At 40.0% G+C, this 133,619-nt stretch overlaps 3 protein-coding genes and 2 long non-coding RNA genes across 5 annotated transcripts; 3 read left to right on the top strand and 2 right to left on the bottom strand.

Moving 5' to 3' along the window:
• Window positions 1-14,279: 14,279 nt before the first annotated feature.
• Window positions 14,280-15,788, bottom strand: LOC143891412 (methionine--tRNA ligase, chloroplastic/mitochondrial-like). The gene is made up of 3 exons (XM_077395983.1): window positions 15,720-15,788; window positions 15,449-15,565; window positions 14,280-14,588 (listed from the first exon to the last, which is right to left on the bottom strand). Exons 1-3 carry the CDS (start codon window positions 15,744-15,746, stop codon window positions 14,418-14,420), a joined length of 315 nt encoding a protein of 104 aa, XP_077252098.1. The 5' UTR covers window positions 15,747-15,788; the 3' UTR covers window positions 14,280-14,417.
• A 2,172-nt stretch (window positions 15,789-17,960) lies between these two features.
• Window positions 17,961-20,717, top strand: LOC143891188 (uncharacterized). The gene is made up of 4 exons (XM_077395822.1): window positions 17,961-19,432; window positions 19,522-19,833; window positions 19,927-20,026; window positions 20,115-20,717. Exons 1-4 carry the CDS (start codon window positions 17,961-17,963, stop codon window positions 20,715-20,717), a joined length of 2,487 nt encoding a protein of 828 aa, XP_077251937.1.
• A 942-nt stretch (window positions 20,718-21,659) lies between these two features.
• On the top strand, window positions 21,660-22,390 carry LOC143889180 (uncharacterized). The gene is made up of 4 exons (XR_013254773.1): window positions 21,660-21,802; window positions 21,886-21,978; window positions 22,064-22,165; window positions 22,337-22,390. It is a non-coding gene; the product is annotated as an uncharacterized LOC143889180 (long non-coding RNA).
• Window positions 22,391-40,075: 17,685 nt separating this feature from the next.
• Window positions 40,076-100,528, top strand: LOC143891187 (uncharacterized). The gene is made up of 14 exons (XM_077395821.1): window positions 40,076-40,297; window positions 44,059-44,232; window positions 44,329-44,420; window positions 44,665-44,770; window positions 48,271-48,425; window positions 52,190-52,320; window positions 65,504-65,619; window positions 85,037-85,134; window positions 94,777-94,918; window positions 96,782-97,281; window positions 98,006-98,090; window positions 99,952-99,986; window positions 100,065-100,142; window positions 100,300-100,528. The coding sequence occupies exons 1-14, from the start codon at window positions 40,076-40,078 to the stop codon at window positions 100,526-100,528; spliced, it is 2,163 nt and encodes a 720-aa protein (XP_077251936.1).
• A 4,280-nt stretch (window positions 100,529-104,808) lies between these two features.
• On the bottom strand, window positions 104,809-111,951 carry LOC143889376 (uncharacterized). The gene is made up of 3 exons (XR_013254822.1): window positions 111,648-111,951; window positions 105,379-105,520; window positions 104,809-105,293 (listed from the first exon to the last, which is right to left on the bottom strand). It is a non-coding gene; the product is annotated as an uncharacterized LOC143889376 (long non-coding RNA).
• Window positions 111,952-133,619: the final 21,668 nt, after the last annotated feature.

The raw sequence follows: 133,619 nt of genomic DNA, 5'->3' as shown, positions 1-133,619 counted from the left end.
ACTTGATAATTTTTTTAAAAAAAAACTCTCATTTTATGTGAAAACATAAAATGAGATATCTTGTTCATAAGAGACGAGATCTGGTCTTCCATAAGAGATGAGATCCTGTTCATATTTATGTGAAGTGCATACAAGTCAATTTTATGGTGTTAAATAGATTTTTTTTTCATTTTTGTCAAAGATTCTAGGATGAATCTATAAAGGTTGTCTTTTTACACTGAACGACAGACTTCGAGTAATTTGGGTGTTTTTCTAGCAACATATGGAACTATTGGGTTTTCGTTGGCAGTTGCTCTCAATCCCTTATGTAGTTGGGCTTGTTTTATTTTTGTTTTTTGTTTTTAAATTTTTGAATAGCAGGGCTAGCAATAAAAATTAGCCATTCTAATTAAATGGGAATAGCGGTTTAAACATGCCCCCCCCCCCCCCCCCGCGACATCTGTTGTAGAGTGCTATGGATTATAAAGATCTAAATTTGAGAATCCTACAATAGTAATTACCTTAGAACCTGAGGTTCAGATGCAGCCAAAGGCAATTGAATATTGTATATTCTTGGAGGTAGAATTTGAGAAATCCTTAGTATGTTTAATGGTAATCAAATAGCGTAATAGTTACGTATTGGTTTTCGATTTTAAAATTGTAATGTCCATTATTGTTAGAGTGAGAAGCGATTGCGAGAAGCAATGCTGGTATCTAAAGTAGGAAGTGGGGTTTATAAAGAGAAAATTCTGGAAGCGAGAAACATGGTTTTAAATTTTCCTGAAAGAACCGAAGTGTTTCCGTTTCCATCCCTACCGAAATGAAATATCAATGAATTTCTTCCACATCTTTATTTCCAAATGAAGTTCCCGAAATGGATAGAAATTCGATCGAAATTCTCGAAATTCAACCGAAAATCAACCGAATTGGTTGGAATGAAAAAAAAATTGAAAGTCATGATTTGCATTTAATTTCATTAATGTAAAGAATGATATTTGGTAGGCAACATCGTTGAACTGCACAACAAAGGAACTATCTTATGCATGGGATGTCAAATCGGCACGGGACCAACACTAGCATGTAACTCTGTGGTATTGACATAGAGTTGGGGTCTTTAGAGGGGAGACTGGTCATTTTACTTTCTTATGCTTCATTACATTGTATTTCTTTATTGACTTTACTGTTATAGACATGTGCGGCAACACATCTCACTAGTGGTGTGTTTGGCATCGTTTTTAAAGAACATTTTTTGCATTCTTTTTTTTAATTTTCGAATCAGAAAAGCTAAAAACATGTTTGGCAATGTCTTGGGAATCATTGTTATTGGTTTTCTTTTTGCTTCAGAAACGCTAAAAGGAAACGAAAAAACCACGGCCACTGAAAAAGTCATCAATATACCAAAATCCAAAAATATCAAAAAATATCAAAAGCTAAATTGGGTTTTTGGGGATTTCACGGAGGCCCTTTCTCTAATGCCCTAAACGCCGCCCCTCCTCTCTCTCTCGATGATCTTCTCAGGCCTCTACAAAACAACCGCCACAGACAGATTACAACATCTCAAGGAGATGTCGGCCAACAAGTGCCTCAAACCCCTAGAAATCTTCTGCTATTTTTTTCCTTCATTTGTTATTTTGCTTTGCCTTTCCCCCCTTTTTTATCTGTATTGAGAGCGAAAACAAAGCTTACTCTTACCTTTTCAACACCTGTTTCTCTTTCAAACCCATTCTCTATCTCCTATCAGCAACATTATCATTATCATCTCCAATTGAAGAGGACAGGTCTTTACCTACCCATCCCCATCTCTCTCTCTCTCTTCCTCTCATTTTTCTCTTTTTTATCCTCATTAGTTTGAACTGAGTTGGGATGTGTTTTTATTTATTTATTTTCAACCTCTATCTGCAGATCTGGCAGCGATAACCTGAGCGATGGATCTGGAGATGATCGGGATGGCGTTTCCCACACAACTTCTCTCGTAATTGATGTGTTAGCCGGCAAACCATGGAGCTGGCTGGATCTATGAATTTCACCCGAGTTCGTGCTTCTGGAGATGAGACGCAAAAACATGAAAAAGCTCTCCTTGACCTGACCCTCGATTCCTCGAAAGAAACATCAGTATTTTGAGTTTGTATGAAGCGAGATATCAATTTAGGGTTTAATGTCTTGTTATGGGTTTTTTTTTTTTTTTTTGAATTTCTTGAGTTTGCATTCCCACTGGGGTGTACGTTTTTGGGTTTATAAAACAAATTAGCACACCATTCGACTCCCCTGATACCTAATATTGTAATCCTTCCTTCTATAAGAAATCTGTGTATACTTACATTATTTTCTTCCATGTTCTTTTTTCAGATCTTAGATTGTAAAGTGTATGCTTGCCTTGAAGGGGATAACATCTACTGTTGGAAAGGGACAAGGGACAATCACTGGAAGCCATGATACAACATATGAAGGTTTGGTTTACAAGGTCCTTTCCTTTCCCATTGATTATCTATTCAAGCCTTCAAAGGTGTTGTACATTTATTGTTGTTTTACCGATTGTGAAGGGACACATGTGGGTTTCCATTCCAGATTAGATCGCCAACTGAGGATGGTTGGCCGGGTTAGGGACGAACTCTGGAAACCGGGTGGTTGCTGGAGATAAAAAGTGCTTTTCGAGGGTAGCCATGTGATGCTCGAATCTGGCAACATCTACATCACAATCACCTGCGGTCCCACATTCGATGTGGTGGCACGCTCAATTGGGTATGGGAGTATTTTCTTTCTTTTTTTTCAAATTTCTCGAGTTTTGCATTCCTAGTGGGCTGGATGTTTTTGGGTTTGTAAAACAAATCAGCACATCATTCGCCTTGTCAGACTTTAATTGATTTTATTTTGTTATTCTTGTTTCTGATGGTCTTCTTTTTTATGTTCATGTATGATGGAACGGACTACAACCTGAGGTAATGGCCTTAATGGTAAGAAGCATGCCAAAATTTCTCGTCAACACCCCTTATACCTAATATTGTAACCCTTGCTTCTGAAAGAATTCTGTATAGTACTCATATTCATTTCTTCCACATTTTTTTTAGATGTCTCTGGATTCTAAAGGGTTTGCTTTACCTGTAGGGTATAACGTCTATGGTTGGAAAGGGACAATCAGTGGAAGGAATGCCTTATAAGGTCTCTGTTTCCTTTCCCATTGATTATCCAATCGAGCCTCCAAAGGTGAAATTCAAGACATTGTGCTTCCATCCCAATGTAGATCTCTATGGCAGTGTTTGCTGGGACATTCTTCAGGTAAATGCCCATTCCTATTTCGAATCATGCCTAAACAAATACGGTACGTACCCTCCTTTTTATTTTTAGTCCTCATATTTTTCTTTCTATTTTTAACTCATTGAGGACAATGAATAATTCACGTATGGGGGGTAGCTTTTAGAAACTTTCCTTCTCTAGTCTTTTCTATATTTTAAAGTTAGAAAGTTTCTTTTCCTTTTGTTTTTGGTATTTCTCTCAAATTAGAAAGAACTTGGTATTCTTAGAAAAAAAGTTGTTTTCCTATTTTAAGAAAGAAAGTTAGAGGATATTTTAATTTTGGAATTTGAAAAATTAGAAAGAATACTTTCCTTTCTTAGTTTTGTTTTCTTTTGGAATCTTTCTTTTAAAAGGATTTGATTAAGAAATAGAAATAGAAACTTGCTTTTTATATGTTATGGATAAAAAGGAAAGAAAGGTTGAAACAAAAGAAAGAAAGAATGATTTTTAGAAAGTTTGCTTCTTGATTATAGTTTTGATTTGTAGCCTTTTTGACTTGAGGTATTAAGTCTGAAGGGTTTTTACGCCTAGTTCCTTAAATCCAACTGGCTTGAGAGCAACTGACTGAAAACTCCATACAGGGGTCAATTAGAAAGCTTAATAAATCAAAGCATTGCACATAATCAAAGGTAAAGTTTGAACTCATATGCATCAATGTCTATGACATATGCAAATCAAAGATTAGTCGGACACTGTATAGTAGCCTGGGTGTCTGGTGCATGCCCTGCATGTCATTCACGCCAAAAGCAGTAGAGGATTACAAAAACTGAGTTCTATTCTTAGAAAGTAATGGAAAAGTGTAAAGGATGGTGGACCATATAAGATTGCAATTTTTCTATTAAGTTTCAAAATCAAATTTCTTTTTTGGTACGATTACATTAGAGGCAAGTTTAAGGGAGCAAAGTAGGACAAATTCAAAAGAGGATTCCTTCATTAAAATATTTTTCTAATTTTTTTCAACTTGGGATAGGATGCAAAGTTTAAGTATGGGGGTATTCTTGTTCTTCTATTTTGAGTAATTTATCAAAGAAAAATGATTAGAATTTTTTTGGCTTTATTCTATAGTGAGATTTGGAAAGAAAAGTTTATTTTTAGAATTTTGTGTGTATATTCACAGCAAACACACACGAGACAAAACTCGTCTACTAGGGTAACCTAGGGGTTTAAAGGCTTGTTGCACATGCTAAGTGCAATCGTGATTCCTACGAAAGTGAGTTAGGATTTTGTTTTTGTTTGTACTTTTATTTTTGTATATTTTCTTTTTGTTTGCTTGAGGACAAGCAAAGTTTAAGTGTGGGGAAATCTGATGAGCACATTTATGTGTGAATTGTAGGTAGGAAAAGCATGCATTTTAGTTATTTAAAGCGGTACTACTAAGGTACTTTATCATTCGCCTTGTTAGACTTCAGTTGATTTTATTTTGTTATTCTCGTTTCTGATGGTCTTCTTTTTTATGTTCATGTATGATGGCACGGACTACAACCTGAGGTAATGGCCTTAATGGTAAGAAGCATGCCAAAATTTCTCGTCAACACCCCTTATACCTAATATTGTAAACCCTTGCTTCTGAAAGAATTCTGTATAGTACTCATATTCATTTCTTCCACATTTTTTTTAGATGTCTCTGGATTCTAAAGGGTTTGCTTTACCTGTAGGGTATAACGTCTATGGTTGGAAAGGGACAGTCAGTGGAAGGAATGGCTTACAAGGTCTCTGTTTCCTTTCCCATTGATTATCCAATCGAGCCTCCAAAGGTGAAATTCAAGACATTGTGCTTCCCTCCCAATGTAGATCTCTATGGCAGTGTTTGCTGGGACATTCTTCAGGTAAATGCCCATTCCTATTTCGAATCATGCCTAAACAAATACGGTACGTACCCTCCTTTCTATTTTTAGTCATCATATTTTTCTTTCTATTTTTAACGCATTGAGGACAATGCATAATTCTAGTATGGGGGGTGGCTTTTAGAAACTTTTCTTCTCTAGTCTTTTCTATAAATTAAAGTTAGAAAGTTTCTTTTCCTTTTGTTTTTGGTATTTCTCTCAAATTAGAAAGAACTTGGTATTCTTAGAAAGAAAGTTGTTTTCCTATTTTAAGAAAGAAAGTTAGTAGATATTTTAATTTGGGAATTTGAAAAATTAGAAAGAATACTTTCCTTTCTTAGTTTTGTTTTCTTTTGGAATCTTTCTTTTAAAAGGATTTGATTAAGAAATAGAAATAGAAACTTGCTTTTTATATGTTATGGATAAAAAGGAAAGAAACGTTGAAACAAAAGAAAGAAAGAATGATTTTTAGAAAGTTTGCTTCTTGATTATAGTTTTGATTTATAGCCTTTTTGACTTGAGGTATTAAGTCTGAAGGGTTTTTACGCCTAGTTCCTTAAAGCCAACTGGGTTGAGAGCAACTGACTGAAAACTCCATACATGGGTCAATTAGAAAGCTTAATAAATCAAAGCATTGCACGTAATCAAAGGTAAAGTTTGAACTCATATGCATAAATGTCTACGACATATGCAAATCAAAGATTAGTCGGACACTTTTAGTAGCCTGGGTGTCTGGTGCATACCCTGCATGTCATTCACGCCAAAAGCAGTAGAGGATTACAAAAACTGAGTTCTATTCTTAGAAAGTAATGGAAAAGTGTAAAGGATGTTGGACCATATAAGATTGCAATTTTTCTATTAAGTTTCAAAATCAATTTTCTTTTATGGTACGATTACATTAGAGGCAAGTTTAAGGGAGCAAAGTAGGACAAATTCAAAAGAGGATTCCTTCATTAAAATATTTTTCTAATTTTTTTCAACTTGGGATAGGATGCAAAGTTTAAGTATGGGGGTATTCTTGTTCTTCTATTTTGAGTAATTTATCAAAGAAAAAGGATTAGAATTTTTTTGGCTTTATTCTATAGTGAGATTTGGAAAGAAAAGTTTATTTTTAGAATTTTGTGTGTATATTCACATCAAACACACACGAGACAAAACTCGTCCACTAGGGTAACCTAGGGGTTTAAAGGCTTGTTGCACATGCTAAGTGCAATCGTGATTCCTACGAAAGTGAGTTAGGATTTTGTTTTTGTTTGTACTTTTATTTTTGTATATTTTCTTTTTGTTTGCTTGAGGACAAGCAAAGTTTAAGTGTGGGGAAATCTGATGAGCACATTTATGTGTGAATTGTAGGTAGGAAAAGCATGCATTTTTGTTATTTAAAGCGGTACTACTAAGGTACTTTATCATTCGCCTTGTCAGACTTCAGTTGATTTTATTTTGTTATTCTTGTTTCTGATGGTCTTCTTTTTTATGTTCATGTATGATGGAACGGACTACAACCTGAGGTAATGGCCTTAATGGTAAGAAGCATGCCAAAATTTCTCGTCAACACCCCTTATACCTAATATTGTAACCCTTGCTTCTGAAAGAATTCTGTATAGTACTCATATTCATTTCTTCCACATTTTTTTTAGATGTCTCTGGATTCTAAAGGGTTTGCTTTACCTGTAGGGTATAACGTCTATGGTTGGAAAGGGACAATCAGTGGAAGGAATGCCTTATAAGGTCTCTGTTTCCTTTCCCATTGATTATCCAATCGAGCCTCCAAAGGTGAAATTCAAGACATTGTGCTTCCATCCCAATGTAGATCTCTATGGCAGTGTTTGCTGGGACATTCTTCAGGTAAATGCCCATTCCTATTTCGAATCATGCCTAAACAAATACGGTACGTACCCTCCTTTCTATTTTTAGTCCTCATATTTTTCTTTCTATTTTTAACTCATTGAGGACAATGAATAATTCACGTATGGGGGGTAGCTTTTAGAAACTTTCCTTCTCTAGTCTTTTCTATATTTTAAAGTTAGAAAGTTTCTTTTCCTTTTGTTTTTGGTATTTCTCTCAAATTAGAAAGAACTTGGTATTCTTAGAAAAAAAGTTGTTTTCCTATTTTAAGAAAGAAAGTTAGAGGATATTTTAATTTTGGAATTTGAAAAATTAGAAAGAATACTTTCCTTTCTTAGTTTTGTTTTCTTTTGGAATCTTTCTTTTAAAAGGATTTGATTAAGAAATAGAAATAGAAACTTGCTTTTTATATGTTATGGATAAAAAGGAAAGAAAGGTTGAAACAAAAGAAAGAAAGAATGATTTTTAGAAAGTTTGCTTCTTGATTATAGTTTTGATTTGTAGCCTTTTTGACTTGAGGTATTAAGTCTGAAGGGTTTTTACGCCTAGTTCCTTAAAGCCAACTGGCTTGAGAGCAACTGACTGAAAACTCCATACATGGGTCAATTAGAAAGCTTAATAAATCAAAGCATTGCACATAATCAAAGGTAAAGTTTGAACTCATATGCATCAATGTCTATGACATATGCAAATCAAAGATTAGTCGGACACTGTATAGTAGCCTGGGTGTCTGGTGCATGCCCTGCATGTCATTCACGCCAAAAGCAGTAGAGGATTACAAAAACTGAGTTCTATTCTTAGAAAGTAATGGAAAAGTGTAAAGGATGGTGGACCATATAAGATTGCAATTTTTCTATTAAGTTTCAAAATCAAATTTCTTTTTTGGTACGATTACATTAGAGGCAAGTTTAAGGGAGCAAAGTAGGACAAATTCAAAAGAGGATTCCTTCATTAAAATATTTTTCTAATTTTTTTCAACTTGGGATAGGATGCAAAGTTTAAGTATGGGGGTATTCTTGTTCTTCTATTTTGAGTAATTTATCAAAGAAAAATGATTAGAATTTTTTTGGCTTTATTCTATAGTGAGATTTGGAAAGAAAAGTTTATTTTTAGAATTTTGTGTGTATATTCACAGCAAACACACACGAGACAAAACTCGTCTACTAGGGTAACCTAGGGGTTTAAAGGCTTGTTGCACATGCTAAGTGCAATCGTGATTCCTACGAAAGTGAGTTAGGATTTTGTTTTTGTTTGTACTTTTATTTTTGTATATTTTCTTTTTGTTTGCTTGAGGACAAGCAAAGTTTAAGTGTGGGGAAATCTGATGAGCACATTTATGTGTGAATTGTAGGTAGGAAAAGCATGCATTTTTGTTATTTAAAGCGGTACTACTAAGGTACTTTATCATTCGCCTTGTGAGACTTCAGTTGATTTTATTTTGTTATTCTCGTTTCTGATGGTCTTCTTTTTTATGTTCATGTATGATGGAACGGACTACAACCTGAGGTAATGGCCTTAATGGTAAGAAGCATGCCAAAATTTCTCGTCAACACCCCTTATACCTAATATTGTAAACCCTTGCTTCTGAAAGAATTCTGTATAGTACTCATATTCATTTCTTCCACATTTTTTTTAGATGTCTCTGGATTCTAAAGGGTTTGCTTTACCTGTAGGGTATAACGTCTATGGTTGGAAAGGGACAATCAGTGGAAGGAATGGCTTACAAGGTCTCTGTTTCCTTTCCCATTGATTATCCAATCGAGCCTCCAAAGGTGAAATTCAAGACATTGTGCTTCCCTCCCAATGTAGATCTCTATGGCAGTGTTTGCTGGGACATTCTTCAGGTAAATGCCCATTCCTATTTCGAATCATGCCTAAACAAATACGGTACGTACCCTCCTTTCTATTTTTAGTCATCATATTTTTCTTTCTATTTTTAACGCATTGAGGACAATGCATAATTCTAGTATGGGGGGTGGCTTTTAGAAACTTTTCTTCTCTAGTCTTTTCTATAAATTAAAGTTAGAAAGTTTCTTTTCCTTTTGTTTTTGGTATTTCTCTCAAATTAGAAAGAACTTGGTATTCTTAGAAAGAAAGTTGTTTTCCTATTTTAAGAAAGAAAGTTAGTAGATATTTTAATTTGGGAATTTGAAAAATTAGAAAGAATACTTTCCTTTCTTAGTTTTGTTTTCTTTTGGAATCTTTCTTTTAAAAGGATTTGATTAAGAAATAGAAATAGAAACTTGCTTTTTATATGTTATGGATAAAAAGGAAAGAAACGTTGAAACAAAAGAAAGAAAGAATGATTTTTAGAAAGTTTGCTTCTTGATTATAGTTTTGATTTATAGCCTTTTTTACTTGAGGTATTAAGTCTGAAGGGTTTTTACGCCTAGTTCCTTAAAGCCAACTGGCTTGAGAGCAACTGACTGAAAACTCCATACATGGGTCAATTAGAAAGCTTAATAAATCAAAGCATTGCACGTAATCAAAGGTAAAGTTTGAACTCATATGCATAAATGTCTATGACATATGCAAATCAAAGATTAGTCGGACACTGTTTAGTAGCCTGGGTGTCTGGTGCATACCCTGCATGTCATTCACGCCAAAAGCAGTAGAGGATTACAAAAACTGAGTTCTATTCTTAGAAAGTAATGGAAAAGTGTAAAGGATGTTGGACCATATAAGATTGCAATTTTTCTATTAAGTTTCAAAATCAATTTTCTTTTATGTTACGATTACATTAGAGGCAAGTTTAAGGGAGCAAAGTAGGACAAATTCAAAAGAGGATTCCTTCATTAAAATATTTTTCTAATTTTTTTCAACTTGGGATAGGATGCAAAGTTTAAGTATGGGGGTATTCTTGTTCTTCTATTTTGAGTAATTTATCAAAGAAAAAGGATTAGAATTTTTTTGGCTTTATTCTATAGTGAGATTTGGAAAGAAAAGTTTATTTTTAGAATTTTGTGTGTATATTCACATCAAACACACACGAGACAAAACTCGTCCACTAGGGTAACCTAGGGGTTTAAAGGCTTGTTGCACATGCTAAGTGCAATCGTGATTCCTACGAAAGTGAGTTAGGATTTTGTTTTTGTTTGTACTTTTATTTTTGTATATTTTCTTTTTGTTTGCTTGAGGACAAGCAAAGTTTAAGTGTGGGGAAATCTGATGAGCACATTTATGTGTGAATTGTAGGTAGGAAAAGCATGCATTTTTGTTATTTAAAGCGGTACTACTAAGGTACTTTATCATTCGCCTTGTCAGACTTCAGTTGATTTTATTTTGTTATTCTTGTTTCTGATGGTCTTCTTTTTTATGTTCATGTATGATGGAACGGACTACAACCTGAGGTAATGGCCTTAATGGTAAGAAGCATGCCAAAATTTCTCGTCAACACCCCTTATACCTAATATTGTAAACCCTTGCTTCTGAAAGAATTCTGTATAGTACTCATATTCATTTCTTCCACATTTTTTTTAGATGTCTCTGGATTCTAAAGGGTCTGCTTTACCTGTAGGCTATAACGTCTATAGTTGGAAAGGGACAATCAGTGGAAGGAATGGCTTACAAGGTCTCTGTTTCCTTTCCCATTGATTATCCAATCGAGCCTCCAAAGGTGAAATTCAAGACATTGTGCTTCCCTCCCAATGTAGATCTCTATGGCAGTGTTTGCTGGGACATTCTTCAGGTAAATGCCCATTCCTATTTCGAATCATGCCTAAACAAATACGGTACGTACCCTCCTTTCTATTTTTAGTCATCATATTTTTCTTTCTATTTTTAACGCATTGAGGACAATGCATAATTCAAGTATGGGGGGTAGCTTTCAGAAACTTTCCTTCTCTAGTCTTTTCTATAAATTAAAGTTAGAAAGTTTCTTTTCCTTTTGTTTTTGGTAAAACTCTCAAATTAGAAAGAACTTGGTATACTTAGAAAGAAAGTTGTTTTCCTATTTTAAGAAAAAAAGTTAGTGGATATTTTAATTTGGGAATTTGAAAAATTAGAAAGAATACTTTCCTTTCTTAGTTTTGTTTTCTTTTGGAATCTTTCTTTTAAAAGGATTTGATTAAGAAATAGAAATAGAAACTTGCTTTTTATATGTTATGGATAAAAAGGAAAGAAACGTTGAAACAAAAGAAAGAAAGAATGATTTTTTGAAAGTTTGCTTCTTGATTATAGTTTTGATTTGTGGCCTTTTTGACTTGAGGTATTAAGTCTGAAGGGTTTTTACGCCTAGTTCCTTAAAGCCAACTGGCTTGAGAGCAACTGACTGAAAACTCCATACATGGGTCAATTAGAAAGCTTAATAAATCAAAGCATTGCACGTAATCAAAGGTAAAGTTTGAACTCATATGCATCAATGTCTATGACATATGCAAATCAAAGATTAGTCGGACACTGTTTAGTAGCCTGGGTGTCTGATGCATGCCCTGCATGTCATTCACGCCAAAAGCAGTAGAGGATTACAAAAACTGAGTTCTATTCTTAGAAAGTAATGGAAAAGTGTAAAGGATGGTGGACCATATAAGATTGCAATTTTTCTATTAAGTTTCAAAATCAAATTTCTTTTTTGGTACGATTACATTAGAGGCAAGTTTAAGGGAGCAAAGTAGGACAAATTCAAAAGAGGATTCCTTCATTAAAATATTTTTCTAATTTTTTTCAACTTGGGATAGGATGCAAAGTTTAAGTATGGGGGTATTCTTGTTCTTCTATTTTGAGTAATTTATCAAAGAAAAAGGATTAGAATTTTTTTGCTTTATTCTATAGTGAGATTTGGAAAGAAAAGTTTATTTTTAGAATTTTGTGTGTATATTCACAGCAAATACACACGAGACGAAACTCGTCCACTAGGGTAACCTAGGGGTTTAAAGGCTTGTTGCACATGCTAAGTGCAATCGTGATTCCTACGAAAGTGAGTTAGGATTTTGTTTTTGTTTGTACTTTTATTTTTGTATATTTTCTTTTTGTTTGCTTGAGGACAAGCAAAGTTTAAGTGTGGGGAAATCTGATGAGCACATTTATGTGTGAATTGTAGGTAGGAAAATCATGCATTTTTGTTATTTAAAGCGGTACTACCACTACAACAAAACTGTACTTTCCCTACCGACCCGTTATTATTCAGTAGGGAAAAGTTCAGTCTTTCCCTACGGATTTAAATTCTGTAGGGAATATAATAGTATCCCTACGGCTACTTATTTAGCGGTAGGTGTAGAACTTTTAACTACGGAATTTGTAGTATTCCGTAGGGAAATCTCGATATATACGCCTACGGTTTGTTTCCCTACTGAAATTAGTACTTTACCGTAGGCAGAATTGGTCTTTTACCGACGGATAATCCAAGCATACCGTAGGGATTAATTTTATTTATATCCCTACTGATTTTCGCACTTGAGGCGCGCTCGGGATGGCGGAAAACACAAATTCCGAACTCATTTTCCAGTAACGCCCCTGTTTATTTTTTAAAATGGCAAAATTACCCCCAAGAGGGTAAACACGCCCTAGCCTTGAAGTTATCGATTTTTTATCTTTCCCTCTCTCCCGTCACAACCCGTAACCCTAACCCACAAGTAGCCTCTTCTGGTTTTGGCAAGGAAACCCTAATCCTAACCCATAAGTAGCTTCTTCTCATTTTGGCTTGGTTTTGTGGGAGAAGAAGGGAGAAGGAGAAGAGGAAGAAAAAGAGAGTTTGAAGTGTAAAATCAGCCATCCATTTCCACCCATCCTCTCTCCCTCATCTGTTTTCTTAGGGTTTATAAATAGACCCTCTTGATCACCACCCCCATCTTAGCTATCCATTTCCACCTCCATTCCTTCCATCCAAAAGAAGAAAGGTGTTCTCTAATTTTCTTAGGGTTTAGAGAAGAGCAAAACAGCAGAGGCACTTTTAGGGTTTGAAAGAAGAAGAAAAGAGGAAGGGATCTAATTTCCCTCTCATTAAAAAGGCGAAATTTGTGGTGCAAAATCATCTAGAAGAGAAGAAGGATTCGAGGGTTTCTAAAAGGTAACTTTCTTATTTCTATGCCTGACATTGCTGATTCGAATGAAAACTTGCTGATTTTTTTTTAAGTAGTGGAAAACTTGCTTTATAGAATAAAAACTCACTTAAAACCCCCACAAGACACACTTATGTTAGAAAACATGGCACTCGTAATGGGTTACTCTTGACCGTGTTGAGGTTCAGCTTGATTATTTTGAGATTTTGAATATATTCAAGAACTGATGGTTGACTTGAAACTCTGATATTTTGATTTCTGTGTTCAACCTGGGACAATGAAAGGCTTGTATAGATTTTAAAAGGTGTTTCAACTGAGTAAATAAAGGGCTTACAGATTATAGAAGAAGGCATTGGAAAATATTTTTAAAATAAATAGAAAGGGCTTTTACTTTTTTAATATGGGTTTTCCGAAGTAATTTTGTAAATGGCAATGAAAATTGTTTTATTTGAGTTTTTATAAGGCCGTCAAGTCCTGTCTAGGCTGTACCGCCCTTGCTAACAGCAGCCCACACGAGTTATTAGCATCTTGTTTTTCTTCCACTTCTCATTATCTTCTAACTCGTGTCCTCTCAATTCTCTCCATCTTACTTAGTAAGCTATATTTTTACCCTCAGAAAAATATGGCCAAACACCATATAATTTATCAAGAAAAATAAAATAATAAATCATATTTTTGCTTAAAAGAAAGAAAAATGTAATATACCATTTGTCGCTTAAAAGAAATAAAAAATATATGATGGCGAATGAAAAATAGAGTGGGCAAAACACAGGCAGGGATATCCCAACCGTTCATTTGCCGGTCATTGCCGTAGATAAGGTCACAGATTTCCTACTCCCATCAAGCTATCCAATTATGTAACTCACGAGTATTGAGTAGTTCGAACTCTTAGGTTTAGTGTTCGTCTATCCCGAGTTCTGGATCTCCCTCTCATCTGTTCTGAGTTAGGGATGGCGTATTGGTCCCCCGCCAAACCCCAGCTTACACACCCAACAGAAAAGGAAAAAAAAAAGATATTCCCGTCATGCAGTAAAATTTAACAAGATTAGGACAACAAATAATATCATGAATTTAACGGAATATTTTTGCCTAAAATAAAATAGGAAGGTATCTGGACTATGTTTCATAATCTCGAAAAAAATTCGGGACTTTATTGTTTTATCAAGAAATTGCAAAACATTAAAAAAATAAGGAACATAGAAACATGTGATGTGCAGTTACAGAGTCTCCATTGATCTGTTTTGCTTTAAACAATGAGAAGACAGCTCAAGGGGGGAACATGAGAATTCTTGCCTTCAGGATGAGCTCAAGACAGCTTATGAATATAGACATTAGAGGACTCCACTCAGAATGTGATAAAAGTTTCAAGAGGGTATGATCAAAATTCAATAGAAATCAGGTATCAATTAATACATACCAGTTTGTACTCTTAAGTGATAATTTAATTGCTTATAGACATCTTAGCTACTCCGCAATCAGATGTCTATGCTTCTGCAACGGCTTGAGTCTGTTTTATTCTCTTGTTATCTTTCACCTCATTCTGAACTGTATCACCTTCATCTTCTCCGACCTTTCTAACTTCGATCCGAGCAAAAATGGGCTTAGGTTCTTCCATGACCTGACCCGTTTTCAGCCCTCCCCATTTGGCATCATTCTACAAAATGAAGGGCATGAAATTGATCAGAAATCGAATTGGTGACCAACAGGGAGGATGAGCTACTTGAGAAGAAAAAATATTAATAATAATTCATAAACCAATCTCATACTAGGCCAGCTTACAAAAGTAATCTGTAAAAGTTTCAATCAATTTTCTTAAAAAAGTTCATTTGAAGATCAATACAAAAAGGTCTTCAACTGAAAGGAGTTAAAATTAGATAAGTCATTCGCATTTTTTTATGAGTAAAAAAAAAAGGTCTCTAAAATGTTTCATTTATTATTTTATTGTGATTTAGTTTGATTTTTTTCCTGTGCTCGATTCAGTTAAACTCTAGAAAAATTGTAGCGGTGGGTCCCGGTGCTCTTGATAGAGGTGGAAATCTTATTCTTGTTGCTTTCAAAGAAGGAGACTCTGTTCTTTTGCCTGAATATTGAGGGACTGAAGCAAAGTTGGGCGAGTAAGTTCCTTTTTGTCTTCTTCTTCTTCATAAGGTCTTGAACAAATATTTGGTGTTGGACTTGGAGGATTATTCATAAAGCTTGCAATCTTTGACTAGTAGATTCCTCTCTATCTAATATTATTCATTTGCTAGTTACATCAATTGAATGGTTACTGCTACCTGTAGACAAGGCTTGCAATTTTCTAACTGATATAGGTTTTTTCTTATCAAAACTTTTTTTCTATTGCTCCTTGTGTTTGAAAACATTTTTTTCTCGACAAGTTGTCTCACAATCATCATAATTTTGATTTGCTCCGTGATGGCCGACTCTTTCGGTTTACTTCTTATGGCACTCATATATAGCAACCGTAGGCACATCCGTTGGCACTTCTAGGTTTCAAAAAGAGTGAAGAAATACCGTGATTCCTATATGAATCAGTTTCACCACATTGAGATCCTTTGTAAATACTCTCCATCCAAATTGCAAGCCAATCCAAATCCCAACAGTGAGGAACAGTCCCAGAACCACACTCAACTGCAAAATAGAACATACTTAGTATTTTCAGAAAATATAAGAACAAAAAATTTCTGATCAATTGCGAATAATTAACACAGAAAATAATTACCTAAATAATAAAACAGAGAGACAGAGATTGTGTAGAACTATTTCTGTTTGAAAAGCACTATACCTGCAGAACTCGTGATACGGTAGCCATTGCCTTTTCATAATCTTTTCTAGCGAAAGCACTAGCAAGTATTGCCTGCAAAGAACCTAAATGTGTTAAACTTGGATAGGAATGTTCCAATTTTATGCTAGCTAAATTGGGTTACTCCATAACAAGTTTTGACTTTGAAAGTTCGGGATCTCCTAAAATAACTGATTGAGAAACATCTCCTAAATTCGCTGACACAGAAAGATTCCAAGAATTCCTTGTAATCCTGTATCCATCTACGGATTGGCAGTTCTGTAATCCTCAATGTTGTCTCGTCAACTTCCTCAATGATCCCAGTGATGGTGTAAGATTCCTTTGTTGTCGATTTCTCAATTGTTCCCTGATTTGTGTCAAAACATTCTACTGTTTAACATTACTGAAGAAATTAGACGAGGATAAGGGAGGGTGACCTTGAATCCTTTGTACCATGGATACATGGGCTGCACTGGCTCGCCATTTAACAACCTTTTCAAATTTGCAACAATATCTCATGGGTTGTAATTCGGAATGTAGGAGCTCCAACCAGTTCCAGATTGTAAAGGAGGGTATGTGGAAGACTTTAACGCTTTTTCAGGTCCCAAGGGTTTGAATTATCCTAAGGGGGTGCGAATTTATCATTTCCCAAGAAAAAAATGGAAATATAAATCAATAAAAAACCCCAATCTTTTTTCTCTTTTTCACTAACTTCATTGATAGCCCCATTCAAAGAAGGCTACGAATATTCGCACTGCCATGTTTTTATAATTGCATTAACTTATCTTGTCTTTTATTATTGGGTTTTGTTAATGAGAGGGCACTCTTTTAGGTGCTTTGGAAAAGAAATTTTGCAATCATTTTTCACGTTGTTTGACACTTTTACAAATGTTTTTTTGAATTTTCTATCAAAAAGATGTGTAAAATTTCTTTTCCAAAGCACCGTAGGGCAGTCTTAACAAAACCCTTTATTATTTTAACAGCTGTCAAACTTAATTACAGTTCCCAAAGAATCTTTTTTTTAATAGGTAAGCTGGGTTTCCAACCTCTAAACTCATGGTTGAGATACAAATCCTCAACCACTAGGCTACAAGTTTACCCCCTTGTTCCCATGTGGGTTCAATAGATTGTCCATCTTCATTCAAATAGTCGAGAAGCATATCATCATCTTTGGGGAACAAAAATCTTGAACAAAAATCTTAGAATAAATAGTCAAAGTTATTTATGTCTCAATTTATGATCATAGTTATTTAATTCATGAACAGATTTCAGGACCATTAGAAGGTATAGGAAATGGACAAGAGCTGGTTGAATAAACAAAGGTATAACATGAATCATAGGCCTAGTAAAATTTCCAAATCTCGTTCAATTTTAATCGGTATAATTTTAATAGTTAATGTAAGAGTTACTGGATTGTGTAGGAATTCAGCCGAATACGTACAGGGGCTAAAAGATTTTCTCGAATACGCTTTCAAGAATAAGTGTTTTGATGGAAAGATCTTGTGCCCATGTGAGAAATGTGCATGCACGTGCTGGGTGAATGCTAAAGAGGCGAAGGTGCATTTGATAAGTGATGGAATGATGAAGAATTATACTTGTTGGGTTTATCATGGAGAACAGTCATCACATTATACCTCTATTAACCCGAATAGCATGGGTGTGGAAGAGGAAGTGAATGATGACATGCATGAGATGCTGAACGATATGCAGGAAGCTGTGCAAGGGATTGATCCAACAAATGAAGATGGAGGGGGGGGTGCTGATGAAGCAGCTCATTCATTTTACAATTTGTTAAGGGATGCTGAACAAGAGTTGTACCCTGGTTGTAAGATGTTTACGAAATTATCTTTTATAGTTGAGTTGTTTCACATAAAATGCCTATGTGGATGGACTAATAAATCATTCAACATGCTACTTGAGCTGTTAAAGCGTGCTTTTCCTGAGGGTGTATTGTTGCCGAAGAACATGTATGAAATGAAGAAAATCATTTGGGAGTTAGGACTCCATTACGACATGATTGATGCATGTCCGAATGACTGTATGTTATATTGGAGGGAGACTACCAATCTTAGCTCATGTTCCAAATGTGGTACCTCAAGATGGAAAACGACTGAGAACAACACAGTTAATGAGGGAACAAACTCATGCAAGAAAGATAAAAAAATTCCTGCAAAAGTTCTTCCCCATTTCCCTTTGAAAGGTAGGCTTCAAATGCTATTCATGTCATAAAAAACATCCTCTTACATGAGATGGCATCACGAGGGAAGGAAGGATGACAGTGTATTACGACATCCTGCCGATTTCCCTGCATGGCAAGATTTTGACGTTCAACACGAAGGTTTTAGTTTGGAGCCTCGCAATGTTCGTCTTGGCTTAGCAAGCGATGGGTTTAATCCATTCCGGAGCATGAACATTACACATAGCACATGGCCCGTCATTCTTATTCCATACAATTTGCCGCCATGGATGTGTATGAAGCAACCTTTTATGATGATGTCTTTGCTCATCCCTGGCCCACATTCACCTGGTAATGCAATTGATGTGTACTTGCAACCATTGATTGAGGAGCTTAAGGAACTTTGGGTGGATGGAGTAGATACTTATGACCACTCACGAAAGGAAACCTTTAGAATGCGTGCAGCACTTTTATGGACTATTAGTGATTTTCCCGCATATGCTATGTTGTCAGGCTGGAGCACTAAAGGGGAGAAGGCTTGTCCTTGTTGCAATGTTGACACGCGTTCTCAGTGGTTAGCTCATGGGAAGAAGTTTTGCTACATGGGCCACCGACGATTTCTTCCGGAAGATCATAAATTTCGATCTAACAGAATTCAGTTCAATGGTAAACAAGAATGGGAATCTCCCCCTAGAAGACTGTATGGGTCTGATGTGTTGAAGCAGCTACAGGGCTTAACATTCACATTAGGGAAGGGTCAGAAGAGGAAGAGACAAGAGAAATCACCGAGGAAGAAAAAATTACCAAAGAAGAAAGGTTCGCTAGGGAATGAAAATTCACCGAAGAAGAAAAAATTACCTAAGTTTAAAAATTTACTTGGGACAAAGAAATGGGTGAAGAAAAATTCACCGTGGAAGAAAAAAAGTATCTTCTTTGAGTTACCATATTGGAAAACTCTTCTTTTGCCTCACAATCTCGATGTAATGCATATTGAGAGGAATGTTGGTGACAAAGTGGTTGGTACATTATTGAATATTACAGGAAAAACAAAGGATACCGAAGAAGCTCGCCTCGACCTAGAAAAGATGCATCTAAGGCCAAGAGATAGCTTCGTGATGACTAGGAAACAAAAGAAAGTTTCCTGCCAAGTGTTAAAGCGAGTGAAGGTTCCAGATAGGTATGCTGCAAATATTTCAAGATGTGTGAATCTTGAGTCGTTGAAGATTTCAGGATTAAAGAGCCACGATTTTCATGTCTTGATGCAACAATTACTCCCGTTAGCTATACGGACAACGTTATCCAAGAAAGTCAGTTCGGTCCTTATTGATTTATGTAATTTCTTTAGGGATTTATGTTCTAAAGTTGGCACGGGAGAACAGTTTGAGAGGCTAACGTCTCAGATTGCCGTGACGCTTTGTTGTCTCGAGACTATATTTCCACCTGGCTTTTTTGATATTATGGTGCACCTGCCCATACATTTAGCATACGAAGCGAAAATAGCTGGCCCCATACACTATCGTTGGATGTACCCCATTGAGAGGTAAATACTTAACATTCAAATTAGTTATTGTTGTAATTGTATTGTTCAATCTACTAATGCAGACATAAGAATATAATGTGTCTTCACAGGTACCTCTTCACATTAAAGTCATATGTGCGCAATAGAAGTCGTCCCGAGGGATCTATTGTGGAAGGGTACCTAGCTAACGAATGCCTCACCTTTTGCTCAAGGTATTTGCAGAGTGTTGAGACACGTTTTAACCGACCATTGAGGAATGACGATAATAGGGCACATGCTCTCGAAGAAGAAGTGTGGGGTGTGTTTAAACACACGGGTCGTTTGTTTGGTGGTCCTGTCATTGATGATCTCGATGAAGCCACATTGATACTAGCACATAGATATGTGTTAAACAACTGCAATGAAATCGATGAATACCGTCTGTGAGTTATTTTTTTAGCTTAAGAAACTAATTAATGTTGCAATACATATTATATCACCTTTGAAGCTTAAACGCCCTTGCAATTCATTTGTAGTGCACATCTTGATGCCATTCGGGATCAACATCCTCGTGATCAACATTGGGACATAGAACGCATTCACAATGCAGAATTCCCAGAATGGCTTAAAGGCTACGTGAGTAAATAATATAACACTCCCATTGCAGTCAAATGCTTTGTGCACCTCATTAATTCTTATCAACTTGAAATCTTATGTTAAATAGGTTCGGAAGTTACGGGATGAGGGAAATGATCCAGTGTCAGAAAATTTTCGGTGGGTGGTACGTGGGCCATCACAAAGGGTAAAGAAGTACAGTGGCTGTCTCATAAATGGTTTTCGTTTTCATACAAAGGCGCTCGAGAGGAAAAGGAAGACGCAAAATAGCGGCGTAGTCGTGGTTGCGAAAACCCCAAGCTATGCAAGTAGAAAAGATAAAAACCCCATTCATGAAGACAAGAGTTACTACGGTGTTTTGACCAAGATTATTGAATTGGACTATTATGGAAGCAGGAAGGCACTGCTATTCAAATGCGAATGGGCTGACTATCATGCTGATAGAGGGATCAAGAAGGATCCCTTAGGATTCACACTTGTGAACCTAAACCATTGTCGCAAAGATGATCCTTTCGTGTTAGCGTCTCAAGTAGAGCAAGTCTTCTATGTAGAAGATCCCACAGATAAACATTGGCATGTGGTTAGGAAGACGACGCCTAGAGACTTCTTTGATACACCAGAGGAAGACTATAGAGATGATTTTGAGCCTGTAGATGAGAGCGATGCGCCTTGTACTGATAATCTTATAGATATTTGGGAAACGTCGGAGTGAAGAATGGGACATACACTATCACTATGATTATATCTTTTTTTGTAATGAAGATACTTCATTTTTGCATTTATATGCTTCTAATTTTCTTTGTATCTTTTTTTTGTAATGAAGATACCTCATTTTTGCATTCATAAAGCTTTAATGCTAATAAAGTTAGGCCAAATCACATGTGTATATTGTAGGCTTGTAGCAGTTTTCTTGCTTCCATGGGGAAAAGGTATATGTGCTCTCATCAGTGCTATATTATTCTTTTATTTTATTCCAGTCAATTCCATGTTTGCTGAATTGGGTCTTAGTCTTACCATGAAAGAAGAAATAAGCATTTGGGAATTTGGGATGTATATTTAATTTAAGTTCCTTCGCATCCTTGTGTTTTTTTGCTATGCATTTAACATTAACTTAATATGACAGACCGTGAAAAGAGCGAGGGAATTAAATATGTCGCAAGCTCGAGAAGAGGGGGTCACCCAACCTCTTTCACCCCACGATTCAATGGACGTACATCAACATGCATCTCAAGCCCAAGAGGAGGGGACCTCATCAAACAAAAAGAAAAAGAATCCTAGGGGACGTACAAAATTGGATCACCTATATAAGATGGAAGGTCGCTTACCTGTCAACCTAAACAAATTCAAACAAGTGGTTGGTAAAAATGCATGCAAATGTGGTAAGTTTCTGGGTGTAATTGCTAAGATTGGTTCTATACTACCAATCAATGTGTTTTCGTGGAAGAATATGCCCGAATCAAATAGGGAGGATGCTTGGAGTACACTGCTGGTATATATTAGGAAAAAGAGCTTATTATCTTTGTGTGGTTAATATATTATTTTATCATATGTTTTAACTACAATGTAACTACTTTTAATTTAAACATATATATGCAGGAGAAGTTTGATGTACCTATAGATGGAAAAGACCGGGTGATGATCCAGTAAAATGAGAAATGGAAGTACTTCAAATACACACTAAGGAAAAAGTACTTCGATAAAAGCAGTGAGGAAGTTATTTTTCCACCTAAACTCGATGGTATTGTCGAGTCTCAATATATCGCTTTGTGGAACTATTGGAAAACAGATGACTTTCAGGTATTTATTTACTTCTCAATTAGTAAACTATTCTTGGAAGGGTGATCTTCTCAACAAATTATTTTATGAACTCAATATTGCAGACAAAAAGCACCGCAAATATTGCAAATCGCAATTCCTCTTGGATACCACACACCGCAGGTTCCAAGGCATTCGCTATTATAATCGAGGAAGAGGTAACTTTTTTATTTGATGTAAAATTTGTTGAATTTGTTTTATCTTAATTAATAAATATTCTTTGCTCTTTTATGATGTTGATAGGAGGAGACGACAAAAACCACATTACCACGAGATGAATTATGGATCAAGACACGTACAAGCAAAGATGGGAAACTCGTGACTGATTCGTCTGAAGATGTTGTAGTATGTTTATAATGTGCTCCCCAATTTCTTAATTAGTTTATTGATATCATAAATTTGTACACTAAAAATATTTGCATATTGGCATTATTTTTACACTTAAAAGTTGGTTAACTTTATTTCTTCCCTTTTTGATAATATGCTCTTCACATATTATTTGGATTGTTAATGTAGAAAAAGATACGTGAGCTTCAAGGAACACAACCTATGGATATCTCTCAGGGTAGCATGGCTTGCAATGGCGACATCCTCTCCCAAGCTATGGGTCCAGATACACATGGTCGTGTGCGATGTTTAGGGAAAGGGCCAACCCCATCAACTCTATGGGGCAAAAAATCCCATCGTGAAACGACTAAGTCCAAAAACGAGGTAATATTACAAAATAAAGTAGCCAATTTGGAAGAGGAGCTGAGGCAAGTGAAAGAGATACTCATTCAAAATGTAAGAACATAACCTTAGTCTCTCTCTCTCTCTCTCTCTCTCTCTCTGTACTAGATTCTTGATTTTTCTTAATTGCTACTTTTATATGGGATCTCGGGGTTCAGAACTTGTGATCAATGTGATTTATTTACAAATTCAATGAATTTTACCTATACATGTACGATTTATCACCAATTTTTTTGTTTATGAATACATCCATGTATGATTCATTTTTATTAATTAATGGCAGGCCATTATCGGACGCAACGTTGATTTGCCGAATCAAGTGCACTCTTCGGTTGCAAGTCGTGTTGATCAACCCGATGCTCATGTTGCCCAATCTATAGTTCCTCCTGTTGCTCCTCATACAAATCCACTGGCTCTTCCCACTAGTCTTCCTCCTATTGCTCCTACTAATACTCCTATTGATGTTCGTACCATTCCTTTTTCTAAAGCTCCTCGTACCGCTCCAGTTGTTGGTCAGGTCACTCGTGCTTCACCTCGGGCTAAGGCTCGTAATAACAAGGTATTTACATTTTTTTAGTGAGTACATGATAGTTTCTAAGGTTGGATGACTGATGTTCATATCTATTTGACCACCAAATTTGCAACTTAATTGTTTTCAGACTCATGAATGCATTCCATGTAAGTTGAAGAATAGTGAAGGCAAATTTGTGGCAAAAGGGTTCTTTAAAAATGAAGATCCCACCTTAATTATAGGAGGAAAAAAATTGGGAGAGGGATGGTGTGTAGTAACTATTAATGGAGGTATATCTCGAGAAGCGAAGTTGCCAAGACCAACTGGAAAGATGCAAGTCATCACGGATGCCTTAGGAAGTAACGTTGCTTGGCCTCGTGCATATGTAAGTGTACAATTAATTTATATATATTTATATGTTTATATGTTTTGTCTTTAGGTTAAATACTAGAGTTAACAACTTATAGCTTGTAGTTACAATGTTATTTGATTGTCCTTGATTTTTGTCATTCTCTGTAGTTGATATATGGATTCACTAGCTAGCATCCTCTACAAGGCAATGAAGAAGACTTCCCATGAAAACAGCCTATTGAGATCATTTTAGTGGGCTAGCTAATTGAAAATTCCATTTAGAGTTGGAACTATTTTCTGCTAAATCTTGTAATATGTGCTCTAGCAACACTAAAAGTGTCCCTACAGCAAGATAGGACAATTCCAAAATGCTAATTGACAATTCAACATCTATAGAGCACAGATATATAGAAACATCAACTGTAGTGGATCATACTGTGGACATTGGTGTCCTGCAAACTGCTAATTGCTAGTTTTTTTTTTGAATCATTAATTTTTATATATATTAATTTATATGTTTTATGTTTGTAGGTTAAATTGTTGAATGGAAAATGAAGATGGAGTTCGAGGAGAGGATGACGTTGATGTTATTTTGTAGTTGATGAATTTCAAACAATGTTTAATTTTGTCAAGTCTAGCTAGTTGAGGGAGCAATTTGAAGACATTTGCTATTTTGTAGTTTTGTATTTTGAACAATGTGGAAGATAATTTCAACAACATTGAAAATTGTGGTTTTAAAGATCATCAATTAAAGCAGTGAACTTTTTATAATTGTGTATAATGTTGTGGATGATGATATGCAATTTTGATGTAATCTATTGTGTGTGGAATATAAAAGTACAGGTACAACAGATCACAGGTGGAATTATATTGATGCACTTTAGAAAAAAGAATATCCCTACAGTTTTTATGACATTCTGTATGGATAAGCACATTTTCCCTACGGATTGTTGTGAAACTCCGTAGGGACAAGTCTATCCCTATCGAATTTAAAATAATAACAGTAGGGAAAAGCTTATTTCCAAAAGAGATTATTTGAAACTTCTGTAGGGAAAGTTGGCTTATCCCTACGGATTTCATATTAAATACAGTAGGCAAATGTAGATTTCCCTATGGAATAAATTGGCATATCCCTACGGAGTTTGTTTGGAATTCTGTAGGGATATATATTTTTTCCCTACGGGAAAATTGGATTAACCTTACTAAAAATTTGATTTTCCCTACCGAAAAATGGAATTTCCCTACAGAAAAAGTGTATTATCCCTACGGACAAATATGTAGGGAAAATAGGGCATTTCCCTACTGTGGTCATTAATGCCCGTAGGGACAAATCTACGTTAGTCCCTACGGAGTAATCCGTAGGCAACAGTTCTATAGCCCTACGGATTATGACATCCGTAGGCAAAAGTCTTTCCCTACCCCTGATAAGGCTACTGAAGCTGCGCACCAAGAATTCCATACGTAAAAGCCTTTCCCTACAGATTTGGGTAGTTGTCCCTACGGATTTTCCCGTAGGGAAATCCCTGTTTTGTTGTAGTGTACTAAGGTACTTTATCATTCGCCTTGTCAGACTTCAGTTGATTTTATTTTGTTATTCTTGTTTCTGATGGTCTTCTTTTTTATGTTCATGTATGATGGAACGGACTACAACCTGAGGTAATGGCCTTAATGGTAAGAAGCATGCCAAAATTTCTCGTCAACACCCCTTATACCTAATATTGTAAACCCTTGCTTCTGAAAGAATTCTGTATAGTACTCATATTCATTTCTTCCACATTTTTTTTAGATGTCTCTGGATTCTAAAGGGTCTGCTTTACCTGTAGGGTATAACGTCTATGGTTGGAAAGGGACAATCAGTGGAAGGAATGGCTTACAAGGTCTCTGTTTCCTTTCCCATTTATTATCCAATCGAGCCTCCAAAGGTGAAATTCAAGACATTGTGCTTCCCTCCCAATGTAGATCTCTATGGCAGTGTTTGCTGGGACATTCTTCAGGTAAATGCCCATTCCTATTTCGAATCATGCCTAAACAAATACGGTACGTACCCTCCTTTCTATTTTTAGTCATCATATTTTTCTTTCTATTTTTAACGCATTGAGGACAATGCATAATTCAAGTATGGGGGGTAGCTTTTAGAAACTTTCCTTCTCTAGTCTTTTCTATAAATTAAAGTTAGAAAGTTTCTTTTCCTTTTGTTTTTGGTATTTCTCTCAAATTAGAAAGAACTTGGTATTCTTAGAAAGAAAGTTGTTTTCCTATTTTAAGAAAGAAAGTTAGTGGATATTTTAATTTGGGAATTTGAAAAATTAGAAAGAATACTTTCCTTTCTTAGTTTTGTTTTCTTTTGGACTCTTTCTTTCAAAAGGATTTGATTAAGAAATAGAAATAGAAACTTGCTTTTTATATGTTATGGATAAAAAGGAAAGAAACGTTGAAACAAAAGAAAGAAATAATGATTTTTAGAAAGTTTGCTTCTTGATTATAGTTTTGATTTGTAGCCTTTTTGACTTGAGGTATTAAGTCTGAAGGGTTTTTACGCCTAGTTCCTTAAAGCCAACTGGCTTGAGAGCAACTGACTGAAAACTCCATACATGGGTCAATTAGAAAGCTTAATAAATCAAAGCATTGCACGTAATCAAAGGTAAAGTTTGAACTCATATGCATCAATGTCTATGACATATGCAAATCAAAGATTAGTCGGACACTGTTTAGTAGCCTAGGTGTCTGGTGCATGCCCTGCATGTCATTCACGCCAAAAGCAGTAGAGGATTACAAAAACTGAGTTCTATTCTTAGAAAGTAATGGAAAAGTGTAAAGGATGGTGGACCATATAAGATTGCAATTTTTCTATTAAGTTTCAAAATCAAATTTCTTTTTTGGTACGATTACATTAGAGGCAAGTTTAAGGGAGCAAAGTAGGACAAATTCAAAAGAGGATTCCTTCATTAAAATATTTTTCTAATTTTTTTCAACTTGGGATAAGATGCAAAGTTTAAGTATGGGGGTATTCTTGTTCTTCTATTTTGAGTAATTTATCAAAGAAAAAGGATTAGAATTTTTTTGGCTTTATTCTATAGTGAGATTTGGAAAGAAAAGTTTATTTTTAGAATTTTGTGTGTATATTCACAGCAAACACACACGAGACAAAACTCGTCCACTAGGGTAACCTAGGGGTTTAAAGGCTTGTTGCACATGCTAAGTGCAATCGTGATTCCTACGAAAGTGAGTTAGGATTTTGTTTTTGTTTGTACTTTTATTTTTTTATATTTTCTTTTTCTTTGCTTGAGGACAAGCAAAGTTTAAGTGTGGGGAAATCTGATGAACACATTTATGTGTGAATTGTAGGTAGGAAAAGCATGCATTTTTGTTATTTAAAGCGGTACTACTAAGGTACTTTATCATTCGCCTTGTCAGACTTCAGTTGATTTTATTTTGTTATTCTTGTTTCTGATGGTCTTCTTTTTTATGTTCATGTATGATGGAACGGACTACAACCTGAGGTAATGGCCTTAATGGTAAGAAGCATGCCAAAATTTCTCGTCAACACCCCTTATACCTAATATTGTAACCCTTGCTTCTGAAAGAATTCTGTATAGTACTCATATTCATTTCTTCCACATTTTTTTTAGATGTCTCTGGATTCTAAAGGGTTTGCTTTACCTGTAGGGTATAACGTCTATGGTTGGAAAGGGACAATCAGTGGAAGGAATGGCTTACAAGGTCTCTGTTTCCTTTCCCATTGATTATCCAATCGAGCCTCCAAAGGTGAAATTCAAGACATTGTGCTTCCCTCCTAATGTAGATCTCTATGGCAGTGTTTGCTGGGACATTCTTCAGGTAAATGCCCATTCCTATTTCGAATCATGCCTAAACAAATACGGTACGTACCCTCCTTTCTATTTTTAGTCATCATATTTTTCTTTCTATTTTTAACGCATTGAGGACAATGCATAATTCAAGTATGGGGGGTAGCTTTTAGAAACTTTCCTTCTCTAGTCTTTTCTATAAATTAAAGTTAGAAAGTTTCTTTTCCTTTTGTTTTTGGTATTTCTCTCAAATTAGAAAGAACTTGGTATTCTTAGAAAGAAAATTGTTTTCCTATTTTAAGAAAGAAAGTTAGTGGATATTTTAATTTGGGAATTTGAAAAATTAGAAAGAATACTTTCCTTTCTTAGTTTTCTTTTCTTTTGGAATCATTCTTTTAAAAGGATTTGATTAAGAAATAGAAATAGAAACTTGCTTTTTATATGTTATGGATAAAAAGGAAAGAAACGTTGAAACAAAAGAAAGAAATAATGATTTTTAGAAAGTTTGCTTCTTGATTATAGTTTTGATTTGTAGCCTTTTTGACTTGAGGTATTAAGTCTGAAGGGTTTTTAGGCCTAGTTCCTTAAAGCCAACTGGCTTGAGAGCAACTGACTGAAAACTCCATACATGGGTCAATTAGAAAGCTTAATAAATCAAAGCATTGCACGTAATCAAAGGTAAAGTTTGAACTCATATGCATCAATGTCTATGACATATGCAAATCAAAGATTAGTCGGACACTGTTTAGTAGCCTGGGTGTCTGGTGCATGCCCTGCATGTCATTCACGCCAAAAGCAGTAGAAAATTACAAAAACTGAGTTCTATTCTTAGAAAGTAATGGAAAAGTGTAAAGGATGGTGGACCATATAAGATTGCAATTTTTCTATTAAGTTTCAAAATCAAATTTCTTTTATGGTACGATTACATTAGAGGCAAGTTTAAGGGTGCAAAGTAGGACAAATTCAAAAGAGGATTCTTTCATTAAAATATTTTTCTAATTTTTTTCAACTTGGGATAGGATGCAAAGTTTAAGTATGGGGGTATTCTTGTTCTTCTATTTTGAGTAATTTATCAAAGAAAAATGATTAGAATTTTTTTGGCTTTATTCTATAGTGAGATTTGGAAAGAAAAGTTTATTTTTAGAATTTTTTGTGTATATTCACAGCAGACACACACGAGACAAAACTCGTCCACTAGGGTAACCTAGGGGTTTAAAGGCTTGTTGCACATGCTAAGTGCAATCGTGATTCCTACGAAAGTGAGTTAGGATTTTGTTTTTGTTTGTACTTTTAGTTTTGTATATTTTCTTTTTGTTTGCTTGAGGACAAGCAAAGTTTAAGTGTGGGGAAATCTGATGAGCACATTTATGTGTGAATTGTAGGTAGGAAAAGCATGCATTTTTGTTATTTAAAGCGGTACTACTAAGGTACTTTATCATTCGCCTTGTCAGACTTCAGTTGATTTTATTTTGTTATTCTTGTTTCTGATGGTCTTCTTTTTTATGTTCATGTATGATGGAACGGACTACAACCTGAGGTAATGGCCTTAATGGTAAGAAGCATGCCAAAATTTCTCGTCAACACCCCTTATACCTAATATTGTAACCCTTGCTTCTGAAAGAATTCTGTATAGTACTCATATTCATTTCTTCCACATTTTTTTTAGATGTCTTAAAGGGTTTGCTTTACCTATAGGGTACAACGTCTATGGTTGGAAAGGGACAATCACTGGAAGGAATGGCTTCCAGTCGAGAAGTTAACACACGCATTCATGCATTCAATTATCTATTGGAAACTATTATGCTAGGACTTTGGTCGCTTCACAAACAGCTATAGTGGCTGGGTGGATGGCTCCACCAGTTAGCACAACTTAGAAAATAGATGTATCCATTTACAGGCATTCCCTTGACCACGCCCAATGTTGAATCCAGTAAAAACCTTGTACTTATTTTTGCTCTTGCTCTTGTTCCCACTTACTTTTGGATTCTAAGCTGCACACTGAAGTTCAATTCCAGATATGTTTTATTTTGCAAAACCTATTCCTGCATGCATAGGAGGTCTTCAAAATGATGGGGGAAATAGTCAAGGTTTACTTTGATCCATAGGAATAAAAGATTCAAACGAGGCTGAGGCTTTTGAGCTTCTTATCATGCTTTGAATATTTTGTGATGATTTTATAGGAAAATTATTGATGAAGAATGACTCATCTAATGAGTTGCTTGGAAGAAATAGAGAAATCTAGGACCTTGGAGGATAATAGCTCACATTGTTGATAAAAGTTCAGATCTGAATAGAGGAATTGATGTCCTTTGCATTATTCACACATTTTGAGGGAAGCCAATGAGGCGGGAAATAATCAATGAGAGTTATATCTAGATTGGATTTGAGATGTGCACAATATCTACCCCATGAATAATTATTGTTCTTTTTTTAATAAATTCTAGGGGATTGATATTCCACTCCCAAAGGCACTAACGACACCCCTTCATTTGTCCTTTTGTGAATCTCATGGGCCTAGACGCATGGATTGTCAACGATCGGATATCAATATGCAGATTTGGGCCCTGTATTTCATTTTATCAATGGCAGGCTGGCAGCCATAACCACTGCCAGGTCTTGGCATCCTCCTCCTCCTACGCCTGTCCCTCTCTCAAGTCTCACCTTCAAGACTGCTTTATTGCTGTGGAGTCATCCTTCATTTCCTTTTGTCCTCCTTACCCCCATACTTGCATGTGTGGGTGTGTGTACGCATGCATGTACGTGTGCATGCGGGCGTGGGTATCTGCATTTGTGCATGTTTGCCTGCATGTGTTTTTTTATCAGAATCCTTGGACGTAGATTATCAAATGGTTATGTTTGTAATATTTCTTTTGATATAGCTATAGTCTCTTATTTTTAGAAAATTTTATTGTGTATATATTTATATCTGTTTAAAGCTTAAACCATATTATATAATAACTTATAGATCCTCTTAATATAATTGTTTGTCATGTGAGGTATTTAATAGCTATTGAGAAATTTACATTAATAAGTCCGACAACGTGTGTTATTTATCTTTCCACAGGTGGGGCTTTGGATTTTTGGAGGAGTCCTGAATGTGGGTGTCACAGCTGCTATTCTCGGATTATCTGTCCTGCTTATAACTGGGGTTGTGACATGGAAATAATGTTTGGCTGAATCAGTGGCATGGGATACCCTCACATGGTTTGCTGCTGTAGTGAAGATTTGTTTCCTGTTAGCATTTCTTGACAGACAGTAAACATCTAATCTCACATGTCTTGTTTTTTACTTTCTTTGTTTCTTTCTGGTTGTGGGTTAAAATCACTGGAAGATGCCCTAGCATTCTAAGCGTATATAAACTGCCTACTATTTCTTATGAGAAACAGATGCTTCTCAACTTCCTTAAGCGATGTGTCCATGCTATCTCTAGTAATTGTCTCTGCCAGTCTTTTGATTATTTCAGCTCAATTTGTTTTTTGAAAATTGACTTTTATTAATCCAAAGAAATCCCGGAGGGGACAAGGTGTCCCCATCCAGATTACATAATCAGCAGCGCAAAACAATTACAGTAAGAAGGTACAATAATAATTTAAAGCTACCCATCCCCAATTCCCCTTATATTACCTGTTATGCACAAATGCATTCACTCCCGCCTAGCGCCCAGTTTTGCCAACTCATCTGCCATATCATTCGCTGAACGCCTTCGGTGAACAATGATCGGTCGGATCTTACTTACAATATCCTTAATCTCCATAATATAATTTTGCAACCACCATGGTCCTTTTGAATTATCCGAAGCCCACGAGATTACATTCGATGAGTCTCCTTCAACAATAACGGGTACAAAGAAATGAGATGAGTACCATTTTAACCCAAACAGTAGAGCTCACACCTCGGCCTCCTTGGCATGACAAGTACAAATGGGACCAGAGTAAGACATCAATAATTCCCCCGTCTCGTCCGTCAATACTCCACCAACCCCTGCTAGCCCTGGATTTCCTATAGAACTTCCATCTAAATTCAACTTCAAAAAACCTGGCTATGGCGGCTCCCATTTTGGCATGATTTTATCCTTTATCTTCCTCTCCCAAATCACCGCATTCCAATTTCTCAAAATTTTCCCAATTCCATATGATGTCCCTCTAATGCTCTTTAACCATGATATAAGCTCAATTTTTACTTCCAATCCAATCCTTTCACAGGTCTTGTTTTTCTCTGCAAAGATACGATTATTTCTCTCCTTCCAAATGCTCCAAATGAGAGCATAAGGTAAGAGCTTCCGGAGCAGCTGCCCTGTTTTACCGAAAGGTATGACATGCCAATTAGTAAGCACCCTCCGAATTGTTTTTTGGAAAACCCATTTAACACCGAAAGCATTTACCATCCTCATCCATACCCGACTGGTGAACGGGCAGTGGAGAAGTAAATGATCAAGCAATTCCTTTGCCTATTTGCACAAAATGCACCAACTAGCCATTTGAAAACATCTTCGTTTCATACGCTCACACGTATTGATTTTCTCATGTACCACTGTCCATGCAAAAGCAATTACGCGAGGTGGAGCTGCGGATTTCCAAATACCCGCACGACGGATTGACTTTTTATCACCATTGTTCAAGACGGAGAAGAAAGATTTAGAAGAAAATTCACCGTGAGCTTCCGGGGTCCATATTCTTTCATCCGACTCCCTCAGCGAGTAGTACTGAGACTCGAGTAGGGAAACAAGAGAACCGAAACTGTTAATTTCCTCGTCTTTCAAATCACGTCATAGTCTAATATCCCAAAAAATCGTTCCCGCCTCTGGGTCCCTTAACATATACTCCGACACAAGGGCGTCCTTTTTGCATGCCAACGTAAACAATGTAGGAAAAACATCTTTCAAACGTTTCCTACCCACCCATAAGTCCGACCAAAAATGTACCTCATTGCCCTTTCCAACTCAAAAACGAACAAAGGATTTGAAATCATCTTTTGACGAGCATGTCGATCGTCAGGCTCCCGGTCCGACCTGAAATGTACCTCATTGCCCTTTCCAACTCGAAAACGAACAAAGGATTTGAAATCATCTTTTGACGAGCATATCGATCGCCAGGCTCCCGATCCCTTTCCTGTAGATGGGTTTTTGACCATCCATTCTCCAAGTTCTTGCCCGTACTTGTCTCCCACCACCGAATGCCACAAAGCGTTTCTTTCTTTCCCATATCTCCAAAACCACTTACCCATTAAAGATTTGTTGCGTAGCCTCACTTTTCCAATGCCAAGTCCCCCGTGTTTTTTGAGTTTTGACACCTTTTTCCAATTCATCAGATGTCTGTGTCTTTTGGAGTGATCATTCCCTTCCCACAGAAAGTCTCTCTGCAGCTTCTCGATTCTTTGTGCAATTTTGAGCTCCTTATATTGTTCCATTAGAAGTTTAGTTACTGTGTGGATAATTATTGTATAACATTCTCCTGTTGTACTAAACTTATCATTTCTTTCCTGCTTCTTTTTTCAAATGTATGCTACAAGAGATGGATCAAATTTTTTGTAGTTGATGTTTACTAGTCTTGTAGTTGTTCAAGAAGATTACTAGTCTTGTAGCTGTTCAAGAAGATTACTAATCTTTGAACTAGTCCATCACATTAAAAGAAGATCTTCTGTTCAACTTTTATGTAGATGGGTCCAGTTGGCTGAACAAAAAGGCTATCGAGTTTGTGAATTTTGATGATACAGCCACCTTAACCTAAATGAACATATACAATGCTTTATGAATTGTTAATTCTTCGAAAAGTACCTTGGAATCGTATGCTGAAGTTATTGCTTCCATCTAGCTGGGTTATGGCAGGATGGACGGATGGAAACATCTTTGAAGCTGCACAAAACTCTCTGATCTATTCCTTTTTGGCAAGCTCATTGAGTTGGACAGATCACTATGTAATTCGTACACATCTGATAGGACCACATTTCGATCCAAGGATTTGAAAATAACCACTAATTCTAGTTTGGATACATCTTAGAGAATGACTTGTATGTACTTTTTGTTTATTAGACTGTAGTTCCCTCGAGATTATTTATGCTCTTGAGGTGTGTATGTCGTGCTGGAGGGTGAGAAAAATTTCTTTCTTTTTAAGAAGAGGAAAATGTTGATGCGATATTACATTGCAGTGTGGCGGTGAACTGTCAGTCTAATTCGTGTTGGTGCTGGAAACTAACTTGGGAAAAACCAATGAAAGATTGGCTAGATTATGAAGGAAATGGATTCCAATGAGAGACAAATATCTCACTTATGAAGCCATGACCGAGGATAGATTATATGACAATATGGTGGGACTTAATTCGTGTTGGCGCTGAAAAATAACTTGGGAAAAACCTATGAAAGATTGGCTAGATTATGAAGGAAATGGATTCCAATGAGAGACAAATATCTCACTAATGAAAATATGGCGGGGGATAGGTTATATGACACTATGGTGGGACTTAAACTACTTTCCCAGTCTAGTTCTATTTGTTAGATATAGATGTGGCCTTTCTATCAATTTTACATATATATGTAGAATGTATGTTGTTTTGTGCATAACAACACAGTTGAGTGAATAAGCTGCATTGATTTATTACTAGATCATGATGAATGCATGCCTATTCATATGCAAAGATGGTATGTCTAAGATGAGTCATATAACCCAAGTCAGTGAACACTTGTTCTCGTGGTGTAATTAGGAAACACCTAGTTTGAGATTGCTTTAAGTATTCTCGAATCACATAATGATGTGTGTATCACCACATGTGCTGAAGACCATTATCTTTAGGTACATAATTTATCTCAATTTCTATTACTGTGCGAGTAGCCGGCCTTTTAAGTGATCCTTCCGTCCTTAGTTACCCTTGACCTTGTTAAAATTGAAGTTTGGTGATCACTACTTTGATAAGCTTACCTATGGTTGCGATTGATTAGACTGGTTGGGGTAGTGTTGAGGAAGTTGCTAAACTGATATCTGATATGGAATGGCATGCATGCTTGGAAAAATATCCATGATATTACATTGTGGCCTTTGCCTATCTAATCGTTAGTTAGGGTTCTTGGTTGTGCTCAGATGGTTATGATGCAAACTTATGTTTCTTATCTGTTGATAGTGTCAAGTGTTTTATTGTAGATAAACAAACTATTTTCTTAATCTGAGATTGTAAAGCCCATCAATCCTTCTATACCTATCATGCATTGACCCATAACCCTCAGCCCATTAACCAATTCAATTTTACCGTAATTGTCCACTTTTAAACTTTTATTCGACATAAAGATGGATTTGATATTATGGGGTAGAGGAAACAAACTTAAATCCACCTACTGTGTCGGTGAAATTCTAAGGGACTGGAGAACAATCATCATTGAAGGGGGGTTGAATATCAAGGTTACCCGAAAGTGGATCCTTCCTTCGTCCGGAATCCGGATTGGTGTAATTCAACTTTGATGGCAGCTCTAAAGGGAATCCAGACAGGGTGGGAATTGGAGGCATATTCCGTGATTTAAATGGCCAGAAAATCTGATCTTTTTCAAGATCCATTGGTGTCTGTGATGCAAATGAGGCAGAAGCTCGGGCCTTGTTATGGATTTAAGACGGTATGCAAGTACTAGATCGAATCCTTTAATTATAGAAGGGGACTCCTATAATATCATTGCTTGGGCTTGCAATAAGACATCCAGACCATGGGCATTATTGACGAAACTAGAGATTTAATCTCAACCATTAATCCTTTGTTGCAAAATAAACTGAGATCGCCGAACGAGGAAACCAACAAGCTCACAAACGAAGGATCGGCCAGAGAGGGGTGCTGGACATCTTGGGCTGATCTCGATTTCCTATCCTTTATCTTTTGGACATCTGTGTGTTCTTAGCTGTTCTGTTTTCAAGTTGTAGTGCTCTATTTCAGGTTGACGTAGTGTTCATCTGTTTCTGGCTAACCTACGACAGGGTAGGTCTTTCTCTGTGGGAAAACCTTGTCCCCTTGGGTCTAATTACCTATTGGACTCTAATAAAATCGTTACCTTTTTCAAAAAATAAAAAGTTCCACTTTTAAACATCTAATAGTCTTAGCTATTTAAACATGCAATATTTCTTGGTTCCCATATCACCTGTTTGAAACCTGAACCTATTTCCTATCCTCTAAACCTATCAGCCGGCACATTTAATCCAGATTTTACTTTTACCTTAGACATGTAATAATTTATCAGGAATTTTCACACCGTTCTAGATCCCGGACCTTTATTAGTATCTGTTACAACAGTCCATATTTCCCTATTCTTAAATTTGCCTTAGCCTCTTCCTTAAACCATACATATTCCCATAGCCCAGTTGACCTAAATCGTCAACTAAATCTGAGCCTAATACCCACAAATATTCCCTCCTCTTAGCTGTCTTACATCAATCGGTATTAAAAGCCACAATACCTAGTGTCTTCCCTTTCCATCCTTCATCAGCTGGTAGCATATCTCTATTAATAGTTGCTACAAAGGTCTTCTAGTTCTCTTTCCATAGTTCTATTGTTAGATCTCTAGTTTCAGTTTTTGTTTTGACATCATCTAGGACCTTTTTTTTTAGAGAAGGTAATGTTATTAATTCAACTGAAATTACAGGTGAGACCAGATCGGACCAGGAGACAAGCGACAAGATGTCTCGTGTCGCGATTACAAGCCCTGATGCCTCATACAATATAACCGCTAAGAATGGCCCAAACCACTACTCAATCCTAGACAATATCTCCTCCATTTCTAGCTTATCCAATCCTTCTTTGGTAAGCTTATCCGCTTCTTAGTTTGCAGACTGGAACATGTGGGAGAATTGAGGGCTAATGATCCCGCAAGTCACGGATTTCAGCAATGATGCTTGACACCTCATTGGAGTCACAAATCCCGATTGATCCAGAAAAAAAGACATCAAAGACCGGTAGTTGGAATCTCGAATTATCCTTCCGATTCCGGCATGGCCCTGTTTTCCTTTTGCACTACCGTCAAAGTTTCATTTTAACCAGCTGCTCAGAGGGGGGGGGGGGGTGTCCGAAAGGGGAGTGGCAATTTTTAGGACATCTTTCCCGGATAATCGACCACCAATAACACATAAAATCTGTTGTGGAATATGGTGGTAGAACATCCTCCGACTTGGCCCAAGCAATCAAGTCAGCCTTGATTTCCGACACTATTCTCTCGAAGCATCTCTTTGGAGTAACACTATACATGGAACATCATATGGAAGTGTTACGAAGAGCGTCAAAGTTGGAGTCACTCTTTCATATGTGGTTCCATACATAGTTTCTACTAGTAATCCTATCAAGGCTTCGGTAGGCCATCTATAATTAGGGCTGCAACTCGGGTCGGGTGGGTCGGGTTTTGAAGAACCCAACCCTACCCGAGAAATATCTCGGGTCGGTTCGGATCGGGTTTTTTTCCGAAAAACCCACGATTCCCAAACCCGGCCCTACCGATGATAAATCTCGGGTCGGGTCGGGTTTTTTACGTTGATGCAATATTTTAAGGAAAACTCTTGTTTGGCAAGGCAACTCAACTCATAGAAGTAGAAAAACTCAAGCATGGCAAACTCTTTAGTGCATTAACTAATAACTAGTCCAAAGAGAATAAATTGATGCATTACCAAATGAAAATGATTATACTCATATGAGATAGCAACAAACTATTTAGTGCATTAACTATTTTGTTGAAACTTGAAACCCTAAAGCTAAGGGGGGAAACAAACAGAAGATGGAAAGAGCCCGTGTGATTGCGTGCGTGCGTGAGTTTCACTTTTAACAAAGTTTTAGAAAAAAAAAAACACATACTATAACTTAAGTAACTCGGGTCGGGTCGGGTCGAGCCCCTTCAAACCCGACTCGACCCGAGATTCATGCGGGCTTTTGGATTGTTGACCCGGCTCGACCCGAAACTCGAGAAACATGAACCCAACCCAAGCTATTTTCAGGTTGGGTCGATGCTGGTCGGGTAAAACCTAACCCAAGTTGCAGCCCTATCTATAATGCCTCGTCGCCTAATCATAAAACTTCGCAAAATCTAACTTTAGTCCATGTGGAAATACTTCGTGGAAGTCCATGGACTCAACTCAACTCAACTCAACAAAGCCTTTGTCCCAAACTAGTTGGGGTCGGCTAAATGAATCCTTTAGAAAAAAATTATTTATGAAGAAGGTAAAAGGAATCTACCTGGCTATAATCCTAGTTCTAGTTGGGTTATTCTACGTGGATCATTTTCTTCCATTCTATCCTATCCAAGGTCATGTTCCTAGCTATCAAGTCTTTCCTCACTATGTCTACCCAAGTTTTTTTCAATCTGCCCCTACCTCTTTTTACTCCATCAATTTGGCACGGGTAACCACTTCTCACCGGAGCATCCAAAGGCCTACGTTGGATATGTCCAAACCATCTTAAGCGGTGCTCTCTCATCTTCTCCTCAATTGGTGCCACCCTCACCTTTTTACGAATGTCTTCATTTTTAATGCTATCTAACCTTGTGTGGCCGCACATCTATCTAAGCATTCGCATCTCCTCTACACTCATCTTATGCACATGCTGCTTCTTGGTGGCCAAACATTCTGAGCCGTCAGCATGGATGGCCTCACAGCTGTCTTATAAAACTTTCCCTTCAACTTGGTAGGGATTTTACGGTCGCATAGAACTCCTGAGGCAAGCTTCCACTTCAACCAACTTGCTCTTATTCTATGGTTAACATCCTTTTCAATCTTTCCTTATGTAGAATTGAACCAAGATAGAGAAAGATATCCCTCTTAAGTACCTCCTACCCACTCATATTTACTACAACCTCTTCCCGCTGCCTTACATTACTAATGTTGCATTCCATATATTCTGTCTTGGTCCTACTTAGTCTAAAACCTTTGGATTCCAAAGTAGTTCTCCATAACTCTAACTTAGCATTTACTCTTACTTTGGTTTCGTCGATTAATACTATGTTGTCTGCAAATAACATACACCACAGTACCTCATCCTGGATACCCTCCGTAAGCTCATCCATAACTAGCGTAAAAAGATAAGGGCTTAGAGCTTATCCTTGGTGCAGTCCTATTGTAATTGGAAACTCGTTAGACGTGCCATCCGTGGTTCTGACACTAGTTACTGCTCCATCTTACATATGCTTAATCACATCAACATATTTAGAAGGCACTTTTTTCCTTTCAAGGACTCGCCACATAACTCTCCTGGGAACCCTATCATACGCTTTCTCCAAATCAATGAAAATCATATGAAGGTCCTAGTTATTTTCTCTAAATCTCTCCATTAACCACCTAATTAAGAAGATAGCTTCCATAGTCGATCGTCCGGGCATGAAACTAAACTGATTCTCTGACACCTTAGTCTCTTTTCTTAGTTTATGCTCAATTACCCTCTCCCAAAGCTTCATGGTGTGACTCATTAGCTTAATTCCCCGGTAATTGGTGCGACTCTGAATATCTCCTTTATTCTTATAAATAGGTACTAATGTACTCTTCCTCCACTCATCAGGCATCTTCTTAGTCTTCAAACTATTGTTAAATAATCTAGTTAACCAAATCAAACCCACATCATCCAGCATCTCCAAGTCTCAATAGGAATATCGCCAGGCCCCTTAGCCTTACCTAATTTCGTATTTTTCATAGTTACTCTTACCTCTAATGTTTGTATTCTACGAACAAACCTCCGATTTGTATCATCAAATGCATTTTTAAGTTCTCCCAAATTCGCTATGGGTTCTCCATTAAACAACTTATCGAAGTAATTTCTCCACCTCTCTTTGACCTCGTTTTCTTTTACTAACAATCTTTGATTCACGTCTTTGATGCATTTTATATGATTCAAGTCTCAGCTCTTCCTTTATCTCATCTTAGCAAGCTGGTAGACATCTTTTTCACCCTCTTTCGTTCCCTACATGTAGTACAAATCCTCATATACCTTCCCTCTAGCTTCCCTTATTGCCTTCTTAGCTTCTTTTCTAGCCAATTTATGCTACTCAATGTTCTCATTTCTTTCTTTTTTTTGAAATGGCAGAATGATATGTTCTCCTCATTTCTACATTTATGCAGACATTTATAACACTCTCTTTTATACCTAACGGCCTTTCGGACCTCCTTGTTCCACCACCAAGTGTCTTTAGACGACGGCCCACTTCCTCTAGATTCTCCAAGTACCTCGCTAGCCACTTTCTTGATATAACTAGATGGCCCATTCTACATAATATTAGTCCCCTCGTCAAGACTCCAAGGTCGTTCTTTAAGCAGTCTATCCTTAAACATCTTTAGTTTTTCCCCTTTGAGATCCCACCACCTAGTCCTAGGATGTCTAACATCTCTATCTTTTCTCCTCCAACGTTTGATGCATATATCCAACACCACCAGTCTATATTGTGTGACTAAGCACTCCCCAGGTATGACTTTATAATCTTTACACGCAGCTTTGTCCCCTCTCCTAGTGAGGATAAAATTTATTTGGCAACAGTTGTTGCCACTGCTAAAGGTTATCAAGTGTGAATCTCTTTTCTTAAAAAAAGTATCTATTAACATCAAATCATATGCCACTGCAAAACCTAAAATATCTTCCCTGCCTCATTCCTATTGCCAAAACCTAATCCTCGATGAACCCTCTCAAAACCTCCATTAGTTCTTCCCAAATGACCATTTAAATCTCCTCCTATAAATAACTCCTCTCCATGTGGTATTCCTTGGACTACTTCATCCATATAGTCCCAAAATTGCCTCTTGACAAAATCATTTAATCCTATTTGAAGGGCATACGCACTAATAATGTTAATCGTTTCTTCACCTAATATTAATTTCATTAGAATAATTCTATCACCCTTCTATGGAAATCCCATAACAATTAGGGATGTTAATGGAAGTTCATAGAAATGACAGGAAATGCTCGAATAAGTACAAATCCGGCCACCAGTATTCTGTGGAGTTATTGCTGGGGAAAAGCCTTTCCTGGATTCTGATGGAAGGATATTCCAGCGAAGAGGTTTCCTATGACCAAAGAGCTGTTGTGCCTAGTGTCACGGACCTTCGGTTCAGGAGCGAAGACCGTGCGGCACTTGCGTTGTCTCACAACAAGCAAGTAAGCCTAGCAGGGTTGTGACGATCAAACCTACAAAACAACCAGAAGGAGAAATGCTAAGTTTGCAAGCAAGCACAAAATAATGGGGCACACGAATAGGCAAATGCTGATCTTTATTGCTGATTCTTGAATAAGTTACAATAGGACTAAGCCGAAAAGGACTACTACTCCTAAGGGTCCCCGATCACCCGTTGACTAGGATGGAATCCCTGCTAGGATATGCACTAGCAATGCACCACTCGATGGCCAACCAAGCTCTCAGGGTAAAGAGCTTTAGCAACCTACCCACTTGGTGGGGAGTGGCAACCAAAGGTGCTATAAAAGATGACTTTTCAAGACGCAACGAGACGAGGTACGTTCGGATGTAATAGCGATTACGTCCCCACTACAACATGTACATTGTCATGATTCTTACATATTACATTGATAGACCAAGTCACGGGCCATAGGCCATGCGAACAACGCTGGACGAAATGGCCCCGTGACACTAGGCTATGTGGAATTTGAATCGTTTTCTAAAAATAAAATTCTAAAAAAGAAGAAAAACAATAAGAAAAAGAGAGTCAGATGGTCAGTTGATAAGAAGTTGTCTTCCGGAGAGAGAAAAGGACGGCGTGACCTGGATAATGATATGAGTTCATTTAAGGCCAAGACACTTGACACCCGGGGACTGGTCACCAATAGTCGTCAGGCAAAAGGAATGGGTTTTTCAAAACTTTTTTGAGAAAATTGTGAATCCCAAATTTGGGTTCTCAAACAAATCTCTATCTTCCACTTTGATTCCTTTAGTTATGTTAAATTACTATTATTTTGATTCTATTTTCTTAGATTGACTCCGCCCCAAAGTTTTAGGGATATCATCAAAAGAACCTAAGGGGGCTCTCATTCTCCCTTTTAAGAAGATTGTATCAAGAAAATATGTAACATATATACATATATATATATATATATATATATATATATATATATATATATATATATATATTCCCAAAAGTATATAACAATCGTATATACCTAATAAAAATATGATTTTTCACATATGTAACCCAACAACATACGCATATGAAATAAATTATTAAATTTTATTCACACACACATATATGTGAGAGTATGTGTTAACAGTAGTGCATACATATAAAAAAAAATTTGAATTTCGTAGACATATTATCCTTAAGAACATGTAACAGTTGTATGTATAAGTAAAAATGAAATGCTCACATAGGCACCATTTCCCAAACACACGTAACGGTCGCATATATCAAATATGATACGAAAAATGATAGTTCACATAAGCATTATTCTCAAACATACGTGACAATTGAATATGTAAATTTCACATATGTATAATTCCCAAACGTAAGTAACAATTACATGCATACACTAATTAATGGCTTAGTGTAAATCAAAATAAATTGGAACTTTAAGCCTTCAAAAGACAAACAATAGTCTAGGGTAAAAGGACATTAAGGTATCAACGACTTTCAAAATTTAACCTAAGAAGAAAATTAGAAACTTGGAGAAAACTTGACATATGTGATTCTTTATATTTTTCAGGTTCTCATTCTCTTCTCACTTAGGTAAATTGCAAACATTCTCTTAACTCAGGTTTGGATTCAAGGTAGGTGACGGTACCCTAATCTTATACCTTAAACAATGGTTGACTTGAATCTGAACGATGAAAATTCTTTAGCAAACATGAGATTTGTTTATGATAGTGATTAAGTAGAAATCATTGATTTACAGTAAGTTTATGATGCAAGTTTATTCTCATATTCTTGCTATGTCAGTAGCTTGTGACATATGGATATTATGTTATTATGTTGGAATGAAATTTGGAAGCAAGAAAATTGCTTAAACTGATATGGGAAAAACAATGATTGGAAAAATTGGGATTTTGTACCAATACACTGGTAAGACAAATAAATGCATGAGCATGAGGATTTTGGTGGTTTGGGCGGAGGAGGAGTCGTCCAGGAATAATTAAATTCCAAGCCGGCCTTGGGTTTTAGCGCACCCCCTTGGCGGTAAATGCATCCTCTTAGACCATGATGTCAAGAGGCGGAGCGGCCAGAAGGCGCATCGTAAAAAGTCCCCCATGCCCACTACTTGCAGACGAGGGTAGTGGAACTTATTGGAGGGCAAGGTAACAAGCTATGAGGAGCTTGATTACCTTGGGGAGTCGTCTTAAATTGCATCATTCATATTATATTTAGACCTCTTGATGTTATTTATTAAATGCTCTATTGGAGTAGTTTTGATTCTTATTGTTGGAAATTGTTCCATATCTCCTCTATTAATATTTCATGCTTTTTAGAGAACTATTGTTGGTACATATTCACTAATGAATTTAAGTTTTGCACTTTAATTCAAGAATTGTTTACTTGTATTAGTTTAGGATACCGGTTGAATCAACATAGTTCTTTGAACTAACCCCAAAAATCCCCCGCAGGTTTTGCTACAATGGACGACATCGAGAATAAGTGGGGAGCGTAGGAAGAGCGTGGCGAGTCATTGGAGCGTCTAGTCTTTTTCATTTATATTACTTATGTCAGTTTGCTTTTGCTAAACTCTAAGTTTGATTTAGATCAATATTACTTGAGTTCCATATTATAAAAAAAAAATTTGTTCATCATTTTTCATGAGTTAACATTTAGTTTCTGTCATTGGTAGCGATTCGGGTTTATCCGAAAATCCGAGTAATTACAATTTCTTGAAAACGAAATTAGTTATTCTTCAAGTAATGGAATTCTAGTATTTTCATATTTCATCAAGATAGCTGGATTTTATGTGCTATGAAAGTGAGAGAAGGGGGTTTCATGAATTTTATAAATTTGCATTTTTATTTCTTCAAGAGTAAATTGGTTCTTTCTTAGGGCTTCCATCTCCAAGAGACTTTCGATTTGGATTGGAACCTTTATGTGCTGGATTTTGATACCTCTCCGTAAAGTGATTTCTATTTACTCTCTCTATTATTTTGATACTATTTTTTGTTTTCTTGGAATTATTCTTTCTTAATCGCTTAGATCTGCCCTAGATTTGTCCTACACGTGGTTTCCGGATTGTTTTCCTTGCTTTAGAAATCCTAATTGTGATTACAACAAAACTGTAAGTTTAGGAGTTAGGACCGGACATCTTCGGGCTGTATAGGGTATGAAAACCTTCCCGAAGACTGTGCATTAGTGTTGTGCTAAAATCATAGATGATGAGTTTGTGTGATGTGAGACATGCTATACTCAAACAAGACCTTTAGGCTATGATTTGGCCGACACTTTGAATTTTTTTCCGACACATGTGTCGTGTCGTGTCAGACACGACACCCGTGTCGACAGTCCTTTAGACACTTTAGAGTACAGCTAGAAGTGTCAGTAGCTTTATGTGTATGTATGTGTATGAGTGTGACACTATTTCTAGATTTTTAGGGGTTGCCATGTTAGATACCTCATATCCGTGTCGAAACTCTGCACACGAATCCGTGTCCACAAATCATGATTATATGTACTTTCTATTTTAGGCATGTCCCTGAATCTAAATTTTGGGAATTCGCCGTGTCTGACACTCCGTGTCCGTGTCCACAAATCATAGCCTTTAGGATATCCATTCTCTCTCTAAACAGATCAATTAAGAACATTTCTAAGCCAATTTATAATGATAGGAAAGTCGCCTTCAATCCAGACCTTCGAGCATCGAAGATTTGTTAAGCCAATTTCTAATTATAAGAGAGACTTGCATAAACTAGTTCTCTTTGTTGTCGTAAATGCCAGAAGTACATTATATCTTTGTTCTGCTCTTTATTGCATTTACATCACCTTTCAGGACTTGCACTATTACAGAGGCATACGCAATCCAAAAATTCATATGAAGGGCTAATGGAGGCACCTGAAGCACAGATACGAGAGGCTGCTAAATTTCATCAGTTTGCAGAAGCCGCCTACACAGTTTGGTTATAGAGCATTCTTCAATCTAGATATTCTACTTCATTTTAGTATGATCAATGTATTACATGAAGGGACCATTTCTTGTTCTTCATGCAGGGACCAGTGCTTGATTTTGGAAGACATCCTGTCTTATTTCCTTGTGTGTGGCTATACAGACGAGGGATTTTGACCTCCTGGACTCGTAAGAGGTTGTTATTCACCCTATGTATTCAGCAGGAAAAGTAAATTGCAAGCAATGTAATTATGTTCGAGTGAATGTCAACTTAGTTTCCATTTTCCATGAAGTTGTTACTACTTCTGATTTGTTCATATAAGTTGTGTGTACTTTTATAAATTATATGTTGGTCAGACATGTCATATGATACCATGAGCGAAATTTGTCATCTTTCATTTGCCACAGTTGATATTTTTTTTTTTGGTCTCTTTTCCTAGGTGGCCTGTACTTGAAGGTGATAATTGGTGGCGTGGTCATGCGGCAGCCTTTCTGAAATATGTGAATTTGCATCCAGACGCTCTTCAGCGGGGACGTGTTAGTCAGGTAGTGTTACATTCTAACTTTGAGTTGGTAAATGATTTCAGAATTCCCTTGTTTTTATATTGAGGGCTCTGTTTGGATGCATGTGTATAGAAGTGGGTAATTAGATTCCAGGGAAGACGCAGGAATTATAAACCCCTGGAATACCGGGGGTTTTTGTTGTTTGGTTACATGAGAAACCCAGAAAAGTAAAGAAATTTTAAAAAGACAATCGTATCCATGTCCCCTTAAATTTGTAAAATGCCTATTACATCCGATTTTGTTGTTTTCTTCAATCTTCTCCGATTTCTTTCTCCTTCCTTCGTCACCCCTTGGTTTTGCATTTCTCGATCAGCCAACCAATCAATGGAGAGAGATTCTAGGTTCATGATGGTCAGGAACTTTTTGCTTCTGTGCTTTTCTCCATTGACTGAGAAGCGGGAGGAGGTAAGACTAGGTGGCAAGATCTGCTCCTAGTTTTCCACAAGGCTCTGGTTTTCAGACAAGGAAGTTTGATGAGAGAGAGAGAGAGATTTCCAGGGATATCCTTGTGAAATTCTCCCAATTTGGGAGAACTTCGCCTGGATTTCCAGGGAGCCGACAGGCAAGTCACGTAAGCCGACAATCAACCAACATCCTGGCTTTTGAAAGTGATATTTGAAACCAAGCATGGCATTTCGCTAGAAAAGTACCCTAAAATCCCAGAAAAACCGGGCTTTTGTGCAACCAAACATAGCCTTAAGTGGTTAAGAAAGTGAGGAATACTTTTATCGAAACGGGGGATTGCAAAAATCATTTCCCTTTTTAAGTATTATATCTTTTTATTGACAATATTTGAAAATCCAAGGTTTAATAGATAATAGATGGATAAGAACGTTTAACTATATATGTATCGTAAGATTGGTCTGGAAACCTTAAACTAGTTTGGGTGGATGACTCCTGCTATGAAGGGTTCTGACCTAAGAGCTGATTTTACTGATAGTTAATGTGATGTGATGATCAATTGGATCTTAATAAGTCTAAGACCTGCTAGCAAGGGTTTCCTTACATTAGAGCTGATTTTATTAATAGTTAATGTGATGTGATGATCACTTGGATCCTAATATGTTTGAAATCAGTGTTTAAAAACTCATTGACTCGACTCGGAACTCACCCGAGTTGACTCCCTTTTACCTTGGTCGGATTCCGCATTGCACCGCATCCACATTCCGCGTTTTGCCCTACAGAGTGAATAAAAACTCCTCTGACTCTTCCGAGTTATGACCATGTCAATCGCGTTCTTGGCCGTGTCCGCGCCGTGTCAACAAGTATTTTTCTTGGCCGTGTTTCACATCACATCTGCATTTTTAAACACTGTTTGAAATTGATGAGAATTATGTGATAGAGGTTTTGGTAGGTTTTGTAGCTCTGCTATTGATATGTAGCCAATTGGTGCTAATTAGTAAAACAGGAAAGAAGCCTATTGTTTTGGGAAAGAAAATTCAGTTTTTCTATTTAACTGAAAACTATTTTCCCAATATTTTGAAGAAGTTGGGAAAAGGGATTAATCTTCTAAGCCATCTAAGCCATCTAAAACCATTTTAGTCCATGTAATTAGCTTTTTCTCCCCTTGTTAACCTTAACACCAATTTATTTCTTCAAACCACCAACCTTTTGGTCTTTACGTCTTCTTTCATTCGCTTCAAGTGCCAAGCCCTCTTGGTCACTCCAAACACCTTTTTGGGAAATGATCTGGTTGGAGTAAATATAACAAAAGTTCTTTATGGGTGCATCTTGTGAGTGCCTATGATAAGCAGTGCCACACTTAGTTAGGGTTTCTTTGTGGAGAAGTAGTTGTTTGGCACGAATTGCCACAATTTTAATTTTGTTTTTCCCTTTGTTACTTTTTTCCCTCTTTTTTTTGCTTGGCCTTGTTACCTTTCTCTTTGGCTCTGTTCACTTGCATTCCTTGGAAAGCAAATCTCTGGAAAACAACCTCTTTTTTCCTTGACCAGACAGAATTCTGGTGTTCACTTGCTTTCCAGTGAAAATAGAATTACACGTGAAATTTCTGCAATAAGTAAAATAATGACATGGAAAAGCCCATTTTTCCCCCTTTAGGGATTTCATTTCCGACCAAAAACACACGGATTTCGTTTCCCTGGGAAACTAGTGCAAAAAGAAGGGCAAGCAGTTTCCCTGGAAACCTTTTCCTGGGCAAGTGAACAGTTCAGAAACAGTCCAGGGAAACCTTTTCCTGCACAGATTCTCTGGATTTCTTTTCCTAATACGACGTTAGATTCCAGGGAAACATTTTATTTTCCTTTCTCGGGAAAACAAGTGAACAGAGCCTTTGTTGTTTAGGAAATGTCTTATTCAAGAATAAATAAGTAAATATAGTGCATCAGTTGATCCTACTATATCTTAAAAGTTCAAATCATGTGTCCCACTTCTTAATGTCTCTTATATATGGGTGTTTCACACCTTCAAAACCTATTTTCTTCTCAAACTCTTTTATATTTCACAAGACAACCCTTTTGGACTCAAGCCATGTAAAACTTCTACCTTTGGGGCCCATTTGGATGCGGAGAAGATTTTGATTTGTTGCAGCCCTTTTTGTGTTGTGATTTGGATCCTAATCAAATCCTTTGATTTCCAAATCAGCGAGTGACACTGAAAAAAATCAAATTTCCAAATGTGCTGTGGAAATAAGTAATTGGAAATCCACAGATATGTCAGTTTCCTTCACCCTCTTTGCTCCTCAACCTCTCCCCTCTAGTAGGAAGTACCCCCTTCCCTCTCTGTCTCCCTCAACATGAGCTGGCGGATCTATTCATTTTGTATTCAAAACTCAATTCCAAATCCAAATACAAAATATGAGGTATCCAAATGGGCCCTTAGTGTACTATTAAAATACCCTGATCCGTTTACTCACTATGTGGTCCAACCATTAATACAAACATGTAGTTTTTATTTGAAAGCATTGTTGCAGGCAAATTGCAAACAAAATGTTTGATATGAATGAGGTCATTTTGGCTATATTCTAAGTATTCTAGGTCACAAATATCACTCTCAGGAATTTCTCGGCAAGGGAAAATCTTGGGATATATTATTATTATTATTTTTTCGGTTTATATTAGGAAAAATACGATAAAAATAAATTCATTTAAACAATATATAAATATATAAAATTTAATAAAAAAATAAAAAATAAAAATATTAGGATAATATCTTGATATTATCGCGATATTTTATGATAAAAATGAAAATATCACTATATTTTTTAAATCTCGGGATTATTTCATGATTTTATCATTTTATCTAATTTTGCGATAAAAACGTTATATTTTGAAAATATTGGAGATATTTGTGACAGGGCAAGTATTGACTCAACTCCAAAACTGTGAGCTTTTTATTGATTCAAATGATTTTCTTGTTAAAATCAAGTTTTCTGAAACAGTGATATAAACATGCACTTTGAACACTAAATTTCTTGAAATAGCGTTTCTCATACATTTTGTTTTTCTGTATTTTATTTTTGACAGACAAAGCGTGAAGTTGTGTACTTTATTGTGGTTCTACATCATCTAAGATCTGTAGTAATTGCTGTACGTGGAACTGAGACTCCTGAAGATCTTTTAACTGATCTTTTATACAGGGAATGCTCCCTTTCAGAGGAAGACTTAGATGGGCTGATAAAGTCTCTCTCTCTCTCTCTGCATGCACAAATATGTAAATCTCGGGTTCATATGATTTGATCTTCATAAAAAAAAATTTGTGGTTGATTTTTATTTAGAAATACAAATTTTAGTGTTCTATTTATGCCCAAGGTGGTCAATATTTATTCAGATAGAGTTGCTGCTTATAAAAAGAATAAAAATAGGAAATCTAGATAATCTTTTCTGGCCATTCTTCACTCGTTATTGTGAAGTGTTTTGTTGTTTGAATTTGTGTTTACACAATATGCTTATTCATGTTTGTTCCTCAATCTACACTGCTTGAATCCTTCCATTATATGTTGAATGTTTCTTCTTATATTGTAATTTCTTTTTTAAGCAAGTTCCTTCATTTCCATGCTCATTTGATTCCTTTCTTCCACTACCCTATTCCGTGAAGACGTGTAACGAGCTAGGGGTTGTAGTCTAATTATCAATCCCATTCTTCACAGAGAAGTCCTCAAACTCGACTCGTGGCTCAATTTCTTAATTTTATGACTTGTGACTCTACTCGACTCGTGACTCATAAGAGTTTTTGACAAGAACAGAAATTTAGTTGAAGCATGTGAAAAATATAACCCAATAGTACATAGATAAAACACTATGCCCAGCAAGGCAGCAACTCGACTTGACTCGTAAGAGTCTTATTTTTCGAGTCGACTCCTAGGACTCGTTCGAGTCACCAGACTACTCGGGTGAGTCTTCAACAGAGGCGAGTTACCAATGTGACCCGCCTCGAAAGCCCAGTGACTCCTCTCGACTCGGGGGTTGACTCGTACGAGTCGTAAGAGTTTGACAACTATGGATAGGTATACATCAAGTTTCCTAACTTCGAGTTCACCTCTTTTTCTAGTGGTGTTTTATTTTGATGTCTATTCAAGCAGAAAGTTTTATGCCCTAGAGATGGAAGAGCAATTTTGTTTGATTTTGAATATCAAAGGAAGGGTAAAACGGAACAGTAAGGTAGCTAGTTAAAAGCGGATGTTTTTCGATATATTGGGCTATTTCTGTCTTTTACTTTGTTTTACAGGTCATGTGACTTTTTAAGTGAGTAGTCAGTCCTAGACATTTTCTTTTAAGTTACAACTACGGCAATTAGATTAGAATGTATAAGGGCTCTGATCTGTTTTGTTGTGCAGCCTTAATGCTCTCTTAATATTTTCTTCCAACCTTGTATTAGAGCTCATATCTGATGAATTTTGAAGTCTTTTGCTTGCTCTGCTGCTTGTATTCCTCTCCCATGTCATCTGGGATTGAGATGTGGGTGTTTTTTTTTTTTTTTTGAAAATTGACATATTTCATTAATATTAAGGTAGCATTCGGGACCGGAGTCCCATCCTGCGTTACAAAATATCAAAGAGTGCTGGCACGGGCATACCCGAAACCAGTTAGGCCATACCGCAGAAAGTCAAAATACAGTAACCTATCACTTTCTCCTTTCTTCATTCCAGCAGCAAGCTTTCTTTACAAATTCAAGAAGATTCATCTTCACCTGTCCCCTTCAAAACTGTGTATAAAATATAATAACAATGTCAGACCAGGGAGTTTTCCCTTGCCATCAGAGAGGCCAAAAAACCAAATCATTTCCATCCTTGCAGACCTAAAATCCCTTAAGCAAAATGCCTCTAACCCACTATCCATGATGTGGGTGGTTTTAGCTCATCTTTATGTTAAAATCTAGCTCTCTGTCTTTCCTTTATTAATTTAATTATATCCGATTGCTTTACTTGGTATCAGGGCAAGTTCTAACAACCTAGGGATTCAGTAGACATTGGGGATTGTCTCTTAGATTCTGCAAGATGCCACCTAGGAAGAAATATCAAACCCGAAGACCAATCGATCAGTCTGTACCAGACCTTGCTGTTGATCAACAACAATCGATGGTCATAATGGAAGATCCAAGGAGGCAGACTGGTGTCCTAACGCCATGGTTTTAAATTTAAGCCGAAATACCGAAATTTCGGATTTCGGCCAGTACCAAAATTTAAACCACATGAAACCGAAATTTCGGCCAGAGTCCCAAATTTCCGACCGAAATTTCTGGAAATTGTAATTTTCTAAATTTTTTTCCGAAATTTCGGCACAACTTTGAAATTTGTTTTTTTACTGAATTTCGGCCGAAATTTCGATTTCGGCTATGTCCGAAATTGAAATCAAAATTTAAAACCATGCCAGTAATCTAACGTTTCATGATCAAAGCAAGGATATTGAAGTAGATTGTCAGTTTGTTCATGAAAAATTGTCTAGTAAATTGATATCTGCTCCCTGTGTTGTCCAACAATCAGTTAGCAGATATATTTACAAAATCACTTGCACGTATCCAATCTAGAAGTATTTGCTTCAAGCTGGGCATAGATGGCTTCAATGCACCAGCTTAAGAGAGAGTGGTTAGAGAAGTTAGATTTACATCAAGTCTCATTGTTAATCTTTTATGTTGATTGTTTATTTTATATTAAATAAAATAAAATATAAACTAGTTCATTTTGAACCCAACTAGTGTCAAGAGTAGACTTAGTCATTTTGATCTGGGTAGATCATTTCACCTTCTTCATGAAAATTTTCTAAAGGATTCATTAGCCAACCCCAACTTGTTTGGGACAAAGGCTTAGTTGAGTTGAGTTGAGTTTAGTTTATTTTATGTTAAATAGATAGGGCTCATCATGGCTCATCATGGTCGGCACTATTGATATAGATTATTTTTATTCTTAGGTGATATAAAGGGCTTCAACCCATGGGGTTAGGTATTCAACCTCCACAGAATTCTTCTACTCTCTCTTCTTTCTCTCCCATTTCTCCTATCTCTTGTTCTCCTTATTTTCGTTCTATTTCTCTTGCATCAAGATGATGATGGTTTCTTCACTTTAACAGAGACAAGCACGAACAATGCACATGGCAGGTATCTCATCTTTTGATGATGTCACATGCTTAATTTATTTATTGATTTGATGGTATGTCAGTGTTTTATCTATCCATTTGTATCCTTTATGCAAGGTTCATTCTAGTTTTCTTCCCTGCACACATTTTATAGAGTTTTATCACCATTGAACTACTTAAGTAGATACTTTACAATATGTACAATCAATACACTGGAGTGTCTTACTATTAGCATGACTAGCCAACATAAGTTGGAACTCCACCTAAGCTCCCTGATATGAATTCCAATGATTTATTTATTTATAATCAATATTAGACTATAATGACAAGATATGATTGTTCTATATTATTTTTAGCAAATAATACTCTATGCTAAGTTCATACTAATTATGGCATTCTAAGAATTCGAGATCTACATGCATGTCTATTTTGGAATCTACAGAGTTGATTTTTTTTTTGTTGTATATTTAGAGAATATAAACTATAACTGTACTAAGTAACTCTCTAGGTCTTGGTCCAGTAAACATAATGGACTGAAGTTTCCATGCCATAACGAGGAAATTTAACTATAACTGTAATAGTCATTTCTTTGAGTTCCCTCAACTTTCCAATATACCTATTTTTATTTTTTTTGGAAATGGCAACTTTCCAATATTTCTATTCTGCATGGTATAAGTCTGTGATTAGATTATATATGATTGGATGCTCATTTCATTAATTTTTCAATTTGAATAGGATAAAGGGACTCATTATTTACGAAGTATATAACCAACATGCATATCTCTATTTAGCCTTAAATCTGGAGTGATTTTCAGATAACCATTTTTCTCTGCACTATTAAACACTGAATTGAAATTATATTTTATATCTGCAGTAGTGATCCTTTAGCACCTGAGGTGAAACGAAATGTTCTCTCTTCTTTTCCACACTATGGACATTCGGGAATAGTTGAATCCGCGAGAGAGCTTTTCATGCAAGTTGATGGACAACTAGGAGATAAAGGCCAAGGGCTTGGAACCAGTGGTATGATTATACTCCTCAACCTCATACATAATGCATAGTTTCCATTAATATCTCCTAACATTTAACTAGTTCATTTTGCTCTCATCTTGTTACTAGCAGCTTTTGGTAGCGATTAGTTCTGTGTGTAGTAGTAGACTAACCAGAGAAGCATATTAGGAAATAAAATAGAACAAGAGGAAATTATTTTGTTTTTGTTTTTGTTGGAGAAAGAAAGACAAATTTATCAACAAGGGCACTTACAGAAAATTACCCAAAAAATTCCCACGATATGTTCTGATTTATAGATCATGCATATAGTTCCAATGCATGGTTATATATGGATACATGAGATGCACAATGGATACAGTTTATTTGATCTCTTCTAAATTTAGAAACGGACTACATGGAGGTGGAGTCTCACTTTCACTCACTACAAAACATTTAGCTAATCACCCCAGATCCAAAATAATTGTAGGAGAACTCCTTCAGTACGACAGTAACGTTATCCTTTATTGAAATACTAAAACCACTACTTCATAGGATAACTCCTTCAGTAAGAGAGTAACATTATCATGTATTGAAATACTAAAACCATAACATCAGTTTCATTATTAAAACATTTGGTCCATCATAGTTGACAAGAAACTCATCCTCTTTGTCAGTGAATGTACCGCTGAAGCTAGCCTAAAGTTTCATTTGTTATTTACATCAAAGGCAGTTTGAGTCATCTATGAGAGAGTGGTTCCAAATTCTCCAAGTTCAAATTTTGTCAATTCAGCTAATGAGACTCCTACATAAGGTAAATTGTAATACTTCCTTTATTATCTCATCTTCAGTTTACTGATGATACATTGGTATTTAGCGTACCTGAGGTGATAGTGTTAAATCTATAGGCTATTCTTCAATATTATGAGATGATGACAGGCCAGAGATCTCATTTTCTCAGGTCTAGAATGTTTGGTATTCACATCAGCAGAGGTGGTTGATGGGCTAGCCATGTTACTCAATTGCAATGTGATTAAGTTTCTGACATCATATCTAGGGCTTCCTTTGGAGGTGGGAAGGCCTAAGAAGATGTAATGAGATCCAATATGTAACGACCCGGATTTTCAGAGAACTCTAAACCCGGACCGTTAACAAAAGACAACAATATTTTTTTACAAATTTGAAAACTCATTTAAAAGCTTACTAAAGAGTATTTGACATAATTACCAAAGACAAAAACAAACTAAGAATAAGACGAATATCCGCCAAGGCCACACGGCCACACCAATTACTCTATTCTCGTTCTTGCACACTCCTTTTTATTCTCGATTTCTTCATTAGCATTTGTCTCAATCTCATCAATTGTAGCAAAACCTGTGGGGGATTTTTGATATTAGTTCAAAGAACTATGTAGATTCATTCGGTACCTAAACAAATACAATTAAACAACTCTTAAATTGAAAGGCATACAACTTAATTCTATAGGTGAACATGTAACATAATTTATTTCAAATTGAAACATGAAATATTAATAAAAGAATACGCCATAATATCCATTGAATGTGAATCTACTGATCTCATAAAACATCCAACATTTTACAATTAAGAGGTTTATGTTTATTATTAATTTAAGGAAAAATTATTAAAAAAATGCAAAGTTTTACTTATATTGTGAACAAAGGGTAGGGATTTTAAATTTATAAAAGAGGGCTGTCAGGTACGAAATTTTGGGTTTTAGGGTATAAAATGTGGTTCCCTAGTGGTTCCGGGGTATAAAATGTGGTTCCCTAGTGGTTTCGGGGTAGAAAATGTGGTTTCCTAGTGGTTCCGGGGTAGAAAATGTGGTTCCCTATTGGTTCCGGGATATAAAATATGGTTCCCTAGTGGTTCCGGGGTACAAAATGTCGTTCCCTAGTGGTTCAAAGGTATAAAATGTGGTTCCCTAGTGCTTCCGTGGCATAAGATGTGGTTCCCTAGTGGTTCCGGGGTATAAAATGTGGTTCCCTAGTGCTTCTGTGGCATAAGATGTGGTTCCCTAGTGGTTCCGGGGTATAAAATGTGGTTCCCTAGTGGTTCCGGAGTATAAAATGTGGTTCGGAAGTCACCGTCGGACTTCCGAATATAATCTAGAAGCATAACCCATTCTACTGTCTCCGTTCGGACTTCCGAACAATTATTTGGACTTCCGAATTTAAGCCAGAAGGATACCCCATTGTTTTGTCTCAGTTCGAACTTCAGAAATTCGGTTTGGAAGTCCGAGTCGGACTTCCGAACAATGATTCAGACTTTCGAATCAAAGCAAGAAGAATACCCCATTCAACTGATTCCCTTCGGACATCCAAAACTATATTCGGACTTCCGAGCGAGTTCGAAAATGGCAAAAAATAATTCCCATGTGCTTAAAAAACCAATGACACAGTCATGAGCACTTTTACAACCAATTTCATGCTATTAGAATACCTGAACCACAAGTAGCACTCTTGGAACCTCTTAACACCTCAGAACAACTATAATATGGTTCCGAAGTAGTTCCCGGGGCCAATGTAATGGTTCCAAAAGGTTTAAAACACTCATGATCAGTTTCAAAACCAATGTCATACAATTAGAATGTCCCAATCACAAGTAGCACTCTTGGAACCACTTAACACCTCAGAACAACTATAATATGGTTCCCAAGTGGTTCCGGAGCCTACGTAATGGTTACAAAAGGTTTAAAACACTCATGATCAGTTTCAAAATACTATTAGAATGTCCCAATCACAAGTAGCACTCTTGAAACCATCATTTAGACTGTTGAAACCACTTAACACCTCGGAATAACTATAATTTGGTTCCCAAGTGGTTCCGGAGCCTATGTAATGGTTCCAAAAGGTTTAAAACACTCATGATCAGTTTCAAAATACTATTAGAATGTCCCAATCACAAGTAGCACTCTTGGAACCATCATTTAGACTCTTGGAACCACTTAACACCTCGGAACAACTATAATATGGCTCCCAAGTGGTTCTGGAGCCTATGTAATGGTTCCAAAAGGTTTAAAACACTCATGATTAGTTTCAAAATACTATTAGAATGTCCCAATCACAAGTAGCACTCTTGGAACCATCGTTTAGACTCTTAGAACCACTTAACACCTCAGAACAACTATAATATGGTTCCCAAGTGGTTCGGGAGCCTATGTAACGTTTCCACAAGGTTTAAAACACTCATCATCAGTTTCAGAATACTATTAGAATGTCCCAATCACAACACTCTTGGAACCATCATTTAGACTCTTGGAACCATTAACACCTCGGAACAACTATAATATGGTTCCCAAGTGGCTCCGAAACCTATGTAATAGTTCCAAAAGGTTTAAAACACTCATGATCAGTTTCAAAACCAATTTCAAACTATTAGAATGTCCCCATCACAAGTACCACTCTTGGAACCATAATTTAGACTCTTGGAACCACTTAACACCTCGGAACAACTATAATATGGTTCCCAAGTGGTTCCGGAGACTATGTAATTTTTCCAAAATGTTTAAAACACTCATAATCAGTTTTAAAACCAATTTCATACTATTATAATGTCCCAATCACAAGTAGCACTCTTGGAACCATAATTTAGACTCTTCAAACCACTTAACACCTCAAAACAACTATAATATGGTTTTCTAGTGGTTCCGGGGCCTATGTAATGGTTACAAAGGTTTAAAACACTCATGATCAGTTTCAAAACCAATTTCATACTATTAGAATGTCCGCATCACAAGTATCACTCTTGGAACCGTAATTTAGACATACTTGGAGCTATGTTTATCACCCAAGTAGTTCAATAAGTAATGGTATTTTTTTTTCCAAAGAACAATGGCTGTTTTTTACGTTGGCAATGGCTGTTTTTCATCAACCCAAGTATTGGCAATGGCTGTTTCTCATGTTGGAACTTGCTTGGGGAAGAAGAAAGAAAAGAAAAGGTGGTAGGTGAAATAGCTTAGGGATTAGAGCCTACATAGTTGGTGGGAAAAAGCAAGGGGTGTATTTTCGTCCTAAATGGTCTATTTTTGTACCTGACAGCCCTTTTTTATAGATTTGAAATGTCTACCCTTTGTTCACAATTTCTCATAAACTTTGCATTTTTTTAATGATTTTCCCTTAATTTAATGCATGAGACGACTCCCTAAGGCAATCCAGCTCCCCATAGCTTGTTACCTTGCCCCCAATACGTTCTACTACCCTCGTCTACAGGTAGCGGGCACGAAGGACTTTTTACAACGTGCTTAATAGCCACTCCTCTTGATATCATGGTCTAAGATGATGTATTTACGGCCAAGGGGGTGCGCTAAAACCCAAGGCCGGCTCGGAATTTCATTATTCCTGAACGACTCATACCTCCGTCCAATCCACCAAATTATTTTCCCAATATCTTTGTCTCCTATCAGTTTTACTGGCATATCATCCATATGTTTTTTTTCTTCTTTCCAATATCTTAAAGATATTTTGAGCAATTTTATTGTTTCCCACATTTTCCTTTTTACTTTAACAAGGAATCAGAACACTTCATCTTTTGCAAGCTACTGGCATAGCATCATTTTTCAACATTTGCGTGCTACTGGTATAATAAAACATGAGAGCACGATGCATATTAATAAGAAACAATCATCTTAACTACATCATTATCATGAACAATTCTATGTCTACTAAGAATTTTATTGCATGCATATAAATCAATCATTGCTGAAGAGTACAAGTTTAGGGTACCGTCACCTAAGTTATTTGTGACGTGAAAGAGTAAGAAATCCTCTATGTCTGAGTAGGGATTGGTACTGAATTTGAAACACAATGATATACCAAATTCTAAGTTTCCTCGATCCATATTTCCAAGTGACACACACACACACACACCTTAATGTGAGACCATATCCTTTTATTATTCTTAATTATCTTTGTTTATAATTACCTTTGGGTGATATCAATAGTTTAGGGGCTGTTTTCTAAAAAAAAATCCATCAATAACTCTTTAATTATTTTCTTTGAGGGCTGATTTTTACAATGTTTACCCGTGAGGGCTGTTTTTTTCGAAACCACATACTTAAAGCATTGGAAAAAGTTACACATGTGGGATATTTTATCAAAACAGTTGATATTTCCCATAAGTTTTATACATGGTTATTTATCTAAGAATATAGATCTAATATATATATATATATAGTAAGCATACATGAGGAATTTCTTAAAAAAAAATTAAGGTCTTAGTACTTATCATAAACATATAAATCTGATTTTTTTTTACAAGGAAGATATAAAATTGATACTAGTATAACATGCAAAAAGTCAGCCACTTAGGGCTTTTAGATTCCACACACATGGGCTGGTTTAAAAAAAATGATATTATCCCTATTACACATCACTCAATAAATTATTTAAAAGAAAACTATCCTCTTTATTATAAAGATCATCTAGGAATTTCAATTCGAAAGGAAAAATTACGTCCGTAACATATATCGTATTCTAGATTTAGATTCTAAAGAAAATAGTTATTTCTATGGTTTATTTGAAAGAAAGGGATTAAGGTTTCATTTATCTCTATCAATCTTTAAGATCCTTTCTCATTACGTTTTAATCTTTAAAACAAAACAAACCCTAGATCATTAAAATCACAAAAACTTACATGGATCAAAGTGTTTGAATCTCAAGGATCTGTTCTGCTCTTTTTTCTCTTTCCCTCTTTTCTCACACTCTCTCTCTCTACAGTTTGGGTGTGCGTGAAAGGGGAGAACCACATGAAGGGTCTTTTATAAATCCTAGCTTTCCTTTTTGTTTAGAGTTGTTTCCTAATCAACTACTAATAGTTAGTAAGTTTCCTAGTCTCTCTAGGTCTCTTTACCTTTTATCTTATTACTTAATTTAAAAGGAAAATACTAAATTTTAATATTGGCACTCCTAAAAATTTGCCTAATAAGACAAAACTCGTAACTATGCCTACCTCTAATAGAAAAAATGTCATAACTTACTCAAATCATGTTCGAATCGCTAAATCTTGGGTCCGTTGGATAGGTATTCGAAATACTCATCTACCGGGACCAAAATCATGTCGAACGGATAAGATTTGATGCCCAAAAATTTGTTATACTAAAAAAAATGAAAATACACTGTGATTTTTTGTCTAGGGATCTACGGTCTAGATTTAATTAAGGTTATTATTAACTTTCTAGGCCCGTGTGGAGCCGGGTCTTTACACAATAGTAGAAAGAAAATAGAAAAGAATGGATACATGGAAGCGAAGAATTACCCTCATGAAGGCAGTCGTAGGAAACTATGAAGCACGGATACAGGTACGGGGTGCGGGTACGGCATGACACGCGTTCACGTGATTTTTAAGAAATATAGGATACGGGTACGTTGAATATAATATATTTTTATATTTAATTATATATTTATAAAAATTAAAAAATTAAATATTTTGTTAAAGAATTCAAACCATTTAATTGGAGAATAATCAAATAACTATAACATCACCAATATGGGTGTGTGGGCCTCCGGAGAGTATTTAGTATGCACCCAAGGTGTATGATGACGGCCTCCGGAGAGTGCGGGTGTGCCCAGGTACGCCCTCATCCTCCCGATGATGTTTGGGCGTATACTCGGTACGCACCCAGGGCATACCCGGGCGCACCCGCTCCCAATACGTACCCTGATATGGGTGCGTGGGCCTCCGAAGAGTACCCATGCTTCATAGGAAGTGAATATTCTGATTTACTAGCTATCGGTATTCAAACGTCCAATGAGTATCATTAAGTGTGGATCCAACAAATTCAGCGAAGATTGGATGCAGTGTTTAGAAACTCTTACCCTTACCAGAACTCACCGCTATAAAACCAAAATGGCTTTGGTGAACCAACAATTAATGTTGCTAGTTTTTAATTGACTCGGTCAAATCAAAGGAGTTTTTGATTGACTAGATAAGGCCAAAATGGTTTGAGTTGGGTGAGTCAATGATTGGCTCGGAGAGTTTTTAAACAATGGTTGGCTGATGTATATTTTGACTCTTACCTACCAAAATTTTCTATTATTGTTGGTGTTAGAAGAGAGAATGGAAATGAGTGAGTTGGAGATATGCTCCCCTCACTTATGTATTTATATAGAGGGGAATACAAAGACCAAAGTGCCCTTAGGCACATATGCACTAGAACACTCGCCCTCAAGCTAGAATGTAAATGTCATACATTCCTAGCTTGTTACAAATATCATTTATCTTCGCTTACTCAATGGCTTGTTAAATATATCAGTTAGCTGATCTACTAATCTAGTGAAAGTAGTGCATATGTCTCCTTTTTATATCCTTGGGCTTATGAAATGACAATCCACCTCTATGTATTTGGTTCGCTCATGAAACACCGGGCAATGTGAATGGCAGCTCTATTATCACAATAAAGCTGAGTAGGAGATGAGGAAGGGAAGCCGATCTCAGATAGAAGAGAGTGCAACCAAATAAGTTCTCCGCATGCGTGTGACATGGCATGATATTCTGCCTCTGCACTCGACTTGGCTACCACATCTTGTTTCTTACTTTTCCACGACACTAAGTTATCTCCAAAAAAGGTACTTTTCAAGTTGCATCACAAAATCCTTCCAAATTCTCATGCCCTTGCTTCTTGAATAGCAAGTCTCTTCCTGGCACACTTTTCAAGTTGCGAAGAATCTGAATCACGGCAGCCATGTGGTAGGTGCGTGGTGCACTCATGAACTGGCTAATCACCCTCATTGCATATGAAATATTTGGGCGAGTAACTATGAGGTAAATTAGCTTCCCTACTAGTCGTCTATATCTGTCAGGGTCATCTAGCAAGTCTCACTCGTCTGGAAGTAGGTTTATATTTGGGTCCATGAGAACAACAGGTGGCTTTCTACCCATAGAACCAGTGAAATCCCAAAGGGAAACACAAGAGGAGTGTGAATTGGGTAATTTAAAATTTTCTTAAACTACAAGGGAGTGTAAAATTAACCTAGGTTATTCTAACCCTTGTTCAAATAATATTGCAAGTAAGGGAAAGCGATTACTAAACACCACAAAGAGAGAGGAGATCACACAACGATGTATAGTGGTTCGGTCACAAACGGACCTACTCCACTACCCAAGTACTTGGCCTTTCCTTGGGATTTTCCTTCACTATTGTGAAATTCCACATGGCGAATCTCCGGGCTTTACAATGAATGCCACCTCCAAAGTGAACAAACCCTCTTTGCAAGAACCGCCCCCAAGGACTTTAACCCTCTTTGCACACTGCCTCGAAGGGTATAACTCCTCTTTGCAAATACAAAAAATAAAAAGGAAGAAGAAAACTCTCAAGCCTCTTAAAGGCAAATACACAATGCTCAAAGCTCACAATCTCTCCTAATGATTACAAATCAATGCTCTATGGAGTGCCTCTTGACAAGAAGTAAATGGACAAATTAAATGTTCAAGAGGAAGAAGAAGAATCCTTTCGATTTGAAGAGTAAAAGCTCTTAGGGTTTCATAAATGATCTTTTCAAAAGGTTCTTTTAAAGGTCTAGGATAGGGTATTTATAGCCCTAGCAAATATATTACCGTTTGGTGGCAAAACCGTAATTAACGGGCCAAGAAAGAGTAAAAGTCGCGCAAATCCCAACAGCTACTTTGCCAGACGGGGGCAGTCGATCGGGGTGTCGCGGTCGCTCACCCTTTATCGGGCGCCTCTTTTTTATTTTGAATTTTAATACCGTCGCGGTCGATCGAGGTATCATGGTCGCCCACCAAGGGCTTTCTTGAGTTTTTATTTTTTGATTAGAAACTTATCCGCGGTCGGCCGAGCCTAGGGCAGTCAACCGCCGAGACCTTTCTGGATGACTTCTGAATTTCCAGAAGCCTATCCGCGGTCGATTGGGCTAGTCTTGGTCGACTGGCCCGCTTTTGTTGGGTAGATGCTGGACTTCTAGCATTCATCCCGTGGTCGACCGGGAAGCCTCGGTCAACCAGCCCTGTTTTGAAAACTTGGTTTTGTACCTTTAAGACTTAGGGCTTTGGGCCACTGTCTTTGGACTTTTGACCTATGTTTTCAAATGCCTTTTGGAGTTTGTTGAACTGGTTTTGAAAAGGTTTTGGAAACATGGATTCATGCAATTACTTGATGCCAAGAGGACTCTAATACATTCTAAAAAATAAGAAACCTTGAGTCTTCTTCATCTCTAATCTTCTTGTGCGATCGCATGAGTTGTTCCTTGACTTGGAAGAGTCTTCTATGTTGCTTTTGCACTTGTGGTTTCGTTGATTCTTCAAAGAACTTTAAGAGTTGTAGAAAGACCACCAAAGCTTGACTTTCTCCAAGTTGTGCCCTTCTTCTTGCTTCAAGTGTTGGCTTTGATATATTATGTCTAAATGACAACACTAGAGAAGCCATTAGCAAACTACATTCAATTTGGGTTTGTTGATCATCAAAACATTGGTGGGTTGTACCCTTGGGCTTACAACCAGTCTCCTTTAACAATTCTAGTACATACTTCCTCTTTGAGAGGAAGAGACTGCTACCAAAATAAGCTACTTCGTTCCCCAAAAAGTATCTCAGACGCCCAAGGTCTTTTTTAGAAAATTCTTTTTGAAGGAATGCCTTTAACCTCTGTATGCCATCTGTCACTCCCTGTAATGATAATGTCATCTACATAGACTATGAAAAGGACATGCCCAGTATCAGATCTCTGACTAAATATAGAGTGGTCAACTGTACACTGTGTCATACCAAATCGCATAATAGCACACTGAATCTCCCAAACCATGGTCTAGGAGATTGTTTGAGCTCATATAAAGATTTGCACAGCCGGCACACTGAGGAGGACATCTCCCTCTGAGCAACATACCCTGGAGGTTTCTCCATGTATACCTCCTCAGTCAAGTCGCTATGGAGAAAGGCATTCTTAACATCAAGTTGATATAAAGTCCATCCTCGGTTGACAGTGAGGGATATCAGCACTCTCACACAAGAGATTTTGGCAACAGGAAAAAAGGTCTTGGTGTAGTCAACCCCAAATGTCTGTGTATACCCCTTTGCAACTAGGCGCTCCTTAAGGCGCTCCATTGTCTCATCTGGCAGATACTTAATGGCAAAGACCCAACGACAACCCATTGTCTGAGCACCATGAGGAATGGGGACCAAGTCCTAAGTGTGATTGGCCTGAAGAGCGGCCATCTTAAGATCCATAGCAGCATGCCAGCCTGGATGAGCAAGGGCCTTGGGCACAGGCCTTGTCAAGGAAATAGAGGACAAGGACACAAAACTGCGAAATAGAGGAGTGGGATGATCATAAGAGACAAAGTGAGAAATATGATCGGCTGTAGAATGGGCATGAGTCTGTGAAGCAATAAGGGAGTCTACAACTACATCTGGAGAGGGAAGAATAGGTACCTGAGATGAAGGAACCGGGATCGCCGGCTGAGAAGACGATGCCTTGGGAGTAGAGTGGGGTGCAGCTAGAGGAGCTAAAGGAGGAGGAGGAGGAGGAGAACAAGGGGGGGAAATGGTGGTCCCTAGGAGCCAAACCCTAGGGCTCTGATACCATGTTAGATGAGAAGAGAGAATGGAAATGAGTGAGTTGGAGATATACTCCTCCTCACTTATGTGTTTATATAAAGAGGAATACAAAGACCAAAGTGCCCTTAGGCAGATATACACTCCGACAGTTGGGATTGTCAGTGCATTTGTGAAGCTCCTCTCCAACCTGAACTTGATGTCTTCAATAATTACTTGGGTACATATTCTGTGGTGAGAAGGAATATTCCTATCTTTGAAAGGAATGATGGACATTATTTGCTATTCTGATGTTTACTGGTTGGGTCTCTATGACTAGATAACTTACATCTGGCTGCTATATTTTCCTTGGGCACAATCCAGCTCATGGAAAGCCAGAACCAGTCTGTTATATCTGGATTCATGTTCCATTGAAATCATTCTATAATGCTCAATGTTCCTTGCATACTTCCAACAATCTTGTGTTCCATAAGAGTGCGAAGCATATTTGGACTGACTGCAACTTCATTCATGAAAAAATCAGAGATAGAATTGTGGAATCATCGTGCATAACTCATTGTTCATATAAGGCAAAGACCAAGTTGTCAATCTTATTTAGGAAACCATTGGTGCCTCTCAAATTTTCTTGCTTACCAACTAGGAAACGTTCAATGTATCTGAAGCTCCATGGAAGAAAGAAGAAAGAGAAGTGGGGGAGAGAGAGAGAGAGGTATCATCTCCCTCTCGTAAGATTCATCATATATGTGTCATTAGGGTTACATAGGAAATGCCAAGAATACCCCTAATCGGATATGTAAATAGCACCCCCCCTCAAGCTAGAGTATATATGTCATACAACCACAACTTGGTACACATCATTCAACTTCGCTTTGTCTAGTGGTTTGGTAAATATGTTAGGTACCTGGTCTCCTGATCTAGTGAAAATAGTACATAGTTTCCCTTTCTAAATCTTCTCACGAATGAATTGGCAATCCACCTCAATGTGCTTCGTCTTCATGGAAAACTGGATTTCAAGCAATATGAACAGCCGCCTTATTATCACCATATAGTGGTGCTGCAGACGAGGAAGGTAAGCCAATCTCAGATGCAAAGACCTCAACCTGGTCAACTCCCCACACATATGAGCCATAGCTCGATATTCTGCTTCGGCACTGGATCTAGCCACCACATCATGCTTTTTGCTTTTTCAAGGCAATAAGTTTCCTCCAACAAAAGTGCAATACCCTGCAGTCTGTAGTAGATCTTGCTAGGATTGCATCATTGAACCCTTCCATGTTCATGTGAGTGTGCCTTTTGAAGAATAAACCTTAGCCAGGGGCACTCTTTAAGTACCTAAATATCTGAAGAACTATTGCCCAAAGAGAGGCACATGAGGAGCTCATGAACTAACTCACTACACCCACTACAAATGAGATATTTGGACGAGTTGTGGCCAAGTAGATCAACTTGCTGACAACTCTTTTGTACCTGTTTGGATCCCCTAACAAATCCCCTTGATCAGGATAAAGCTTAACATTAGGGTCCATGGGAACTTCAGCCAGTTTTACCCCGAAGGATCATGTCTCTTCTCTTATATCCAAGACTTGTTTTCTTGTGATAGAGACAGTCCACCACATGAGCAGGCTACCTCAACTCCAAGGAAGTACCTGAGGTGACCGAGGTCTTTGGTACAAAATTCTTTCTGAAGCAAGTCCTTTAGCTTTTGTATGCCTTCCCTATTACTCCCAGTGATAATGATGTCATCCACATAAACTACTAAGAAAATGTATACACCATCCGACTACGACTTGAAGACCGAATGGTCTACTGCACTCCGCTTCATGCCGAAGCGCAGAACTACCTCACTGAAACTCCCAAACCAAGTTCAAGGAGGCTGTTTAAGCCCATATAGTGCTTTACGCAGACGGCATCCAGATAGCTGACCCTCCCCCTGAGCAACATACCCTAGTTCCTACATGTAGACTTCCTCACTAAGTTCACCATGAAGCTAAGTTACATATATTCTTCTGAATGGGCGAAGAATTCGTGGGCGAAGAATTCGTGTCGGACACATCTCAGATTCCAATACTTTAGGATTCATGGAGACACTTCTAGTTCTCTTTTAATTGTTTTTTTTTCTGGATAGTGCTATCACTACTTTACCATTACTGCATGTTTTAAGTTTTATCCATTCTATTAGAAATTTTTTGAATTTTATATGTAAATAAAACATTATATTTACCCAACCTATTAAAAATTTTAATATATTATTTATTATAATTAAAATTTCAGAATTAATTAAATATTCTAGCGAATCCACGAATCTTTCTTTTTGAGGTTTGCCGCATCTGATACTCGTACCGGTGCTGATGCAACATAGCCATCATGAAATGCATTTTCACATCCAACTGATATAATGGCCGGCCCATGTTCGCAGCTAGGATATCAACATAATTTGTCTTGACTGTATAAAACATAATCTGATGAAACACAAAACAAATGCCACATGCTTGTGTAGGTTTGTATTTACAAATTTAAACTTAATTCTTTGACTCTTGTAACTTTTCACTTGGTTATTTGGTGCAACATGTCTCTTTCATAAGTTCTGTGATTAAGTGTTTAAATAGTTGCACTGTGTTCTACTTATTTGTTCTTTTGTGACTATAGGCATGAATGGCGTTTTAGATAGTTTCCCATCTAAAACCACTGGATTCCTTTCTTCATTACTGGGAGCTGGATGTGAATGTCAAGGGTACAATATTCGCATTGTGGGACACTCTTTGGGAGGTGCTGTTGCCACATTGTTAGGACTAAGGGTAAGGGTTTATTCACTTCAACTACATCTACTGTCTGCACAAACTGGTACTTCCTATTTTATCTGTTGGAATTATTATCCCTGTTCACTTCGGAACAATTTTCAGTTTGTTCTACTTTTGTTTCATTTAACTCTTAACTCCAACCATTTCTCTTTATTACTGAACATTAGCTTTATGTTTGTATGTGTGTACTCATTATGTTCTTTCCATGTGCTGGTGCATACCTATCAGAATATGATATGGACTATATTATAATATTTTTAATCTATGTATGTATTTTTGTATGCTTATACACACACACGTATATAATATAATAAATATAAATATTATAATATGTACATATATTTTTTATGACTTGTTATAAGATGGCCATGTATTTCTTTGAAAATAAAATATGTGCAGGCAAAACTAGAAGTGGAGCCCACTTCGATGTTCGAAACCTTTTATCTGTTAGGCCTTGCAATAAATGGACCATGCGGCAAAATTCTCATTTATCAGACTATCCTAACCCTATGATTGTTAGAGGTTGTCTTGATAAACTTAGATAATTCCTATATGTATATACACATTTATGAATATGATATTTTATCTTGCCTCTTATCCTGTCCTTCCACCCTCTTTTTTCCCAGTTATGTGACTTAAACTGTGCTTTCCTAATGTGAAACTACCAATTACTCCGAAAGCTTAAGCTGTTGGAGAAGGTGTTATTAACTCTTTTATACTTTAACACTCCCCTTCACGTGTGGCCCCTCTTTTTAGGTTTGGCCTACACGTGGCACATGTGGCCCCTCTTTTGGGTTTGCCATTGCATGTGGATTTTTACTATTAAGGAGGCTTGAACTGAGGACCTTTGCTCTTATACCATGCGAAACTACCAATTACTCCAAAAGCTTAAGATGTTGGAGAAGGTGTTATTAAATCTTTTATACTTTAACACCTAAAATGAAAGAATACCCATTAACCAAGTGCAAAAATAATGAAATGTCCTTAGTTTTACTAGGAAATGAAAGAAGCATGTGCGACGAGAGAGAGAGAGAGAGAGAGAGAGAGAGAGAGAGAGAGAGAGAGAGAGAGAGAGAGAGAGAGAGAGGGGCTAAATGATACAATCAGAACTCTTTAATTTTTTTAGTCCTATCTATAAGAGTACATATGACAAAGGTAATGAATTCTTTTGTTTCCTTAGGTCACTGGCCATCTTTAGGGAGTTTTGGAATTTATACCATTATTTTAGTAACAAATCCAGTAAATCTAATTGTAGTACTTGGTGTATTGATCTTTTCTAGAGAGGGCTTATGTGGCTAAAGATATATATATATATATATATATATATATATATATATATATATATATATATATATATATATATATATATATATAGAGAGAGAGAGAGAGAGAGAGAGAGAGAGAGAGAGAGAGTGAGAGAGAGAGAGGGAGAGTGAGTGAGATTTCAATGTCATCGCAGAGTAGATGATAGCCTTCTTTTTTAACAATCTCCAGAAGAACCCATTCTTGTTGGAGTCACAAAAGGCTGGGAATTTCAAAGAGTTTGTGTTCGTGGCAGGTTGTCAAAAATTTATGGTCGTCAAAGAGAGACGATTGGGGATTTGGCTTAGAGGATGTGGTTGGGTTTTGATTTGTTTTGGAAACTTGGAGATATTTCGTTATTTTCTAGTGATCGACTAGCAACCCACTGATGAAAAAACTAAGGGCGTGTTTGGTAATGATTCTAATTCAGTTTCTTGATTTCGATTTCGATTTCGATTCTTGATTTTGTTTTTTATTCCGATTCTGATTCTAGAAATAGACTCATGTTTGGCAACTAATATAAAATAATACTTCTTTTGTTTTTGGAAGAGAATCACATTTGAAGTAGGAACAACATCAAACCTAGCAATTAAATAAGCCCTGGGAATCACTCGTACTTAACCAAATCTTTATCTAATATACATTCTCATAACAAAACAGTATATTTGAACAAAAGATGATTAGCATAACCATGCATCGATTGCCAATAAGAAGGAAAATTAATTAACAACACCAGAAGCATAGATTGGCAAAAGCCTGACAAAATAAGCAATGGACTAGCACATTAGCCAAAAACCAAATCTTTATCTGACATACAAATGACATTCTCATAGCAAAACAGTCTATTTGATCAAAAGGTGCGTAGCATAACCAAGCATCTATTGCCAATGACAGGGAAAATCATTAACGACATAAGCATAGATCTCCAAAAGCGTGACAAAATAATGGCCCAGAAAACTGGGGATTCAAGCCTGTTATTGTATGGGAATTTAAGATCAGAACATTGATAACTATATGTTACATTAACTAAAATTCATAAAGCCCACATCTCAAACATGTGGTGGGTTATGTTGAACTTTCCCAAACAGAACATCAGCAAATGCAACTGCAATAGGAGAAATAAATTCCATGTACCGACAGCTCTCAGAAACTGATCAACAAATAAAAATACAAGTTTACTATGATGTTATTCATTAAGAGGCCTTCTTGTTTCCTTCCTCTTTCCACAGAAAGCCTTGACTAGTTGATCCCTTGTCATTAGCTCACCACTGTGACTGCTCACTTGGCAACTATATCATTAAATCACCAACGACATGCAAACAAAATTGTTAGACGATACTTGCCGATGAGATTGTCGCTTCACATCAAGGCGAATTCCATAGTTATCTTGTCAAGTGGCGTCGATGACCCGATTGAGATGCTACTTGGCTCACAGAGGAGGAAGCTCGTCGCCTTGACCCCGAGCTCTTGGCGCAGGACCACCTTCATCACTCTCTAGAGGAGAGTTCTTTTCAGCCAGGGAGAAATGATGGGGATCGTAGGCACCCATCTTCAGACTTATTCTAGGCGCAGTCACAAACCTGTGGCGGTCCAATAATTAGTATAATTGCTCTTTTGAGATTTATTTATGGGGATCGTAGGCACCCGCTTTCGACTTATTCTAGGCACGATCACAAACCCGTGGCGGCCCAATAAGTACTGATGGGGTATGAAAAGCCACGCCCAATTAGTTGCCGACAGGTGGCCTCGAGGGGCCCACCGTGAAATTGACACCAGCCCCAGGGGTAGCCTAGTAATCCGCCAAGAGCAGGTGAAATCCAGTCCACTCATGGGCTGCCACCTATCTTGGGGCAGGTAATTCAACTACCTCAGGCTCTCACTATAAAAATCCACCTAAGGCTCAAAGGTATGGATCGAATCCTCAAGAGTGAGAATCCCTAAAATTGGCTTTTCTCCTTTACTGTGCCCATTACTGACTTGACTGTCAAAGGGCCCATCTGGAGCACGACTCTGGGTTGGTCTTCTGACCGGGTGCTCCCTTGCGCAGGTCACAGTTAATTAGCTAGCTCGGACTACCAGGACTCTCCAGATCAGCTTCTTCGTCAGTGCCTCATCTGTTACCAATTTTGGGCCTAACAGATTGGCGCCATCAGTGGGACCCTGAACTAAAAGCTGTTCGGGATCTAATTTAAAATGGCAGGACGGAGGAGTGCGCGGGTACCGACTGCCCGGACAGCCTGAGCTGAAGCGCCTCGCTAGATTCGGAGCGAGCGAATTGCCTCACAGATAGTGGCTCCTTCAGCAATAGGAACACCTGAACCCTGCTCCTACTACAGAGCAAATCCAGGCTCTCTTTCAACGTGTGACTACTCTTGTTGGTCAATACCAAGATCTAATCCAAGCGCCTCCCCAGCATCCCCCGGAAGCCTCCCGACCTGTGCAGGAAAGGTCTAGTGCCCACAGGGGAGAGCCTGTGCCCTTCGGTAGAGATCAGACCCGCCACTCCAGGCAAGTCCATCACTCCCGAACCAGGCATGCCCAAACGGAGCCTCGTCATCGTCGCAGGTCGCGGTCTTGTTCAGTGCAAAGGCACCGAGCTAAGGAGGACCGTGCCTCGCGAGAAAAATCTCGGCATCATCGAAGGAGCTTAGAAAGCCATTCTGGCTCTGCTGTGAGCCCCTCCGTGGAGAGAAACAGGTCCGCGGGCCGAATAGACAAAAGGACCGATCCGATGCTACGGAGGATCGAGGAAATAGACCATAGAATAGCAGAGCTGGCAAAAGATCAGGGCCGGCCTGTTCCGAAGGCTTTCTCAAGCAGATCCCCGTTCACGTTCACTGATAATGTCCTGAGCGCACCGGCACCCAAAGGGTTCAAGATGCCACTGGTTCCACAATATGATGGAACCACTAACCCTGTAGACCATTTGGAGACGTTAAGAGCGATGATACTCCTTCGCGGCGCTTCTGATTGGTTCCTCTGTAGAGCTTTCCCCACCACCCTAACGGGTGCAGCCAGGGATTGGTACTCGCGGATCAAGCCAAACTCCATCAGCAACTTTGACGACTTCGGGGACGATCTGGTCCGACATTTCATGAGCAGTCAGAGGCCAAGGAAAACAACGGCGTCCCTAATGGCCTTGCGACAAGAGGATAATGAACCTCTAAAGGCGTTGGTGAGCCGTTTCAACAGGGAGGCCCTCCAGGTGCCGAATTTGGACCCTTCAACCACCGCGAATGCACTCCTCGCAGGCGCCAAATCCAACGATTTCCGGCGATCAGTAGCTTGCCAAAATCCACTCGTTGGCAGATCTGATGGCAGGGGCAGAGGAATACATATCCATGGAGGAGACGCTTGCTGCCTTAGATTCGAATTAGAGGAGAACCTCTGAAGAAAAGAACCCTACCAAGCAGCTTAGGGATGATAAAGCCTCCAGAAGAGAGAGAACCTCCCAGAGGAGGGAGGAAAATTACACCCCTCTCAACACCTCCAGGAGACACATACTGGCTGCAATCGAGGGAGAAGACTTCGTAAGATGGCCTGCCAGAATGATCTCAAAAGGAAATAAGAGAGACAGGTCAAAGTATTGCCGGTTCCATCGGGACCACGGCCATGACACCGATGAGTGCAGGCACCCCAAAGAGGAAATCGAACTGCTGATTAACCGAGGGTACCTGAAGAAGTATAGTAAAGATGACGGCCACAGGAGAGAGCGCAGGGAAAGAAGCCCTCAGGGCCAAAGCCTTCGACGATCTCAGCCGCCTCCTGCGCGGAATCAATCTCCTCCGGCTGCAAGCTCACAGCCTGAGATGGGCCGATCCCAGCCTAACGGGGTCATAAACACCATTATGGGGGGACTGGCCGCCGGAGGAACATCGTGAACTACTCGAAAGGCTTACGCGCACCGAGTAAATGCCGATCACACATGCAATAAGAAGATGAAGACAGAGAATGAGATCTCCTTCTCAGACGCGGATCTCGATAACTTGATACTCCCCCCTGACGATGCCCTGGTCATAACCATGCTCGTCGCGAACTGGGAGTTAAAGAAGATCCTCATTGACAACGGGAGTTCGGCCGACATACTCTACTATCATGCCTTTAAACTGATGATGATAGGAGATGACCGTTTAAGGCCGGCGAACTCAGATTTATTTGGTTTCTCGGGAGAAGTTGTTAAAGTCGAAGGATAGATTGAACTTCCGGTCCTCGTTGGGGAGCCGCCCTGTCAAGCTTTCGCAATGGTCAACTTCCTGGTAGTGAGGGCCACGTCGGTCTATAACGCTATCTTGGGACGACCTGGCCAGAACCTCATCCGTGCCGTTGCCTCTGCGTATCATCAGAAAATGAAATTTGTAACGCCAAACGACGTGGGAGAAGTCAGAGGGGATCAACCACAGTCTAGGGAGTGCTATGCCATGGCACTCAAAGGCAAAAATGCGTCGGAATCGCTGCCTATTGAGCTGCTTGATCTAAGAGGTGAAGCCCAAGTAAATGAACAGGCCGAGGACCTCATCTCCATTCCTCTATACCAAGACAATGTCGAGAAGGTTGTTCAAATCAGCTCCTCCTTAGACAGCAGCACCCGGCAGGACCTAACCAAGTTTCTTCAAGACAACGCAGACGTCTTCGCATGGGCTCCTGCGGACATGCCTGGCATAGATCCGGAGGTTAGTACACACAAACTCGGCGTTGACCACACCTACAAACCTGTGAAGCAGAAAAGAAGACATTTTGCCCTAGAAAGGGGCCAAGCGATCAAGGAAGAGGTGGAGAGGCTCTTGAAGGCTGACTTCATTCGAGAAATTCAATATCTTGACTGGCTTGCAAACGTGGTCATGATGAAGAAAGCCAGCGGGAAGTGGAGGACCTGCGTTGACTTCACCGATTTGAACAAAGCTTGCCCTAAGGACAGCTATCCGCTTCCAAAAATTGATCAACTAATAGATGCTACCGCGGGTCACGAACTACTGAGTTTTATGGACGCCTTCTCCGGAAATAACCACATCAGAATGTATGAATCGGATGTACCAAAAACATCCTTTGTAACGGATCGGGCACGTACTGTTACCGCGTCATGCCTTCTGTTTGAAGAATGCAGGGGCAACATACCAAAGGCTAGTACACAAACTCTTCGAAAAACAAATCGGCCGCAACATGGAAGTCTTTGTGGACGATATGTTGCTTAAGAGCCAGAGCACACGAGATCATGTCTCCTACCTGAAAGAGACATTTCACATCTTAAGGCAGCATAACATAAAACTCAACCCAACAAAGTGCACCTTCGGCGTCGGCGCGGGCAAATTTCTGGGGTTTATGGTAAGCAGAAGAGGAATAGAAGCCAACCCGGAAAAAATCACGGTGATAGTGGAGCTCACTCCACCAAAAACCATTCGGGAAGTTGGTAGCCGCATTGGGACGCTTCGTCTCAAAATCCGCACAAAGATGTCTGCCTTTCTTCAATGCAGTCAAGGGAATCAAAACGGCACCCTGGACACCGGAATGTCAAGTTGCGTTCGAAGAGCTGAAGCAGTACTTATCCTCCCCGCCGTTGTTGACCAAACCGGAACCGGGAGAAGAGCTACTCCTGTACCTATCAGTAAGCCCCATGGCACTGGCGGCAGTACTGAGAGGGGCACAACCAGCAGAAACCAATCTACTTTGTCAGCAAGGTCCTACATGATGTTGAGACCAGATACCAGCGAGTTGAAAAGTTGGCATATGCTCTTGTTATGGAGGCCAGAAAGCTGAGGCCGTATTTTCAAGCCCACACGATAAAAGTCCTGACGAATCAACCACTCAGACAGGTTCTCCATAGACCGGACACCTCAGGGCAACTTGTGAAGTGGGCCGTAGAACTAAGGGAATTTGATATCCAATACCTACCCAGACCGGCGATAAAAGCCCAAGTGTTGGCAGTTTTCGTTACAGAATGCACCATCCCCCGGCAAAGCATCGCATCCGAAACTGTCGAAACTCCAGTTGTATAGGAGATCACTGCACCTGGGGGACAAGTAGAAGCTGAGGCGGCTACCCCTGTAAGAACAGAAAGCGCCACCGTACCAGCGGAACAGGATTTGTCGTCCGAGGCGCTTTGGGAAGTATATGTGGACGGATCTTCAAGCAGAAGCGGTTGTGGAGCCGGCTTGATTCTCACCGGGCCTGAGAACTTCGTTCTGGACTACGCACTAAGGTTCGGATTCCGTGCCTCCAACAATGAGGCAGAATATGAGGCTCTCATCGCTAGAATGAACCTGGCGGTCCAGACTCGTGCCCAAAGGCTGAAGGCGTATTGCGACTCCCAACTGGTCACAAACTAAATCCAAGGAGTCTACGAGGCCCGCAACGAGCATATGATTAAATATCTTTCCAAGGTCCGCCTTCTAGCCAGCAAATTCAAAAGCTTCGAGGTCATCAAAATCCCCAGAACGGAAAATACAAAAGCGGACGTGATATCCTAACGAGCAGCTTCTGGTTACACCGCTCTCAGGAGTATATGCATGGAGTTTCTGAAGAAGTCCAGTATTGACAATGAGGCCGTAGAAATAATGCAGGTCGACCACGAGCCTTGCTGGATGGACGAAATCATTGATTACCAGCGTAGTGGGAAACTTCCTGAAGGAAAGAAAGAGGCCCGCAAAGTGATACAAAGAGCAGCAAGATTTTCCCTAGATGGTGAGAATCTATACAAAAGGTCGTACACCCTTCCATACTTGAAATGCCTTCGGCCAAGCAACGCTGCGTACACTCTGCAGGAGACCCATGAAAGAATTTGCAGAGAGCACTTGGGGGGCAAGGCCCTAGCCATCAAAGTGCTTTTAAGAGGCCTGTACTGGCCAACCTTGAGGAGAGATGTTCGAAATTCTCTCCCATCATTCATCAACCGGCAGTACCTATGGCCTCGATCATCAGCCCACTCCCTTTTGCAGTATGGGGGATGGACATTTTGGGCCTTTTTCCACCGGCCTCCGGAAGGCGTGAATTCGTCGTAGTTGCTATAGACTACTTCACCAAATGAGTGGAGGCTGAACCTCTGGCCCAGATCACGGAGCAAAACATACAAACCTTCTTTTGGAAGTGTGTTGTTTGCAGATTCTGGATACCCCGCGCTTTGATAACAGACAACGACAGGCAGTTGACTGCCGGAACTTTCAAAAATTCTGCTCAAATATGAAAATCGAACAGAGATTCACTTCTGTGGCGCACCCTCAGACGAATGGGCAGACTGAAGTTACGAACAGAATCCTGCTCCAGGGGATCAAGAAGAGATTGGATGAGAAAGCAGGCCGGTAGGCTGATGAACTTTATCACGTCCTATGGGCGTATCGTACCACCCCACGCAACACGGCGGGGGAGTCGCCCTTCAACCTATCCTTCGGAACTGAGGCAGTAATGTTGGTGTCCCATCTTCCCGGGTCGCCAACTTCAACGAGCAGTTCAACGGGGACAGCCTCCGTTCAAACCTCAACCTGCTGGAAGAAGTCCAGGAAGAATCCCGAATCAGAGTTGCGGCCTACAAGCAAAAAGTGTCCAACTACCACGACGTGAAGATACGCTCAAGAGAATTCCGAGCGGGCGACTTAGTCCTGAGGAAAGCCGCTATCTCTCAGCCAAAGAAGGTAGGCAAACTCTCCCCGACCTGGGAGGGGCCGTACCGAGTGAAAGAAATCATTCGCTCAGGAAGCTACAAGTTGGAGACACTTGGTGAGCATTTGCTGCCCCACGCCTGGAACTCGAAAAACCTCAGAAAATACTACCAATAGCCTGCAACCTTTGAAGGTTCAGAAGCGGATACCATTGTAGTCACGCTGGAATTTGTGGAATGAAAAAGGCTACTATTTCTTCGCAAGCTCCGAGTTTTTCGGGTCAAATCATATCTGCTGCTTGGTTCACCCCGGTTCGTCTACAAAAAGACCGGAAGCGCACTTCTGGTCGGGAACGAACTAGGGCAGAAAACCAAACTTCGTAAAAAATCCAAGTTCCCTAAAACTTGGGTATCTGCTACTTGGTTCACCCCGATTCATCTACAAAAAGACCGGAAGCGCACTTCTGGTCGGGAACGAACTAGGGGAGAAAACCAAACTTCGTAAAAAATCCAAGTTCCATAAAACTTGGGTATCTGCTTGGTTCACCCCGGTTCGTCTACAAAAAGAGTGCAAGCGCACTTTTGGTCGGGAACGAACTAAGGGCAGAAAACCAAACTTCGTAAAAAAATCCAAGTTCCATAAAACTTTGGTATCTGCTGCTTGGTTCACCCCGGTTCGTCTACAAAAATACCGGAAGCGCACTTCTGGTCAATAACGAACTAGAGCAGAAAACCAAACTTGGTAAAAAAATCTTAGTTCCATAAAACTTGGGTATCTGCTGCTTGGTTCACCCCGGTTCGTCTACGAAAAGACCGGAAGTGCACTTCTGGTCGGAAACAAACTAGGGCAGAAAGCCAAACTTCGTAAAAGATCCAAGTTCCATAAAACTTGGGTATCTGCTTCTTGGATCACCCCGGTTCGTCCCTAATAAGATCGGAAGGGGACTTCCGGTCGGAAACAAAACGGGGTAGTAGGCCTTTGCTCTAAAATCCGACATGAAGTGAATCTTTTCTATTATTTCAGTGGCCTAAAGTGCTAAGTCAACCAGTCTTAGATAAGACTAAGACGAACATAAATAAAAGCAATAGATGACAAAATATGACTTCTATTCATAAAAAACACATACGGACAGATGTACACAAAATGGGCCTTCAAGGGCCATTACAAAAAGAATTCGTCAGTATTGCCAAACAGGAAAAGGGTGGGGAGTTCAAGACTCCTCGTGACCGTCGTTCCGCTGATGATCTGCCTCAGAAGCATCAGCTGCTGGGAGGGCGTTCTGCTCATCCGCGTCCCCGACCACCGGCTCAGGCAAGACAAGGCCTTTCAGAAAGACGTTTGGGTTGGACCCCTTGACTTGCTCAAGGCAATCCATGAATCCCAACTTGTAGGACTCGGTGGACAAACTGACGAGTTCGTCCTCCTTCTGTACGACCTCTTTCTGCCTTTCACGAGCTCTCTCCCTCTGCTGATTGAGGGCGTCAATGGCCTTCTCCTTTTGGACAGCCATCTCACTCTTAAGCCTATTAATCTCCTTGTCCCTCTCCTGAATGGCCTTATTGAGCTCAAGGGCGTCCTTCTTCAGTTTACCGTTTTCTTCCTCCGATTTGGTGATTGCAGCAGAGAAGCCCCGACTTTTCTCGTGGAGGTCATTATAGTAACATCTGATCTGCGGATTAAGTGAAGGGTATAAGCAACAGGCAAAAGAAAAAAAAGAAAAAAAGAAAAAAAAGGTTCCTGATAGATCGAGGAGAACATAGCCTCATCGGCCGTGTCCGGCAGCTCATTCAGAACCTTGAGCCTGTCCTGCTTCAACAAGCCCTTGGTGACTATCTCCCTGCCTACCCGACTGTCACCCAAGCCGGTGTCGTTCTTTTAAACAGCCCAGTTGGGCCGAAAAACATTATCTGCGGGTCTTGCTGGGAGGGATTGGACGCCAAGGACCACATCCGCAGGCCTCGAGGATCCAGCTCCCCGGCCGTAGGCGCCCACGATCTTTACCAAGGACTTCCTCCCCCTCGGCGGTGCGTCCTGCACTGGTGCAGGACTAGAAGTCTCGTGGGCCTTCCTTTTCTGACCCTTTTCCGGTCAGTAATAACAAAAGAGAGACTCAAGATCAAAACTAGCCTAAAACCACATACGTGCCCGGGTCGCAGTACTAATGCCGAGCTCGACCAGAATCTCTTCCTTAGAGAACTCCGCACAGTGAATCAGGCCCTCTCGTTGCAGCTCCTCACAGACCTGAGCAAATGTAAGCTTATCCTCGCCCTCTAGGATCGGCTTGCGGCTTAACGCAAGCGTGTCCGGGGTGTCCCATTTTAAAGGAACCGGCCAAGGCTCGGTAGCTCCACTGTCCTCGACATAGAAGAACCTGTTCTTCTATAAATATATGGAGGTTGGAATGTCAGTGATCATCTTCACCTCAGGACGTTGTCTGATATAAATCCAACCTCCGTCCTTATGCCTCTTCAAATGTGCGCACTTACGGAACAACAGAATGGACAAGTTTCTTTGGAGCCGGCCCCGGACCAGGTACATAAATCCAACCAGTGTTCTCCATGAGTTCGTCGCAACTTGAACCAGAGCCGGGACGTAATATCGGAGAACCTCCACGAAGAAGGGGTGCAGGGGAAACCTAAGCCCGACTCTTAGGGAATCCTCGTAGATACATACATCGGTGCTATCGTTACAAGCCCTATCTCCCTGTATCGCCACCCTCAACCTGAACCGCTCGGGAATGCAGTACTTGTCCCGAATTTCCCCTAATTTGGACTCCTCAAAGTAGTTCTCCTCGTAAAGAGCCTGAACGTTGTACTGGGGATTGGCGTCCATCCGAGCCTCAGCTATTACCTCTACAGCCCGGCCCGGAATGAATGTTGTGGAGACCTCGGCAACATCATTACCTCCACTCGCCTCTGCCCGGTAGAAGCTGTCCGTTTGGACCGGGGTGGTGTTTAAGTCTAAAATCACCTAGTCCCCGCTACCTACGGGCTCGTCAAGAGCAACTACGTTAATCCTAGGACCTGCCATGTACGGGTTGGGAACCCTGGCCGGATTGGCTTGGGTCCTTTCCGATGAACTAGACCCTGGACTGCTATAAGAGGTGGATTGCCCTGAAGACGACCTAGAGCCCGACTCAGAACTAGAAGTACTACTGGACATCGAGAACACAAAAGAAAAGAGAATCAAATTAAGACGCGCTAAAAAAAGATTACCGGTCCAAAGAGAAAGGCTCCTAATTTGCGGATGACCGCGACCACAAGCTATCACAGCCGAGCAGGCAGAGCAAAAGAGAGGCAGAAGAAAAAAGTGAAAAGTGAAAAATGAAGGGTGAATACCGCTTCTTATAACCTTGAGGCTTGAGCCGGTGCCACGTGCCCCTCATTAAGGAAGCGGGGCACACCTTGCGAGGCGAGCGTACGTATGCGTATAGGGATACGTACATATGTAGCCTATGTACGTACCTTCTATGAATATACGTACAGGTTGAATATGGAAAAACTTCTAAGTTTTTGAGCCTGTCCCAAGCCGGCCAAGATATGACGTGTCTCATAAACGACAAAAATCTGCTCGTCCCAAGCCGGCTAGGATATGACACGTTTCATAAAGCGACAAAACTCTGCTCGTCCCAAGCCGGCCAGGATATGACGCGTCTCATAAAACGACGAAAATCTGCTCGTCCCAAGCCGGCCAGGATATGATGCGTCTCATAAAATGACGAAAATCTGCTCGTCCCAAGCCGGCCAGGATATGACGTGTCTCATAAAGCGACAAAACTCTGCCCGTCCCAAGCCAGACTGATATGACGCGTTTCATAAAACGACAAAAATCTGCTCGTCTCAGGCCGTGCAGAAGGGTTGGCCGGACAGATTGCTACACTTCACAGTTCTGGTCGTCTCAGGCCTTGCAAAAGGTTTGGTCGGACAAATTACTACGCTTCACAGTTCTGGTCGTCCCAGGCCGTGCAGAAGGCTTGGCCGGCCAGAGAACTTTACTCCATGTTTCTGGTCGTCCCAAGCCGTGCAGAGGGCTTGGCCGGCCAGAATATTTCATTCCATGTTTCTGGCCGTCCCAGGCTGTGCAGAGGGCTTGGCCGGCCACAGTATTTCACTCCATGTTTCTGGTCGTCCCAGGCCGTGCAGAGGGCTTGGTCGGCCAGAATATTTCACTCCATGTTTCTGGTCGTCCCAGGCCGTACAGAGGGCTTGGCCGGCCAGAATATTTCACTCCATGTTTCTCGTCGTCCCAGGCCGTGCAGAGGGCTTGGCCGGCCAGAGTATTTCACTCCATGTTTCTGGACATCCCAAGCCGTGCAGAGGGCTTGGCCGGCCAGACTATTCCACCTCGTATTTCTAGTCATCCCTGTCTAGGCAAGACATCGGAAGCTGGCCTATGCGCCTCCTCCCGAACCTCAGCTCATCCGACCGCTCAGGGACTCAAGCTCTCATACTTCCCCAAGCCACTACAATGACTTGGAGAACTGGGGGGCAAATGATGGGGTATGAAAAGCCACGCCCATTTAGTTGCCGACGCGTGGCCCCCAAAGGGCCCACAGTGAAATTGACACCAGCCCCAGGGGTAGCCTGGTAATTCGCCAAGAGCAGGTGAAATCCAATCCACTCATGGGCTGCCACCTGTCTTGGGGCAGGTAATTCAACTACCTCAGGCTTTCACTATAAAAAGCCTCCTAAGGCTCAAAGGTATGGATCGAATCCTCAAGAGTGAGAATCCCTAAAATTGGCTTTTCTCCTTTTCTGTGCCCATTATTGACTTGACTGTCGAAGGGCCCGTCCGGAGCACAACTCCGGGTTGGTCTTCTGACCGGGTGCTCCCTTGCGCAGGTCACAGATAATTAGCCAGCTCGGACTACCAGGACTCGCCAGATCAGCTCCTTCATCACTGCCTTATCTGTTACCAATTTTGGGCCTAACAAGTACTATAATTGCTCTTTTGAGGTTTAGTTTTATCTTATTTTATTTTATTTATTGCTTTTAAATTGCCCATATATATGATTGTCGGATTTATTGGACATTCAGCTTCTGAGAATTAATTATGTGCACATTTCTTCTCTTACGATCTCTCTTCCCTCCTATATTCTTCGTCCCCTTTACCTTTCTTCCCTTCGTCTTCCCTGCTCTGCATCATTAAGATTTCGCAATACCAATTGGTCATCGTTGTCAACAAAGTCATTTCTTGTTATTAATTGATAAAATCGAAGAAATCTATAAAATCATGAGCTTAGGTTATAATCACAACTTTAGAAACCTAGAGAATATGGTGTGTGGGCCGAAACCAAACGCGTCCTAAAATATCAAGTTTCCAAGTTGAATAAACTCGAGATTTTTTTATTAGTGGATTGAATTTTTAAATTATTTTGACACAAATTTGCCTCCCACAATCAATTTTCTGTTTGCTGAGACGTATGTTTAAAAACGTTTACACTTTTATGAGGCATGTTAAAGTTGCAGCTGCTTTTCAATGGAAAGATTCCGGCCAGAACAAAGTTTCAATTCCACCTACTTTATTAACATACAAGTGATGTCTTTATCATTTTCACCATCCCATACTAGCAGATCACCAGCATCCAAGTACTACACAAGCTTCAGACTTGATGAAGGTGTTTTATTACTGTTGTACATATGAGTGGAGATGAAGAAGAGATTTACAGAAGAGGAAGAGAAGAACAGAGTATAGAAAACGGTCGAGAGAGAATCAATTAGTGAGTTCTCCCTAACGCACCCTATATATTAATATATATATATATATATATATATATATATATATATATATATATATATATATATGTATGTGTGAGAATGACATAACTGCCCCTAGAGGGGTGCGCACATACACAACTTTATTCAACACTCCCCCTCAAGCTGGAGAATGTATATCATACATTCCCAGCTTGTTACATAAATCGCCCAATCGAGCTCTACTCAATGATTTTGTAAACATGTCCGCTATTTGATCATTCGACCTTGCAAACACAGTGCATATCTCCCCTTTTTGAATTCGATGACGAATAAAGTGACAATCCACCTCTATATGTTTTGTCCGCTCATGAAAAACTGGATTCATGGCTATATGGTTGGCAGACTTGTTGTCACAGTAAAGCGACGCAGGAGACGAGTAGGGAAGCCCAATCTCTGACATGAATGACCTCAACCAGATCAACTCGCAACCGGTATAGGCCATAGCTCTGTACTCAGCTTCTGCACTTGACCTTGATACAACTTCCTGTTTCTTGCTTTTCCACGACACTAGGTTACCTCCAACAAAAGTATAGTAGCCATTTGTAGACCTCCTGTCTGCAGGAGATCCTGCCCAGTCTGCATCTTAATATCCCTCAATCCTCATGTGAAGAGAAGACCTTTACCAGGAGCTTTCTTGAGATATTTCACTATCTGAATAACTGCGATCAATGAGATGTCCGTGGAGTATTCATATACTGACTAACCACGTCCACTGCATAAGCGATATCTGGACGTGTAACAGTGACGTAAATCAACGATCCAACTAAACGTCTCTATCTGCTTGGATCCTCTAGTAACTCCCCTTGATTAGGTGAAATCTTGACGTTTGGGTCCATGGGAGTCTCAACAGGCTTTGCTCCTAGAAGAGCAGTCTTCTACAATATATCCAGTGCATACTTTCTTTGTGATAGAGATAGCCCTCCATGTGAATATGCTACCTCAATCCCTAGAAAGTATCTTAGACGACCAAGATCCTTGGTATAGAATTCCTTCTGAAGAAAGTCCTTCAGCCTTTGTATACCTAGGCTGTCACTCCCTGTGATTATGATATCATCAACATAAAGAATCAGGAAGATACTCCCATCTTTGCCCTGAGAGCTAAACACTGAGTGGTCTACTGCACACTGTTTCATTCCAAATCGTATCACTGCCTCACTAAATCTTCCAAACCAAGCATGAGGGGATTGCTATATTGCCTTTTGTAACTTGCAGACATCATTTTTCACCTTCCCCTGGGCAACGAACCCAGGAGGTTGCTCCATATACACCTCTTCTTGCAGATCACCATGCAAGAAGGCATTCTTGACATCTAACTGGTAAAGAGGCCACAACATGTTGACTGCAAGGGATATTAGAACTCTGATGGAGGGAATCTTGGCCGCTGGAGAGAATGTGTCCGTGTACACAATGCCATATGTCTGTGTATACCCCTTTGCGACCAATCGAGCCGTCAGTCTTTCTAATGTCCCATCTGGTAGATATTTCACTATGAATACTCACTTACAACCAACCACTTGAGCTCCTGGTGGAAGAGAGACCAACTGCCATGTGTGATTCTCTTTCATAGCACCCATTTCGCTGCTCGCCAACCTGGATAGCCAAAGCTCGACAACAGAGTGAGGAATAGAGGAATAGATACTTAAGACATAGATGACAAAAATGAACTGTAAGAGGGTGACACACGAGCATAAGAAACCACATCAGAGATAGGATGATGAGTAGTACGAGATCGCGTACGAGATGCAATTGGGGCTTCACCAGGGGAATCACTTACCTCAGGTGCAGTCGGCAGTCCAAGGAGCTGTGAGGGGGCTGGAGGACATGAAGTGGCATCTTGACATGCAGGTTGTTGACAACGACGAGAATAAACCTGCAAAGGTTTGGGTTGATCGACAGGTGATGAAATCGGTACTGAGACAGTTAATGGCAGCGGAACCTCAGAGTCATGAACCTGGGTAGAAGTAGGTCCATTAAAATAGGGCTTATCCTCAAAGAATGAAACATCAGTAGACACAAAAGCACGACAAAGCTGAGGACTATAACATTTGTAGCCCTTTTAAGTGCGAGAATAGATTCCCAGGCGTAATATCGTGAACAAAGCACGTGCAACTAAACACTTTGGGAAGTAAGGGAAATGGATTCCCAGAGGGTTGCAAGACAAAGAAAGGTGACCGATTATCAAGAGCAGAGGATGGAAGACGGCTCGCCAGAAAACAGGCTGTGAGAGTGGCTTCAGCCCCAATATGATTTAAGAACATGCATCTGATACAGAAGTGTCCTAGTTATGTCCATAAGATATTGAATTTTCCTCTTCGCAACAACATTTTGCTGAGGGGTATGGGCACACGATGATTGATGAATAATACCACGACTAGATAAAAACTCCTGAAAACCGTTAGAAACAGAGAAATATTCAGGTGCATTATCTGTACGTAGACATTTAATAGAACATGAGTACTGAATAGATATTTCAGCATAAAATGAGCGAAATATATTGACCAAGAATTGGAATGACTAAGGGAGCAGGATGGGTTGCTACCTTCCTTCGCAAGAGTGGCAGTTGGTTGTTTCCCTTTGTCTTGTAGTCGTAGAAGAGCCTCGTGTTCAGTGCGAGAGACCACTAAGGTGTCAGAAGAATCAGAAGGAACAGAAGTAGGAGTCGTTGAGGTGGTCCCTGAAACATTATGTGCAGCTCGAGAGGGTCGAAACTCTGGATTAAATCATAACAGAAATCAATGGTATGACCCTTCATATCACAATGGGAACAATAACGGACTCCATGACCACCAGTGCTACGGCCTCCCCCTGAATCACGGCCAAAACCACGACCAGTACCTCTGCGACCACGACCACGACCCCGACCCCGTGATCCTCTACTGTACCCAGACTGAACAGTCAGGGCAGACTGCTCACCCATAGAATCACCATGAGCATCAACCCTCAACGCTCGCTGAACAAGAGAGAAGACTTCGTCCATGTCTGGTAAAGTACCAAGACCTAAGATCTCCTGACGAATAGGCAAAAACTCACAAGAGAGAAGACCTCGTCCATGAGTAACATAGCTCATTTTTCTGCTTTGCTAAAATGGAAAGATCGGTAGATGGAGGATGATAGACATCCAGCTGCTCACATAGACCAACAAAGTTAGAATAATACTTAGAAACAGATCTGTCACCCCGCTTCACACTGAAGAAATCAGTGTAAGTATCACAGCTCCGAGCGAGATTATTAGTCCCCGAATAGTCTCTGCACGTAACCAAAGTACACGAGACGTAGCTAGAAATAACATATGACTTGCAATCTTAGGCTCCATACTCTGACACAAGAGTGACTGAAGAAGGGCATCCTCCTGACTCCACTTGTCGTAGGAGGAATCCTTAGGATTCGGTGGATCCGCTGTGATAAAACTCAACTTCCCCTGCCCACGTAGATAAAGCTGAACCGATCGACTCCAGGCAAGATAGTTTTATCTGTCAAGCTTGACGGATGTCATAGTTACAACAGGAAACGTGCCTGAAATGGTAGAGGTAGACGAAGTCATTGCGAATACCTACTCCAAGTGACAACAAGAAGGATCCACCAACAGGCAATAAACCAAGAATCTCCACCAACACAACGAACAACCACGGACAACACCAGCCAAATCACAATGTCCAAAACCACATCAACAATTAACAACACAAAATCAACTACCACAACATCAACAATCCAACACCAGTAATCATATACCAATAACAACTACAGCTTTGATTGCCACCGAACAACAAGAAGGTCCGCAGCCACAACTACAACCAATGCCCTACGATCAAGAACAACACCAACGACAATCAAGAGCAAAACCAACAACATCAACAACTGATTAGCATCAACAAACAATCCCAACTGATGCCTTTCGATCATAAAAAAAAAATGATCAACACGAATCACAACGAGCAGTCCACAACATGATTGCCGATAACATGCCTCAATATAATGGGTGGAATGAACTGGTGGTGATGGAAAAACCACAAAATAAAGGAAATATGTTGGGGCAGTTGGCTTGGGAATGCAAAAGAGTGGAAAAAAATAGGGTTTAGGGATTGGAGGGTGCGTCCAGTTGGATTGGGAAGAAAACCCAAAGTGGTGGCTAAGGTGAGGGCTGCAAAAGATTGACTTCGATTAGGGTTAGGGTACCACTAGGGTTAGGATTGAATGAAAGATTCGGTTAGGGTTGAATGAATGATTTGGTTTGATGAAGGTTAGGGTTTGAAAAGAATCGATTAGGATTAGGGTTTCTTGTTTCGATAGATTCAGATAGGGTTGATGAAGTCGTCGCGATCGTCTCTTCGTCTTCACGGAGGGAACCCATCTTCAACCTTCATCTCTGATACCATGTTGTACGTATGAGTGGAGATGAAGAAGAGATTTAGAGAAGACGAAGAGAAGAACAGAGTATAGAAAACGGTGGAGAGAGAATCAATTAGTGAGTCCTCCCTAACGCACCCTATATATTAATATATATGTTATGTGTGAGAATGACAAAACTGCCCCTAGAGGGGTGTGCACATACACAACTTTATTCAACAATTAGTTCACCGAGAAAAGCATAATAAACATTGTAATATGGCCAATAAATGTACCCAATCTGTTTCTATTCAAGAAATCCAGGTTTGTTACATGTTTCTATTCCAGATTGTTTTCAAATTTAAGAAATTGACTTATATCACCATATTGTTTTTGTTGTTTTTTAGTCTTCAAAAGAAATCACCATATTGTTTTTTCTTGTTGCAGTTATATAGGCGTTACCCAAACTTACATGTGTACACATATGGAACCCTTCCATGTGTAGAGTCAACTATAGCTGAAGCATGTTCAAGCTTTGTGACTAGGTGATTATAAATGACAGTCTTCATTTAAGGGGAATTCTTTTTCAGTTTTGTCAATGTAATTTCTTTTTACACATCCGAGGTGGTGTTTATTTTCTGGAAAGTTTTATCTTTTCTTCTGAAAGGGTGAAGAATCTGTGTCAGCCACGTCTCGGATTCCAGTACTTTAGGATTAACGGAGACACTTCTAGGTCTCTTTTAATTGTTTTTTTCAGAATATTGCTATCGCAACTTTACAATTACTCCATGTTTTAAGTTTTATCCATCCTAATAGTAAGTATTTTATATTTTCAGATGAAAACAAAACATTATATTTACTCAATCTGATGGGGTGTAAAAACTCAAGCCTATCACAGGCCGACACCTGTCCTGGAGTAGGTGAACTCAAGCCTATCACAGGCCGACACCTGTCCTGGAGTAGGTGAATTCAAGCCTATCACAGGCCGACACCTGTCTTGGAGTAGGTGAACTCAAACCTATAGCAGGCCTGCACCTGTCCTGGCGTAGGTCATCCCACGTCATCGAGTTTCCCTCTATAAAAGGGGGTTCAAAGTTCAAATCAAGAGGTAATAACCTTCCTCTCCTCTAAAAAAACTCTTAAACTAGCTCTGTACTCCTGCTCATATATTGACTTGAGTGTCGAAGGGCCTGTCCGGAGTAACACCCGGGTTGGTCTTCTGACCTCGTTTGCTTCTGTGCAGAACACAGCCACTTCATTTCAATCCCGCTGAACTCGACTCCTTCACCTCGGTTCCTCTGGTCATCCAGCTCAGCCCTTATGTTACTGCCATACCTGTTACCGATTTTCGGTCTAACAGATTGGCGCCATCCGTGAGACTTACAACTAAAAGCTGTTCAAATCTCTTACAAAAATGGCAGGGCGCAAGAGTGCACGAATACCAACCGCAGGGACTACCCAAACCGTGCTACCTCGCAGGACCCGGAGTGAGCGAATCGCCTCACTGATGGTGGCAGCCTCTGCTACAGCTGAACAGAGCCCGGCTCGTTCGGAACACCTCAACCCTATGCCCACTCCGGATCAAGTTCAAGCTCTTTTCCAGCAGATGACGGCTCTGGTCGGTCAATATCAGCAACTACTCCAAGCGCCTCCCCAGCCTCCTCCAGAAGCTTCACGACCCGTACAGGAAAGGTCAAATATTCACAGAGGAGAGGCAGCGCGCCACGATGAAGACCGGACTCACCACTCAAGGCGAGTCCATCACTCCGGGGCCAGGCATGCGCATACGGAGCCTCACTGCCGCCGAAGGTCGCGGTCCCGCTCTCCGCGAAGGCCCCGAGCTCGTGAAAACCGCCCACAGCAAGAGAAGTTCCGGCCTCGTCAAAGAGTCCGAAAAGTCAGTCCGGCTCTGCGGCGAGCCCGTCAGTGGAAAGAAACAGATCACCGGACCAGCCGGACTGCAGAGCTGATCCGATGCTTCAAAGGATGGAAGAAATGAACCACCGTATAGAAGAGCTGGCGAAAGATTGTAGCCGGCCTATTGTGCGGGCGTTCTCAAGCAGAACGCCATTCACCGACGATGTCATGAGTGCCCCAGCACCCAGAGGGTTCAAAATGCCAACCGTCCCGCAATATGACGGGACAATTGACTCAGCGGACCACTTAGAGACGTTCAGAGCGATGATGCTCCTCCACGGCGCATCCGATGGCTTCCTCTGCAGAGCATTCCCGACAACACTGACTGGTGCGGCCCGGGACTGGTACTCCAGAATTAAACCGAACTCCATCAGCAACTTTGAAGATTTTGGGGACTATCTGGTCCGCCATTTTATGAGCAGCCGCAGGCCAAGGAAAACAACAGCATCCCTGATGGCCTTGTAGCAGGAGGATCACGAACCTCTCAAGGCGTTCGTTCGCCGCTTCAACAGGGAGGCACTCCAAGTACCGAATTTGGACCCCTCAGCGGCAATGAGCGCACTCCTCGCGGGTGCCAGATCCAATGATTTCTGCCGCTCAGTGGCTCGCCAAAATCCGCACTCACTGGCGGATCTAATGACCGGAGCTGAGGAGTACATAGCAGTGGAGGAAACGCTGGCAGCCCTGGACTTGACTCGGAGGAGAACCTCTGAGGACAAGAACCCTACCAAGCAGCGTAGGGAGGATAAGGCCCCTAGAAGAGAGAAGTCCCCTCAGAGGAGAGAAGAGAACTTCACGCCCCTCAACACCTCCCAGAAACATATACTGGCCGCCATCAGTGGAGAAGAATTCGTGAGGTGGCCAACGAGAATGATCTCCAAAGGGAACAAAAGAGACCAACCAAAATATTGTCGGTTCCACAAGGACCACGGCCACGACACAGAAGAATGCTGGCAACTCAAGGAAGAAATTGAGCATCTGATTGGCCGGGGCTACTTGAAAAAGTATATCCGAAGTGACGGCACCAGAAGGGAGCGCAGAGAAAAGAGTCCTCAGGACCCCAGCCCTCGACGGTCGCAGCCGCCCTCTGTCCGGAACCAATCTCCTCTGCCGCCTAGTTCGCAGCCAGGGGCACAGCGACCCTAGCCATCGGCACGATTATGGGCGGACCGGCCGCGGGGGGCACATCAACCGCTGCTCGTAAAGCATATGCACGCCGAGTCAACGCCGTGCACACATGCAGCAAGAAGACGAAGACAGAGAACGAGATCTCCTTTTCAGATGCGGGCCTCGACAACCTGATACTGCCTCACGACGACGACTTGGTTTTAACCATGCTCGTTGCAAACTGGGAAGTAAAAAAAATCCTTGTAGACAACGGGAGTTCGGCAGACATCTTGTACTATCATGCTTTCCAGAAGATGATAGGCGACGACCGTTTGAAGCCGGCGAACTTAGACCTGTTCGGTTTCTCAGGAGAGGTTGTGAAAGTGGAGGGACAAATTGAACTCCCAGTCCTCGTCGGAGAATTGCCCTGCCAAGCCTTCGCCATGGTCAATTTCCTAGTAGTGAGGGCCACTTCAGTCTATAACGCTATCTTAGGACGGCCTGGCCAGAACCTGATCCGTGCAGTCGCTTCAGCGTATCACCAAAAGATGAAATTCATAACGCCAAACGGCGTGGGAGAAGTTCGGGGAGACCAACCCCAGTCCAGAGAGTGCTATGCAATGGCACTCAAAGGCAAAAATGCGGTGGAATCATTGCCGATTGAGCTACTCGATCTGAGGGACAAATTTCGGGGGACTCAATCCGCCAAAGACCTCATCTCCGTCCCGCTGAGCCCAGACGACAATGATAAAGTCGTTCAGATCGGCTCCTCTCTAAGCAGCAGTATCCAGCACCACCTCACCGAGTTTCTTCAAGACAATGCGGATGTCTTTGCGTGGGCTCCCGTTGACATGCCTGGCATCGACCCAGAGATCAGCACGCACGGACTCGGTGTTGACTCAACTTGCAGGCTGGTGAAACAGAAAAGAAGGCATTTCGCTTTCGAAAGACGGCAGGCGATAAAAGAAGAAGTGGAGAGGCTTTTAAAGGCTGACTTCATTCGAGAAATCCAGTACCCGGACTGGTTGGCAAACGTAGTCCTGGTGAAGAAAACAAATGGGAAGTCAAGGACCTGTGTTGATTTCACTGATCTGAACAGGGCCTGTCCCAAGGACAGTCATCCGCTCCCGAAAATTGACCAGCTCATTGACGCCACCGCAGGTCACGAGCTGCTGAGCTTCATGGATGCCTTCTCCGGGTACAACCAAATCAGAATGTATGAGTCAGACATTTCCAAAGACTTCGTTTGTGATAGATCAGGGGACGTACTGCTACCGTGTCATGCCCTTCGGCCTCAAAAATGCCGGAGCCACTTATCAAAGGCTCGTGAACAGACTCTTCTAGAACCAGATCGGCCGTAACATGGAAGTCTATGTCGACGATATGCTGGTCAAAAGTCGAAGTGCACAGGATCATGTGTCCGATTTGAGAGAAATATTTCACGTCCTGAAAAAGCACAGCATGAAGCTCAACCCCACCAAGTGCACTTTCGGCGTCAGCTCAGGAAAGTTCTTAGGATTTATGGTAAGCCAGAGAGGAATAGAGGCCAATCCAGAAAAGATCAGGGCTGTGGTGGAACTCACTCCACCAAAAACTATCAGAGAAGTGCAACGGCTCACAGGAATGGTGGCCGCGTTGGGGCGCTTCATCTCGAAATCTGCAGAGAGGTGCCTACCCTTCTTCAACGCAGTCAAAGGACTCAAGACTGCGCCCTGGACAGAGGAGTGCCAAACCGCATTCGAAGAATTAAAGCAGTACTTATCCTCTCCACCACTGTTGACAAAGCCAGAGCCAGGTGAGGAGCTACTCCTGTATCTGTCTGTAAGTCCCACGGCTCTAGCAGCCGTCCTAGTTAGTGAAGAGCACCGCCAGCAAAAGCCTGTCTATTATGTTAGCAAAGTTCTCCATGACGCCGAAATCAGGTACCAGCGGGTCGAGAAATTGGCTTACGCGCTGGTGATGGCAGCCCGGAAGTTGAGGCCGTATTTTCAAGCCCACACTGTAAAAGTCCTGATCGATCGGCCGCTCAGGCAAGTTCTCCATCGACCAGACATCTCGGGACAGCTCGTGAAATAGGCCGTGGAGCTGAGCGAATTCGACATCCAGTACGTGCCAAGGCCAGCGATCAAGGCTCAAGTGCTGGCAGACTTTCTAGCTGAGTGCACCATCCCCCAGCAGATCACTGAATCCGAAATTGTTCAAACCCCAGTTGTGGAAAAGGCACTCACAACGGAGGAACAATTAGAAGATGGGACTGAAGCAGCAATCATCCCCGCACCAGTAGAACATAATCCATCAACCGCCGAACTAATCTGGGAAGTGTACGTCGACGGATCTTCGAACAAGGGTGGCTGTGGAGCCGGTTTGGTTCTCACCGAACCCGATAACTTCACCGCAGATTATGCCCTGAGGTTCGGATTTCACGCTTCCAACAATGAGGCAGAGTATGAAGCCCTCCTCACCGGAATGAATCTCGCAGTTCAGACCAGAGCCCAAAGGCTTAAAGCGTACTGCCACTCCCAACTGGTGGCAAACCAGATTCAAGGAGTCTAAGAGGCCCGCGACGAGCGTATGGTCAAATACCTCTCCAAGGTCCGCCAGCTAGCCAACAAGTTCAAAAGTTTTGAGGTCATCAGAATCCCCAGAACAGAGAATGTAAGAGCAGATGTGCTGTCCAAGCTGGCCGCCTCCGGATACACCACTCTCGGGAGTATATGTATGGAGTTCTTACGGAAACCTAGTATCGAAAGTGAGGCCACTGAAGTAATGCAGGTGGAGCACGAGCCCTGCTGGATGGACGAAATCATTGAGTGCCTGCGTACTGGAAAGCTTCCCGAAGCAAAGAAGGAGGCCCGCAAGGTGACGCAGAGAGCAGCTCGGTTTTCCCTCAATGGTGAGAATCTGTACAAAAGATCGTACACCCTCCCGTACCTAAAGTGCCTCCGGCCAGGCGACGCCGCGTACACCCTGCAAGAGACGCACGAAGGGATCTGTGGAGAACATCTGGGGGGCAAGGCCCTAGCAATCGAAGTACTGCTCAAAGGCCTGTACTGGCCTACCTTAAGACAAGATGCACTGACTCTGGTTTGAAGGTGCGAGAGCATCCACCAGCCTGCCGTGTCGATGGTCCCGATCATCAGCCCACTCCCCTTCGCAGTATGGGGGATGGACATCCTGGGCCCATTTCCACCGGTCTCCGGAAGACGCGCGTTTGTAGTAGTCTCGATTGACTATTTTACCAAGTGGGTGGAGGCTGAACCTCTGGCCCAGATCACAGAGCAAAACGTGCAGAACTTCTTCTGGAAATCAGTAGTTTGCAAATTTGGGATTCCCCGCGTTTTGATAATGGACAACGGGAGACAGTTCGAATGCAAGAACTTCCGAAAATTCTGCTCTGACTTGAAGATTGAGCAGAGATTTACTTCAGTGGCGCACCCTCAGACGAATGGGCAGACAGAAGTGACAAACAGAATCCTGCTTCAGGGAATTAAAAAAAGGCTGGATGATAAGGCTGGCCGATGGGCAGATGAGCTTTATCATGTCCTGTGGGCGTATCGAACCACCCCGCGCACATCAACGGGAGAGTCACCATTCAAATTGTCCTTTGGGAAGGAGGCGGTAATACCCGTCGATGTGGGCGCCCCATCTCCCAGAGTCACCAACTTCAGTGAGCAACTCAATGATGACGGGCTCCGTGCGAACCTCAACTTGCTGGAGGAAGCCCGGGAAGAGTCTCGAATCAGGGTCGCCGTCTACAAGCAGAAAGTCTCCAACTACCATAATTCAAAGATACGCCCTAGAGAATTCCGAACAGGAGATTTAGTGCTGAGGAAAGCTGTCGTCTCCCAACCAAAGAAAGTCGGAAAACTCTCCCCGACCTGGGAGGGGCTGTATCGAGTGAAAGAAGTAATTCGCCCAGGAAGTTATAAGCTGGAGAAACTGGAGGAGCACCTATTACCCCATGCATGGAACTCCAAGAATCTCAGGAAATACTATCAGTAGCCAAACATCGGGCGTGAAAGGTGATTTTGTAAATATAAATACATGTTAAATATGGATGATATGGAAACTCTTTTGCAGATCTTCGCGCCTCATGGAAACCCAGTTCTCTAAAAACTTGGGTACTTATTATTTGGAAACCCAGTTCACTAAAACTAGGGTACTCGCTGCTCGGTTCGCCACGGCTCGTCTCCGCAAAGGCCGGGAGCTCACTCCTGGTCCGGAACCAGCCCGGACAGCAGAAACCAAAGCCGCTTGGAAACCCAGTTCGCTAAAACTCGGGTACTTATTATTTGGAAACCCAGTTCACTAAAACTCGAGTACTTATTATCTGGAAACCCAGTTCACTAAAACTCAGGTACTTATTATCTGGAAACCCAGTTCTCTAAAACTCGGGTACTTATTATCTGGAAACCCAGTTCTCTAGAACTTGGGTACTTATTATTTGGAAACCCAGTTCACTAAAACTAGGGTACTCGCTGCTCGGTTCGCCACGGCTCGTCTCCGCAAAGGCTGGGAGCTCACTCCTGGTCCGGAACCAGCCCGGACAGCAGAAACCAAAGCCGCTTGGAAACCCAGTTCTCTAAAACTTGGGTACTTATTATCTGGAAACCCAGTTCTCTAAAAACTTGGGTACTTATTATTTGGAAACCCAGTTCACTAAAACTCGGGTACTTATTATCTGGAAACCCAGTTCTCTAAAACTTGGGTGCTTGCCGCTTGGAAACCCAGTTCATCAAAACTTGGGAATTTGCAAGATAGTTTATCTCAAAAGTCCGCCCACAGCATAGAATTAAACAGTATTAATCAGAGGCCGACAAGAGAACAGGTAGACGCCAAAATATAATTTCTATTCATGAAAGAGTAGGGCCTCGAAGGGCCATTACAAAAATGAGGCCTCAAAAGGCTGTTACAAAAGTGGGGTCTCTAAAGACCATTACAAAAAGAATCAGATGAGACGGCTCAAGAGGCCCCGTGGCTGCTACCCCGTTGTAAGTCCGCCTCCGGGACCACTGCGGCCACGGTAGTGACCAGCTCATCGTCGTCAAGCGCCGGTGGATCAGGGATATTCAGGCTGGTCAGGGTCATGGTTGGATTGGACGCTTTGACCTGCTCAAGACAGTCAAAGAATCCAATCTTGTAGGCCTCACTGGACAAACTGAAAAGTTCGTCCTCCTTCTTCTATAGGGCCTCCGCGACGGCCGCATTCTGTCTCTCCTTGGCTCTCTCCTTCTGGGCGTTGAGGGCTTCGGCTGCTTTCTGCTTCTGATGGGCCAGCTCCTCTTTAAGCAGCTTCTTCTCCGCCTCCGTCCGTCCAATGTTAGTTTGGAGCTCCTCCGCCGCCTTCGCCAGTTTCCCATTCTCCGCCTCTGACTTTGTTATTGCCTCGGAGAATTTCTTGCTTTTCTCCCGGAGATCGCTATAGTACACTCCAATCTGCAGGGAAGCAAGTGTCAACACAAAAAAGCAACGCAAAAAATAGAACAGAAACGAGCATACTCGAGAGCCCCTGTATAAAGGCCACGTGTCTTTCATTAATGATGAACACGCACTTCGAGGCAAAGGCGTAAGCGAATATGCGCGTATCTCCAAGAAGCTAAGGGCATCCGTTACGTGCTCGAGCATCAGTCCGGCTTGGGCCGGACTGGATATGACGGTTCCGCTAAACGACAAAAGTCAGTCCGGCCCAAGCCGGACTGGATATGACGCTTCCGCTAAACAACAAAAGTCAGTCCGGCCCAAGCCGGACTGATATGACGCTTTCGCTAAACGACAAAAGTCAGTTCGGCCCAAGCCGGACTGGATATGACGCTTTCGCTAAACGACAAAAGTCAGTCCGGCCCAAGCCGGACTGGATATGACACTTCCGCTAAACGACAAAAGCCAGTCCGGCCCAAGCCGGACTGGATATGACGCGTCCGCTAAACGACAAAAGCCAGTTCGGCCCAAGCCGGACTGGATATGACGCTTCCGCTAAATGACAAAAGTCAGTCCGGCCCAAGCCGGACTGTTGGCCTAAAACCGGACTGACGAATTTCCGGACTCATTTCCAGCAAATTTTCGGACTCATATCCAGGCCGGACTGACGAATTTCCGGACTCATTTCCAGGCCGGGCTGACGAATATCCGGACTCATTTCCAGCAAATTTCCGGACTCATTTCTAGGCCAGACTGACGAATTTCCGGACTCATTTCCAGGCCGGCCTGACGAGTTTCCGGACTCATTTCCAGCAAATTTCCGAACTCATTTCCAGCAAATTTTCGGACTCATTTCCAGGCCGAACTGACGAATTTCTGGACTCATTTCCAGCAAATTTCCGGACAGATTCCGTCCATTCAAGAATGTAACTCACCACACTTACCCAAGTCATTACAATGACTTGGAGAACTGGGGGGCAACTGATAGGGTGTAAAAACTCAAGCCTATCACAGGCCGACACCTGTCCTGGAGTAGGTGAACTCAAGCCTATCACAGGCAGACACCTGTCCTGGAGTAGGTGAACTTATCACAGGCCGACACCTGTCCTGGAGTAGGTGAACTCAAGCCTATCACAGGACGACACCTGTCCTGGAGTAGGTGAACTCAAACCTATAGCAGGCCTGCACCTGTCCTGGCGTAGGTCATCCCACGTCATCGAGTTTCCCTCTATAAAAGGGGGTTCAAAGTTCAAATCAAGAGGTAATAACCTTCCTCTTCTCAAAAAAAAACTCTTAAACTAGCTCTGCACTCCTGCTCATATACTGACTTGAGTGTCGAAGGGCCTGTCCGAGGTAACACCCGGGTTGGTCTTCTGACCTCGTTTGCTTCTGTGCAGAACACAACCACTTCATTTCAATCCCGCCGAACTCGACTCCTTCACTTCGGTTCCTCTGGTCATCCAGCTCAGCCCTTACGTCACTGCCGTACCTGTTACCGATTTTCGGTCTAACACAATCTACTAAAAAATTTAATATATTATTTGCTATAATTAAAATTTCATAATTAATTAAAAAAAATCCGAATCCATGAATCTTTCTTTTCGACGTTTGCCGAATCCGACACTCACTCATACCCCATACTGATGTAACATAGGGGGTGATTTATCATATTCAGCTTAGTTTTTTTTCTACTTAACCTGCATTTTCTTTTCATATTGACCGATATAGTTTGAGACTATTTGCAGCATTGTATACAATGATGAATTTTCATCACGGCTTTCAGTTAGCTCAATCATCCGGCTTCGTGCTGCTGCAGTGACAGCCCTTTCACAAGATTCTTCTGCTAACTCTGATATGATCTCCAAACTTGCCCGACGAATATTGCATGTAAATAAATACCACGAAAATGTAGGAAACGAAAGGATATCCTATCCTATTCAGTCTGGCACTTTGACAGCCCATGATGATCACCGTATTTATAGGAGGAACCACCACAAGCATACTATTAAAGGTGCGGTTTTTCTATCTGGCCATGAAGTTTCTTGCATGCTAACCAAGGATTTAAATTTCAGTTTAATACCGAATTTCGGTAAAAAAAAGAAGCAAATTTCATTAATGTACTGAAATTTAGGATTTTCGTGGTTTCAGTTTCGGTCATAACCGAAATCCAAAATTTTGGTATTTCAGCCGAAATTTAAAACCATGATGGAACTATGCCTAGTCTTAGTAATAACCCTACCATGTCATTGGGGATGGGATTGCAAGCTGTCATCAGATATAACTGTAGAACCCGAGTTCATTTCTCGTCATAAGCTGTCACAAATATCGTTATCGGGAATTTCTGGGCAAGGGAAAATCTCAGGTTTATTAAAAAAATTATTTATTTTCGGGTTTATATAGGAAAAACAATAAAAATAAAATTATTTTAAAAATATATAAATATATAAAATTTAAAATAAAAACATCGTAATAATATCAGGATAATATCATGATATTATCGTGGTTTTTTTTTTTGAAAATTGACAAATTTCATTAATATTAAACTGGCATTCGGGACCAGGAGTACCAACATGCGTTACAATAGTTTAAATAAAAGCTGAATGCACGGGCATACCTGAGACCAATTACTAAGCGTAGCATACCAATACAAAAGCAATTTGCCAACACCTTTTTCTAACAACTAACCTTCATTATAAGAATGAAAGTGCCTTGTGTGCACCTTCTCCTATGCCCTTTGTTCTAGTAAAGCGACCAAGCTAGCCAACAGAATTCTTAAAGCAGACATGAAGTTCCCAACAGAGAAGTAACAAGGAAAAGTATCCTGAAAGAAAACAAGACGAAAGACTAAGTCTCTCAAGCCAAGACTAACGGATTGTGCACTTCAGGATTAGATCAAGAGTTCCCATTTTTTATTTACACTGTAAAACCATCTTAGATAATCATCTTGATCACCATCGTCAAAGATACTTAAACCATCTAAAGATAACTTCAAAATAAGCTTCAGAGAAGCCACTATCAATGTCAGGACGAAAAATTGGAAAAAATGAGGATTTAACTTACCTCATCATATCTAGATTCTTCCCTATCCCCCTTCTTTTCCACTCTGTATCCACTTTCTTTTTCTATTTTTCCTCTCTCATCTTTCCTCTCTCTTCTTCTCACTTTTGGGGCTAGAAGGCTTTTATTCAGGGTTGAATCCCTCAGCCCCCTTTACCACCTGCTCCTTTCCAACCTCTTTATTTTCCTGCAAAGTCCTATTTGCCATAGAATGAAATAACTTTTTGGTGGCATCCAAATCTGCCTCTTAATCTATTCCACAAACATCTCCTACTGCTAATAATTTATCCATCTCCTCTTGGGGAATAACTGCATCCACTTCCAACTCCAGAGATTCCAACAAGGATGAGTTCGCCTCCTGCATATCTTCAACAATGCCTATTCGGTTCCAGACCTCTAGGCTCACTTCCCGGTCAAGAGTGTCCCGTGACTCCAGAGAGTCCCCTGTAGAGTGGCTCAACAATTTTTCTAGCCGATCAATCTCCGCCGCCTTTATCTCCTCCCATCGCAGACGACGTGCTTGACGCTCTTTTGCTAGAGTCTTCTAAAGAAGTCCATCTTGTGATATTATTGTGGTATTTTATGATAAAAATGAAAATATCGCTATTTTTTTTAAATGTCAGAATTATTTCGGGATTTTGTCGTTTTATCAAAATGTTGGGATAAAAACGCGATATTTTGAAAATATTGAAGATATTTGTGACAGAGATCATAATTGCTGTGTTCACTGCAGAGGTTAGCAAACCAGGCCAACTTCCCTCTAATGAAGAAACTTCCTTCATTGACAATACGGACACTGAGATTTTGAAGGATAGTTTGGATGAGTTCAACCAAAGCAATATGACGAGCAGCTCTTCTGATATTCTTGAAGACAGTTTAGATAATCCTAACCACTATGATACAAGGGATATTTGCATTGAGGATTCTGAAGTAATTTCATGTGGAGATACTGTATCTCAGTTGAATGGTGTTTCATTATCCATTGAAGTGTCCAACGAAGACCCCCCAGAGTTGTTTCTTCCAGGCTTCATCATTCATATAATTCCAGAACAGAAAAGAAACCTTCAGCCCTTATGGAAAAGCTGGAAGATTCTTGACAGAGAATATAGTTATAGAGCCTATATAGCAGATAGGAAAAGCTTCAAGGATATCGTTGTATCGCCTTATATGTTCCTTGATCATCTACCTTGGAGGTAACAATCCATGCATTTTCCTTATGTTTCCATTTATTTCATCATGTATGCAATGTTCTGAAGGCAGAAATTATGATTTGGCTTATAAGGTTTGACATTGTTATATATGGCAATCATAGTTCTTGAATGTTTGAATTTTACACGTTTTTTGCGAGAACACACATGTTGAATACATAATTGGAGTCCATGAAATTGAGACTGTTTGGTTCTTTCAATCAATATATTTTAATTGACAAAAAAGAAAATAAAACATATTAACTACAACTTTATTTGTTGATTCATATGCTATGTTACACGGATTCTTCTTACTGGGCAAGGTACCCGTGTTCGACAGGTGTCGGATTCCAATATTTTAGGATTCTGTGTGAAACCTTTAGATCCTTTTACCTATTATTTTCTAAACGCTACTACCACAACTCTACAATTGCCGAATGTTTTGAGTTTTAACCATCATAATAGTAATTTTTCATACAAAAATAAAACATCATATTTACTTAACCTATTTAAATTTCAGAATATTATTTCTTATAACCATATTATTATGTAAAAAAATTAAAATTTGAGTATAGATTAAAATATTTTGTTGAATCCACAAATTTTTCTTTTTGTGGTTCCTCGAATTTTACACTCGATATCCATGTCAGATTCTGACACGTATCCGTATTGATGCATCATAGTTCACATGAAATTGATGCAATGATCTCACCTACCTCATTGTTTGCAGATGTCACTATGCAATGCAAAGAATAATGGAGGACCAAAAGGCTCAAGGTCAATCCCATGCTGATTTGTTCAACCAATCTCATATGGTGTGAACTTTACTTGTGGAGGCTTTTTTTGTACTAATCTGATTCCAATTCTCCAATACCCTGCATTTTATGCATGGAAAGCTTCAACCAGTACTTGGGGTTCGAGTCTTGTGACCACGAGGTTAGGACTTAATGGTGGATACTTTGAAGGTATGGGTTGATCCCTGCTTACCTTCCTGGCTCTACAGAGTAAATCATCATCGCCATAATAATGAGTAGTTGTTCAATGTCGCAAAATCAGGCTATTGCTGTTCATATAAGATAAAAATTTCTCATGTATCCTCTTTTCCATAAGAAAAATGTATCCATTGTTTATTCATAATGATTGTGCTCATAATTATGTATGAACTATGAAGAGAAATTGGAAAGCCGTACTGTTATTTTTCAATTGTTAGTCTCATTTCTCGGAAGAAAATGATATCCTAAGTCACTTTTACGGATTTTCTCCTAACTATCAGCCCTAGTCCCATGTGACCGATAAGATCAACGGCCCAAATCGCAACCAAATGTGCCATGTGGGATCCAAAGTTGCTTGTTATGATTGAATCCTTGTGGGGGCTGTTCACCTTGGGCAGAGCAAGTTGGGGTTTATTTTAACTACGGGGCTGTACGCGTCAACCTTTGTTCTAGAATTTGTATACAACATAACTTCAAGATAAATTTTGTTAGAGCATGATAGTGAATCCTAGGAACAGCTTATCCAAGGATTCCTTTCCCCGTGTTAAACGGCCTTGCAGACACTCTAAATTTTGCCCTAAAAACCGGTATTTTGCATTTTAGGAAATCAATAGTGGGAAGTGAATTCAATGAAGATATGCTCCAGATTTTTTCCACTTAGACTCACTCCCTCTGCAACATTTTTGTCCACTTTTACGTTCTTCCTTGTGAAATCACTTACCGTAAAACGGTTGAAAAACTGACCAGGAAGCAATTTCAGACGTCTAGTGTAGGAAAAAGGGAAAAGATGATTGCTGCAATGGAATTGTTACGGTCAAAATCTGTAACATGATATGGTAGTCGAGGATGGACTGCCCTGCTAAGGTAGGAATGTGTGCGAGTTGGTGTGAAGGGATGTGGAGGTTAGTTCGGTCCGGAGTTGTGGCTTGCACAAGGCAGCAATCTGTCAGACAACCAACCCGGAGTGGTAACTCCGAATAGGCTCTCCGATACTTAAGTCAGTATAATGTATCAGATAAGGAAAGCAGAGCTCTGAATAGTAAATTTTGGGATTTTGACCCCTACCATTGGATTTATGAGGGCTATTTATAGTGAGAGCTCAGGTGTTAGATTACCTTTCCCCCCTTGGACAGGTGTCATCCTGTAATTGGATAGAGATTGCTTTAATGCTTTCCTTTGGGGGTATTTTTACTTGTCTGCCCCTGGCTTTAGTGTATATTTTCACTTTTGCCTTAATGCCATGCATCGACTGGCGATTGAAGGATTCTTTTTACACCCCATCAGTTGCCCCCCGATTCCTTTAGTCATTTTGATGACTTGGGGAAGCTTAAAGGTTACGCAAGAGATGGCCCGGAGGGTCCGAGCAATTTTGTTATTTAGTGGATTGTATCACATTCTGGATGGCTTCAGACGATCTGAATTTTGTCGTTTAGTGGATTGAGTCATATCCTAGACGGCTTCAAACAACCTGCATTTTGTCGTTTAGTGGATTGCGTCCTATCCTGGACGGCTTCAGACAACCTAAATTTTGTCATTTAGTGGATTGCGTCATATCTGGACGGCTTCAGACGACATGAATTTTGTCGGACGAACTACCACACTTGGTAGTTTTTTGAACCCTTTTTTCAGGGTCGCGTCGCTTTTGTATTTCTGGCCTCCTCATTAATGCTTTGCCGCGTGGCAGGATGTGAGTCGTGGATACGAACAGTCGCCTGACAGGTTCGTCTTTAAGATGAGTTTTGGAGGATCATTTCTTCATTCACCATTTGTTTTCCTCATTTTGCTCTTCCTATTTAGCTGGCTTCTTCCTGTTCGGTTTGTCATCGCTTGCCGTCGTTTGAGCTCGCCAGCTCGGGGGTCTTACCTTTTAGATAGGTAATTTTTTCCAGTTCATCTTTTTGCATTGCGTTTTCTTCTTTTTTAATGTCCAGTAGTTCTAGTTCAGAATCTCGTTCCTGTTCATCCTTGGGAGAAACTTCCTCGAGCAGATCTGGAACTAATTCGTCTGAAGGACAAGATCTTATTCGAATAGAGGACAAGGCAAGGTTATGGCCAGCCAGGGTGATGATGTGATCGTCGATCTTGAGGGGGAAAGTGATGACGAGGATGTAGAGATCGTCGAGGATGGTGTTATCTTGGATTTGAACACTAGTCCTGTACGGGTGGATAGTCTAGATGCAGCAGAATCGAGCGGTGATGAGGAAGATGATGATGATGACCAAGGGACATCCAGCTCCTTTTGGGGGAAGCAGGGCGGCTGATGTTGTTGCCACATCCCGGATGAATGCCGATCCTAAATACAATATTGCAGTTGTTCGAGAGGAGAACATCCTTGATGAGTCTAGGCTTGGTGACATTCCGGATCGGTACTGTATCGCTAATAGGTTTATTTTCAAGGCGGGGACCGTACAAGCAACGATAGTATGATGTCTGTGTGTATGAGGAGGCCTTGAAGGCTGGCTTTAGATTCCCGATCAACTCCTTTATCGCTGAGGTGTTAAAGTTTTGTGGTTTTCCCAGCTCATGTGGCACCAAACTCCTAGAGGATGCTGGTCGGCTTCATGTATTTAGTGCGGTACAGGATGAAGAGGAATCTATCCTTGACTCTATTCCGAAGGTGTGCACAGTTGAAAAAGCACAGATCAGGAGGTTGGATCTACATCAGCCAACGACCATAGGTGAAAATGATCACCGGGATACCGACCTCAATGCATGGTTGGAAGAACAGATTTATGTTTAGTGCTGCTGATCCTGAAGAAGGGTGGCCAGTTCCTTTGAAGTTGTCATCTGTTAATACAAAGTTGATGAGTTGCAAACCACCATTGGAAGGTGAGGACTAGGTGACCTTTGCAAAGATCTGCGAAGAGATTCGTTGGGAGGGTTTGATTCACTGTTCGGAGTTCTCCACGGAGGAGATCTTGGTTGAGATCGGTGTCAGTGCTGCAACCCAAGCACGTAGGTGTCTTAGGCTGTTTGGACTAAGAATAGTATCTTAAATCATGTTCGTGTTGTTTGCTATGTTATCGAAATATTAATCCGACCTCTGACACTTAGCCAATTTCTTTGATTGCAGAAATGATGAAACAGATTGCCTTAGAAGGTGCGGCAGGCCGTCCAGGGGAAGGGTCAAAAGAGGAAAGCTCCAGAACCGACTCCTCCCTCTGTCCAAGATAAGGGAAATGTTGGATTGTGCATATGGAAATTGGAAACTCTATAAATACAAGACATATTGCTGGAGTTTTCTACAGCTCTTCCATAATTTCATGTGCTGAAAATTGGTAGAGACACCCCAAAGTCTTTCTCTTCTTCTTCTCTCTCAATTCCATCAACTAGTTTTGTCTTTTAAAGGTCAAAGACAATTATCCAACTAAGCTCCATTGATCTAAACATATATTCTCATATTATAATCTGATTTGGATCATATTATTAAGTGAATAAGGATTTGTACACTAGATCATTTGCGCAACAAAAGGAATCTATCGATTCAACTTGCGGTTTCGCGTCGATTAGATCACTGGCGAATTTTCGAGGAGTAGATTAAGCGGACGTGTTCTTTTCTACATCAACTAAAGGTATTTATATTTGTGTTTGTTAAATCACAATAAAATCAATTAGTCCCTCGGAATCCTGAGTTAGAGCAAAATTTTTGTTCTACACCGTTTATTCTTCCGGTACATGTACTGATTTTGCTCGGGGTTTTTACAACCAATCTAACACCCTCTCCATCTTTCTGGGTCATTTGCTATGTTTTTACAATGTATTTTCGTTTTTCTTCTCTTCTGCTACTTTGTATCTCGGCCCCAGAGGCCTTTTGTGTACGTTGCCCCCAAGGGCTTTTTGGAATGGAAACACTTTAAAATTTCTCTAAGTGTTTGAGTTCGTCATTTGTCATCTTCGCTTATGTATTTCCAGCGAATTTATTTCTGAATTGTTAATTAATGAGCACGTGGTGAGTGCAACTCAGTCGGCTGGCTTGTATTCTTCCCGGGCTTAGACACTTAAGTTTTTTCAGAATGTTAAACCACCACTTCAGTTTTGGTTGTTATCCCGAGGTTGTGCTCGGTGAATTCCGAATGCAACCGAACTGACTGGTTTTTATCTTACCCGAGTTGAAACACTTGGGTTTTTTCAGAATGTTAAACTGCCGGTTCGGTTTTGGTCTCTCATCAACATCACGATGATGAGAGACTCAAATCCAATATGAAAAAAATTTATGCATTCCAACCATTCCTCAAGATGATGCATAAATGCGAAGTGCAAAACGCGCCTATAAGTGCAACTAGCGCCCTAAAGCTCACAGGCCATGCTGCGTGCAATGCCTTAAGTTTGCTACAGGAACACCTCTTTAGAAATGTAACTCTAACAACGTACACGTCAGCAAATGAGCTACACCAAGTTGGACGTGGCCAGGAGCCCTTATTGGTGACGTGCTCTCCGCATGGGTAGCAGGTGACCAAGGTCAGCAGACCGTCAAAAGCTGACGTGGCATCTCCCAACAGGCTGCTGCCTCATCTTTTGCATTGCCCCTCAAAACTCAAAAAGCAAACAAATAAAAAATATAAAAAAGGAAAAAAGAAGAAAGAAAGCACTTTATTTAGGGAGATGATAAATTCGCACTCCCTTGGGATAATTCGATGCACTGTAACGTGAATTATGGGGAGACCTAAACGCAATTTTACATTACAGTGGAGCGAATTATCCGACAGGAGGTGCAAATTTATCATCGCCCTTTCTATATTTGCTAATTTATTTGATTATTATTATACTTTGGACCAATTACCAAAGGGGACAGAAATTAGGTAGAATTATCAACTGGACCCAGGCTTTTCAGAAATTACGAATGGGGGACAAAATATGTACGGATGGGAAATTGTGGTCCAAAATGCCCTTTTCTTTTCTTAAAGACCACGTTGGTTTTTACTTTTCTACTTTTCCCTTTCCCTCTTCTTTACTGTTTCATTTTCTACTTTGGGGGTTTTTTAACCTAGCATTGGACGTGGGAAAACTCAACAAACACGTGAGTAGTTTTTTTGCAATGTTTTTGTTTTCTCAATATCTGTATTATCTTGTTTAGGGTTTTGTATTTTGTTCATCTCTAATGATTTCTAGTGGATAACCCTTTTTGAGAGTTGAAAACCCGATTTCAGGTGGATACCCTATTTTGAGGTTTTGTTTTGAGAGTTGGAAGCCATGTTTAGATATTTAGTAAGCCCCATTAGATACTTGAAAACCCCTCTTTTATAGGCCTTAAAACCTTTAACAGCCCCCTTTTGGAGAGTTAAAAACCCCTCTCTTATAGACTTTAGAAGCTTTGAAAACCCTCTCCTAGAGAGTTGAAAACCCCTGCTTATACATAATCCAATTTAGATAATGGATAACTCCCTTCATAGATTTGAAAAGCCCCCTTCTATAGTCTTGAAACCCATCTAGATACTTGATACCCCCAATTAGCACATGATAAGCCTTTTTGTCCTTGAAAACCCTCCCTTAGATATCTGTTAACCCCAGTTTAGGTACTTGATAATCCCTTTGGGACCTGAGAAGCCCTCTATAGACACTTGAAAACCCCAATTTAGTTACTTGATCAGCCCTATTTTAGACTTGAGCCCCCTAGCCAACCATGTTTATTGACTTCATAATCCTCCTTCTTGAGACTTTAAAACCCCCATTTAGAGTGTTGACAACCCTGTTTAGAGATTTGAAAACTCTCCTTATTTCAACATTGTTCTTCTGACATCTTGTGTGTCTTTGTAGGTGTTTAAAAAAATGGGCGACACAATGGTTTCTCTTCTTTTACACTATGATGGAAAATTGAATGATGAAGTTTCGTGGGAATATATCGGTGGGAGGAAGACATTCTTATCGATTGGACGACGAATCAATTTCCAACAATTTAAAGTTCTAATCCAGAAAAGAATCGGAACTATAGAAGGGCAGGTGATTGAATCCATAAAGTGTCGATACGTTGTTGATCCATATATATCCACTTTAATGGATGTCGATAATGATGATGCCTTCCAAACCATCATGAGGATGTTTGACAAAGATGTGTTTAATTCTATGATGATATACATATTCAAAAGCATTAGTGACAATGGTAGAAATTCATTGTATTCGTCAATGTTGCCTCCAAATAATGTTTCTATTACGGGACCCTCTAATAATGTAGCCATTCCGTCTACTTCGAATCCACCCCAAAATCTTCCTCGAGAAGCAGAAAATGTCAATCGTCTCCCGCGTTTTGAAGTGGATTTGCAAAGAGACTATGATGATGAACTTGATGGTACCAATATAAGAGGTGATTCAACACAACCGACTGTAAGGTATTGTACTTCTTTACCAATGGTTTTCCCCCGCGTTTTAACCATGTCAAGCACAAGCAGAACCCAGTGGTTGTTTTGACATAATGAGATCAAGACCATATTAATCTCTTCACACGGGATATCTATAAGTCTAGCATTCAATATCCCTTTCGCAAGTTCATAATATTTGAGTTTTGTTTTCTCATCTGTGGTCTCATCCATGGTACGAAGTCTAGAAATAAGATTTTCCTGTTCAAGGAAAGTCCTCGATTGTAAAAAAATGCTTCAACCACCAATGAAGGAAAACTAGCATTCTTAACGTAGAAAAATTTACTCACATGTACCAATGAAGGAATAAATATGCTACAACATTTGCTTTACGAAATGGCCAGCCATCAACAAGAGGAGGAGGGTTTCTCTTGTCAGTTGATATAACCCTGTTCACATTTATTGCCTCCCCTCTGACTGGTAGGCCTAACGCCAACGCTACATCGTTGGCCTTAAAAGGAACTGAAATACAGCCTAATCTGAATGATTTAGTGGCAGGATCTCACTTATCATGTAGTGCTCTGATAAGGGACTTGTGCATCACAATTTCTTCAAGGTGGATCAGATGTTTGAACGGGGTCTTCTCTAGTTCCTCGTAATGGTGTTGCTGCAACCCCATCTTAGCCAATGCACTCTTGAAACATGAAGGCGAACATCTTGCAGGGACATAAGGAGCCTGCAAATCAATTAACATCATCAAAACATTAAATGACATATGAAAACTGAATGATATTGAAAACATAAATATGAAATACACGTACATGTTGCTTCCTCCCTTCAAATATTTTCCCTTCCCTTCCCCTTCCCCTTTTGCATTTTCCCCCTCCTCTTAAGAATCTTAGCCTTGCTCCCCCCTTTTTCTGTCACCTTTGCCATTTATCAAAACAGACACATTATATAGATCTGTGAAAGAACAAACAAGGTTATCAACTATATAATAAGGTTATCAAAACTCATATTATTTTAAATCAAAGGCAAGAGAAGAAAGAAGACAAGGTTATCAACTACCTTGTGATGACAAGAATGAACACAATTAGAAATTTTGAATTTAAAAAAAACCTATTTTTTAAGAGATTTGCATTTAAAAAATAATCATATCATGATTAAGTTGTATCGGGGGCTATTGCTTTTGATATGACATGTATTCACTATTCTTTCTCTTCTATTCTTGCAAGTGTTGGAGAGGTTGGCTCTTTTTCATTTATAACGAAATGCCAGATTGAAGCCATTTATGACCACTGCGTCAATATAACTTTCTTTCCTTTCTTATTCTTACTCTTTTTTTTTTTCAAGGTGTGTGACCAAGATATAGTAATTTCGTGGTAATGAAGTATACAACATCAGGGACGATATGGATTCAACTAGCCAAGGCAGTACAAGAGAAATATTTGAATAGCTGCTAATTTTATTCACAGAAAAAGACCAAGATGGTCAGGACAAGAGAAATAAACTTTTAACACCCTTGAAAATCACAAAACAGTTCTATAGTGGAGTGTCTTGACCCACATATAAAACCTCCATTGCATTAAGGTCTGCCACTTTATTTGCGCTTATTCAAATGTGCACCAAGGATACATCCGTCTCATACGTGATTTCCAAAATAGTGTTCTCCAATATCTAGAGAGGCAGACTGGTTGGCTAGAGATGGAGTAGCGAGGGTTAGGATTGAGTTTTTTGGTCTTCTCCTTTGCCTATTGTCTTTGTTTGACCATCTCAGAGCTAGCTTCATGCAATCTATTGGTGAAACCTCTAGTTGGGAACAAAAGGAAGACAAGAAGGAATTGGTTTGAGGACAAAAACCTCAGTCATAACCGGATTAAAAAGCATCATTTCCTAGTGGCTAAAATACTCTATAAAATGCCATCATAGTTCACAACCAAATTATAAGAAAAAGGCAAGCCTTAACAATGCAAACACTAAAACACGAGTCTGATAATACCATTATTCACAAGAGATAGAACAAAGATTGGGCTGATGCCATTTACTATTAACCAAATAACTAAAAAAACTATACATATAACAAGATTTAAGTGATGGAATCATTTCCCAAAGTAGAACAAGAATTATATAATTGGCAGAGCACAATTAGGAATAATGTCAACTTTAAGAGACTTAGAAAATGATGCTAGAAAGAAAAAGAAAGCTAGTTGAGATATACACAATAGAAAGAGTATACATGAAGTTCTTTGAACCCTTTTTTTTCTTTTTAAAAAAAATTGATACCAACTTACATATTCCTCTATAAGTTAGACAATCCTAACACCAAACATCATGAGGAGACAACTAAAGTATTTAACACTAACCAACCTTGAGAGAAAATCTTCATACAAATAAGCAAAATAGAACAGATAGACCATTCAAATAACTGAAATAAAAGATCCGAAAATAAACATTACAATTTAGGATAAAAAACACTCTTACAAAATATGAAAATCAATTTTCACATCAAAGATCATTCAATCACTTTCATAGTCATCATTTTCCAAAATTGCTTCTGGAAGCTAGTGTCCTGTTTCAAACCTCTTCTAATACAAACTGAAATTTCTTCTTTTTTTTAACATCCATCGTAATCTAGCTTTAGTCTCTATATATATTTTCATTTCACACCTCATTTTTAAATACATTCAAATCATAGTAGGGAAAGGCACACACGCACCTTTTTTTTATATGAGTTTTCACATTATTTTTTACTAGTCTCTTATTTATACATTCGAGTATGTTCGTTACAGCTCCAACCTATCAGTTCTACACCTTACAACCAACCTGAATCCATATAAAGGCTCTATTTACTAGCTGACTAAAGAGGGGTTTTCAAGTCTCAAAACAAAACCTCAAAAGATAGTTATCCACCTGAAATAGGGTTTCTAACTCAGGGTTTTCAAGTCTCTAAACAGGGTTTCCAAGTCTCTAAATGGGGCTTACCAAATATCTAAAGAGGGGTTTTCAAGTCTCTAAATGGGGCTTACCAAATATTTAAAGAGGGGTTTTCAAGTCTCAAAACAAAACCTCAAAATAGGGTTTTCCACCTGAAATCGGGTTTTCAACTCTCTAGGAGGGGGTTTTCAAAGCTTTTCAACTCTCTAGGAGGGGTTTTCAAATCTCTAGGAGGGGGTTGTCAAAGGTTTTAAGGTCTATAAAAGAGGGGTTTTCAAATCTCTAGAAGGGGGTTGTCAAAGGTTTGAAGGTCTATAAAAGAGGGGTTTTCAAGTCTCTAAATGGGGCTTACCAAATATTTAAAGAAGGGTTTTCAAGTCTGAAAACAAAACCTCAAAATAGGGTTTTCAACTCTCTAGGAGGGGTTTTCAAAGCTTCTAAAGTCTATAAGAGAGGGGTTTTCAAATCTCTAGAAGGGGGTTGTCAAAGGTTTTAAGGTCTATAAAAGAGGGGTTTTCAAGTATTTAAATGGGGCTTACAAAATATCTGAAGAGGGTTTCCAACTCTCAAAACAAAACCTCAAAATAGGGTTTTCCACCTGAAATCGGGTTTTCAACTCTCTAGGAGGGGGTTTTCAAAGCTTTTCAACTCTCTAGGAGGGGTTTTCAAATCTCTAGTAGGGGGTTGTCAAAGGTTTTAAGGTCTATAAAAGAGGGGTTTTCAAATCTCTAGAAGGGGGTTGTCAAAGGTTTGAAGGTCTATAAAAGAGGGGTTTTCAAGTCTCTAAATGGGGCTTACCAAATATTTAAAGAAGGGTTTTCAAGTCTCAAAACAAAACCTCAAAATAGGGTTTTCAACTCTCTAGGAGGGGTTTTCAAAACTTCTAAACTCTATAGGAGAGGGGTTTTCAAATCTCTAGAAGGGGGTTGTCAAAGGTTTTAAGGTCTATAAAATAGGGGTTTTCAAGTATCTAAATGGGGCTTACAAAATATCTAAAGAGGGTTTCCAACTCTCAAAACAAAACCTCAAAATAGGGTATCCACCTAAAATCGGATTTTTAACTCTCAAAATAGGGTAATCCACCAGAAATCATTAGAGAGGAACAAAATACAAAACCCTAAAGAAGATAAAACAGATATTGACAAAACAAAAGCATTGCAAAACCCTAAAAAAAATGAAAAACAAAACCGAGATAGAGAAAATGGGAAAAAAAATAATTACTCACGTGTTCGTCGACTTTTTCCACCTCTAATGGTGGCTGCAAGTGAAGGAGAAGACCGGTAGGTTAAAACCCCCAAAGTTAAAAAATAAAAACAGTAAAGAAGAGGGAAGAGTAAAAAGTAAAAAGGAAAGTCGTCATTAGGAAAAGGGCATTTTCGACCATAATTTTTCATCCGTGCATATTTTGTCCCCCATTCGTAATTTCTGAAAAGCTTTGGTCCAGTTGATAATTCTCCCTAATGCTTGTCCCCCTTTGGTAATTGATCCTTATACTTTTGTTGACGTGATTTCTCCTCCTCTCCTCCCAACATCCCCTGCTTTTTTTCCTTCGCCCGAAAGTCTCCGTTTTTAGTGCAATTTTCAATGTCTAATCAATCAAACGATCACGTTTCTCGCTAAATTCTTAGCAAAATCAGGTTCCCCTCATCAATTCCTGGGGAAAAATCCACAGAATTTACTTGTCTTGATTGGGTTATTTTCTTGCTTAAATTTCTAACAAAAATCCTTCTTCTTTTGGTTCTTCATCTCTCATTCTTAATCTTTCTTAGGTTTTCGATTCTTCATATTCTCCAACCATTATTCCTCAACAATCCTTTTCTTTTGAATATTTATGATGATTTTTATTGCCTTCTCATAGTCTGTATTGTATCAAACTCTAAACTCCCAATATTTTCCCTCTTTAATTTCCTTAGATTCAATTAATTTCTAGTAATAGATTCTGGGTTTTTGTTCATTGATCTCTGAATTTGAAATGGCTCAAGAAAGTTTGAAAATCAACAAAGAAGAAACCGATTGTGAGGCCTTAAAACCTTCTTCTTCTTCTTCTTCTTCTTCGCCCTCATCGCCTCCTCCCCTGTTCCTTAAATCTTCTTCAGAAATACCAATCCAAAAGCATGAAAGGACAAAAATTCAAGTCACAGATTTGGGTATGGAGCTTTCTTTAGAATCTCCAAGACCAATTCGTTTCGCAAACCGATGCTCCAGCTGCCGGAAAAGGGTGGGATTGACCGGATTCCGGTGCCGGTGTGGTGATCTTTTCTGTGGTCGACATCGATACTCAGATACCCATGATTGTTCTTTTGATTATAAGGCTATTGGTAAAGAAGAGATTTCTAAGGCTAATCCTCTAATTAAACCTGCTAAGATCATCAAAATTTAAGTTTTTTTTTTTTTACCTTCTGTTTATTCTGTTCTAGCAATTTCCATGTGTCTGTTTGGTTTTTACTGTGTTTGGGATTTCAATAGAATTACTTTGTATGACTAAAATTGAGATTGATGTAATTTGAATATGGTTGCATAGGACCATATTTCTTTAAGATATGTAATTTAGTTATCATTCAACTGGGGTTTTTCATTGAGATGAAACACTGCCTCTCTTTTGTTGTTGTTGCTTTTTCTAGTTTTCTTGTTTTTAATTGTTGAAGAGATGTAATTTGATAGAAACCAAGTGAGGCAAGTTGGGAGAAATTCTGTTGCTGGTTTTTATTGTTGAAAGTGTGGTGAGTCCTTCCTATTTTGTTTATTTCCTGTTAAATACATGTGAATATAGATTCTTTTCCTTTTATGAAATTGACGTTTATTGATCTAGCACTTCCAAAGCTCTAATGCAATGAGATCTCATGTTTTATCCTGGCTTGTATTAAAATGCAAGAAATACTGTTAATTTTATTTCTTTTCTAAGTACTTAACATTGACCACAGAACTAATCAAAAGTAAATATCATTTTGTAAGATGAATTGATTCTTATGAATGAATTTACAAATTCTATCAGATCATAATTACAAAAAGCTAATTTTCCATGTTCCTCTCTGCACTTCTGAGTAACATGTGAAGGCCTACGGTTTCAATTTTCAGTGAACATACCAGTAAACTTCTAAATTTTTATAGGTGGTCATTATATTTTTAAAGATTTTGTTTTTTTTGTTTTTTGTTTTTCTAATTCCATTGTCAAACACGGTTCATTGCTGGTATACAAACTATTAATAAGAAGAAATCATGGCATTATGGTTTGAGAAGTTAGCAATAGTTCATGAATTCATTCTGTTTTGTGCAAAGTCCATGCCATTGAATTCACAAACAGACATTTCTTTTACCTCCATCATTTGAGTGATTTGAATAATTCGCATATCCTACAGGGGGTGCGAATTTATCATCGCCCTATGAAAATCTTAATAATATGAATTAAATTATCTTAGTTTCCTGGGTTTGTTGTCTTCCTCTTTTCTAAGAAGAAAGTGGTTGGAATCTGGTTTTTATTTATCTTGACTATCCTTCATACCCTTGTTTGGATTATGGTTGGTAATGGTGAGTTCATTCTTTCCAGCTGTTTCAGACCTTGGGCCTTGCAATATTTACAATGTTCATAAATTCTCATCTCCTTCCAAGATTGGATGATGTGAAGGCCAACCTGGAAAAGCTTGCAAGTGGGTTCATACTTTAGACTTTCTCCGGAGACATAAGCAAAGGCCTCTTAAAGCCTAACAATATAATTCCTGAATTGGTGGATTTTTCAAGGTTTGCAGCAAAGTAATTTGGAGGCTTTGACAAACTACATCACCTCAATAATATTGATAGTAAGTCGTTGGAATCTTGTGACTGCATTTGAGAGGCTCTGTAATCTTATTATGGATCGATCCTTTTGTTTATTACTACATTCTTGGTGAGCAATGAGTAGGGCTGCAACCTGAGATGACATTCCCTCAACCATAACCTGATCCAACCCGAACGATGGTCAACCTTAACCCAACCTATCTCTAAATTTCTCAACCCTAACCCGATCTATCTGTTAGTTAATACTGGTTCAAATAAGGGATTAAGGAGCAACAGAATGCCTCAAAGTTGCACGTAACAAAAAAATTTCACCCCTTTTCAAATTTCCAGTTACTAGATTTTATGGTAATCAAAATATAAACACAAAGGAATTAAGAAATAATACCAAAGGATTTCCCCGACTGGTAATTTCAACTTGACCTACTCCTTGCTTGTCTTCAATGCTTCTCAAATGTGAACGCCTTGGAAGTCAGAGTGATTGTTCTTTTTTCATTGCTTTGACTTGTGGAGGATTGAAGAACTCTTCTTCAAAACCAATGGAGGAAGAAGAAAGAATGACTTGTGGAGGATTGAAGAACTCTTCTTCAAAACCAATGGAGGAAGAAGAAAGAATTCCTTTTTAACCTGAGAAAACTAAGAGAGAAAGAGAGCTTAAGAGCGACGAGGGATAGGGAGAGGGAGAGGGAGAGGGAGAGAAAACATCCAACCTTTTTACTCTCCCTCCTCTCACTGTATATAGAAAAGAAAAGGCACCATAGGTTTGGGTGTCCAAGTTGCCTTGGGCGCCCAACTCCCTTGGGTGTCCTTTTCCCGTAAAATTTTCTAATATTAATTAGTTTACAAGGCGTCACAATAGTTGGAGGCTTCACTTGTTTGTTTCAAGGATCCACCATTTCAATGGGCTGTTGCTTTTATGGCTGGGGCGGCATTCTTTGCCTTTTTCTGTGCTTATGTTAAAAGAGATAGCATATTTAGAAGCAAGAGAAAGAAATTTTGATTCATGTTTGTATCAGCTATGCGAAAATCATACAACCCTGTCTTCGTGAAAGGGAGGTAAGTTGTCAAATTTTAATTTTTAACATTCTCGCATCCAGTCATGGCCTCCAACCCTCCGGACCCTGGGGGTCAAAATATTTTAGATTTCAGTTCTGCTGAAGCTTTCGCAGCGAGCTTGAGGCAGACGAAACCCCACCCGAGGAATCCTCCTCAAATCTGTAGAGAAGACAAGCTGGGAAAAACTCCTGATCTCGTCTCGAAAGTAATAAGGGAACTTGAAGAAGAGTTCGGATTTGAAAAACTCAAGAACACAAGTTCCCTGACTTCCGTCCAGCAGCTCTCCCCGGAGACCCCTCCTCCATGGCTCTTTCAAGCAGATAAAATATCAAATAAAAAACCGATAGAGGGCCCAAGCCCTTCAAGGATCTCCCAAATAAGGGCCCACGCCCTTCATGCGCCCCCAAGTTTTGATATCCTTCAAGGACCCTCACTGCAGCATCCTCAAGGCCAGGGAGACAACCGTCTGTCTACTGCAGACCTTGAAAGGTTCCACTCATCCTCGACTAATAGCTCTGGTAAGAATAAGAAAAACAAAAAAAAAAAGAAATCGCAGGCAAATGATGCAGGTAGCTTGGAGAAAAAGAAGAACCAGGAAAAAAAGGTGCAAGACCCCAAGCTCTTGCAAACCCAAAACTCTATTGACTATGATGTTGAAACCATCAGTGAATACAGGGCCCCCCCTCCCCCCTGCATAAATCAGTTTCTTTTTCATGATGTACCAGGCCCCAAGGAGAGCTCAAGCTTGAAGATGATTTCCCAAAGTAGTATGGCTAACCTATCTTCGGAACCCAGCCCCAAAAAAGGAAATTTTCTTAACCGTAGTTGCTCTGGTCAGAATAGAGAACCCGAGGAGAATTTTACCCAGACAAATGAAGTAACCGTGCAATTCCCCCCCTTAACCGCTGGTCCATCTATCAAACCCCGGACTATTAACTTTGACAGCCTCGAGTTTCCAAACCTGGAAGGAGCAGAAACTTCTACTTTTCATAATTTGAAGGGCCATACCGCTCCCAATCTTGAAAATACCCCTAGTACATCACAGGAAAATGCTGCAAGCCCACACCTTCAAGAAACTCGAACTGATGCTCCAACTCAAAATCCCCCCAAAACCAGTAATCCATGGCGATCCCTTTTTGAGCAGAAAAAAGGCACTGTAATAACTAAATTGAAATTTGTGAAACCCCACGCTGATGAGCAGGGGAATAGGCAAATCCTCTTCCAGGAAGAAGAAACCACAAGAATAGCAAGCAAATGGCAGAACTCTTTGGTTGGCTACTTTATCGGTAGACGCCCATACTTCATGAATCTCCGAGAAAACCTAATGAGGAAGTGGAAGCTGAAAGGTGAGTTGTGTCTATACACCCTGAGTAAGGGATTTTATCTCTTTCATTTTACCTGCCCGGAGGATTGCAACTATGTGCTGGAATCAGGTGAACATTCATATGACAGAAGGCCACTCGTTCTCAGGAAATGGTATCCAGGTATGCTTCTGGAAAAGCTCGAACTCACTTCAGTTCCCATCTGGATTCGGCTCCCTGGACTACCTCTTCAATTCTGGAGCGCCGACGGGATCAGTAAAATAGCAAGTTACATCGGACATCCCCTCTATATGGACTCACAAACTGCTGAACAAACCAGACTAAGCTTTGCAAGGCTCTGTGTGGAAGTTGAGGCTGGAGATCCATATCCTGACACTATTCCAATCCACTCATCTACAGGCATCCATCATCAAATTGTCGAATATGACTGGAGGCCAAATGCTTGCAAGTGCTGCAAGAATTTTAGTCATCAAACCGAAGCTTGTCCCAAGAGCACCCAGCCAAATGATCCAAAACCGAGAAGCCTGCCCCAAAAACAGGAATGGAGACCGGTATGCTCCATAAGACAATCTCTTGTAGAGGAGCCCAATGTCATTCCTCCTACTATCATCCAAAAGAGTTCTGCCAACGACCTTCAAGCGACGAGCGTTGTCCTCCGTAACAGCTTCTCTTCTCTGGTCGAGGAGGACAGCACTGTAGATCTCTACGGTGATGGAGTTGATGACCCAAATGAACCCGGCAAAAAAGGCCCCATCCCTGGTGAAGAATCTTCAGAAAATCATACTCAACAACCCCAAATTCTCCCTGAGGAAAGCTCAACAGTATTGCCAGCTGAAGTAGACAACTCAGAGAAACTTAATCTGTACCCCTGCAAGACCAGCCAAATGGAAAATTCAGAGTCTCAAACTACACCGGCGGAGGACCAGTCATCTGGATCAGATGAAGAAAATCTCTTCCCTGCGCTCAAGAATAAGTGGTCCCCAGGCCTCCCAAACAAAAATGAATATGAGAAGACAACTGTAAATCCTTATTCAGCTGACCCTCTAAAGAGAGTAGACTTAGAAAATGTCCAGAGGCTTGAGCTGAGACCAAATCAACTTGTCACTAGCTCTGGATCTGGTATTTCTCAAAATCATTTGCCTTCTAGCAACTCTTCTGAACTTTGCTCTTCTGAGAGCCCCCTTCAAACTCCCCCCAATAGTTCTCAATGAAAGCTATTGCCTCTTGGAATATAAGAGGAATCTGCTCCCGGAGAAAAAAGGGTGAGGTTAAAAATTTGATCAGAGGTTCAAATGTGCCTATATGCTGTCTTCAAGAAACCAAAGCAAAAGAGCCGATGATGAAAGACCATGTATATGACATTTGTGATTCTTGGAATTCTTTTGGCAACTACAACCATGTGATTAAGGGGCGGATTTGGATTCTGTGGGATCCGGACCGCGTTAAGCTTGACATCCAAAGGGATTCGAGCCAATTCATCCATGCTAGTGTCAGGCTTTTACAAACCAATCAAGCTTTCAAGCTCACTGTTGTCTATGGCAGAAACTACGGGGGTGATCGTAAAATTCTCTGGCAAGATTTAAAAAGCCTGAATTCGACTATCCAAGACCCGTGGATTGTGATGGGAGATTTTAATGTAATCAGGGATCACTCTGAGAGATCATATGGTGCTCTTCACAACCAGCATGACATTGAAGATTTTAATGATTGCATCAATAGCTGCTCTTTGATGGATCTCCGCTCGATTGGCCATCCTCTGTCTTGGAATAACAGAGCCACTGTCTTTGAAAGGAAATATGCCCGTCTTGACAGAGCTCTGATAAATGATTTCTGGCTGCAGCACTTCCCACTTGCTTTTGCTGAGTATAGACCACCTGGAATTTCTGACCATAGCCCAATTGTTGTAAATCTCAGAGAATATAACAGTCTTGGGCCAAAGCCATTCCGGTTCATGGACATGTGGCTCGAGGACTCTTCTCTCTACCCTGTGGTGGAGCAGGCATGGGCTCTTAAAGTCTTGGGGAACCCAATGTACAGGTTGGTGCAGAAGCTTAAAGAAGTGAAAAGGCTTTTACTCACCTGGAACAAAGATGTTTTTGGCCGAGTGGATATAATCCTCCCTCTTGCGAGAATTAAGCTGGAAGAAGTGCAGAACAGATTGGCTTTAAACCCAGCGGATCATTCCATAAGAGATGAAGAAATCATTGCCCGAGATGAATTCCTAAGTGCTTATGAAAAAGAGGTGTCTATGATGAAACAAAAATCCAGAATTGATTGGTTGTGCCAAGGGGATACTAACTCAAAATTCTTCCATGCGGCTGTAAAGATGAGATATCACAGAAATCAAATCATGGCAATGGAGCGTGAAGATGGCACTGTCTCCTTTGATCCAAGAGAAATCTCGAGTATTCTTGTTAGTTTCTATCAGAAACTCATGAATAAGTACCCCTCTCCTGCGTTCTGCACCCCAAATCCGATCAAAAAGATTTCTGAAGAGGAAAATGCTTTTTTGACTCGGGATGTTTCCGCTGAAGAAGTGAAAGAAGCGGTTTTTAAGGCGGATGGTGACAAAGCTCCCGGACCCGATGGCTTCAATGGAAACTTCTTTAAAAGATTCTGGTACCTGGTGGGAAACGACTTCACTCTAGCAATTCAGAATTTTTTCATCAAAGGTCAGATGCTCAAAGAACTCAACAACACCTTCATCTCACTCATTCCGAAGGGACCAGATGCCTCCTCACCAAGTAAATTCCGGCCAATATCTCTTTGTAATGTTGTCTACAAGACAATTACAAAAATCTTGGCTGGGAGACTTAAATCAGTGATCAACAAGCTTGTGAGTCAAAATCAGTCTGCTTTCATCCCGGGGAGACTGATACAAGACAATATTCTTCTCACTCATGATGTATTACACAACTTCCACCTTCAGTCGAAAGTCTCTGCAATGTGTGTGAAGATAGACCTTGCCAAGGCCTTCGACAATGTAAAAAGAGAAGCTCTTCTCAATTTCATGCAGAAGCAGGGTTTTAACAGCAAGTGGTGCAACTGGATAGCTGAGTGCATTCAAACTCCCACCTTCTCTATCCTTGTAAATGGCACCCCCCAGGGGCATTTCTCATCGTCGAATGGAATTCGCCAGGGAGATCCGCTTTCGCCACTTCTCTTTTGCCTTGCTATGGAAATGCTGACAAGAATATTTGATAGTGCCCTCCAAAAAGGTAAAATCAAAACTCCCTTTAATCAGGGAGTAGTTGCAATTACTCATGTTCTATTCGCTGATGACCTTATGGTCTTCACAGAAGGAACACTTGAGTCAGCTAAGGGTGTCCTCTCTTGCCTTAAGAAATTCTATAAATGTACAGGCCTTCAGGCCAATTTTTCAAAATGCGAAATTTTTTTCTCAGGGACAAGTTCCTCTGTTAGAAGGAAAATCAGAGAGAAGCTGAACATTCCTGAAGGAACCTTTCCAATAAAATATCTGGGCCTTCCCCTAACTACCTCGAGGCTAACTTCGAATGATTGCTTACCAATCATCTCCAAAGTGGTAAAAAAAATCAATTGCTGGTGCAATCGCTTCCTATCGATGGCAGGCAGAGTCGAATTAGTGAAGTCTGTAATCCAAACTTATCAAATATACTGGTCATCCTCATTCAATATCCCAAAGAGTACCAGGGATAAGCTTGAGAAAATCTGCAGAGATTTTATCTGGGCGGGTGGGGAAGGGAAGAAGAAGGTGCACACGGTGGCCTGGGATGTTATTTGCAAACCAAAAAAAGAAGGAGGTCTAGGAGTTCGTAGCCTCAGGGATATTAACACTGCGCTCCAATGCAAGCTCTTGTGGGGGCTTCTCCAGGATAATAATTCATTATGGGCCTCTTGGATCAAAGCAAAGTATCTGAAAAACAAGAACATATGGATTGTTGGGATACCATCAAAGCCATCGTGGGCTTATAGAAGTATTTTAAATGCTAGGGAGATAATCAGAGCAAATATTTGCTATATTGTTGGAAATGAATCAGAGATTGATGTGTGGAACCAACCATGGCACCCGGCTGGGTCACTTGACAAATTGATCTTGAGATCAAGAGTTGATCACTCTCTCTCCTCCATCAAAAAGCTTGACGCCATTCATCACCTGGACTGCTGGCACCCCTTACTAGATAACGTGTCACTTCGCAGGGAAAAAGCAATCTTGATTAAAGCGCTATTTCATGAAGACCCGAAGAACAGAGCAGTGTGGATGCCTTCAGTGGATGGAAATTTTTCGGTAAAAAGCGCCTGGTCTGAAATCAGAAAGAAGCATGCTAGTGTGAATTGGGCTTCTACTCTATGGTTTAGTGGTCATGTTCCTAGGCATGCTCTAATGGCTTGGAAGGCCCTTCATCTTAAGCTCTTTACCAGAGATCACATCATATTCAGAAACTCGTCCATCGATGAAAGATGCCCTCTCTGCCATTCTGAAAAAGAATCCATCGATCACCTTTTCTTTCGCTGTGGTTATTCTGCTTGGATTTGGAAATCCATCCTCAGGCTTTGTGGGTTTCATCGATCACTGAAATGAACTCTCAGGGCAGAGGAAGAGTGGATCCGCACCCAGTGGAGAGGCAAGGGTCAGAGTGCAGTAATCATCAGAGTTGCCTTTGCTGCTTCTATCTACAGATTGTGGAAAGAGCGTAATCGCAGAATTTTTGATAAAAAATTCAACCACAAAAGTGTGGTTCTTCAACAAATTTTAGATGATGTCAAGCTGAAAGTGCGAAGCCTCAATGTTTTTTATGATAGTGACGACCGAAAAATCCGGATGGCTAGTAACTTCGGCCTAAAATGCATCCGGAAGCTTAAACAGAATAAGTTCTGCAGATGGATTCCTCCAATTCGAGGGGAATACAAGCTCAACACCGATGCGTCCTTATCAGATGAAGGGGGAGGACTTGGGGGAACTCTTAGGGACTCGAATGGAGAGGTTCTTCATTGTTTCTCTGTGAACACTCAAAAGGACGAGATCTTCTCTCTGGAAATTAAGGCTATTTGCATTGGGGTGGAAGTGGCAAAAAGACTGGGGATCACACATCTGTGGATTGAAGCCGACTCAAATTTCGCCGTAAATTCCTTTGCAAAGCTCTCTGACCCGCCATGGAAGAATCTTTCTGAGATCAGTAAGTGTTGGAAATTTTTGAACACTATAGACTGGAGGATAACTCATATATGGAGAGAAGCAAATTCTGTGGCTGATCTTCTTTCAAAAAGGGACTACCCCTGTAAGAGTCTGAATATTCCTCTTCAATGTATTCCGAATTATCTGAGGGATTCCATAAGTAGAGATATATCTGGGGAGATGTATTTACGTTTGTAATGTTTTTTTGACTTTCCCTTATTGTTGAGCTCACGCTCTTGTTTGGCTCATGGAGCCCGAGCCATTGAGTTAGTTGTCCTTTGACAACTTCTCCTCCTTTCATGTAATTTTCTTTTTGGTTCAATATATCTGGTGGGGGTCTTGCCCAACCCCAGCTTAACCATCAAAAAAAAAAAAAAAGTTTAAAAGAGTTTTGCAAAAAACAACACTTCTCTTATTTTGATTTTGATTCTAGAACAATTACTTTTTGAAACTAGAAACTTCTTTTCTTCTTTTCCATCTCTCAAAATTAGAAGCACTTGGTTTTCAGTTCCATTAATTACTCTCATTAATTAATTTGTGAATTATCCCCAAAAACAAATTTCAAAGTAGAAACTTCCTCTTCCAATGAGAATTAATTAATTAATCCATATACGGCTACGACAGTGTATACACCTAAGGTCATATACCACACTTATGGTGTAAATCCTCCATGTATCTCATGCAATTGATCTCATCTATCCATGCAATCTACAAAATCCAAGACCCGATTCTCCAAGAATCTACAAGGGTCAAACGAGTAATGAGTGGGATCGCTACAGGGATCCGACGGCCCATCCTGTAGGACTCTTAGAGCCCCACTGTGACCTCGCTCTATAGTCTTACTACGGTCGCATTTAGGTTAGTACCCTGAAGATGACGTCAAATCATCTAAATATCCTGAATCACATCCTATGTGTACGTCCTACCTCCAATCCCCATTTACCAGCTGGTTCCTATAGGGGGTGGACACTTAGTACCCCGGGGCCCACCTAAGGTATTATGGTGCCGGATCCCGGGCGCCACGTCTTGTGCAGGGGTGTGTCGTGCTCGTTCATGTGTGTCTGTGTTTTCCGTAAACTTGGGACCGAGATCCGAATTTCACGGAAAAGAGAGTCTCAGAGTCGCCATCTAGGTTAGGGTCTGGAACCCGTAATTTTGCTCTATTTTTACGGCATGGTTTTTACAGAAATCTGAGTAAGGGATATAGTTACATTCGAGGAAGGTGTTAGGCACCCCTCATGCATGGGTAATACCCGGACTCTTGACTTGACTTGGCAGTTTAAAGAACTTTATAAAAAACCTTAACTTTTTGCTCTTTATTACAATTAATCTTGTCCTATTTTGAATAAAAAAATGAGTTAACGAGAAGAATCGGTTAATATTATTAAAATAGGGGTGTTTACTGCATGATTTGGGTCCTCGAGGGATTACTCCCGAATTAAGTAGCGACCGCCTTAATCTGGATAATTAAAACAAAGAAGAAAAGATGGATTTCGGTTCCCTCCTTTTGTCCAACACCGTCAGAGCAATATGTTATCATGTCTATCTCTTTTGTCTATAATGGGACCGGAGACAGAGTGGTGGGACAATGAGAGGAAGCGTAACCTTATTTACAAAGAGAGGTAGGGATTTATGCTGTAGGGTTCAGGGCAAGAGGATCCCCGAACCCTATAACTACCCAAAACCGGGTTTTATAATTGAAATGCAGAAAGCTGGGAAATTAATGTAAATATACTTAAAAGCGGGCTCGTCTTCCAAAAATTCGGCGGCATAACGACGCTTGTCTGATAGTGCAGCTCCGAGTTCTCCGAAATTCGGCAGAACAACGGCGCTTGGAAAAAGTGGTGTCGCTCTGAGTCCTCGGAAATTCGGCAGAATGCCGATGCCCAGTGTAAGCTCCTTGAATGTTTCTTTCTCTACTTTCTCTCTGATTCAGAAAAGAAACTAGGATTTTCGAAAAGTAATCGAAAATTTAGAAAAAATGCAGAGGGATTTCACTGATTTCTGATATGAAAATCTAGTTTTTCTGATCTCATTTTACTTCTACCCCCTATACATAGCCTCGGGTCAAAATCGCAATTTGTTGCGATTTTAAATCACAATTTGTTGCTATTTTAAACCGCAATTTGCGATTTATCTTGACAAGTCAGGTCGGACAGGGGTGTTTTGGGTATTTTTTGGGAGTTTTCAAGACTTTGACAGACCGTAATTCCTTCGTTTGGACGCCAAATCGCGAGCGGTCAGACCAGTTGGACTCCTTGCAGGAAGGAGAATTCAATGAACCTAATTTCATGCGTTGAATTGGTTTGGACAATTTTGGTTAGTCCGATATCTGGTTTTCAGAATTTTTGGGAGTTTTCAGAACTTTGAGAGACCATAACTCCTTCGTTTGGACTCCAAAATGCGAGCAGTCAGATCCGTTGGACTCCCTGCGGCAAGGAGAATCCAATGAATATAGTTTTGTGCTTTGAATCGGTGTACAATTTTTGTATATTTTTTACTCAAAGTTAAATTTAGGGAAATGCCGTGGAAAAAGGGACTTTTTTGTTGTGCCGTAAAAGGCGGGTGTCGCGTGTGAAAATGGGCTTTCGGTTTTAACTTTGGGAGAAATTCATTTTTGGGAGATAATTTTATTTTCGTAAACCAGAGAGAGATCGAGAGAAAGATGCCTTGAGCTTGTCCTGAGGAACATCCTCGCGACAACCTATCATTAGTACCACCTTGACAAAATTGGGTGTCTACAAATGCCCCTCTTTGATAGAGGGTGCAAGACACATGAATGCCAAAGTAAGGAGACAACAAAATTTTGTTACTGGGGACTAATGATAGGGTTATAAGACTCGCATCGGATCCTTAGGTGTACAGCCTTTACCGAGGAGTTCTACTGTCAGGTCCTTGAATGGAAACCTCTCACCGACAGTTATAAGTTTTAAAAGTCCGACTGCTTGAACGACTCTTGGGTGGACGTCGCTTTCAACAACCATGAGGGTCATCTGAAGTCAGCTTTGTTGCCTGACCTGGGGAGAGACCTCGAGGGATGTCATTTTGACATCCAATGCTAATGTTGATGAAAGGGATGCTTTTGTGGCATCTGATGTTTGATACAAAGGATCATGTATGAGATTTGATAGAATAGAGTAGATGCATCATTGTCATCTGATCTAGGATTTGAACGGATTTGATTAAAATGGATACAATGTTCTAACATGCGTTTGATCTAAGAAGATGCCTTTCCGACATCTAAGGCTTATGTCTTAATAGTTGGCCAAAAGACTGGTGTCGTACGGGTATGAACACCTACACGGTGGGATGCTTTTCTAGCATCCAGTGCATGGTGTCTCAAGGGTTGGTGAAAAGACTGATTGTCGGTTCAAGGTGTCCTAAGGATTCGTTGTCGTACAAATACGAGCAACTTACAAGGTGGGATGCTTTTCTAGCTTTCAGTGCAAAGGTTACCGTGTTCTAACGGGCCTATGTATTAAGGGTTGGCCAAAAGACTGGTATTTATATGGAGATAAACACCTACAGAGTTGGGATGCTTTTCTAGCATCCAGTGCAAAGGTTGATTTCTACTAATGGGCCTTGATTTGGTGGATATCCTGGAATATCATGTGTATTAAGGGTTGGCCAAAAAACTGGTATTTGTACGGATACAAACACCTACAAAGTTGGGATGCTTTTCTAGCATCCAGTGCAAAGGTTGTCGTGTGCTAACAGGCCTTGGTCTGGCGGATATCCTGGAATATCCTGTGTCTTAAGGGTTGGCCAAAAGACTGGTATTTGTATGGATACAAATACCTACAAAGTTGGGGTGCTTTTGTAGTATCCAGTGGAAAAGTTGTCCTGTGCTAACGGGCCTTGGTTTGGCGGATATCTTGGAATATCCTGTGTCTTAAGGGTTGGCCAAAAGACTGGTATTTGTACGGATACAAACACCTACAAAGTTGGATTAGTAAGCAGAAGTATTTGCTCATTTGGGATTTAGGAGGGGGTCCGTTCATTGGGATCCGTCCCAAATTGGTGGAAAGGATCCGTTCGTTAGGATCCGATCCAGATTTTAGAAAGAATCCGTTTGTTGGGATTCGATCAAGGAGTTGGTGGAAAAGATCCGTTCATTAGGATCCAATCTGAATTTTGGAAAGAATCCGTTCTTTGGGATTCGATTTAGAAGCGGGAAAAGAGTCTGTGGTGACAGGATTTAGTTCCGAGAAAGGATTCGTGGTGATGGGATTCGATTGATTGAACGGGAAAAGAATCCGTGGTGATGGGATTTAGTTCCGAGAAAGGATCCGTGGTGACAGGATTCAGTTCCGAGAAAGGATTTCCTGGGGATTTTGATGTTCGTTGATGAGGGTGGAAGAATCTTTGGTTGGAGAAGATTTGCTGGGGATTTTGAAGTTTGTTGATGAGGGTGGAAGAATTTTTAATTGGAGACCTGAAACTGAGAATCAGGGTCTGAACAAGGATCCTAAAGATGCGAAGGACGAGCCTCGCAGTTTGCCATGTAGAAACAAATTGAGATTGAATTCGAGGAACTCCATTGAGAGACAACGTTACTAGGGATGATTAAAAGGCATTTTGTTGCCTTAACTTCTCCGTGGATGGTTGAACGGCAGTTGATTGCCTTGACTTAACTAGGGATAAACCGAAGTTGATTGGTTCGTTGAACGCACGATATAAAGGCGAGAGTCCTTTTGGAGGACTCGGGATGACTTTACTGGGGTTTTAGAACCCCACTGAGAAGCTTTAGGAGTGACCAAAGGACTGATCGACTTGGTTTTGACAGATTTTGGACATCCACAGAGGAGAAAATGAACGAAATGGACTCAGAAAAAACCGATTGAAAAATGAATGGAATAAATAAAATAATAATAATAAACCAAAATTCGCAAATTGCAATTTTTCTACGATTTGGCTCGGGTTTATATAAGCCCGAGTCGTATTCTCATTTCATTTTTTGCTTCTTCTCATTCTAGTTTCTCTCTGGATTTCTAATTTTCTTCGCATTTTCTTCGGTTCTTCTTCAGTTCTAGCTACGATGGTTCGATGCCTTTCACGAGGGAGGAGAGATGAGGGGCAAGCGGCCCCAGGGGATGAGGAGCAGGAGCATGCTCCTCGGTAGAGCGGAGCGCTTCGTCTCTGCACAGCCGCACATCTGTCGCAGTATTTTCATGGCCAGCGGGTAAGTCTTTTGGACTTGTTTTTCAATTCCTAGATTAGGAGAAATGTTTTGTTTGGGAGTCCATCCAAGGAAAATGTTTATTAATTAGTTAATTAACCAATTAATAAATTTGTTTAGGAACCAGGGTCCCTACAAGAATATTGAATTAGTATGCATTTTAGAGGTGTTTTTCAACAAACTTGATTGATAAACTACCTCCAAACTTCAAAAGTAAGACATTTTTTCTTCTTCAATGCATACTAGATAGGAGATTGGAGTGAGTGTTCATTTTGGGGCGCCTTCGACGCCCGATTTTTGCTTACTCACATGTGCGGACATAGATGTTTGTGAATATCACAAGGATGTCTCTGGTGATAGATTCGTGGTCGTTTGAACTTTATAGGGAACGGTTTGTCCTTGGACTTGATGACCATCTCCTTAAGTTCAAATAATTGTGAGTCTTTCTCTGATTTTGTCTGACTTATGATTCTGTTTTCTTTTTATTTCTTTATACTGCTTATTTCTGTCATGACTGATCTTATTTTTCTCTTGTTTTCATGCAACACGTTCTCCTTATGACAACCAGAGGATCGTTGCGAGAGATCATATTGAGGTGGAGGTCTCTTCCAGACCAGGCTCAGGCATATGTTGCAGCGGCGGGGCTTGACACACTCCCTCACTGAGACCCTGAGCGGGTGGGGCATGAGATAGTACTTGCACTAGGGAAGAGGTGGTGGGGCATGTCCTTCGGAAATATCATGTGATACAGGAGATAATAGACAGAGGAGATGTGGCCATAGCAAAAGTGGCCTCAGTGGATAATGTGGCTGACCTATTGGCCAAGTCCCTTAGTCAAAAAGTGTTTGACAAGCATTTGGAGGGAATGGGTTTGCGATTCATGCATGACTAGTTTTGCGGGCAAGTGGGAGATTGTTAGACCTAGTTCCCTAAAAGTCAGTGCATTTTGTATTTCCTTTCAATTAAAGTATCAATAAAGTTTCATTTCATGACATATTATGGGTATTATTCAGTAGAATGTGTGTGATGTGCTTACTTTATGACACATATTCGTCCTTAGGTAGCAAAGTAGGAATGCCATGGTCAAGGATTCATAGATTGAAGGTAGCAAGGAGATACGAAATTCTGGTTCTTTGCAGACCTTAATAGTTCCTGTTTCGGGCTGAAATTGGACATCTCTTCCTGTATACAACCAGCACCATCCTTGCCTACATGCACGTGTCGTGCGATAACTTATTTCGGTCATCTGGGTAGTAAGCCCTAAGCAAGAAGAGTAGGTACGACGATTGGATCACGCACTGAACATAATCACATTGGAACAACCTGTGGACAAGAGATTATAAGGTGGTTTTGTCAAACATCACCCTTACATGTCCTTTGACCTGAGGGCTCATATTGGTCTATGGGCCCGTTCTAGGGTTTTGGGCTATCTTATAGTGGTTTTTGTTTAGAGCCACATTCGGATGGTATTGGATCCTAAGACAAACCCTGGAGATCAATAGGGGCACCCAACAAGGAATTCTCCGCCCTAAACTTTAGGGAAAGACACATACAATTTCAGTCAAAGCGGTAAGCCTATTAAAATACCTGGCCAGGTTGATTTGATAAATGATTTATCAAAAAGGTTTTTGAAACATTTAGAAGTTTTAAATAGTTTTTGCAAATGCATTGGCGAGGCTTACACCTCTTGACCGGAATGGTATACCATGAGTTGGTCCATCGGGTAAGAGGTGTCCAGCCCCCGTAGGACTCAACTCGGTAGATGTAGATCGGAGAAGGGACTTGCTCATACTAGATGTGGTTACGGGTAAGATGATCTGACGGTCATCTTCAATGTTACGTCTCGATGGAGGCCACTGACTCAATTCGACTATAGTTTTAACTACAGAGCGAGATCACAGTGTGGCCCACTATTGTGTTCTGCAGGATCGACTAACGGATCCCTGCAACGATCTCACTCATAACTCGAATGATCTGAGTACTTTCTTATGAACGAGGGTCCCGCATTTTATCTATAAGCACTTACAGATTTGATTCGATGGAGAAAAAACATTGAAAATGTTTAAAAGGATTTTAGAAATCCATTGAACCCTTTTCTATTCCCATTGCATCGGATTTAATATACTTAATTTATTAATTAGTGAGTGTTATACAGAAGGAGGGTGAATTATCCTGCATACAGTTGACATTACAAAAGGGGGGTGAATTATCCTAGGGAATTCGGCTATGGAGTGAATTACCCTAAAAAGTAGGGATTTGTTTCCTATAATTTAGGATCTAGCTTTTGAGACATATTTTAGGAGAATACATCTCCAAAAAGTTAGGAAAAGACAACCTACCTTCAAACAAGAGCATACTATTGGTCCTTGTAATCCTATGTCGTGAGAAACTCAACATAGGATAGGATTAAAGAGAGAAATTGTAGAGAATCAATATCCAAACCAACTACAACCACCTAAACCTATTTAAATCCACCCTTGGTCGAATTGTTTTTATCCCAATTCATCCCAAACTGAAAATTTTGGAATTCCCTCTCTCATCTAGTCTCTCACTAGTTTCTCTCTTTACACTCTCTCTAGGAAAACTAGTTCTATTTGATAGAATTAGGCAAAGGCTTCAAAAGAGAAATTATTTCAATCATCCTAAAGGACTCATTTATATCAATTTCTTGATGGAAGAAAAGTTATTCCATCTCCAATTGTGCAAAAGAACAAGAATCTATCGATTCAACTTGCGAATTCGCGGCTTTGAGAACGTGCGTGTATATTCGAGGAGTAGATCAAGCAGAATAATTCGTAGCTTTGAATTCTAAAGGTAAAGTACAGATCTTTGTATGTTTTATTTCATCACTAAAAGATCATCTAGTTCTCTAGGATCTTGGGTTAATGGGCAAGATCGAGGAAAATTTTTATTCTACGCGATTTCTAGTACCGCTGCGCATAGCGATTTCGCCTGGGGGTGTAAACCCTTCCAACAAGTGGTATCATAGCTAACTAGGTAATAGATTAGGCAGATAGCGAACTGAAGATAGATCATGCGGTAAATCCGTTGTGAGCTCAGTCATTTATCCCGTATATTCGAATTTCCTAACCTGTTGTATGATTTAATAGACATAGGGAATCAGCGGAATCGATCTACTTGATGGTATTTTTGACTTGATTTCTTTACATTGTTGGATAGTATACTCGAATATGAGTTCAACGCATCAAGAGTCGTCGAAATCCGACAGGCGGATTGAGAGTTATGGATACTAGGCATTTGATCGCAATCATTCTAGCACTATGATTGTGTTTTCCAAACATCTCCTTGAGATTTAGCATTATATCAAAGGCAATGGCCATTCCAACATGTTGTTGTTGCAACACATTGGACATGGAGCCAATGATATAGCATTTTGCCAATTCATTATCATCAAGCAATTTCTACTTTCCGTCCCTTTAAGATTGGAGAGCATCAAGACCAGGCAATTCAGGTTCATCAGTGGTCAAAACCTAGTAAACCTTAGTGGCTATGAGCACCAAGATTAAGTTCGTTTTCCAGTCTACATAGTTAGGGCCAGTCAACTTATTATCATCAATAATCTTAGCCAATGGGTTGAAGGAAGCCATCAAATCTATAGCAAAGGAAAATTATATATGTAAGCATCGGATCTGGGTTTTCGATCTACGATGGTTTTTACCTATTGTGTGTCTCATTCACAGGCCCCTTAACCTCATGAATCAAGAGTAAACGACGATTTCTCCAATGGGCATTGGAAACTTATTCATAAAACTTTTGAATAAGTGGATTCTTTTAATCCATTATGTCTCACATAATATCCAATTCGTTTTTGGCCTCCAAGAATCGCGGTATGTTTACCCTTTGGGCATCAATACCCTTTTCTTTGTTAAGCTAGACCCATCGCCTCAGAAACTTATGCACATCTACAATGGCTGCTTCTTTGGCATATGACCACTGCATTTTGCGCATTTTCCTTATCCATGTAGGAATCTAATAGTTACTCTAGTCTAAATAATAGGATCGGGTTCTGCTTTGGCATATGACCGTTCTACCCTTTAGACTAGCCAACCATTAGATGGCTATGGAAGGCCATGGAGTTTAATCATTTCAATTCAAGCTCCATTCACAACTTAATATCAATGAAGAGGGTAATTTCCTTTGGGAGTTTTAGATTATTAGATGTATGTCGTAAATAACAACCATCACATGGAAAAGTAAACATACATCATCCAACATAAAGCAAAGCATCCATCACATGTAAGCATCCAACCAAACCATGGAAACAATCACAAATACATCCATAAGCCCAATTAGGTATTTTAGATTATAGGCATCCTCCCACTGCATCCTCCTACTGACCTTATTTGAATAAGGGAATCCCTACAATATAATATTACCAAATTGAGGGTGAATTTGGGCAACTTAATGCTTTCGCACAAGGGGACAACCGCCGATCTCAAGGCGAATTTTCCAAGGGGTATAACTCTGACATTTGCCCTCAAATAATGAGGAAAACAACAGCAATGTGCTAGTTCCCTTTGATTGAATCGAACACTGCCTCCATCCGCCAGACCATCTGGAGCATCTCCATGCTACAGTTGATACGATCTATCCTCCATTTAGTCTTCAATAATCATGAAAATAAACTACTCTAGTGTCCTATACTAGCCTAGGTAATTTATACATCATGATAAAAAATCTCCATGACCATGGGAAACCAGTCGTCCACACAACTTATGATTACCCCTGAGCGCAATGTAGGGTTAAGATTAACCGAAATAAAGGTGGAAAAATTCAAGTTTTCTGATGATTTTCTGAAAATCTGCCAAGTCAAGTCTCTTTAGAATTATACCCATTATCCCCAGCAGAGTCGCCAATATGTGGGAGCTGGTTTTTTCCCGCCGCTGCTCGGTCATCTGGGAGGCGCGGGATCACCACGTCAGGTACTCTTTTTTGAAAGAGTGGGAGTGTTTGTTTGTCTGCGTTTCTTGTGAACTCGGGATCCGAGTCCAGATTTCACAACAAAGAGAGCTTCAGAGTCGTCACCTAGGTTAGGGCCTAGGACCCGTGTTTGCTTTTCTGATGAAACGTGGATAGAGATCCAAGTTTCGTTGAAAGAGTAGTAACCGCAATTGTACTCTAGGTCGGGTGCCTAGAACCCATAATTTTGCTCTTTTTGTTAAGGCTTGGTCCTTACAGAAATTTGAGTAAGGGTTATGGTTACATTCGGGGAAGGTGTTAGGCACCCCTCATGCCTAGGGTAAACTTGGTCTCTTAACTTGATTTGGCATTTTTAAAGAGATTTATCAGAAATCTTAACTTTTTATCCTTTATTACGATTAGGCTTATTCATGTGCGTAAATGAAATGGATTTGTAAAGAAAAGAAGAAAAATCGGTTTGGGCGTTATCCGGATTGAAGTCATTCACTGCATGTTTTGAGTCCCAGGAGGATCTCTCAGTTGACTTCAATCGATAACTAAAACAAATGAAAAATGACGAGGCATAAAGGAAAGAAAATACTTGGTTTATTATTTCCTCCGTTTGTCCAACACCGTGGAGCACCAGGGCTCTCGTCCTTGTCTCTTTTGTCTATGGTAGAACCAGAGACAGAGTGGTGGGATAAGGAGAGGGAAAGTAGCCCTATTTACAAAGAGGGGTAAGGGGTTTACTTTACAGGACCCAGGGCAAAAAGAGCCCTAGATCCCGTAACTAAACTGTACCTGGTTTTACAATAGAACTACTGAAAGCCGGGAAATAAATGTAATTTTATAAGAGGAGCGGGGATGCTTTCTGAAAATTCGGCGGTGTAACGGTGCTAGTTGGACGAAGGGGCTTCAGGTTCTCCAAACATTTGGCAGAACAACGGCGCTATTCTGACGAAGGGGCTTCGGGTTCTCCGAAAATTCAGCAAAACAACCACGCTATTTGGACAAAGGGGCTCCGGGTTCTCTGAAAATTTGGTAGAACAACAACGCTAGTTGAAGGATTTCGCTCCGAGTCTTTGGAAATTCGGCAGAATGCCGATGCCCAGTGTGAGCTACCTTAGAATTTCTCTACTTTCTTTCTCTCAAGTAAAGAAACTAGGGTTTTTTGAAAAGCCAGAAGAGATTTTAAAACTAGAAAACCAAATCCTAAACTAGTAAAAACCTAAAGAAAATTAGATTTTAGAATTCTCTCTGGTTAAAATCTGATTTTTACTTTACCCCCCTATTTGTAGGATTCTAGGTAAATTTCGCAGATTGTAAATCAATTTCGCAATCTGCGGTTACGAAATTAGTTTGATTCCCAGGTGTCGTTGTCAGGTCGGTAAGAATTTCACAAATTGCGAAATTGCTTGGAGCATTTCACAATTTGCAAAAATTTTTCCTTTTGTGGGGTATTTTAGGGGATTTTTTGAAAGTTTCGGGAAGCAATAACTCTTTCGTTTGGACTCCAAATCGTACGAGGTCAGATCCGTTAGATTCCTTGTTTGAAGGAGATTCCAATGAGTCAAATATCGTAAGCTTTTGGGATGCGAAGTTTTTTTTTGGTAAAAAACATACGTTTTTTACTCAAAGTTAACTTCTTGATTGAAATGCCGTGTGAAAACGGGCTTTTGGCTGTGCCGTAAAAGGCGGTGCCGTGTAAAGACGGGCTTTTTGTTGTAACTCTGGAATAAATTCATTTTTGAGAAATCCTTCTCGTTTCGCAAACTAAAGAGAGAGATTGAGAGAAAGAGAAAAGGGGCTCTAGGACTCGTCATGAGACTCTTCTCGTGACAACCTATCATTAGTCCCGCCTTGAAAATATTGGGTGTCAACAGTCGTTCAAGAAGCAAGATGCCCCATAGACTAATCCGCAGGGTGTGCATCTCACGAGGGCAACCGAGGTCGCGCTAACATGAACTCATGGAGGACCTAGAGATTGGAGTAACCACAAGACGTACCGCGGTGCAGAAGGCAAAGTAATATAGCGACCCCCTGCACCAATCCTTACGCGCAGTGCAAGTGGGAACCATACTGAAATGTAGGTGTGACAATCCAAGAGGGGGTGAATTGGTCAATTAAAAATTTTGGGCTTAATTAGTTGGATTATTAGAAATTAATTTGTTAATTAAGCACTAGTTAATCTAATCCTTGTTAAAATAATCAATATAGTGAAATCTAGGGTTTAGATGTGACTTTAGGCCAATATACTCTAACCCTTGTTCTAATAAAACATAAATACAAGAAAAGGGTAGAGTTTACCAATCACCACAATGTGCAAAGAGAAGGAGAAGAGAATGCATCCACAAGGCGCAAGATTTATAGTGGTTCGATCTATCACAAGACCTACTCCACTCTTCCAAGTTTTCATCCTTGGGCGCTCCACTAAATGTGAGATTCTTCAATCGGGTGAATGTCCAAGCCATACACCCAACCTCTCTCCAAAGGGAACAAACCCTTTCTGCACGAAGCTTTGGCGAGGGATCACACCCTCTTACAATATCATCACCTTTGTTAACGGGCCGAAGAGTAGACACTCTGTATGTCTTCACCTTTCTTAACGGGCCGAAGAGAAAACCCTCGCAATGAAGAAAATGAAAAATAAAAGAACTCTCTTGCCTCTTGATAGGCGGATTACAAACAATAAAGCTCTCAAACTCTCCAAGGAATAGATACAAATGTAAAGCCTATGGAGATCCTCTTGATAGAATGTAAAAATACAAGTTCAAAGAGGTTTAGCTTTTGATAAAAGGGTTTTGGCTCAAAGAAATGGGATTTGATGTTTCTTAAATGTTTAAAAGCTAGTTTAGACAGGTTTAGATGATGTATATATAGTGTATTTGAAAATATGACCGTTTGGGGGTAAAACTGTAAAAAATAGGGTTGAAAAGGTCAACCTGCGAAAGCCCCAACCGCAAGTTTGCCCGACCATCGCGGTCGACTGAGCCACCGCGGTCGCCCGCCCCTATAGGGCGCCCTTTTTATTTTCAAATCTTTTACCGTCGTGGTCGACCGGCCCCATGGCGGTCGCCCTACGAGGGCTACCTGTTTGCTCAAAAAATTGGCTCATAAACCTATCCGCGGTCGACCAATCTACGGCAGTCGCCTGCCCAAACCTATGTCGGAATGTTCTGTTTCAACAAAACTATTTCCGTGGTCGCCCGGCTCACCCTGGTCAACCGGCCCGATAAATTTCTGCAAGTGCTGGATTTCCAGCTACCATGTCGTAGTCGCCCGGGGCACCCCCGGTCGACCGGTCTTGGTAAAAATTTCATTTTAACATAAAAAATTTAGGAATTTTGGGCCATGGTCTTTGGGCTTTAGTCCTAGGTTTTCAAACACATTTTTGAGTGTGTTTGTGGTTTCCAAAGATGTAAAAAATTAAGTATGAAAACCATTTTGAAAACCTATTGAAAGTGCATTTAACATAAAATCAAGAGGACTCTAAATACATTCTAAAGTAAAGAACCTTGATTCTTTTTGGAATGTCTTTGCTCCTTTGCACTTTCTTGGAATTCTTTTGGCTTGAGTGAACATCTTGAACTTGATTCGGCTCTTGTGACTTCTCCTCCAATCTTCAATGCATGTTGAATGGTACATGAGGTGTCACCATGGCATGTTCAACTCTAAGCTCCTTCTTGATAGTTGCTAGGAACTTGTGAAATCTTCATCTTCGACCTTCTTGGCTTGAACATCTTCAAATGATGATGTCTCCATTGTAGGTGCAAGCTCTTGGTTTCTTTGATTCTTGATTCACAAGCCATGTGTTGAGAAGAGTTGTGTAATGACGATTATGACATGAAATTCCTGTATATAACACAACACCTCAAAGCAGCACATTAGTCCATAAATGCTAATCAATTTGAGTTTACTAGCATCAAAACAAGAAGGTAAGGTGAATGATTAACCCATGGGAACCCTTGGGCTTACATTCTTCCCCTTTTTTATGATGGCAAACAAATTGATTAGGGAGGAAGGAGATGTCAAACAAATAGATGAATAAGCATGATATGATAAAAACAATAGAGCATAGCTCTCCCTCACTATATGCACATGTATAATGAATGAATGTAAAGCATATGGTGCACATACAATGTGGACTACCTAATAAATTCCCAAACTCTCCCCCTTTAGGCAGCAGCAAAAGGTAGGGATATGCAAGTGAAAGTGCAAGTGGAGTGTCAAGGTGAATGATAGCTTATCTAAGCTATGTATGTAGTATATGATATTCCATTGAAGCTCATAGAATGCTTATCAAAGAATAAAACAAAAGTGAAATGCATGATAAGCCATTTTTTTATTTTGTTCTAAAGATTTGCAAGTTAAGCACAGCTATGGGGACAATAAACCATGTGAGCACATCACAATGGTTTATATAAACATGGATATGATACCATTTGGCTATCCCCCTATGAATTTGTCACTGGCCCTAGGTGAAACCTATGTGATAGGGTATGACAAGGAAGTATGATGAAAAAGGTGATGGGTTTGACTTAGGACTCTTGGGCAATAAGCAGACAAGTTTATTCTAGAGCATGGATATGCTCTGAACTATAAAATAACTTTTGAGATCACAGGTTGCTTACCCTAGAGATTTAAAGTTAAAACTCCTCCTGACTATGTACATATAGACTAAATGTAACAGTTCCAAGAACATAGGCCCTTGATTTGAAATCACCTTAA

Source organism: Tasmannia lanceolata, unplaced genomic scaffold (genome assembly GCF_043159265.1).
Source record: "Tasmannia lanceolata isolate RefF3 unplaced genomic scaffold, GAP_Taslan_0.1 ptg000013l, whole genome shotgun sequence".
NCBI lineage: Eukaryota > Viridiplantae > Streptophyta > Magnoliopsida > Canellales > Winteraceae > Tasmannia > Tasmannia lanceolata.
This window is presented reverse-complemented; position numbering and strand designations above follow the sequence as displayed.

What these genes read in the sequence shown, in the direction of transcription:
- LOC143891187 (XM_077395821.1), top strand. Translation starts at nt 40,076, where the DNA reads ATGGAAGTTCATAGAAATGACAGGAAATGCTCGAATAAGTACAAATCC. An exon ending in AGCGGGGACGTGTTAGTCAG is followed by an intron (nt 44,771 to 48,270) that starts GTAGTGTTACAT and finishes TATTTTTGACAG; the next exon opens with ACAAAGCGTGAAGTTGTGTA. An exon ending in CCACATTGTTAGGACTAAGG is followed by an intron (nt 65,620 to 85,036) that starts GTAAGGGTTTAT and finishes TTCTTGTTGCAG; the next exon opens with TTATATAGGCGTTACCCAAA.
- LOC143891412 (XM_077395983.1), bottom strand. Translation starts at nt 15,746, where the DNA reads ATGGCTACCGTATCACGAGTTCTGCAG. An exon ending in CCGTATCACGAGTTCTGCAG is followed by an intron (nt 15,566 to 15,719) that starts GTATAGTGCTTT and finishes TCTATTTTGCAG; the next exon opens with TTGAGTGTGGTTCTGGGACT. An exon ending in TGATTCATATAGGAATCACG is followed by an intron (nt 14,589 to 15,448) that starts GTATTTCTTCAC and finishes TTCATTTTGTAG; the next exon opens with AATGATGCCAAATGGGGAGG.
- LOC143891188 (XM_077395822.1), top strand. Translation starts at nt 17,961, where the DNA reads ATGAGATGGCATCACGAGGGAAGGAAGGATGACAGTGTATTACGACAT. An exon ending in TGGATGTACCCCATTGAGAG is followed by an intron (nt 19,433 to 19,521) that starts GTAAATACTTAA and finishes GTGTCTTCACAG; the next exon opens with GTACCTCTTCACATTAAAGT. An exon ending in CAGAATGGCTTAAAGGCTAC is followed by an intron (nt 20,027 to 20,114) that starts GTGAGTAAATAA and finishes TATGTTAAATAG; the next exon opens with GTTCGGAAGTTACGGGATGA.